At 41.4% G+C, this 132,131-nt stretch overlaps 1 protein-coding gene across 1 annotated transcript; it reads left to right on the forward strand.

The window, feature by feature from the left end:
* The first annotated feature begins 2,971 nt into the window (after nt 1-2,971).
* PTN (pleiotrophin) lies at nt 2,972-80,634 on the forward strand. Its single transcript, XM_059815985.1, has 5 exons — nt 2,972-3,043; nt 55,786-55,895; nt 57,418-57,591; nt 58,632-58,793; nt 75,119-80,634. Exons 2-5 carry the CDS (start codon nt 55,787-55,789, stop codon nt 75,169-75,171), a joined length of 498 nt encoding a protein of 165 aa, XP_059671968.1. The 5' UTR covers nt 2,972-3,043; nt 55,786; the 3' UTR covers nt 75,172-80,634.
* Nucleotides 80,635-132,131: the final 51,497 nt, after the last annotated feature.

Below are 132,131 nucleotides of genomic sequence, written 5' to 3' on the forward strand. Positions count from 1 at the left end.
CAGCTGCCAGTCCATTCCTCACCTCTGTTTTTTGATCGGAGTGGAACCAGCAGCTGTAAACACATGTTGAGGATTTCAAAGATAAGTATCACTGGCAATCTGCAAGCAAATTCTCCTAGGTTAGCTGTGTGTCCAGACCAGAAAAGTAATATTCAGTATGGATTTGTCTAGATGTCACAAGAAACACAGATTAAGCTGTAGTTCCAGACACCATGTAGGAAATAAAGCATTGGCTGGAAAACAAAGTCAGGAGAGACAAAACAGCAGATAAGTTCTTGAAATAAGCCTCTCCACCTTCACAGTTCTTTTTATAGGGAAAATATCCCTGTGGCAAGTAGATGGTCATAGCTTGTCTTCCATCAATCCCTTTTCTTCATGCTGTCCTGTTCTTTCCCATTGGGAACCAGCACAACAGACACCTTTGAGGCTGTGATTAACATATAGTTCATTACTTTTTCTTGGCAACAGAAGTTATATTGGTCCTCCCAAGATTGCTGTATTCACCAACTGTCTCACCTCCTTGTATGTCTTTACAAGTTCTATACCAATAGCAAAGGTTCAGTCAAGAAATTCAAATGTTATACTCCATTAATATCAAAGGTATCAAACACAGTGGGCAATTTGGGGCAAAGAGTATCCTTCTGTACTTGAACAGTGCTTATTGCAATGGAAACCTCAGTTAAGCCTCAAAGTGAGATTGAGACAGAAATAATATCAACATTAAAACACATTTACTTTTTGTCAATCGAAAACTGAGATACTCTCTTTTTCACTCATAGGTGCTTCAGACCATAATCTATCCTCTGAGCAGCTGTGTTAACTTCGTCTGCAGTTATGTATTGGACTTTCTGAATCAAAACCCAAGACGTATCACATAAAACTAGTTTCTGTGCATGTAAACTCAGCTTCAGGAAATTAATTTCTGAGGTACAGAAAGCCAGGTATGGAGAAAAGCTGTGAGCAAATTTAGTCAAAGAGTGTCTATTGACATTGCTTCTAAAATTTAGTGGACAAACGAGGCCTCTAAAGTCATGCACATCTTTCTTTGTGAAAAGCAGTTTCTTTCTGCAGAAAGTTTCCATGTTTTCTGAAAAGCTGAAAATGTTTTCAGTGTTTTAGCTAAGACTTAGATTTCTGTAAGGAAAGGAAGAGATCTCTTGACCTACTTTGATGCAATCTGTTTTGGTTTCAATCAAGCTGAACTTACAGATCAGCCTTTGTCCTCTTTCCTACTTTCTCTTTGTTACTCAGACATGATTGACCATCTGAAATGAGCTGTTGTGGTTGTATGGAGAAACTCTGAGGGCTTAAAGTGTCGACCACTACCACGTGTTTTTCGATGGAAAGTGTCTTTCTCTAGATGTTTGTGGTGCTTAGCACTGTGATGCCAGGATTTCACTGAGAAGCCCTCAGGAAGATGCAAGCTAGCTATCAAGGATCCGTTCAACTTTGCATAGTCTGAAATGCAAAGATGAAGTTTACTATTGAGTGCTTATTTCCACTCGTCCAGCTGCTAGAAAGAATATTCTCTCCATCTCAAGCCACCACTTTACATTGCAAATCAAAGTTGTTGTTTTAAATTACATCACTGTCATTAAATCTGCTGGTGGTGCAAATCCTGAACAGCCATGCCAGGGCTAAACACATAACTGAGTGATGAAAAGAAGATGCCAAGGTGTGGATGGAAGGGAGTAGTTTACTTTACTAAGAAAGACTCCAGGTGGGTGCAATTGCCCACGCTGGGACTAGCCGCACAGTGCTTTTCATTGTCACAGATGGTAGGTGTTAGATGATGCAATGTGTACAGTGCCAGACAAATTACCTTTTTAGCTCATTCCTCTGGGAACAGGAGAAGAATCTGAACTGGATTTCTGTGCAAACCTGGAGCAGGAACTGCAAGCTGCAACCCCAGCTGAGACCCAAGCAGTCAATGGGCTCAGTCTTTCAAATCAAGGCAGAAACTTCCTCTGGGGATCGGGAATTACATAGAAATTGCCTGGAGTTTGGAACAAGTCCATGTAGTTTTAAATTAACCTGTGGATTGGGGAACACTCTTACTCGATGGATGTAATGAACCTAAAAGTTGGAAAAGCCTGCTCCTAAATGAAAGTCTTGATACGACTCCAGCAACCACTGCAATCAGAAGCGTTGAAACGCCATGACAAAAGTTGTTCTCATGGCACTTTCAACCCAAGTTGAAATTAAAAGCTGGTTGTTTTCTTTTGTTTTGTTTTCCCTCTCCCCAGCAGTATTTCCAGTCCAACGCTGCTGCGTTTAAGTGGCAAGCTGGAAGTCAGCGAGGCTGAAGTTGAAGCTCCCCATAGCCCGACAGCCATGGGCTACCCGGGCAAAAGCTGCACGTTTGTGCCTGTAAAGGTAGCTGAAGCCCCGGCGAGCCCCCGCACCGGCCGGAGGGTACCGTGAGGTGCCCCCCCCGCCCTCGGCTCCCCACCCTCAGCGGCCGGGGGTGCCGTGAGAAGAAGGAGGGGAAGCTGCCTGGGCTTAAAAGCCCGTTACCGGCCGGCGAGCCAGCCCCGCCGCAGCGGGGGCCGCGCCGCCCGGCCGGGCTCTCCCTCGGCGGCGGGCGCACGGGGAGCTGCCGCTGCGCCCCGTCTGCCGGCGGAGCGCCCCCGTCCCGCCCCCTCCCACCCCCCACCCCCCGGCGGCGGGGGCGAGGCTGCCCCGAGGGTGACCCGCCCGGCGGGCGCGCCCCCACCGCATCACAGGAGGGGGCAGCGCGGCCGCTCGCTCTGCCCCGGCGCCCGCCTGCCTCCCTCCTCTCGCCGCAGCCCGGGCTCTGCTGAGTCAAAGCGCGGATCAGGTTCCCTGCCTCCAGTATAAAAATCTCGCCGAGAAATCTCCGGCGGGAGAGAGAGAGAGAGAGAGACACGGGGCGCGGGAGGAGCGGGGCGTGAGGCGGCTGCCGGCGAGCCCGTCCGTGGGGAGCGAAGGGACGCGCTGCGGCCGCAGCAGCCGCTGCTCACCGGGGACGCCCGCGGCTCGCCCCTCTCAGCTGCGGGAGAAGAGCCTTTCGCCGCCCGAAGTAAGTCCGGGGGGGCCGGTGGGAGCTCCTGGGCTCCGCCCGAGGGATGGTGGCCCCCGTGCTCGCTCCCCCAGGGGGAGGGTGGGTGGGAAGCGCTTCCCCCTGCCCTGCCCCGGCTGCAGGGGACTCCCCCAGCGGGGCTCCGCAGCCCCGGCCCCACCTCACCTCCTCTCGCCGCCCGGCGGGTGCCGGGGAGAGGGTGCGTGGGGTTGGGTGGGAGCCCGGACCCAGCGGGGTGGAAGGGGCACCTGCGGCCCCGGAGACGCGTGTCCGAGGGGCAGGCGGGGGCCGAGGTCTGGGGCTGCCCGGGAGCAGGAACGGGGTGGCGGGGGCGCCGCGGTCCCCGCTGCCCTTTGCCGTGGTGGGGAGCGCAGCCGCCTCTGTCCGCCTGACGGCCGCGCCGCTCGGGGTGGCGGCCGTGGGTCGGCGAGTGGGAGCGTTAAAAAGCCAAGGCAGGGTGAGAAGGAGCGAGGCGGCGGTGGGCGACGTGACCCAGCGGAGAAGGGAGGCGGGAGTCCTCGGGCTGCTCCGTTTCGAGAGGACAAAAGGGCAGCGGAGTGACCCCAACGCGGCAAACTCTGCAGGTCCCAATCGCCGTGTGCCGGGAATGTCCCGGCTGAGACTCCGGATAATGAGGTTAAATTGTACCCTCAGACCGAGCACTTTAACTGGTATTTTTCTTGGGACTTTGCCTTCTTATCCCTAGTTTACTTCTTGTGGAACAACTGAATCTAGCAAGTGCTGATAGATCTATTTAAAACTTGCCGTCGTTAGTTTGCGTCTTTTATTTCCTCTGGGGGGATCAGTTGGGAGAAAATCTGTTAACAACAGTGAAAACACAGTTTCCTCCTGTTGAGTATACAGATTCTTCTGCAAATGTGTTATGGTCTCCAACATTGATGCTTCTAACTCCTCACACCCTTTCATCCTCTCCTTTTTAAAAGCAGAGCTTTTCATAGGGAAAAATTAGTCTTAATTCTTCAGGAGCTCATCTGCTCCTGTTACATGTTCCAGCTGGATGTCGCACACCTCTCTCCCCCACACTGCAAGTGGTTTGCCTTGGCGATGATGTGCATTAGCTTTGTGGTATGTGCTGAAGCTGGATTCTAGGCTGTAAACCCCAGAGGCTACTTGGTTCTTGGGAACATCGTGGAAATGTTTGTGATGTGCATTAAATCTTTCTCTGTGAGATAACCCTGCAGCTATGGATAGTGGAAGGTGTTTTAACTAGATCCTGTTTGCTCTAAATGACTTGTGTTGCAGTAGAAGAACACTTTACCTGTGGCACATCAACTCTTGAACTCTGCTATTTCCTTGTTTTCCCTTTGGGCCTTGATTTTTTTTGAGCTTTTAGCAAAGTTCAACTTTTTGGACAAGAAATAGACTGAGCGTGTAACTGCTTGTATTAGGGAGGAGGAGGGACGGGATGGAGAGAAAGAGAGAGAAGGGAAGGATATGGAAAAAATTGTTATAAAGAAATACTTGTTTTTTATATTTTCTGGACAGTGTGCTTGAGCTGATTTACAAAGCAAATTTTATAGGGTTTTTTTTTTTTTCTGTGTATTTCTGTTTCTTCCCTGCAAAGAAATAAGAATTAAAAAAAAGAAAAAAGAAGTCTGAACTTTTGATCAAGAGAAATGGTCCGAAGGGAAAAAGGAACCTGTGTATTTGTGACAAAACTTGTTAATTTGCTGCAGTAATGAAAATTTGGAAGTGAATGGAGAGGACACTTCATTGGAGAGGATGAACAAAAAAAAAAAAAGCAGCAACAAAAAAAGATGCTGCATAATTTAATGACTCTTCCTAAAGAGAAGGAAAGCAAGGGTTTAGTATACTCCTGTCTCCAGGCTAAGCTAAACTCTTTGGTGACTTACTACTTAGGAAGCTTTGGATGAAATTGAAGGACAGAAACTTACTGACTTTAGCCAGAGCAAGCTCTTGGGTGAAAAAAAGGGAAGCCAGCAACAAATCTTTCTTTTACAAATGGTAAGTCTTTGTTTATAGTGTAGAAGTGGCCTAAGAAAACCAGACTTTTTGCAATTATCCAGATGTCTATTACCAGTTATTTGAGATTCAGTCTGTGGCTGATACATCCTTGCCAGCAGAAGGTTGGTCTTACTATAGTATTACAAAACATAGTGCTGCTATCCCACTACCATATGCCTATATTCCTTTACGCCCATACTGACACTGAGGACACTTTGGAGGCTTATCTTATTCTTGACACAGCTGTACTGATGGGTGTTTTGTGTAGAGCCATCTTTCTGTCGCTAATGTGAGTATTTTACTTAGCTGACTTCCATCAGTCACAGCTCCAGCAAGGTACTTCCCTGACATGTCCTATGTTTCTTCTCAATCATTCTGGGAACGGTTGTTCCTGAGTCCTCAGAAAACAATTAAAAATAATCCTTTACAAGAGCTCTGAAAATGCACTTATTTAGCTCATACTCAATTTAGTGTGTTTTTGCAGCAGGGAAGATATGATTTATTAAGTGTTATAGTGTAACAAGTGTTTTAGTGTAACAGTAGGGCATTAGGGATGGAGCTGACATTGCTCATGAAACCTCCTACTCTGTTCAGGCCCCCTCATTACCTACACTCCCACCGTGGTGTTTTCTGTGGGAACTGGTCTTTAACAATGTACGCTTTGCTTCGATATTTACAACCTCTCGCTGATCAGTGTATCCAAAGCATTTTCATTTAGAGGATTCATTTCAGGACTTTAATTGAGGAAATCTCTTTGTTTCAAGCCTCTATAATAAACCATTCAAAATGCTGTCTTTGAACGAACTAGGTCACTGTAACGCGCGCGCACACACAGAGTGATTCTCATCTGTTTAGGGTAGCCTGTGTTCAGTCGACCCATATCCCTGGTGAGCTTGTCCCTGATTTATCCTTCTTGGACTGGCTTGTTCACAGGGAGCTTATGCTGAAAATTCACTGCTGGAGTTCATTCTCCATTCTTGGCATCTCTGGCAGCCTTAAGCTTAAATTGCAGCCTCATTTTCTATCCAATCAATACCACTCTTATGTCGCTGAGTTTCCATGGTGCCCCCAATCTTCTGTCTACATATTGATGTCTGACAGCAGGAATAGCATTCTGTGTCGCTATATATACTTACTAAACCTGTCAAAACTATTTAGGGTCTGTCGCACTAATTTATATCCATATCCTGATATTATTTGTATCTGTTGAGCTTTGACTGATGGAACTCGCTGCACTAAGGAATCAGCCCGAACAATGCACTCCAGGCATGGCTCAAGGGATGGACGTTTTGAGAAAGGGAAAAAGACTCTCTTCTAGAGTAGCTGGGGTAGTCTAGAATCCTTTGAGCACAATAGAGTAATTTTGAAAACATCCAAGTTTCAATGGCTCCAAGTTAATGCTTTGGAAATCATTCTCCATTGTGCTACTCTGAATGCATAGAGGGTCCTCTCCGATGGAGCCGTGGAGAGGAAAATAGAAAAATGGGCATTGTCAAGTGTTCAGTGTGCATTTGAGGAGACTTGGGGGAAATTTGAGTCCGTTGTCTCACATCAATTTCTTCAGCAGAAGCACTGTGGAAAAATGAAATTAAAGGAGCAACCAATGTCTTCTGTAATATGGATGTTTTTGTTTTACTACAATAACCCACAGACCACTGTAGTTGCGTAAGAAACAGTATGGTGGTGTCTGTGTGGATTGACACAGCAGCAACTAAACAAGATGAGAAAAGGCGTATCTTCTGTACGTCATTAACTTCTAAGGGACTGATAGCTGTTATTTGTGCCAACAGTAATAGACACTAAATAAAGACTAGTAGATTTTTTTTTTTAAATTTAAATATGCTTTGCAAACCGTTGATCTTGTATCAAACAGAGGCAGTCATCAGCTGGAGAAATTCTTTAATTCCACTACCTTTAACATGAACTTGATCCAGCCCATGAAATCAGAGTTGGCAGTCAGTATGGAATTTGCTGCTTAAAATTTTGTTTGTTCTGAGTTGCCAGAACTGATTTTGTGATGCCAAGTTCATTAATACTTTTCAGACCCTCTTCAGGCTCCTACAGTCTTTTCACTAGTGAAAGGTAAGGACCTTTAAGACTTAAAAGGCCCTGTTGCAGGTGGTGTTTGATGTAGTGGTATTAAAGTAGTTTGGTTTGTTAAGTTTTTAGCAATGGCTTACCTTATCATGGTAGAAAGGGTCAGTGGGACTTTACCAAACTAGACACTCTCTTGGCCAATATGTCTCACCTTATTTTATTGCAAGGAATAGAATCACTGAACCATTTAAAATATCTGGCTCTACCTCCTGCAGCGGCACCATGTTTTGTTTTTTTTTTTAACTTTTCTCATTTCCTTCCTTGCTTACATATGTGGGAGTGACTTTTTAAAAACTGTAGTCATCTTGCAGACTGCTTTTTAATGTCTTTCAGACCGAAGGTTGAGAGAACACATCTGTAGGCAGTTTCATGGGAGATGAGAAGGGGGAATGTGACTATAATAAAGAGCTAGATATATTACTGATGCAGCCAGGTGATTTCCATCCCCTCCGTCCCTCCACTCCAAAAATAGATTCTGGTTTCAATGTGGATAACCTCTGGAGGTGAGGGGTAGAGCTGACTATGTCTGAGGCAAAATCCAGTTTCATTACATTAAAAAAAAAAAAAGTATTAATATGTTAATTTGGGCCCTAGGAGCATGTTGCTTGGCAGGTGCCATTGATTGCATGGCAGCTGCAGCTGAGGGGTAAAGACTTTTAGAGCAGAAGAGCATTACAGGAGTTGGGGATTTTCTGATAAAAATAGTCTTTGAAAATAAATAGTGCTTGGGGCTCCAGTCCACTGCCATTTAGTAAACTGCAAAGTTAAATTTTAAACTGGACCTTTCTCCTCTGAGGCCTGCCAGCACTATTTCAGAGCTCATTAAATGTTTCACGAGAGTGTTATAAAAATCTTCCTTCCTCATTAGTTTCTACGGAGTTTGAGTGTAGCTTGGACCTTGTAAACTTCCCTTATTTACTTGTAGATGATACCATCATCAAGTGCCTGTGGGGAGGGAAGAGAAAGAGGAGAAATTCTCTAATACCTCAGTCCACATGCTGCTTTGACATGGTCCATAGCTAGCTAACAGCGTAAATGAAATAGCATTTTTGCCATCCTCAAACAGTATTTTTGGAGCAACTCACTATCTGTACAGGTTCTCCTCCCAGGAGTAAAACCAGACAGAACAACTGGGAGGGAAGAGGAGGCTGAATGGGCTCTTCTTTCCTTCAGCAAGCCTCTCTCCACGCACCTGAGCTGATGCTCTGTTGTCTTAGTGGGGCTGGTCCAGCTGGCAGTGGAGACAGGCACAGCACTAGTGATGTTGGCAGTGAGGTGGAGGTAGTCTATTTCTCAGTCTTGAGTGCAAAGTTGGTCTTGATCTTCTGAGCTCATTAAGGAAGATAGACCACTCTGCTGTTGTCTTCACCATCTGACTTTGCTACCTGCATCTGCCTTTGGCCTTAGGCTGTCCCTGAGGATTACAAAGGTAAAAACCGGATAATTGTGCTCTACAGTTATATAAGAAAGGAGGAATTCCCTGTGTATTGACACAAGCAGTCAGAGTGTCCCTGTCTGATTGCAATGAAAATGACTTAACTGGCTTCTCAGATTCAGTTCTATTGAATATCAGGCACAAAACCTGTTTTGTTCTTGGGTTTTGTTTCTCAGACCCATGCGAACAATGGCATTAGTTTCATAACCAACTAAAGATGATCTGACTATTTCATTTAAGGCTTACTTGTTTCGACTGGATCACTAGTACAACAGATTTATTTATGTATTTATTTTTTTAGCTATACTTCTCACACATCATGTATCTCCAAAGTGCAAAAGAGCCTTAGTAGTGCAATGCAAATGTATGCGCCCATCTGTAGCCAGCAACAGAAGGCTCACAGTCTGGAGCATCTTTCCCTCCGTGACAGGAGCATCCAAAATGTGCTTAATGCTCTGTGTAGGTAGTTCTTATATCAAAAACTTTGTATTTTAAAATAACTATTTTACAGGTGTTTAGTCTTTTTTACAGGTGTACAGCATGCAAACAAGAGTGGGGAGAATGACATTGGCTCAAAATACCCATTTTAACATTTCTGTGATGTTCTTCTAGGCCCTTTGTTAGATGGTAATGGATGGATCTCTTAAGAAAGGTCTTCTGTCTTTTAAAGTGATACAGGAAGGGACTTAAAAGTAGCCTTGGTAGAAAGATGGCACCTCTAATATGGTGCCATCTCTGCATTGTTACGGCACTACAAGGTCACAGTTTGCTTTTGGACAACTGAACTTCTTCCATTTCTATACTGAGATCTTTTCCAGCTCACTAAGAACCATTCTTCCTGTCAAGCACACATTACTACTAAACCAGACACACATCCTCCAACCATTATTCAGGCAAAGTTGACACTTCGGCAAGAGCTTAATCAGAATAAGGACTATAGAATTCAGCCTAAGATTTAGAAAGGGTGCCCTCCCCTTTGTTTTGGTGATAAATTCTTCAAAATACGACACAAATGAGTTATAATGCTGTTAAATGGTTGTGACTCTTCTTGCACTTCTTGCAGCAGAATCTCATTACTTTCATTGGAAGTGCCTTTGGAGTGAAGCACCTTTTAGTAAATTAAAGAGAAGTCACAAGATTGTTTTGATACTCTGCCTTAATTCTGGTAGGAAAACACTTTGTTCCTTTAGTTTGAACAATTAAAATTATGTGTTCAAAAGTAGCCTCCCCACCATATTAAACAGAAATAGTTTGAACAACTTGTTCTGCCTAGGGTGGTTTCTCCTGGAAACCCAGTCTTCTATGGTAGCAGCTTAGCTTTCCTTCTGGTGCTGACGAAAGGCCCCTGAGATGCTCTGATTGCTTCCTCATAGCTCGTGCCACCTGACTGCCTGGTTGTTTGCTTGGATTGCTGCCTTCCCAGGGGTCACAAAGATGTTTTTGTTTGCGCAAGAGTCACTTGCTTTTATTAGAAACCTGCCTTGGTGCAGCTGATATGCAGTGGGGACCGAGGGATGGAAAAAATCTACTAGCTTTCCCTCTAAGGCCAACAGATAGGATTTTCAGCAATCTTCCAAAAACACTGAAAGCTTTGATTCAGGAACTTCATGTCATTTCACTTAATAAATCCTCACTTTCCTAAGCTGTCCCTTCAGCCCGTGTTTCTGGTCTGATTTGCGCGTTGTCAGATGCTTTTGTTAATCTCTGTGGTTGATGTTTGCTTAAGCGATTATTTGGCAGAAGCATGCGAGTGGGTGGGTGTGTGATTGCCATTGGCATGGCAGTTGCTATGTTATGGCATTAGCATACTTGCGCCGTGCTGCAGGCCTCCTCCTCTTCTAGGCTAACTTTTGCAGCAGAGGGACAAAAAAAACCCAGAAGGCCATGGGGGAACCAGTTACGATTTGGTGATCCTCTGGCCCATTTGACCAAAGACCTACAGAGTTCAGAGGAGCCTAAAGGCTACTCTCATTTTCCTTCTATTACTAATCGTAAATAGATCATCCACCAGCAGAGGATTTATAAAGAGCTGCAGGGATTACGGGCTGCCTAAATAGGGGTATCTACATTGAATCTAGTTTTCAGGAATTTCCCTGTGCTCGCAAAATAGCGTGGGAACCGTGTTTATGGGGTGATAAAGAAGAAAAGGCAAGCTCCACTCCCTTTGTGCTTGTTAGCTCAGGAACCTGTCTTTAAATGGGACATGGAGTTTAGTTTGTGTTTTGGACTCATTAATATTGAGTGGCCATTGGGATTATAGGTGCATGTGTTTTAAGAGGCATCAGTCTCTTCTCTCAATCGCTTGCAATTTGAGCTATAGTCTTTGCACGTCTCGTACATTGGAACAGCTTTATGGGCTATGAGTTACCTCACTGAGACCAGTGGGATTTACTTAGACAATGTAAATGGAAAAGTGCATGTGAAACCTTTGCTTGGTCAGTGCTTTGATTTATAAGTTTAACACAGTTAGTGGAGATAAAAATATCTTGATGACACAGTGTATGTTCAGGTGCCTTATGAGTGGGTGGGGATGAAATCTCTTGTGATAAGTTTTATAGCAATACGTTTACCGTGGGGGCCTTTGGCAGCTTCACTCGGTATTTTTCTGGACATCTGTTTAAGCACGAGCTGCTCTTGCATTTGTTTTTTTTTTTTAAAGCCATACAATCTTGAAACAAAGGTGGTATATTACAGCACGTACTTTGTTCATTTAATTGCTATGTACTATAGTTTAGCTTGAATTATTTATGACTATATCAACAAGGGAGTAGTCCTTTTAAATAAGAGTCCCTCTTTCTTGTGCTAACCACAACTGTAGGTTGGGTGAATATGGAGACTGTGCATTTTACGGGGGGGGGGGGGGAAGAGAGATGTGTAGACACTTTACCCCAACATTGTGCTTTACACACACATACGTCAAAAGTGAGTCTCTGTTTGGAGAAACTTTCCAAACTGTAGGGATGTGTAGCAAAAAATGTGTTATCTAACTTTAGATTTCCCAGTTGCGCAACACGTACTATAAATGACAAGTTCACATCTTTCTGTATTGACACCTTCAGCATGTGCAATAAGGCTCTAATTCTAGTTGGGATTTTACCAACTGAGCTTTCTCAAGTAATGGTAGGTGGGAATTTCTTGTCTTATTTAAATAGGAAATTCTGAAACAACAAAAAACCCAAAGCAGGAGAAGTCTGTGAAGTGTAAATTATCTAAGTCAAGAAAAATTGAGGTTGAAATATTTCACATCTGAACACTTGCAGCACTTAATGGGTATTGAGGGAATGGAAACAAGAACTTGAGCCTACATATGAGATAGATACATTGGCTACAGTAAGCTCTTCATGATGCCCTATAATGTCCAGCTGATGCTGTTCATTATGGCATTTTTATGATCACGATGTCTCACAAAAAGAGTGGTCTAGTATACAGCGATGGGGAACGAGGAGCATTTTCTCAAATTTATTGTTTCCTGGTCAGTTTAAATTTTTTTCAAAGTATACCTTTGAAAATTAGAATATAATTCATATGTACAATTTTAATTGCACATATAATAGTAATGATTGTAAACATTTGTAAACAATTGTAATAGTTGTAAATTATTACAACATTATTTCTTTAAAAATAGTTGTAATAATTTATAATTGTTATTTACAATTATTACTACTATAATTATAGAATTGAATAAAAATGGATTTTTTTATTCTGTTTTTTCCCAAAGACTTGTGCATGTTCTTTTCAATTGCTCCACAGTACATGGTGTTTGGGGGTTTTTCCCTTCTCCCTCCCCCCCATACAATCATAGCTTCTGTTGCAAAAGACATTTTAGCCTTTGTTCAGTGTTAAGTAGACTCTTAGCCTACAACAAGTATAGTTTTCACTGCCTGATGCAGTGTGTGATTTCTGTGAAATTAAGGGGATATTTTTTTTACTCTCATTTATATCTGCCTTCTATTCCTCCAGGTTTAAAAAAGTATTCTAGGCCTAAAAACTTTTTGGAGTAGCAGAATTTCCAAGATGCAGCAGCTGATCCCAGGTGAGCTGCTCACATTGCGCAGCCTCACCTACTTCTCTAGTTTCCTTGCTCAGATTCCTGTCCAGTCCCAGTTTTGCCACCTTGCAAAGCTAAACTATTGAAGGCTACTACTGCTTCTATAGCAGAAGCTGTATCAGGCTGTGAAATAGGTCTGGATTTTTCTAAGACGTGGATCACGCCCTGTGAGTAGCAGTCCAATTGTCCAAGATATGAAAGTGGATGGAAGAGCATGGGTCGAGTTCTGTAAAACTAGGGTTATGCGGACTGCTTAAAACTCTTTGCAAGTGGCCTTCATCTTCCTTAGCTTTAAATGTACATAGGTATGGAATGGATTTTTCCCCGAACAGATAAACCACGCACAGGTTATTTTGGTTTTGAAGATATATTTCCATAACTCTGAAGAGCTGAGGTTTCCTTAATCTTAATTTTGAATTCTTGTGTCTCTAATGTCCTTATTTTCATAACCCAAACTTCTCTTTGCTTTAACCTCTCCTCTATTTAAATAGTGTAGTAGGTCACACTTCATAAATATTACACATTCTCTCATGTGTCTCATTTTCAGTGGCCTTTAATAGCCCCACTCTTAGTTCTCAATCAGCAAAATGTTTCAGCTTGTTTATTTCTAAGTGTGCTCACAATTCATGACATTATTTTAGTGAGCACATTTAGCTGAAATTTAACCTGGCATTCTATACTTGCATTGTAATTTCCACAGTCAAACTTTTTTCATATTACAGTTTAAAATTTTAGAAGCTCTATTATAAATCTTTGTCTAGTCTGAAAAGACTCTTCTGCTAAGCACAGAGGTATGACATAATTTGTCTCCAGGACTTTTTTGGTGTCTAGAAGTTAATTCAGTAATCATTGGTATATAGTGGTATATAAGCATATATAGATTTTTGTTCCATTAGACTTCAATGAGTCTAGGGTGATTTCTATCTGCTATTTGTGTTGTCCAGTTGCTTGGGTAGTTGCAAGGACAAGGACCTCCATATTGTTGACTAATACCATTTTACAAGAGCAGCACATTTTGTTACCTTGTTTTTTATTCTTTCTTTTGGATACTTCATAAATGCACTCGACAACACTGATCTAGGCTGATCCTTTGTGTGCTACACCCCTCCTTCTGTAGGGAAGAACTGGTTATTGTTCTTACCCTGGGATTCTTAGTTGCTGGACTAATATTTAAAGAGTGACAAGACCTTACCTCTTATCCCAAGATTACCAAGCTCTCCTAATAGCTTGTTTCAAAGACTTTGAAAATCCAAACAATTTACATCTAGTGAAAAATAGTCAGGATAGGTTTTTAAAGGCTTCTTGTAGATTAGCGAGGCATGCTTTATCATTGTGAAAAATGTGCTTTTTTAGAACTTTCTAGTTTGTGGGGCTTCTGTTTCAGGCTAGCTAGTTTACACTTGCCTTTAACTGATTTTTCTCAGGTCTGGAAATGCAGTTTAGTGCAATCGAATTTCTTGAGTTGGGTTTTTTTTATTATTTACTTTATTTTATTTCCCCTAATTCTGTCTGGCAGTTCTGCCTCAAGTTCTTTACTTGTATCACCCTAGGGCATGCATCTCTCTCTTCCCTACTTTGAATTGAAAACCGAAGCAGAGGAACCATTTAACTTCTGTGCAATCTCTTTTTCTGCCGTCATTGACTTTGCGTCAGGGTAGTCTGCAGTATAGTCTACAGGACCCACCGGCTCTTCTGGAGTTGCAGTTTCCCATGTGCTTAAGGAATGCCTTATTACTTGTCACTACGTATTTACCTCCCTGTTTCTCAACCTTGCTCTTGGACCTCTTAATCTCCTTTTTGCATCTCCCCTGCCAAAGTTGTTCTCTTCTATTAGTTTCACTTGGGCTGGATTTCCATTTTCTTTCTCTTAAGGATATTCTGTGAGTGACTAAATTCTTAAACTACATTTAAGCAGTCTTTTTTTTTTTTTTTCTTTTTTTTTCTTTTTTCTGAGTGGCCAGGAGTATCATCAGTGATTGCACTTTGGTGTCCTTTCAGAATATCTGTGCTCATTCCTTGCATGCTTTAATAAAGGAGGACTCACAGGGAACAGAAATAGGTGACTCCCAAATACTGTGCTTCTTGAAGCCTACTTCTCTTAGGACTGGTGACAACCTCCCAGTTGTAGCATCCACCACCAATCGTGTAATAACTTTGGGGTGAAGATTTCAAAGGATTGTGAGTTAATTCTATATTTATAGCCCATGGAAATATATCTGAACTGTGGCAATTTTCCCTTTCAGAATTAGTCTGAAAATGTAGCCCTGTCTAATTCCTGAATCAATTATTTTCCATTGTTTGGGATTAACTAATTGTAGCCTTTCTTTCTGCAAGCTTCAAACCAGCTGCCACCATATGGATTGATCATGCTCACAAGAAAACATTTATAAAAATTATATCATTTTCACATTTCTAGAAAATTGTAATGTCATCATAATTTGATCACTAAGTATTTTACATTGATCATCTTTTGTCTGACTTGGAGGCTTGTGTTCCACCGTCCTCAAGACTGTACCTCAGAATTTGTAGTTGGAAACACTCCCCTAATGTACCTCCCTGCAGGGAAATGCTCATTGAAGAGGGCCTGAAAAGTCATATTTGTATTTCTGACTTCTTCCTCTTTCTTACTTACTTAATGTGTGTGCCAGTACAGCTCAAGGTTGTATGTTTTCTCCTTTTAGAAGAATCCCCTCTAAGCATTTTAGCTACATGCCTGACCTAAAGTCACTGAAGCAACTAAATGCATATATAAATATATAGGTTCATTGTGATTTAGGTTGGCTGTATAATTTGTCATTAACACTTTTTTGTTACTGCCTTTTTTTTTTTTGATTAATACTTGAGCAAACTGTACTCCAGGAAGCTGTTTGTGATACCAGAAATGCAAGCTGGTTGCACTCATGTACATCTAATTTGATGCCCTGATGCTTTCCAGCTGTGGTAAGTAGACAACGATTTGAAAACAAGAATGTTGTCAGAGTTGGAATATCCTGTGAAAACTACCTGTTTTCCCTTAAGTCTGGCTGTATTCAATTAATCTGATGCTGACTTAGTCTCTCTGCATCTCACAGAGAATGTTTTTAATACTAACTTCTCATAGTAACACTTATACTTCTAAAATGTCTTTCATTTAACTCCTAGAATTATTCATATTCTGGGCAAAATTGATGTCTCTCCCCCTGATTTCTATTATGGAAAATCAAGACAAGTTGAGGTTACAGATACTTTAAGGCTATTACCTTTCAAGTAATGAATCCCAAAGCATTTGAATGGGAGGAATCTTTTGTTGCAGTCTTCATTTTGGAGCTATCCCGCATGCTCGGTGATGGTGGGAAGGACAGGTTTTGAGCACCCACTTTTGTGCTTGCTCCTCAGCAGAAGGTCAGGAGCAACCACTTCCCCAGGCTGCATCTCTGTGCACAGATGGAGTGAGAGAGATAGGGACAACTGATGTCACAACAAACAATCTCAAAGCCTCTGTGCATCTTTTCTTTCTATTTTGATGCAAGCTGGCATCTCTTTAGCAGAAGCAAATCAACTTACACAAACATATGCCAAAAGCAGGAAGGGAAGGCTAATTGATCAGGAAGACAGAAATGGGCTTCTGTATTTAACAGGATTTTTTTTTTTCTTGGTGCTAGTGGAACAAGATTTATAGTAATGATTACTAATCACAAAGGTCACTTGAGCCCTTTCTTAAATTCATATCTTTAGAGAAAAGCATCTGTAAAGTAATGTATAGAGAGGAAAGAGGCCGTTATGAACCTCGTTCTGCCTTAATTTTTAGCAAACGAGTGCGTGCAAGTGAGGCGCGTTGCCACTTACAAGCCCTGTCTCTCAGCATTTCCATATAAGCCTGTTAACTGGATTGGGCTGGACTTAAGAAAGAGTTCGTTCCTATTCTTGATGAGCTCAAGCGGCTTTTATGCAGGGTTCTGTGAATGGGCACAAGGGCTTAGTGCTTCTTGTCATCATGTGAGTCGCTAAATGTGTTACAGCCTTTGCCATGACACACGCAGCATCAGCAGTAACAGAAGCCAACCGAAGTTGCAGTTAACCTCCTGTTTCTAATGATGGTGCTTTTTGATCACTTGCCTACGATGTCTCTGAGCGTGACAAATTAAGGGGTGACAACAAGTAGCTTTTGTTTAAAGTAAGTCATTGTTTAGGTGGAACAAGAAGAAAAATGTGTCTGTTTTTAATGGTACTCCACTGCACATAGGCTTTAGAAATGAAGTAACTTGACCTTTCTTAATAGCACACCTGTGTTTCACATCCAGCTGCTATGCTATTGCTGCTGGACTGAACCACACAGTTAGTGTACTGATCAGAGCTCAATGGAAACATTTTTGTCATACAACAGGTAGAAACAAAGACTCCCGGCCTCCTGGGGCTGGAGTGAGCCTTTGGCTTTGGATGGTGGATCTATGGGATTTGACGGCTTTGTTAACACAGCAGTGTCATATTAGCCCACCGATAATGCTAGTATACTCTGCTGCTCTTGTGTTCCCCCCCCAACTCACACAGGATTTATGGCGTTGTCTTATGGTGTGCTTTTCTGTACATGTGGTTTGCAGCCTGCAGGCAGCTCTCTGAGGTCCCAGCATAACCTGCCATTGATCCCATTCTCCTCCTTCCCTGGTTGCATGGTACAGCAGAAATCACGCGTGTAGAGCTTGCAAATCACAACAATAGAGGTCACAAGCACAGTAACAGTCAAAATGATCCTGACAAATTGGATGGTTTCTCTGCAATTGAGAGAGTTTTTCAGAGAAATGAAACATGCTGTCCTTTGGGGTTAATAAAATGCACACATAAAATCTGGAAACATGACTGTAGGATAGCAGGAGAAGGTCTGGCAGCAGTTTCTGTACGCTGCAGAGGATGCTGAATGTTCATCTGCTAACCCAGTCACTCCACAACAGCTGAGCTGTAGTCGTGGTTTGTATGGGTCGCTAATAACTTGGATGCACAGGGACTAACCTACTGGATGCTTTCAGTCATGACACATTTTGGCCTGAGAATTTGTATCTCCAAGCGAGAATCGAGTGTAGTGGCTGGAATATGTTTGACCACGTTTGATGCTACTTCAGCATCTGCCTCTTTGGAGGCTGGGTTTTTTAGGTGGACATCTCTCACAGCGTTTGGGATTGGCATTTGTGATTCTTGCAACATCTGCTGTAACTATCAAGACAGATGAAGGCGGTGACCAAAAAAGGACTGCAAAGATTACAAAGTGCTCTAAACCTGAGGATGGAGAACTTTTACGACGTGCCATGACAAACCAAGGCGGGACACTCCAATAAGTTCCCCCGCCTAACGTTCACTGTAAAACCAGCTAAGCTGCTGTGCTCTTACGTGCCTTTCCCAGGGCCGGGTCTGGGATGGCAGGTGGAGCGGCTGGGATTTAAGGGCTTTCACATTGCGGGGGCAGGTAGCGATGAAGAAATGCTGGCAGTGTGGTGGTAGGGAGTACAGTGACCCAGATGACTGGGGTGGCAATGCATCGTTTTTTCTCCTTGTGGCTAGAACAGGACTCTCAATACAGAGGAGATTCTGTAGGATAAGACACATGGTTTTAGGGAAGTCCAGGGCAAGAGAACTGAAATGGTGTGGACACAGTGTGAAATGCATTTGCAGAGTTGTGAGTGGGAAGGCTATATTTCACTTGCCTGCAGCCAGCTCGGTGTAGCTAATAGTATTTAATGCTCTGTTGTTTGTTTGTTTGGATTTTTCCCCCCTTTTAAGCAATGTATTTAACTCATAAAGGGAAAAGAAATCTTATTCATGTATGTAGTACCTTCCTGGGAACTAGGAAGAGCACAGGGCAGTTTGCAGTTGACACAAACAGATTTATTCCTGGCTGAATAAGCTATTCCTGCGATGCTGTGAGCCTGTTCCTAAGCAGGCGTATGATTGGGCTTCCGTGGAAGTCTGGCTTTCTGCGTCATACTGTCAATTCAGAAGATTTCGGGAGCTTTGTAAAAGCTGGTCATGATCTGGGCTCATTTCTGGTTGTTCTCCCCCATTCCCTTGGCTATTGTAACTCCTTCTTTTAATTTACAGCGCCTGAGGCTTGAGGAGAAATCCTATCACAAATCTACCTGGAGTCTCTGGATTCTTTTCTGCATACAGAGTTCAGGCTTTCTCTTGCTCTCCATGGGGGAAAAAGATGGAGGAAAAAAAAAAAGTGTCTACTGCTGACAGCAAATTGGGTTAAAAGGCAAGAGATGAAATAAATATACCTTATGCTCCCTTGGATGTAAGGAAAAGTGGGTGGAGTATCAGACTGCAAGGGAGGTGAGAGGCAGAGCTCCTTCAAAGATGATTCTCCAGGCCTGCGAGGAGCTGGCTGGTCTGACGGCAGAAAGTTTGCAGACTATTTGAGGAGGTTGGTGTTATGGTGCTCCTCAGAAGCCTGGGTGTTAAATGGCATCTCTTTCCCATTTTCCCAGTCACATGGCTGCGTGAGATGAAAGCTTCATTGGGCTCCTAGACCTTGGACCAGCCTTGGAAAATCAAGCCAGCCGTTGTGAGAGGGGTTAGTTCACACCATTGCCACAGAAGACAAAATGGATCTTTGAAACAAATGTGGTGGTGGGGGTAAACCCATCAATCATGTGAATACTGCTTTACAATAATTCACAACCGCAGCTTTTTTCTTAAGCAACGGCTGGCCGAGTCCGATCAATCCCTTGGCTCTCAAATAAGTCTCAGCAGGCAGTAGCTTGCTCCTTGTGGGTTTGTATGTACATGAAAGCTCACTTTATATTAACTCTGTGGAATAGTATTTTTTTCCCTCTCTCTAAACCCCTTAGCGCTAATTCAGTGTGATTATACTCATTGAATACAGTACTGACAGCCCCACTCCTCCCCCTTTCCTGTCAGGATATTGGCCTAAAAATCACTAGATGAAGAAAATCCAAAACAACGATGGCATTCTTTGTTCTGGCCTTCTACATAGGTTTTTATGGTTTTAATGTAACCCGTTGGTCACACTTTCAAGTATTTCCTTTTAAAGCTGAAGGCTGAAAATACATTTTTATTTTTTCTTTTAAAAATTAATGAAGAATTAGACTTTAGGCTTTAAGGAAAATACTAAATACTGCAAAACTCATTACTAACTGAGCATTGTCGTCATTATTAACAGCCTGAGGCTGCTGAGGACCTCTTTCTACCTTTCTGGAAATGGGGAAAGGTGCCAGGAAAAGGCAGGGAGCCTCTTTCCACCTGTTCCTTCCCACGTCTATGTCTGCATCTCAGGGATGGGTGGCATTTTCCCTGCCGTGTTTTCAGGGCTGAAAATAAAGGTGCAGGTGTCTTAGCACAGCATGGTTTAGTCCTTTCTAGCTCCATATGTATGAGTGAAACTTATGTAGTGGGAAATATCTGGAAAGCAGTGACTAAAAATGATTTTAGGGGTCATAGGAGGTGGGTATTAGCACATGAGCTCTGAGTGTAGTGCTGTGGAGAAATGTCTAAAACTAATTCTTAGGCATATACATGAGAGGGCTAGACTAGGGTGATTGTACTGATGAGAGAGATACCAGGATAAGGCATTCTGTGTTGGTGTCAAAATTTTCAAAAGGTGCAAAAAAGAAAAAAGAAAGGAAAGGAAAAACTCTCCAACAAACTGGCTGGAGAAAGTTTGCTCTGCAGCTTGAAGAGCTTAGTCTGCCTGACAGACTCAAGAAGAAGAGATAACCACATTATAAATACCTTTTAGGGAAGAAGCATAACAAGTACTGAAGGCCTCTACAACTTACTGGGGAAAGCCTTGATAAGAAAAATTCAATTACAAACTAATTTACTATTTTACAGTGTCGATGGTGGGAGGCAGGATGATAATTTCAGAGAAGCCTTCATAGAAGGCAATGGATCCCTCATCTTATGAAACATAAATGGCAAATACGGAATTGTGGATTCCAGAAGATTGGTACAAGGAACTAACCTGGGGCTTTTGCATAAGAACATCCATTTTGTTTGACAGAAAAGTTTTTCTCAGCTGCATAGAGGTGAAATGTGGGCAGGTCAGCAAAGCAGAAGTCTGTGCTTTAAAAGATAGCAAATGTGTTCTGCTTTAACAAGTAGTGGAGTTCTCTTTTTAACTGTAATACACAAATACTGTAATTTAGGTGCCAATTTGCTTTCTACAAAGGCTGTAACATGTTGCAAGTCACACTTCTTGTGTTGCCCGTTATCATATCAAATTATAACTCAGCTGCTGTAAACCTAGTAGAATAGAGTCAAACATCACGTGAAAAACAGAGTGAACAGGGAAACATGCATTATAGAAACAAAAAGGGCCATGCTGGGTGGGCATTTACCATCAAAGTACAGAGTTGCTTACTCCTTCCTTTCTAAGTGTGGGGTTTTTCTGGTTTTGTTTGATTCCACCCCCCCCCACCCCCCCCCCCACCCCACCCCCCCCCCCCCGCCCTGCTTACCTTGCATTAGTGGAATGGTAGAAAAGTGTGTGCTTTTCCAGTCAAGAGTGATTTTTTTTTTTGTTTTTTTCATAGCAGACAGGCAGACTACAGCCCTTATTCCTGAAACCTTGGTCCTTTAGCACAAAAGGTCGCCACCCAAGCATTGTCTTACTGTCTTTAGGTCTTGCCTGTATAAAGTCTCTTGGAAAAGTGAATCTGAATGAACAAAACCATGCATTTGTGAGATAGGTAGGTTGTGTCAATTTTTAAATGTAAACAATTCTCTTCAGAGTGAATAAAACTAGATCAAACTAAGGTGTTGCCAGGTCAAAGAACAGTATCCACACCCTTGTGTGCTATTTGTTGACCACTTTTAGTTAGGGAATGTGCAAGTTATGCGGGGATAAGAAGGTCTGCATTTTGCCAGACTGAGGAAACAGAGGCGTTAGAGGAGAGAAGGGTGCCAGCTTTATTGGCTTCCTTTGCTCATGGGATCGAGGGACCTTTATTTATGTTTTTCTAGTCACGTGGATAAGTTAGTTCTGTTTCTAGAATCAAGAGAAATGCTGATTTTTCGCTCATTGAGAAGAATGAGGGAACTTAGCAGCTTTAAACTCTACTTCAGTTTGAGCAGTGGCTATGGTTATAAGAAATTGCTGGCTTTATTTAACAAGATTCTGAAAGATCAAACCTCAAATAGGATTTTCCCAAATGGGAAGAAATTGTTTGTTCCTCTCTCTGAGAATATGGAACTATTCCACAAAGTACATTTCCTTAAATTGGGTTTTTCATGTGTAATACAGCTTGGTTGGGGAGGACAGGGGGCGAAAGGCAGAAGTTGTGAGCCTGTGATGTGGAAAGTGGTTATAGCCTACATCAGTTCCCCAGACCTTAGACCAGCCTCTGTTCTCTCTTTCTCCTGCTTTGTTTTATGCAAAGGTCATGCTTTCCCAGTGACCGTTAGGACCCATTACCTTTTGTTTTATCTCTGTGATTAATGTTGCCTAATGTAATGATGATGTTGACTTAGTGCAACCATCTGGTGATTCAACTTCAAAAGGCCGAAGCTCTAGGCTGAAAACTTTGGATAGAACTGCCGGCATTGGGCCAGCCTGGCTCCTGTGGAGCAGAGGGAAAGTCATTCTGGATTTCTAGAGCTGGTGAGATATTTATTCTCTAGCTTTATGCAGCTAGCTCCTCCTATTGCTACAAAAAGTGTTTTCAACACATTTTGTTGTTTAGGTGAGGGAATGTTAATTTTGAACGTTCTTCTGTGAGTAGTTGCATAGATAGCAAACCTTCTAGCACAAGAGAGAACTTTGTTTAAACAACACAGACAATAAGTATTACCAGAGCCAGATAATTGCAGGTAAGCAGGCATCTTGATGAGATTAGAAGGGCAGCAGTAGATACAACAAACAGAGGCATATACCTTATGAGCTATTCTGATTAGCTCCTAATCCTTAAGCAGACTTTACTGAACCCTGCCTGGTTGAATTGTTCTCTCTTGGGACACTGTTTTTTGATTTTCTTTTTTTTTTTTATTGCTGACACAGAAGATCCATCCATGCTACCTTTTGAGTAATTGTGAGCTGCCAAAACTGAGAGTTGAAACCCGGGAGCACACTGAATTGGGGAACAGCAGCCAGGACCTGGTGCTTATGCTGAACAGATGGTGACCCAGAAAGCTGTATGCTCAGCATTAAGTACTTAATGACATGCAGGTGTCCTTCATGGTTTGGAGCACTGAAGTTTTCCTTCAGTAAATTTAAAGTTGGTTACTTTGAAGACCAAATGAAGCTTCCCACCTCTGTGGAGCCATTTGTGGCACAATTTATTGCGACCAGAATCTATCCATTTAACATAAACAGATGTGCAGGGGAGACCTGACCTGAACTTCCCTACAGTGGGAATTAAACAGGGATCAACCAGATACATCTTCATTCAAGACAGTTCAAAGCCTTAGCCTGAGGCCAACAGAGAGAAGAACCATTTAGAGGGTAATTCCTTGCTAAGATATTACTGTTATCTGTTCTTAGCACTAAAGAAGTTGTTTTAGACCACAGCTGTATGGTTGCTCTGCCTGTGTGGAATAGCATCATCCTATTAACTATTGCCATGCCCTGAATAAATAGTAATTTTTGATAACTAGCAAAACCTTTCCTAAGTGATCTCCTCCTTTCTCTTTGCAAGCTGGCTTTTGAAGAGGCAAAGCTACAGGTCCTTGGGGGTGGGGAGAGAGGAAGAGGTCTGCAGACCAGGGGAGTGGGGAGGATGAGGCAAAGTTGGAGGAGCAGCACTGTAAGGTTGCTTAGGCTCTTTCTTCTGCCCCTCTGCCTCATTGCAGTGCTCTCCCTTCTGTCCTCAGTCTATGAGCCTGTAGCGTTACTTGTGGCTCTTCTACATCTGCAGAGCTGCTTTTCATGAGCAATGAGGTGTAGAGAGGTAGCAGTGATTCTGTGTCGTGCCTTCAGTGCTGGCATCCTTCTGTGGTGAAATATGCCTCTCTAGCTTTAACAAGTGATACCTGTGGTCTTAGCGATCCTTTGGGTATTTGGAGGGCATGATTCCCCAATAGCAGGAAATGAGCAACAAGGTAAAACCCCCACCTCAGTAGTAAGCATTCAGCAGGTGAAAAGGAGCATCATCTGTCCTTGCTTCCATTTTTGATAGACATGTTCTGATAGCTGTGGAAGAGAGACTTGGGAGCAATGGAGAATGCCAGCTTTAGTTTCAGTTCGTTTGTATACAAATTGTCACTTCTATTTTTCTTTTTTCAAAAGGCTTTGTGAATATACTGTGTCCCTCTCACTGTGACTCACAGGCTGTATATACTACCTTCAGTAGCAGTGATCTGTCCATTGAGCCAAGTGGCTCCAGGAGGTCATGCCTGTACTGTCGGTGGAGGCACAGCTGAAGTGAGCCCTTCTCCTTGTATGCCTGAACTCCCCTCCCTGGTCACTGCCCAGGGTGGCTCAGGCTACAGCTACAGTACGAGCCACCATGGAGGGTAATACAGATTATCAAAAAGCTGAAGCTTAAGTATGAGCTCTGGGTCTGAGCTCACTGGCCAGCGGAGGTGCTAATGCCACTCCCAGGAATCTTGGCTTGGCATCTTGTTCACTGAATTAACACTGAATAAAGTTTAATGATTCCTGCCTCTCGAGTGATATCTTTTCGCTAGAACACTAAAAAAGGAATTAAATTCTGGCAAAGGGATTGGAGGAATGAAAGAGAATCATACCTGATTAGCTTTCGGAAGGAGGAAAAAGAATCTCGTGGTTCAGAATGGTAATCGCTCTGCAAGGGGCAACTATCTCATGGAGTTATCACTTAATCTCTAGGTAGGCTCTCTCCTGAGCCCTACTTAATGGGTAAGCTTTGGACTGGCCTTCAGTGAAAAGGAGAACTGCATTATCATTCTTCTGTCAGGATAAGACAGGAAGGCAGTCTTAGGTAAGAATTTGCCTCTTACTGAGATCTGCCCTTTACAGCTTTTCTCCCATAACCATCCCAAAGTGCCCTGCTGGCTTCTGCCTAATTTTTGGTATGCTTGAGATGAATTTTGACTGGTTATTTAGGGAAGTCATTAATGATGTAAGTATCCTGGTATTATCTATGACACGCCTATCTAATACCTTCACAAAAGGTTCTGGGTCTAGGAAATCACTTGCCACTGCTTCTTGCTTTCCTTCTGTCCTGCTTATCTCTTTTTCATGTGATGCAGGTAAATAAGCTCTTTGGAGCTGCTGCTTCTCAGACTTTCTTTTCTCTCCCTCTCTTTCTGTCACTGGCGTCAGCAAGCTTCCTTAGCACTGTAGGACAGCATGCAGTAGCACAATTTCCTTCGTCTGATGTTGGGATACATGGTGTCATTTAACTTTTTTTTTTTCTTTTACTGTGCATCTGTTTCAGATGCCCTGAAAGAAGGAGCTCTTTGCCAATGCAAAAGGGAAATTAGAGGAACACACCAGAAAACCGGTGCTATGTCAGAGTGAATTAGCTATTGCTTCTTAAGTGCATATGCTCCCTAGTGCTAAAAATTGCCTCAATATTTGATCGATATCACAAGTCAAGCTTTGAAATGCAGGGGTGATGGGGAGGAAAGGCAGGTGTATGCATTGGGGGCAAAATACCTCTAAAGTAGGAGATTTGATGAAAGGAATTTGAACACTACAAACACAGCTTTGTTTCTAATTATAATTTTTCCTTGCAATGAGTTGCCCATCCTTTAGGGGCAATTTCTTTTCAGGCATTTTTCCCTTCTCCCCTCAAATTTCCATCCTTTCCTGGTAATCTGACAAGAAATTCTATCTGAGGAAGGGGCTGAGGAAATAACCCCTCCTCCCCAAAACCCAGCATCTTTCTTGGCGGAATCTGCAGGTTTTGCAAGTGAACTATGTTCCCTCGCACCTCCTGTGCTTTTCTTTTTCAAATCACATAACTTCCTGCATGAGGTAACCTTTTCTATCTTGGTCTGTCTCTCTCCCTTGCTTGCTCTCCCTCTGGCTTGCTTTTCAGTCAGCGTTGCTCTCCGAGTCCCTTGCTCGGTGATGAATGAGTTTCATTCATCTTTCTTTTGGGGGCTCTGTGAAAAGCTTTAGGCTTTGCCTGCTCCCATTTTTTTGCTGGGTTATTCATTTCCATGGCAATGGAGAAAGGAGGGGGGTGGCAGAGTGGGTGGCAGTGGGGCCAGAGGTCAAGAGTGGCCACTTTCTGAATTAAAGCTTTGAATTCCATTAAAGGTGACACGTTGTAACCTGGAGTAACTCTCCAAGAACTTGGCTGTCAAAGTCATCAAAGCAAAGGGAGAGGGAGGCAGGAGAAAGAGAGAGATCAGAGGAGGAAGAACCCAAGGGCTTGGAGCTGCTGTCAGGATTACATCTGGTGACTTAATATAGGGGTAGTTCATTTGTGTTGCCATACACTGTGCTTCCATGAGGCCGTGCTCTGAAATCTGTTGGCGGATGGGGTGTGAGGGGTACAGAGGATTCCCCTTATCCTTTGATCAACAAATGTAATCTTCTGATTAAGTAAACAACCCTTCCCCTCTGAGAAATGGGAGGGGAGAATTGAGTATAGATAAGTATCCCGGCTACTTTGGGATTTCATTAGGTTATTTTTTCATTTCTTTCACAGAGGTGCCAGGAGGACTCAGCTAACAAAGATGAGGGATGTTTTCTTGGCATCGTACAAATAGTCACTGAGAGAAAGTCTGTGTCCCAGAAGACAGCATGCGAAGTAGAGCAAAGTGTATCAAGCTGTTTCCAAACATCCAAAATTTAGGTGTTTTAAAAACATTAAATTTGGAAACTTGCCAATCCCTATATTGAAAAGAACAAAACCAAAAGAAAACCTGCTGAATTTTGTCATTTGCAGATGTTTCTTCTCTGAAGGTTAATTACAGGGGGGGAGGAATCGGAAGGAGGCATTAGGACCTCATGCCCTGTGTGCATGATATATTCTGAATTCACATCTCCTCTTTGAATGGCCTCTTCATGGTGGTACTCAGGGTCTGTGTTAAAACTCTCCTTTCTCACTTGTGCCACCTGATGAGCCAGTGGTTCAAAGCAGAATTGTCTGCGTGATCTTGCTTCTGGTAGCGTTGAGTTTCAGAACTTGTTATCCCTCCGTTCCCAAGGTTATCCAGTTCTTTTATGATGACCTGATCCTGATGTGTACTAGCAGGAAAGCCTGCTAATTTTATAGTATATAAACTTTGTTGTCCTTTGTCTTGTATGTTTTCTGTATTAAATGAAAATGCAAAAGTTTGGTGCTAAACTCCTTGTGGAACTCACTTTGAAACCTCCCCCCAGTGTTACATTTCTCAGCTTGCTAAATTTGTCTAGATCCCAAACTGGACAATACTGTTCCTGCCAGTCCTGTGTATGCTGCTATCAAAAACTGTGCTGTGCACTCAGCAACCAAGATTTATAAAAGTCTCTCTGTACTCTGTAACACACTTGATAGGAAGCCTTCAGCATCCAGGTCAAGTTGGGATGTTTGGAAACACTCCGTTCCTCCTCTCTCAGGGTGCTTGACACTTCTTAGCAAGGTCATTCTCATCATTTTGGTCCCTCTGCGTATTTTACCATTCACTAGCATCCCTGAGCTTCCTTGTGGCACTGTAACAAATGACTTAACATGTTTGAGGTGGAGGAGAATTCTGGGTTTTTTCTTCGGCTAGAAAACTGCGGCTTTTATTGCTGGAGGCTGTCAGGATTCTTTGCCGAAAGTAAACTGTGACAGACTCTTGACTGTGTTTTGCTGTTGTGGTTTTTATTGTTATTTATTCCTTCATACAAAAAAATATTTCCAGAATATTGTAAAGTAACAATCTTAAAGGTTCTTTTCTATTTTCCAAGTCCATATTTTCATGGTGTTTTTCTGCCCATGTGTGGTATATATGACAGTAGTAGCCGGTAATTGGTCTAGTAATACAGTATATTATTTTTTTCTTTTTGGCATTTCTTCACTTGTTTAAAAAGCAACAAGGAGGTACTCAAAGCAAAAGGAACACTGGATTTTTTGGATCAATTTGCACAAATCCTCCAACTTTGTGATGCAGTAAAAATAAGAACTGGGGCTGTACATAGTGACCACAGGAGATAAAAATGAGGAGTTAGGAAAGTTATTAGGAAAGTTTGACATTCATGTGCATGTTTTTTTGTTTGTTTATTTTTGGGTTTGGGGGTAGAGAAGATAGGGAAGGAATAGTTTGAGGTGCCAGAAATACCCTAAACTGAGAAGTAAAGGAGGAGTAGATGCTTACATTACTGAATGAATGAGAGCTCTGTCAGTCATATGTAACCCTAGAGATGTTAAAAGTCCTCTAATTAGGGACAGAATCTGCTGTAATATGTATTATCCCATGCTAAAGGCGAGACTGCTGAGAGAAACAGCTCTAACTTTGGAGATGTGCTGCAGCTAATATAGACAACTAAACCAGGGAAAGGATCAAAACTGTAACAGCAACCACTGGTTCAGAGGTATGCAAACTCAGGCCAAAGGGACCTCAGAAATAGGGCAGAGACAAAGTGAATGGAGAATAAAAGCATTGTAGGTCTTTTTATATGAGAGGTAGAAGGAAGCAGTTCAGGGACTGAGGGTGGAGAGTTTCTTTGTTAATAAGGAAGATATTGGCCTACTTCAGTAGACTCAGACTGTCAGTCTGCTGGCACCCTAATAGGAGGGGAGCTGCTGTCATATATGTAATTATGGCATTTGATCAGCAATCTCTCTGTATCTGCAGGATGGTGACATTCATTGCAGCATATTCTCAATGCAAGGGCGCTGTGAACTGCCCCAAGAGCAGCACTTGTACCAAGTGTACTCGCTGGTGAACTAGGGCCATTTTCTTTTCCCCCCTTAAGAGATTTGGCTCTTTCTTTAATCTGTTTTTGCTGGTGAGATGCTTGTTTGAAATAAATCTGCTCCAGCTGGACTTTCAATTCTGTTAGTCCTCTATTCCTTTCACCTGAAACGGAATAAACAAGAAATCAAGACAATTGGGAGGAAGCATAGAGACTGGATTTAATGCAGAGACTTGATTTACCTGTCCTGCTATGCTTGATCCTACTTTTCCACAAAGACTTTACTTCATGAGACAGTCCCGTAGTTTCACCCTCAGGGGTGTTGCCTTGCTTACTCTTCTGACATTTCTTTGTATTTTCATACCTGCTTGTAATACATTCTTCCCCTCTCTGTAGCAAACCCACCTGTTAATGCTGCTTAAAAAAGGCGGTACTGGGAGTAATCACAAAGCCGACCTTGTTAATCTGTGTGTTATCTGAGGAGTGGGAGTACTCTGCCTTGCAGAGGCTGTAACAGGATTGATTGGGTAAAGCACAAGCAGTTCCCCTTCTTCTGTCAAGCCATTTTGAGAATTAAAATGAAGAAATACAGCACTGTGTAAGCTGTAACAATTATGCCTTCCGTTTAAAGGCATATCTTGCTGAAGAACAGACATGACAAAACATTAAATCACAGGACTTCTGCCTCCCTAGCTGGTAGGGTCTTGACTGTAAATCTTGCACACGTTAGTGTGGATGCCATGCAGGGATGTGGATGCTCCTGGGTTGGGAGAAGCAAAACCCTACACCACACTAAGTGAATTCAGTCAGGTCTGTGAGTGTCCAGCCTGTACAAAACAAGGCCTGCTTGTGGTGTCAGGCATAAGTGAGACTGTGGGTCTCTTCCTGACTGAGCACTAGCACGTTGCCTGGAGATGTTATTGAGTCTCCCTCCTTAGATATATTCTAAAGCCATCTGGACATGGTCCTGGGCAACTGGCTGTAGGTGGCCCTGCTTGAGCAGGGGGGTTGGGCAAGGTGACTGCCAGAGGTCCCTTCCAACCTCAACTGTTCTGTGATTCCTATATTGGCTAATTCTGTGACTCTTGAGCAGTTGTCTTGTTCAGACTTGTACCCCATCTCTGTCCTTCTGATGGTCAATTTTTAGGCTATGGAATAGCAGTCTATGCTAGTAGAGGTGAGGAAGAGGGCATGCACTGTATGTTGTGTTAAAAGAGAAGGGGACAAATGATACTAAACTAGCTTTTTACTTGGAGGAATTACTAGTAGAAACACTGCCGTTTCAGCTAACGTTCCAGCCACTTGCACAGACTGACATCCTGATAAAGAGTCGTGTCTGAAGGGACAAAGTTCTTACTCCTTCGGAGAGACTTTATTGCAGTGTAAGACAGCCCAGAGCTGCAGGGAAATTAGTCCAGTGTTGTGGTTTATGCCGATGTAGCACTTAAGACTAGAATGCTTTCTAGGCATCCTGCTTGTCGTCTTAGGCCCCGGGGCAGGAAAGCCAAAGTAGCCGGGAGCTAGCTTTGGTGAGAAGCTGTGTAAATCAGAATTGTGTTTACTTTGGAGGAAAGGCCAAACCTCCAATACGTGCAGAGGCATGTTCGGGTGTTTTGTGCAATCTGGGTGGTGTGCAGAGGTCGTGATTGCATGAAGTGTTTAAATATGGCTTTCCTGAAACCCATGGGGATGAATTGCTGCTAGAAAAACTGGTAGGAGGGAGTGTCCTGGGAACTGGGCACTGGAATGGCTTGAACTCCTCGGATGGATTTACTCCTTCCTGCCCCCAGTCTCCAGCCTTTGTCATTAAGAGCTCTGCTTTTTCTTTCTAAGGTTATTTCTGGGTCAGTAAAGAGGAAGATAAAATCTGTAAGCCTTTTGAGGTAGTTAGCTTAATCATCCAACTTTCTTCTGGCAGAAAGCTGCTTACAACAAGCCTGTCCTGTGGCAGGGAGAGAGAGGGGGGAGGAAATGGGGTGGGGTAGCAAGCATCACAGATCTGGAAATAGGTGCTGGAAATCCCACTCTTCTGACATAGAACTCCCATCTTTAAATCCCAAGGCAGCCTCTGACTTACGTAAATGTTTATACGAGGGGGAATCAAATTACTCTGATCTTCTAGTGGTTGGAAATCTGACATCTACCTGTAACTGTTTTCAGTTAAATTCCACAGGGTTTAGTAGTAATATCTATTAAATTCTGTGGTTCCATCCTTTGAAATCTTACAGGGTGCTTTTCTTTAAAGTCTAGCCCTTAATAAGTTCCAGCATAATTAAGCTGTTGTCATCTTGGATTGAGAAGAGAATCTTTGGAAGGATTTATTTTTCTCCATTTCCTTCGCTGAGGTTCTAAAAATGTCAGGACACAGAAACTAGTTGCCTGCTCTCAGGGTATTTGAGCAACTGCCTCAGCCCCTGTGTCTTCAGCACAGTTGGCTGGGCTGAGCTTCATATTCAGATGCTTTCTGTCTCAGCCTTCCTCCTCAATGCACAGTCCGCTTGTTGCTGTGTCTCCTGGCCCGTAGTGTTCCTGATTGCCATTTTCTTCCAAGTCCTTTTTCATCCCATCTGTTTTACGCCTTTGCCATCTGTGACACAGTCCTCTACCCTGAAAGGTTTCAGAGACTTTTCCTTGAGTGACAGAGTTGAGACTGATTTGTTTCTCTGTTCAGTGTATCTAACATACAGCTTTTGGGGACTGTTTCTCCTAACATGTGTATGTAACATGTATATGCAACACTTGTAAAAGTAGAGCCTTATTTTTTTTTTTTTTTTTTCCTCTTGGGAACTTCTTAGCTGTAGTAGAGCGTCACTGTTCTGTGTTCTCTGCACTGTTTGGGCTGGCTCAGTCCCTTGGTGTGGCTGTAACATAGATCCTGCATGCCACTGAAGCAAGGGCCCTATTGCTCTTCCTCTGCTGCAAATGTCTGCAATAGTGCAAATATGGGGCATAAGATGAAGAAAGGGACATGGCAGTAGGCTGCATCTTGGAATTGTATCCCTGGGAGAGAAGGATTGGTCCGAAACCCAGCTGAACTGAGCCTTTCTTTGCGCCCAGGTGCAGTCAGTCAGCAAGGCAGCGCTCACTGGGAAATGGGTCCAGGTCTGCGGGCTCGAGGAGTGAGAGGGAGGTGCCAAAGTATCACAGCCAACCTGTGTGAGATCCAGCTCTGGCTTTGGGAGGGCTTTTGGTGGGAATCAACTCCTGAGTCTCATGCTTCAGGTATGACGCTTGGGAGAGGTCTGTAAAAACAGGCTGCTGGGGCTGCTTGCATGCTCACTTCTTTCAGGTCCCAGGTATACACGGTGTAGGTGTAAACTGTGCCATGCTGTATACATGCTTGCTTTTTTCCCTATTTATAACTTTTGAACAGAAGTGCTTTTTTTGTGGGTGAGATGTATGTGCTGAGACTTTACCTTGTATCTTCGGGAATGAATAAGACCTCAAGTGACAGGTCATGTAGAAACAAAGCACTATAGTATATTTGCTTTTTTTTTTTCAATTTGAAAGGGTTAGTAGAAAAGGGATACAGACAAATTTGAATCCAAGTCCCTGTCCACTTCTCACTGTGGTCATTGTGACTGGATCATGACTTTTCTCTTTTTCTGGAAAACTGCCAACCAAGCAAATGTTGACTCTGAGAAGATCAAGCAAATAATTTCTGCTCTTCTTTGGTTTGTACTGTTGCAGCATGAGGGCAGATCAGAAGTGAATCAGAAGTCGAATATCTGCCCTGACCTGTAGGGAAACATGGTCCTTGGGGTGGAGCAAGATGCTGATAGAAGACATGCTGTCTTTATTCCCCTCCATTCCAAGGGCAGGCTGCTGTGAAGGCCAGTCCTGGTACGGTAGTGTGGATGTATTGCAGGTCTCTGTGCATCAGAGCATCACAGTAACCAGCAGTGCTGCTCTAGGGGTCTCGGAAGAGCATCAGACTAGCTGCTCTACTGAAGCTCTAATTTACTCATTACTTTTGGCTGATGTGATTAGCAGTCAAGGCTCATTACCTGCAGGAATGCTCCCTCTTGCCTCCCTGAATCCACACATGAGAAAGCTGGTGTTACGATCCTTGGTAATATAAGCTGTTCTTCCTTCTTTCCATCATAGAAAAAGATACGAATATTAATGAAATGGAGACAGGGGAATGCTTCAGGATCAAATATCCTCTTTCCTCAACTTTTCTTCTTTCTGTGTTCTGCTTTGTGTGTTTTTTTTCCTCCTATTGCTAGAACAAAGAATGGCAGAAATATTCTCAGAAGCAATCGCATACACATACACCCGTTATATGAACAGATATAGGTATGCTCTGTGCCAGCACTTTTTACTGTTGGTGAAGAAAACAGTGAAAGTAACTGCCAAACAGATACACAGTGCATTTATTTCCTTTAAGTAAATGTGATGCAGTGACCTAAGGAGGGGGTGGTAGAGAAGGAAGTTGGAAAGTAGAGAAGAAGAAATGGTCTGGAACTTCAAGCAAGTCTTAATTTAACCCTGCCTTCCTGCATGCATGCGTGCCAGCCACTCTTTATCGGAGAGGGAGGCAGTCTTACCCAAAAGCTGAACTTCTCTTTTCTTAGTAAAAACAGAAAAGAGCCAACAGGTTTCAGTATACCCTGTGTATCACAAACTATACAGAAGGAAAACACTAACATGGCTGGGCTGGATTTGGGGTTTGGTCCCTTGTCTGTCATGTGGGCACGCATCGCAGGTGCATTCAGCCTTGTTGAGCTAATTGTTTAGGAGTGGAATCAAGAATCGTTAATATTGATGTACAGGGAGAATTAAGAGCATATGACTGAAATCCATGAAGGCCTGCTGACTGAGTGGTAGCTTGGGTGCTGAAGACTGTGTGGCTACAGTAATACAAAAAGGTAGTGAGGTAAGTTAGCTTATAATGAACCCTATGAAGCCAGTGGTTTCCAGTATTCTAGCTATTCAGGATAAAGCTGAGCTACATTTATATTTAGCTATATTTAAACTGCACTGCCATCTGAGACATTATCAGCACTAGCTGGGCACTGAGCAGAGGTAAAAAAGATCCACCTTTTGTCAATCTGGGTATCTCACATGCCAGTAAGGTCCTAAGTCCCTTGGGACTGAATATCTAAGCACTTGCCTGGTCAACTCTGTCAGCACAGCAAGTTACCAGAAAAAATTGTGGAGTCTGTGGGATTTCCACCCTCATTCATTAAAGGCAGTAAGTTCACTTAATGTGGGTTTTAACTTTCTAAAGCATGTCGCCTTATAGAAATGAACACGTGAACCTGTAGTTCTGTATGGTAGAGAAGATCCAACACTGGCTCCATTGAATGTTTTGGGGTTTCTTTGGCGTTGTTGTTTTTTTTTAATATTGTTATTATTTTTATTTTTGCAGAAGTTGAGGTGGGAAGGGAATATGTGTGCATGAAATTGGCCAGTACTTTAGGCTTTGTTTGTGAACAAAGCACCTTTCGGCTCTGCTTTCTTTTGGTATGTAATGAGCAATAACAAATAGCATAATTTTCAGAAAGTTTCAACAGTGGAAGGTTGTTCCTTGCCCTTCTATCAGCATTGCTCTTCCATTTTTCAAATTTCCTTAAGAGTCATGGTGTCAGGAGATCTGAGTGGATGTAAGTCAGTCAAAGGGTTTTTCTGTTTGAGCTTGGACTGTACTGACTTACTCATGCCTTATTGCAGTTGAAACTTGAACTCAGTCCTCATAGGTATTTTCTCTGGTAGGGACTAAAAGACAGTCTCAGGAAAGCTTAAATACCACTGTTTCTTTCAGGCAAGATATTTCAAAATCCACATTAGACTTTTTCTACCTGCTTGTTGGCAATAATTTCCAAATTCAGTTATATGGTATAGCTGCAAAGAGGAACAAACTATTTTTTCCCCCTTCCCTATTGGCAACATTTAACTCGAAAGGAGGCTGCATGTTGCCAGAGTCCTCCCACTCCAGTCCTGGCCTCCAGAGACTCTGCAAACCGCTTTGGAATGTTCCAAGACCTTTGGGACACCCACACCCTGGGAGAGAAAAGACAGTTTGGTAGCTTTCTTCCATTGGCTTTCTGACATTGCTATTAAGAAGTATCAGGGATGTATTGTCACTGTTCTATTTATGACCATCTATAGCCTTGCAAAGTCATTTCCCCCCCCCCCCCCCCCCCCCGTGGATGTTTACCTGCAGATAGGTTCAAGACAGGAGAGTGGTCACATGGAGATTTTTCACATTCTGATATATCATCATCACCAAGTATTTTCCAATTTAAAACACAAATAGCTAACGTTGTAGAAAATACGTGCTATAATATAATCAGTCATGATGTACAGTGTGTCCGAAGTTCAAGAACATAGTCTTAAGTAAAGTTTGTCTTTGCAACTTACATTTTAAATAGCAGTGTTTTTCATTTGAATGGTTGTGCTTTAAAATGTAAAGTAGGGAATGCACATAGTGTGACATGTTGAGAATTTTGTATATTCCCTTACATCTCTGACTGCTTTGCTGAACCATTTGACTTATGATTTATTCCCTCAGTCTTAAACTGGAGAGATCATCTGCATCACTGGCCATAGTGACTGATGATAATTCCAAAACAATTGATAATTGGTACTGTTTTGGAATTACTGCATGGTTAGGTTTCTGATATCATTACAAGATCCATTTTATGACTTTGCATGTTATTCAGTCACTGGTTCAAGGTGAGTATAAAAAGTTAATGGATCATTTTGCCTGCTCATTTGCACAAGTATGCATCACAAAATAAAGCACAAGGCAGTGAAAAATTGGGTTGATGCTGTAAATTGTGTTCTTTAATGCCTGCCTGCTCCATAAAACTCTATTTTGACAACTAGGTAAACTTCTTATTTAAGAATTGAGTTCTGGATAACATGAACCTTATCACCATTTTTTAAAGTGTATAATTCTTATTTTCTATCTGTCAGCATTGTAGTACATTCTTCACATTTTCATGTCTGGGTGCTTTCATATGTAGTGACACAGACCTTTTATTACATTTAAGTTTCCTACTTTCCACAGTTTATAAGCTGAAGTTGCTAGATTATCAAATCTTCTTGACTTCTGATGCTAACTTCTTTCAAGAGATCAGACAATGTGGGGTTTGTTTTTTGTTTTCATTGCATGCGGCTGGGGTTGATAATTTTCATATTAAAACCCAGCCATTGCTCTTGGCTTGACAGTACAGGGAGAAAAAAGAAGCAGGAAAAGGGCAAAGTTTGGAAATGCAGCATAATGCAATGGTGAAATGTTACAGTGGCAAAATTTAATTAGCTGTAACATAAGAGAAAACAAATCATGACATTTATTTTTAGGAAGAAGCCTCCCACAGAGAACTGCAGAGTACCTTGCAAGGAGAGGCAGACTAGAGAGAGCTTTTTAGACTACAGATATTCTCATCAAGCAACAAAACAAAGTATCTTTAGAAACTGAGTTGTTTATTATTATTGTTGTTGTTGTTATTATTAACAACAACACCCATGAAGAAGAGTGAGTTGCTCCCACGGCAACTAGGGCAGAACAGATACATAACAGAGTTGGTTTCCTAAGAAAACTAGGGCTATAGGTGGCTGGTTTTGCAGACTAGTTATTCTGAAGAGAATATACAGCATGTATTTTTGGTGGAAGAGGGAAAATGAGTGAAATGTTAAAATGCGACCGGAATGGGAGAATAAGGTAAAGACTGAAAGAGAGAAAGAATGGTGGGAAAAGCAAAGTTAAAAGAAACCCAATAAAGGACCATTTAAGAAGGGCAAGAGTAGACTATGGGTTGGAAATTAGTATAAATTGAAAAGAGCTTTCTTTTTGCGCTTTTTTTCTGAAAGAGTATTTTGCTAACTCTGTTTCCCATATATTAGTCTGAATTAGCAGATGTCCTGATTCTCTGGATGTGGTCCCATTTTGCACAGCATCAAGCTACAGGATGTAAAATGCCCTGCTGTGTCTTTTATATGATCAGCAAGAATAATAGCTGAAGAAGTACAGAAATGGGATTTGTTGTCTTTATCTAGATCATATGGTTATAATTAACCCATCACAGGCAACTGTGTTCAAATATGTGTTTACACGTATAGGTATACATGTATGTGTGTGCATTTGATTAATAATACGAAATGTCAAAAAGCCAGGGAAGAGTCAGCAAATAATAGATGCTGAACAGCAAGAACAGACAAAAAGATTTGCCTTACATTGTAGTGCTGCCCTTCCTTGTTCTTGTCATACTCATCATACATCAGTCCACACTGAGACGGTTTCCATATTCATACCTGTGAAGAGATTGGAAATAGCACTTGACTCTTCATCAGGAGGTACCCAGAAGGGGATTGGTGGCAGCAGGCTTTTGTCTAGCAGGAATGCTGTGTGCTGGGAAACACCCAGTTGGATGTGACAGTCATGTAAGACGGACCACTTTTGTAGGTACCAGAACCATGGCATGCGTTTAGCCAGAGTTCACTTAAAATTCAGCCTTTGCCTATTTAGGTGTTGTGGATCTGATTGTGCACTGATTCTTTTCAGTATTTGGACTCTGGGGAATGCATAATAGTCTGTGACTGTTGCTGGACCAGGCAAGGGCTGAATGAGTCCACACTGGCCCTTTCTGTAGCAGTGCTAGTCCTCTGAAAGAAGAAAGGCTTAGAAATAAGCATTAATTCACTGTTTCATTCCTTATTTGGTGGCAAGATATTCCCTTATGGTAATTCGTATAGTGCTTGTTTAAAAGTCATCCTTTGTAGCTCAGCCAGAGGCAACTTTTGCATGAGTAGGCAGATTAAAATCCAGCAGAGGGCAATGCTGTATTGCACCTATAGAGCTATCGCAAATGAGTCTACCTCGACGACCTTTGAATTATCTTCCCTAATGAGAAAGCATACATTTAATTCATAATAGATTATACTAACCTTGTGGTTGGGGTTTTGCAATAAAGTCCTGGAGTGTTTCTGGGGAAATCACTCCTATTGGTGGGAGGTGTGTTGCCGATACAAGAATGGACTGATTGCGTTACATGTTTGAGCTGCACAGAAGTAAAACTATCATGACTTGTCATAACTTTCCACCAAAACTGTCAAGAGTTAACATCCCTCACCTTTCCTTCTTTCCGTCCCCACCCCTCCCCAGTACTTGCCTATTAACTACTTCAGCTATTGTAGTTTTATTAAGGCTTTTTTCCCCCCATTATTGTTTCTTGCAAATTCACAAAAATGAGAAATTACAAAAATCAGTAGTTAAAATCTTCTTGAGAGACTCATTGAAACTGAATTCCTGTTTTACAGAAATTATAACAACCATGCATACCACAATACTTCTCTGTCCGTTAAACATCTGGGAAGGAATTAGAAACAAAGGTTCAATGGGAAGTACCATTTAGAGTTACAAATATGTTCAGCGCTCTGCTCCCTCATGAAGAGTATAAAAAGCAGTGGAGATCTTACAAGTCTGGTGCTCTAGTTTTATTTTTAGACAGCTGCAATCTCACAGGTTTATATGACTGGTTTCATTTGAGGTCGATGGCACTCTTGTTGTCTCAGGACTCATCTATGTGTAATTCTGGTGTAACTGAAGAATCCAGAGCCTTCAGGAGCTCTTCTCTCTGTCAGGGGCCCCTGGGCCCAGAGAGGAGGCTGTGAAACTGGTCTTTCAGCCACACACCAGCTCCCCTTTGTTACTACAATGGCAGCTCACAGTAGTAGTGCAGTCCCTGGAAAGCTGTTTTTACCATGCTGTTCTCCAAATTTCTTGACCAGCAATAACAGTAAAGGGTTTCAGTCGGGTTTATCGGAACAGAGACAAAAAGTGTTCCCAAGGGATAGTGTCTGGAGTAGAAGCACCTCCTTGATAAACCTTCTGTACTTTCCCTCTCCTTACAGGTTGGACTACTCTCTGTAGCAACCTGCAGAGTGACTAGCAGTAGCAAATGGAGAAGGACTTCTAAAGTGAAGTCCAAAATACATATGTGTTTTTATCACACTTCTTTGGTTTTCTTTTGTTCCTACTTCCAAAACAAGTCAGCAGTGACTTCCTCATCTTGCAAGCCAGTTCGTTCTAGGGGACCAGCCACCCTTATTAAGATGCAGGACAAAGATTCCATTTTCTGTGGTTTGCATATTTGATTATACTTGCAGAGAGCAAGGGAGAAGAGAGGGTGGAGTGGATGAGAATGTGTTTCACTGGTGCTTGTCTCTAGAACAGTTAAAGATGGAATGATATTGATGGATAATATATTGGAAGGGAAGGAACATAAATATACTGTAAAGCCTTATTAATTTGATCCATGGGTGGTACACCTTTTTGCATTTAAATGTTGGTTTCTAGAGGCTGCCACTGTAACTACAGTAGAATCCAACTTGTACAAGGAGAACTTGCTGCAGAAGAGCAGACAGATGCATTCCTTGCTGTGTCTGAGGTATACATGCCACTACTTCTGCCCTGCATAGGCACCGCATAAAGATATCCAGCCTGCAGTCAGTAAATTGCTATGATTAATGGCTTTTACGCTTTTATTGTAAAGAATAGAAAATCAAGAACAAGTTAAATACTAAGTGTTTTATGACAGTAGGGTACATGAGGAAGGTGGCTGTGAGCTTCTTCAGTGGCAAACCCAACAGTCTGGTATTTAGAACTAATCTCTGGGCAAAATGTTTTTCTTAATTGCTATGTGCAGCAATGAAGTTAACTTTGGCTGCTTAAAATTCAAAGTCTGGAGCTGGTCACCTTGCTAATTAAGTGTGTGTGTGTGGTGCCCTTAGTGATACAGACTGCCTGCTGCTTTGTAGAAGAACTGAGGTGCCTGGATGAAAGCTGTAAAGCCCATGCTGTACAGATAAGCAGCTTGAGTTGCCTCCTCAGTGGGACCAAGTCAGTGGAGCATCTGTGAGTTGTGCCACGGGAGGAGGAGCTGTCTCAGGTGCTATCATCGCTGGGTACCTACCCCAGTGGGAGCTTCAAGGTGGTTTTGGGTTTTCCCCCCCAAAATCTAGCCCCAAAAGTAGGTGATTAAAAATGGATGAGAAAATGAAGTCTATTTATGCAGTAAACAGGCATATGCATGCAAAGAATCATGAAGAAGGCAAAAGACCGTTGTCATTTCTCCTCTAGCGAGAACCAAAGCCTCCAAGTGTTGTTTATAAAACAAGCCTCAAAATCCAGCTTTTCTTAATTCTTTAAGAGTGCAAATATAACTTGCAGCCAACAAAATTCCATTGTCTCTGCTCTGTGGCAAAGTAAGTGTTTTAACTATTTTTTTTTTTAAGGACATTCGGACTGGGTCCCTGAATACCATGTCCCAGCTGAGCATGAATTCAAATGACGGAAGCCTAAGCCCCTGATAATAAGGGTTTATTAAGGAAGCACTAACGGAGCTGAACTGGAGTGGTCTGAATGGCCAAACTGAAATAATGGAATACTTGTGGCAACCAGAAAATGATTGTTTGTTGGCATAATCCCAGGATAAACTTCTGCCAAGAGCGCGCAGTCTTTCCTTGCCAATTTCTTCATATGGGGAAATACAGTACTGAATTTCTGCACGTAATAGCAGTGCAGAAGGATGGGAGGAGGAAGGGAAAAAAATGTACATCCCAAATAGTGTAAATAATGTGATCCCTAGAGCTCCACTCATCAGCAGGCTCTAAAGAGACCACCTGGGTTTCAACTTTAGGAATATGGTCTGAAAACATGGTTTTGGCTATGGAGTTCTCTCACTTGAATCTCTAAGTATCCCTGAGTGCAGCATGCAGGGAACAGAAAAATTTGGAACTTTGTTCTAAAAATCCTGCCTTTGAAGTACTTACAAGCAGTTTCTTTCACACATGAAAAAAGAGGACTATCTGGCGACACTGCTGAGAGACACGTTCTCAAGAAAATTCTGTTGAATCACACTTGGCAAATATTTTATTCACTGAGAAATGCAGTTATGAGATGTAGCTATACATAACCGCAGGTTAAGTTAAGAAGTTTATGGAGTAACTGCTGCCCGTGCAATGGAGAAGAGAATAGTGAGACTACTCTATATCGTACTGCCTTGCCCTTATCTAGTGGATAGGATATTTAGTGAGGGAGTCCTGATTCATATCCCCTGTCTGTTGGATTGGAAAAGTTTTTCTTTTCAGCCAAAAACTTGGATATTTGAATGCTGTAAATACTGTCCTACAAGGCACTTTACAGTGGTAGTCTCTCCACATGTCCTGTGGAAGTTGATTATGTGGTATAAAATACTTAAATATTCACTAGGGCATAATAATCCTACCTTCCAGGAAAATGCCTTTGAGGCCATTAGAAATGTCCATAGTATGAGACAAATTCTTTATATAGGCTATTGAGATGCCCACCGGAGAAATCTTTGAGATGTAGCTAGGGCTCTCTTGAGGAGTAGGAAACAGTAATCAAAACCTCAGCTATCAGTCACAGACAGGATCTGAAGACAGATCTTCCAAGCTTTAAATTTTTGTTTTGAAATCTATACAAGATTCAACAAAAAAAACATAACCGTAAATGATTTTTCTCTTTCTTTTAATTTCTGTTGGTGAATTAGCACTAAGTTTGTGTGAGTAACTGATGGTTCAAAGTCCCAAAGGGGTGATTCTCAAAAAGCTTCAGCAAGAGCCTGGTTGCTGTGGTATAAGGTCCAAAGCTGAAAAACAGTCTAGTTTGGAGAGCAGTGGGAAAGGATATTGTTTGGAAACAATCAACCAGTAGGACAACAACAAATCTGAGCTGTTCTCAGCCTGCATTTTTTTTCTTTTTACTTCTAGTTATTATTACATTTGGATATGTGGCATAGATACAGCTTTTAAAAATTACCTTATTTATATGTTAATAAGAGCTCAATTTGAATAAAACCAGCCTTCCAGCAGTAGTTCAACCTCCTCCAGGGCTGTAGCCTCCCTTTGGAGGTTAAAAATGCCAACTTCTTTCTTCCTAAAGGCAATCTTACCTTTCTGGCGTCTACTGGCTAATTCTGTGATACTGTGATGATACAGTATGTCATAGGTATGACTCTTGTCACACAAGTCTGTGCAGAATCTGGACTTTATTTAAATAAAAGAAAAAAAAGCTCTTTAGCCATTGTGGTTTGGAAAGGCAACTCTGAGCAAAGCTTTTCATGTGTGACTTGTTGCATTTTCATTCAACTGGATGTTGAGTAAACTGAAAAATAGTTCTTGGATTATTTTGTTATTTTCAGCTGGCTATTAACTCTCTACACCAAAGATGATGGTGTTAAATTCCAACATGTTTAATACTTTTTTTTCTCTTTGAGTGTCCAGTTCTCCTGTTTGGACCCCCAGGATAACAATGGGTCCAGTTCTCCCTCAGTTAGCTGCTGAAATGTCCAGTTGTCTCCCTGAGAATTTCTGTCTCCTACTTGCACAATGAATACAAAGATCTCTGGCAGATGCAAAATGAAGACTATGGGAACAGCATAAAATATGTGTTTGCCTGCCCACATTTTAAGAAGAGTTTCAGTTTTGCATTGCAAATTTTGCATTACTGTTACTTAATGAATTTTCAGTTCTCTCATTATTGGTGTGTATGATTTTCCCATCCAATGAGTCTGTTAAATATTTAATAGTATAAATAACTCCTCCGGTTTATTTTTTTTCCTTGTGTTCTTGCTTAATGTTCTCCCAATGCTAGAAGTTACTCTTTGTTACAGAAATATAGATGGAATGGGATATGTGTCTGGTTTTGGAATATTCTTTGACATTTTTTACCTTGGATAGAAATATGAAACTTATTGCAGATAAGGTAAGTAATTGGAGCAAGGGCAACTCTGTCTTCCTGGCCATATTTGAAAGTAGGATTTTTCTGTTTTTCTTGTTAAGGTGCAGGACTAAAATTTTCTGAAGGAAGTTCTCTCTCTGTCATATACTTTTTTGGGTAATTACAAGCAAGATGATTTATGTCTCTAAACCTCAGTTTCTGTTCTGCCAAGCGAAGGCGATTGCACTTTCCTTTCTTCCCCTGGCTTGCTTGTTTCTAGGACATTCTCCTGTGGATGGATGCACCACTTTGAGACGCTGTCACAGAATGCAGCTGTTCACCATCAGTGCCTGACAGTGCTTCACTGCAGCCATCGAAAGGTGTTGCTCATTACTAGCGCTAATATGGCTGTGGTGAACATTGTCCAGGCTCCCGTACCTGAAAAGGGAGTGACACTGCATCCCAACTCATTTTTTGCTACCATTAAATGCCTCGGTGAATGTCCTTTTGTGAATTCAAGGTAGGGTCCGTCTTGAGTGGTTGTTAAATTGCGCTGGAATTAGAAAGGCAGTTCTTAAAGCCCTAGCTAAGTAGGAAGGGCTGTGAGGTACCTGAAAGGAGGTAGTAGCGAAGTGGGTGTTGGTCTCTTTTCCCAAGTAACAAGTGATAGGACAAGAGGAAATGGCCTCAAGTTGCACCAGGGAAGGCTTAGATTGGATATTAAGAAAAACTTCTTCACTGGAAGGGTTGTCAGACACTGGAACAGGCTGCCCAGGGAGGTGGTTGAGTCACCATCCCTGGAGGTTTTTAAAAGACACATGGATGAGGCTTAGGGACATGGTTTAGTGGTGGACTTAGCAGTGTTAGGTTTACAGTTGGACTTGATGATCTTAAAGGTTTTTTCCAACCTAAACGATTCTATGATTCTGTGAATATCAATTGCAGAAGATGAGGTCTGGGCTCTTCTCTTTCTTTGCTGACTGGTATCATACAGGAGGGCATACGTGTCTCAGAGATGCCATTTGCTTTCGACTGGCAAAGAGGAGATAACATGCTACACAAGTGCTGCCCTCTGCTTACTAACTGCTTTTGGAGGAGAATGATTTAAAAACACATTATAGCCCTCTGCTACAACGTGGCCAAAACACAAGTTTCATTTGCATGTCACACTTGTTTTGGTTGAATTAATTTTTTCCTCATTCATTTTTGCATAGATGTCCCAATACCCTGAGATTTGTCACTTGAAGCAAGCAGATAATTTCTTTGGGAAAAAAAAAATAAATGCAGTCCCTTGAAAAGATTAGAGAAGGCATAGATGAGAGGCCATGTGCTTTCAGCGTAAATAGGTTTCTGACTGCACTGCATATTTTGGAGTGCCATCTGAACAGAAAGACAGCAAAGGAGACAGGAAGTCATAACGAGTAAAGGAAATAAAATGGGCTATTTTATTTAGGAGTATAGAGTATTTCCCAGAGCCTGATTGGAGGGGAAAAGAAAAGTCTCCAACCTGACAGTCAGCTCGGGCAAATCAAAACTTAAGTATTTGACAAAATTTGATTACTTTCAAGGAAAGGTAGTTATCAAAGATAAAGGGGTTCTGCTGTGTCTTGCAGCTTTCCCTCAGCAACATGCTGAGCCATTGGGAGCTGCACGGTGTTGCTGCTGCTCTCCTCTGCTTGGGGGAGTCTGGCCACACTGCTCAAATCCAGGAACCATGGAGGCACGAGATCTAGGAATGTAAAGCAAGCTGCAGCTGATCCTGGATAATAAAATTATTCCCCCTTCACATAATAATTTTTGTTATGGGGTTCTCAGTATTTTTTTGAAGGCGGCAAGTGCTATTATCCCTATTTCATAGATGGAGAAGTGAGAACAGTGACAGATGCTGTGATTTGCCTATTGCCATTGAGCTGAAAATGTCCTTTTTGGGGCAGAGGAAGAAAAAGAAAACAAGAATACAGTGGAGGCATCTGCCTGGCTTGTATGGTACAGCTGTTCATTATGAAAATCACATCACAGCTTAAACAGCTCTCAAGATGCATTCACAATAATAGTATGACCACTGGGGCTGTGGTGAGATCAGTGTATATCTGCACACAGTTTTTTTCCTCGTAGTAGTAATAATAATCTTTGGCTGTGGACCTAGTTACAAAAATAGTTGTATTCATTGATTGTTCCAGTTTTTTCTGACTGTGGTACCCATGGGACAGTGTTACAACTTCTGCAGTCAAGAAAATGAGGCTTCATAAATTTATTCTGTTTCAATAAATGAATTTACAATAGTAAAGAAAACTTTCTCTTGGCCAGACAGGGACAATGAGAGATTCTTTGCCCTCTGTTTAGCAAGTGGATGGGAATATGCCACTCCTTACTCTGACATTTTCAGAAGCTATCCAAATTCATCTCTGGTAGATGAAAACACGTTAGCTAGCCAAACAGATGTCAGCTGTACTCCTTATACCGGAAGACTCTGTATTACAGTGTTCATTTGCCCTTTTCTGGTCCTGTAGTGTTATGGTACCCAAGTAGTAGGAATCTGGACACTTGCCAGAGGCATTGCAAAACCATGAAAAAATACTTTTGTGCCTTAATAATCTCTGGCAACCAGAAGAACGTTAGGTAGAGCAAAGACACTATCCACTTTGGGGTGGGAAAGGAGGCAAAAAGAATTAACTGTAATAAGAACTTGTTTTCCTCTGGATAGGCATGCTTTGTCCCTCTGCCATTATCAAATAATGGTATCTTATGCACATTAGGGGAGCAGTGAAGATGGAAGTCAAAAGAGAATAGAGAGAGAGAGGATTAACCAGCAGTTGTGGCTGGGGAAACTCATGACCACAACACGTGGATTCTCCAAGAAAGACACACTGATGCAGACGATGTGCAGGAGAGTTGAGTCAGCAGCTTAGCCTTGCTCTCACTGAAAGGAAAGTAATTGGAGAGAATGGAGGTGAGTCTCCTGTGGTCTTCCTGGCGGGTTGTTGGCTGGTCAAATCCAGGACTGTTTTATCTCATCTTTAGTCTTGGAGAAATGAAAGTGTAAAGCACCCCGGTGTGACTTCATAGACAGTGACGCAGCAGCTGTGATCATTGCAGGAAGAGCAGGGAGAGAAAAAGCCCACAGTAACAGAAGTGGCTTAAAATGTCTTTTTCAGTTAGGATCCGGAAATACAGCAGAATGAACTGAAATATCAGCCTTGGTTTGGGTTTTTTGTTTTGTTTTCTTCAGCATCTCAGCTAGAGTAGTGGGAGGGGAAGGTTAATAGAAGAGGCAGTTGCAGAAGTCAGTATTAGTTAGGGCTCGAGAGCCCTGACTCGCTCAGACCCACCACGAGCGAAAGAGAGGAAGAAAATGTGTGCATTGTGGATGAGAGTGAAGTAAGAGCTTGGGGAAGAAGGAGAGAAAACTGATTTCAACAGTGATATTCATTTCAACAATGTAGTTTCTAAGAGAAATTTTGAAGGCCTGGGCTAAGAAAATGATCGCTATACACTGGCTGGGGACCAACACAGAAAATAGCATCTGCCCCTTTTACATTTGATAAATGTAATGCTTCTCTTGAAAGAACAGTGGCTTTTTTCACCCTTTTATTGACAGGGTTAATTTCTTAACATCAACTTATGATACTGAATGGGGTGAGGTTTTCTTGCAATTATGATGTTTTAAAAATATTAGGTGTGTTCCGTAGGCTTTCTGAAAATAAAATCACTTTTGTAAAATCTCATGTTGGAGATCTGGAAGGAGAGAAGCATAAAATTTTTAATCCCCTTTGGAGGGTTTTGGCCATCCCTATTAGATTTTTAGTTCCCTGGCCTTTTAATCATCCGTACTGGCTGTCGTGTTTGTTGAGCTCTGTGTTTCCACTTACTAACTGCACTTCTCCTCTCAGGAAGAAACTATTTGTTACTATTATGGTTTTTTGTTCACAACACTACTGTGTGAATGCTAAACTTTCACAAAAAAAATGACGCCTTTTATAATTGATTCCTTCTTCTGTGATCAGATAAAGGCTTATAGTGTCCTGGGTTGGCAAAAATTGCAGTGAAGGAATTGCACAGCTCTTGGTGCTCCCTGAGAGATAGAGCTGGCTAACAAGAAGTCCAAATGGAGGTTCAGATTTCTAAGTCTGATGTTATGTTGCAGGAGTATCCGGAGATTCTGCCTATGAGAAACAGTAGGATCCTTTGTATAGCTTGTGTAAAATTACATTTTTCGTGGAAGGGAATACAGTTTAATATTGGTGAAAATGAAGAAAAAGAAAATTCTTTTAATTCATAAAAATGCTTTCAAAAACTTGCCATCTTTGTTGAAATTGATGTTCTCTCATAAAACGTTTTAATTTTGGCAAAACATTTTGGAAAAATGGAAGAAATGTTCTGTGTGTATTTGTTTGGACCAGCTCTTTTCTTGAGTCTCGAGTCAGTCTAAATTATGCTCAGCACTAAAAGGCAGGATTCATGTACCCAGGGGTATCTGTTATCAACTTGAACTACTAATTTATGTCTGGAGAGCTAGAAATATAAAATACCCACAGCATGTGTGTTTGCCTTAGCCTGATGTGAGAGACAAACATGCAATCAACTATGCAAATATCAAAGGCTAGGGGAACTGTTATCCACAACTTAACTAATTACTTTAGCTTATTTACTTAACAAAGCTAGATGGGGCATGTTAATCGATCATTGGTTTTGACTTTTTGTTGTTTACATTTTAATAATTTTCTTCAGCCATGCAACTCTTGGTTCACTGCTTATTTTTAAGTTATTGGCATAACTCGCTAGCCTCAATGCTCATTTTTCTAGCGCTTACGATGTCCACGTTGAAAAGAGAACATGAAGTTGATTACATATTGAAAAATGTACTCCCTGAGCTGCACACTGCAATTTTTGAAGTGAAGTGTTTGACTTGGGCTTATCAGAAGGATCATGCTGTGATTTTTTTTTTTTTTCCTTTTTAGCTAACTGATTCTGGCTTGCTGTTATGAGTACCCTGTGCTGTAGCTGAGCATAAACGCTGATGTAAAAAAAAAAAAAAAGTTTGCCAAATATCATTTCAGCCTTCTAGAATTTTCTCACTTCTCCCCAGCTGATCTACAGCAACGAACAAGTAGTTATACTCAATTTTATTCTTTTTTAAATTTGCCACTATACTGCTGAATAGATTGCTGCTTACCCAACTCCTTCCAGTACCAGCTCACCTTGGAAGCAATTGCCTCTTCCCTACCAGCTGCTGGTTGCCAGCTTCCCCTCTCCTGCATGGAGGTGAGAGCATTGCTGGAGCTGCCTCCCTGTGGGGTGGCCCTTCTCTCCCCCCAACACATGGAAGCAAATGAGGCAATAGAAAAAAGAAAAGCTGAGAAGTGCCTGTTAGTTGAAACTCCCTGATTCTCATATCATTTTGCCAGACAGAGCAACCTGCCAGCTGCACGGTGTCGTGCATGTTGGAACGGGGCCCAGCGTCCTCCTGCGGCTGAAATGCGGGGAGCTTTTTTCAGTAGGGTTTGGGGTTTCCTACACCGCTTTGAACTAACTTGTTAGCACACAGAGTCAGGCCACTGGTGTCCACTGCTCGGTGTTGCTGATGCAGCTCCCAAAACTTCATGACTATATCACAGAAGAATACCGATCCCAGCCAGGGAAGTAAAAGGAGTAAGGGATGTGAGCGCACAGGTCTTGCTTTGGGCAGGATTGCAGTAGCTGCAGGTCTCTGAATTAATGACTTTTTTTTTTTTTCCTTTGGTACACTGACCACCCCCAAATGAGGGTAAAATATCATTGCATTACTGAACCTGACTGAAGAAGGAAACTTGGTGTTTTAGTAGGTTTTCTTTAATAAAATAATTTTGAACTATAATCATGGTTAGAAATGAGAAGAAGGCATGGTTTTTTCAGCCAGAGATAGTATCGTTTGGTAGAGCAATCAGTTGTTATAATGAAAGGTTCTTTCTTTCCTTGAACCTTGGCTCACTTTTAGGCTTAGACCACTAGGCTATAGTAGCAGTTCTGTTTGAAATGAACACAGCATTTCTTTGGTCCATGAAGGTGCAACTAAATGATGAAGATCAGCGAGGCTTTGTGTTATGAGGAGACTTTGGGGTTCTTTACCTGTAAGGAAGCGTACAGAGAAATGTATGTTATTTCCATGTTTACTTTTAGTACTCAGGAAGGAAAAATAAGGTGAATAAAGATTTAGCATTAGATAAAGAGCAACATTACAGTGGCAGGATAGCCAAGACAAAGAAATAAATTACTGCTCTTGAAAACTGCAGTAGTCAGGGTGGAAAGACACTTAATGAAAAGCTGGTACCTCGAAGACATTTGGGTGAGATCAGAGAGAAATATGAGGTGCACGTGGCCTGGGCAATGAACTGGAGAAGCTGGAAAGAGGTGTAGTACCTGAAATGGATATTATTGGGTTAGCCCACACACACTCTGAAATGCCAATCATGACTGGTAGACAGGACTTGAAGGTCTGGAAAAGGTTCAGAAAAGATAGAAACCGGAGTAAAAGTGTTATAGCTGTAATGGAAATTAATGATACAAATAAGAACTACTGGTATGCATAAGATAGGATTTGTATAACTCAAAACTATTTTGGAGGAGTATGCAAAAATATCTACTGTTTTTGTGTCAACCCAAAGTTGGATATGAATTTAGTTAGAAGTCCTTGTAGTGTTATGCGTGAGAAAAATATAATAAGGAGATCTCTCATACAAGGGTTTAGCTTTCCAAATTTAGATTAAAAGGTAAATGGTGCTAATAATAATAGGGGCTAATTATTTGTGGATGTGATTTCTTCACTACCTACCATAGGACTATAAAAAGTTGATGCTATTTTAGAGTTTAATTCAGTATGCGCTTACAACTCATCCTTAAAAATAACCACTTGTATCAAGTGTTAACAAGCTGATTCAGTTTATATTAAATGGGATTGTGAACATAAATCTAATTAAAGTTTTCAATTTTAAAAGTTGATTTTTAAGAAATCAAGTAAACTGGTGATGTTTGTTGGACCAATGCAAGATTTTAAATGAAGGATTATTTCAGATCTCTTTGTATCAAAGAAAAAAAAAACTTGACGTTTGTTTCCTCAAGAAAAGAGGGGGAAAAAAGCATGTAGAGAGGATTTCGAAACCCAGCTGGGAAGCAACCCACTAAGTGCTGTCAGGTTTTTACAGGAATTTAAGAAAATGGTACTGATCATCCAAGAAAGTAGTGTCTTGGAAGTCCAGAAGTGGCAGATAACTTGGGTTTTGGTGAGTCTCAGCAGACTTAAATCTTGCAAGGGAAATGAAAAGCGAATCTAGATTTTTGGTTTTTTTCCCTAGTCCTGCAAATAAAAACAACAAAGGAAATGTGTATGTGTGCAAGGGGAGGAGGAACATTTTACATTTGGAAGATTACAGTTCACAAAGGTCTGGCTCCAAAAGTGTATGAGCATTTGCTTTGGTTTTCAATATGGGAGATCAGGTAGGACACAGGGGCATGCACCAGGTGGTGAATGAGAAAGAGACCTGGAAAAGCAGAAGTTTCTGCAGCTGTTACAGAGGTCAAATTCCTAAGAGCCGAACGCTCTTAACTTCTCTTTCACAGAGAAAACTGTGTGTTTCCATCTCGGAGTACTGCAAAAATGGCACTTGACATTTCAGATTCATTTAGACTATTAAAACATACATCAAATACTTCCTGCTGTTGTACAACTGAGGCATAGCAAATCTAATATTTATATTTAAGAAGGGGGAAAAACCAGATACAGGTAACTGCAGACCTGTTCATGTGCCCTCGATGGACTGCAAAATAGAACACATTTTGAATAAGAAAATAATTCAAAAAGTGGAGGTAAATGTTAAGTTTCATTAAACACAGCACGTGTTTACTGAAAGGAGATAGATCTCCCAAACTACCGCACTTAAAAACTGATTTTGTAGACGTGACCAATCTGGGACTAATCAATCTGTAATTTATTAAAGTATTTGTTGTGGGACTTGATGAGAAATTATTCATTCAAGCAGGAAAAAAAGAGGCATTAATGCAAAAGGTAGTTCTAATACGGGTAAGGAGTTTAATGAGGACTCAAAATGAGCAGTGTGGTGAAGAGAAAAAATGGGCTGTAGGAATTTAAGTCTGATTTTGGCATGCATTTTATTTGTTCATGATCATGGAATGAAAATGATAGTGTACTAAAAGACGAAGCTGGGAGTCATAGTTATGCTCAAAATATTGTTTATGGGCGAAGAGGAACCATACCTTTTATATATATTTATATAAAGTAACAAATTTATTGTGAGTGTAATTGAAATGCTAACAGTCTAATCCAAGAATTATTATTAGTGTAGATGTAATTATTACAGAGAAGGAATATGTCTCTGCAGATGTTATAATAATAATAATAATAACAATAACACCACCACCACAATTAACACTGTTACTCATACACTTAATTCAACTGCTTTTCCTAATGTTATGCTGACCCTTCTCCAGCTCCTCTCAGCCCTAAGATTGCTAGTTTTGTTATAGTGTTGGTGGCAGGGATGGTTATGGTGACTTGTCAGCATTTTGAGTCCTTTGTCAGGAGGAGTATGACGTTCATGTTGATGGTTTCTTCCTCACTTTAGGATCAACCTGGGTTTGGTTCTGTATTGTTTGCTAACATGCTTTTATACCTTTTTCTTTATTCATTGGTCTGCAGCTCCTGTTATGTCCAAACTTACTATATATGGCACCTTTTAGGTGTGTTGGAAACTATTTCTGTGTTCTTTTTCTTACTCCTTTATCCAGTTTTGTCCAGCTCCAGGTCCGCATTTCTTTATGTGACCATGGGTGAGTTGTTTATAGCTCAGGGGTCTCCATTGTCAAGCCTGTGCCCCATCTCGTATCTCCCATACCTGTACTGCTCTACACTGCATCCTGTGTCTCCACTTTTCAAGGTCTTTGCTAAGATACAAGTCCTATATTTCTCTATAATACATTATAATAACAGAGTTGTAAAACCTGGGTGGCTCCATACAATGACAAAGAAAAGTAAATCAAATTAGCCATAGCTAGCTGGTCAATTAGAAGAATTGCTGTTGCAGCTAAACCAAACGTGACAAAGCTGTGGACAGGCCAAGGAAAGCTCAAACAGATCAAGCCTCGACAAGCCTCAATCCTGAGGCCTTGCAAACTCACTACAAAGCCTGTGGCCTGTCATTAGCGATGGCAATACATATGGTATTGCAATGCATGCCGGGTTGCAGGGTAACAGCATTATCAACACATCTGATGTTTGGTATATTATGCTGGAAGAGCTGGAGGATATGGATGGGTTAAATCATGTGAGAAAACCTGATAGTTCAGAGTGGGAGATTACACTCATATGGACTAATAATAAAATACTTGCTTCTATAATCTGGGACCTTGCCAGTTGCTTTGGAAAGAACAGATGAAGGGAAGGGCTTGTGAGTAGTAGTTATTAACAGCAAAAAAAGCCACCTGCAAAAGGCATATGGGATCCTAGGATGTTCTGCATATGCTAGTTTCAGTAAGGCTATGAAAAATAAACACTTGCTCACTGATGGAGCTTCATCTGAAATTGGTTTGTTGGATGCTTGTGTTCAGGAAATACTTGTTCAGGTGTGAGAAATGGAGAACCTGTGTATGAGTTAATTGTGCTGACAGAGTTGCTCCAGCAAGCTTGACTTGCACTAAAAGAGATCCAAAGGTCTACGGAGCACAGCATGAAAACACCTGGGCCACCTTGGGCTGCTGACTTGGCTATGAAGGGAGCAAGCTGCATTTGCACGGTCTTGGGTTGGAAGGAGTAAAATTTTTCTCTTGGGCTGTTAGACAAAGCCTGGCATCGCATTAAAGCATCTGTAGTGCTTCTGGACCCAAATGGAAGTGTCTGCATGTGCTATGCTATGGATGCTGGTTTGGGTCTCTGGTAAAGCTGGGATTTGTGTGCTGCAGTTGGTAGGATAGGTATTTCCTAAACGAGTTGGTACACTTAGTCGTGTGGACTGTACTCATCACAGGAAATGAATGATTTAATGAATCAGGTTCAGGAGAGATGAGTGTGATTGTAAAATCAGGTCAGGAGTAGTGTGGGATTTGGAGTGGGAGGCTCAAGCTCCACTCAGAAGGTCCTTTAAACTGCGACTTCTTCCTGACTGTCTTGCTGGTGCTCAACATGCAATTGAACCCATGGTTGATGAACTCATTAATTTTCTGATCGCCTCCCATTTTTTAATTTTCCTTTCATTTTTTTACTTCCAAGCAGAAATTGACTGTGAAGTCAACTGTAAGACTGAAGTAATTCCTGCGCCTCATTTTTGTTGGGAGAAGCCACTTGCTACAGTGCATCTCAGCGGGGCTTCACTTCTCACCTCCTTACACACTTCATGTTTTCCTAACACTCTCTGTTTTAGTGTTTAACCATCATCAACTACTTCTCTCTTCTCTCATTCCTGTTTTGGTGCTCTTTTCATGGTTACTCACTCTCTTTTTCTGATCTTGTTCCACCTTACCATTTAAACTGTTCTAAACTCTTTCTCTCTCTTTACCTTTTCTTTCTTCTGAAGTTTCCTGGAGCTCCCCCACCTCAACTGTTTCTTTTCTTTCCTTTTCTTTTATTTTTGTCTCTTCCTGTTGGTTGTAAATGCTACTGCCGTTTGTTTAAGTGCTGCTGCCTCCTTGCTCTGTTTAGTGGCTGTTGTACATGATTTTAGAAACACTTCCCCTTCATGACACGATATACTTGTTACCATTAGTGTAGATAGAAGGCTCATTATAAAAAAAAAAAAGTCAAGGAGGGTTCCATTTTGCATGTCGTGAAAACACTTGTTCTTTCATTGCTATTAACGTTTTTGGCAGTTCGTTAAACCAAAGGTTGAACTGAAAGTGTTATCACAGAATCTAATGAAAAGGAAAAATTGTCACCTTCAAATTTTGAAAAAAAACCCAACCAAACACACAAAGGTTTTTTTTTCAGTGGAATATATTGTTTTCAAAAACAAGTCCAGTTTGACAAGTTTTTCTCCTCATCCATCTTCTTAATGGCCAGCTGAAATATTTGCAAGGAAAACTGAAGATTGAACTCAAATCATTACTGATAGGTGGGATTTTTTGGCCTTCTGAAAAAATATCTAACATTTAATGGGTACTGTATACAGGCTGTAGGTGATGTTTGTAATTTTGTGGGAACACCTGCCCTTCCTGATCCATCATGTGCAAAACAATTATGTAATTTTCTGTAATCGCACCAGTTACATCAAATTCAAGGTGCTGGTGTGGTGAGAGGCAAGGTCTCCTTCTGTACAACATGGCTTTTCACTTGTTGATAATTAATAGCAAAGGCACTTCAGGAAGCAGCCTGGCTCTCTCTGCCAGAGGGATATAGGTTTAGTGTTTGCCTTAGACAACTTGGCAAGTATTTTGGCTGTAGAGAGACTTGGAGTCTTAGGGAAACATGCTATATTAAGGTTCCATGTGGTTTTGTTTATAGGGCTTCTGGAACATTTCAGACTCCAAAACCCAACTATTTTCCCTACCTGTTTTGCTGAAAATAATGTTGATCAGATTTGAATTTGAGTCTCTGTCAACTTAATGTAAGGCAGCTTCCCTAGAGACAGTTATCCACAGCTTCCCGTCACTGCACTCAGCCTGTGGGGGTGCATGTGACCGCATCCCAGGTCCCTGGGGTGGGCAGCAGGGATGCAGGAGGGAGCCCCAAGCCCAGAGTGAGCGTCTCTTGTGTGTGGCAACATCCTGTGCAACAAACCCACTGGTGCTGCCTTGCTTCAGCTGGTGACATCCCCAGACAGCGCGCTGGGACGTTTTTTTGACATTGTGGGAGTATTTGCCTCTTTCTGTATGTTTCCACATGAGCACTTAACGTTCCTTCAACAAGGGAGTCTGGTGAGTTGTTTAGAATCGAGGAGGTGAGAAGATAAATTTTGTGAAAATGGGATGTCAGGTGAGGTGCAGAGCTACTGGTGGTGAAGTTTCTCGAAGGGAATGGGGCTGAGGGGAGAAGTTTGGTGTCTTAACAGTGTGGCAATTGTGGTTATGGAGAACCGTTTGAGGTAAGGTGAATAAAAAGGCAGGTTGCGTATTTTTTTTTTTTAATTGCTTATTTATTTATTTATTTCATTTTCCGTAAAACATGAGAGGCTCTAAGTGGAAACATGTAGCAGAAGAAAGAGAAACAAACCTAAGGTTGTGCAGGACTCATACGCTCTAGCTCCAGGCTGCTTGAGTTCACTGGAAATGCTGATGGTCCTTTCTTCATTACGGGAAATGGTACTTTCTTTTGAAGTAAACCAAACTGGTGCTAATGACAGCTCTTTCAGACATTTGAATGCCAAGTCTCTTGCAATCTTCACATAAACTTTATTTAAACAAAACTGTTAAATTTTCTCATCTGGCTTCTAGCATGATATTAAAGATGGATACTTAAAAGTCTGTGTGTTTGGGATTCCTCTCCTGTTTTCCATGTCAATTACAATTCTGTTGCTTTTGAACAAGAGGTTGCCAGCAGGGAATGCTGAGGAGTGCCAAATTAAATTTCAGATACATTTTGTTCTTTGTTCATGCTGAGAATTATTTCTTCCCTAAGGTTGCTGTGCTCAGCAAAGTGAGCTCAGGTTGCCTCTAAACTCTCTGTAACATCAGTTTATTTGGGTTTTTAAGGCCAGCTTAGTGGCTAGCACTGTTGACACCTCCTCGGAGGACTGGTGTAGCATGAATGTCATGATCCCTAGTTGGAAAAAAAGAAAGCAAGCTGGGGAGACCTTCCATCTGAGCGATCTCCAGTTCACCATCTTGGTACCCAGCTGTCTACTAGAGACATATGTCTGGGAAATGGGGAGGTTGCTTGCTTTTAACACATGTATTTGTTACGGCCCTTATTTCAGATCAACAATGCCAAAATGAGACAATGCAAATTATAGCAAAGTGAAAGGGAAATATGACTTTTGGTGATTGGGTAATACCTGATGGTTCACCACCAAGCAAATGTTTTTAATACCTTTGCATATTTGAATATTTGCTTCCCAAATCCAGATTTTGGGTTCGTTAGCATGCTATGTATAGCTTCTAGCTGTGTCTGCAAGTCCTATCTCTGTGCCTATTTTGCATTTCAGGCAATTAGCTTAATTGATATTAGGAGGAGACACTAATTGCAGGGGAAGGAAAAGGTAGGTAGTAACATGCCAATGACAATTAAGATAATACATTATGTATTACCTATATAAGTTTTCATGAAAGAAGCTCTTTTCAGATGTCAAGTAAGCCTAATAAGAACTTGAACCTTGCAAGGTGGACAGTGTAGCATTCCCTGCTTCATATGAACGGGTAAGCTGAAACACAAAGTATATGTTATGTTTACTTTTTCCACAAGAAATCACAGCCAGAGGTCAGTAAAGAAGAGAGAAGTTCCAGGCCCATCAGGAGCCTTGATTCTCTGAGAGTTTTCTAGAAGATGAACAATAATTACTGAACTTCCTATGGCAAAACTCATCCATAACATCAGTGATGTAGATAAGGGATTGGGTACACAGGCTGGAAAATAAGTGTTAAAAAGCTTTGTATTGTCTCTGGAATGAAGATAATTGCCCATCCTGCCAGGGGCTAATTACATTTGATCTGCTGGTATCTTGTGGCCCTGAAGCAGAGCTTCCCAAAAATGCTGTAGCAAAACTTTAGATGGGGTCCCACTTTTTACAGCCTAACCAACCGTTTTTTCCTCTCTCTTCTCGATCCCCAGAATGCAGCAGCAACAACAGCAACGTCGCATGTTCGCAGCTGCCCTCCTGGCAGTTGTTTTCATTCTGGCAGCTGTGAGTACCACCGAGGCTGGCAAAAAAGAGAAACCAGGTAAGGTCCAGTGTAATTCAGAGTTAATCCCCGAGATATGTTGCATGTGTGGGAGAATGTCAAATGCTTCTGGTTTTGTTATGAAATTCAGGTCATTCTTTAACCTTTTGACATACAGGGTAGGGATTTGTGGCTGTGACATGTTCTGTGTTAAACAGGAAAACAGAAAGTAGTTTCCATGAAAGCTGGCAGCTTGGCAGCCCCAGAGACTGGAATCCTCGGTTTATCACAGAGTGGGTATTTCAGGGCAGCTTAAAATTTGCTCTGGGAATAGGTTCGTGCTTGACTTAGGGAGACCCAAACAGGAGTGATGAAAGAGCAGTTATCATGTTCAGTGTTGTATAAGACGATGCTACGTCAATGCTACGCCAATGCTGTGTGATGTGGAAATCCTCCGACAAAGTATTGAACTAACTTGCTGCTGCAGATAGACAGCCAGACATCCAGTGGTAATTGCTTTCTGTCAGTGATCAACTCAGACCTCATTATAGGATAGACAGGCCTGGGGTGGAAAATTCACATCTATCAAACCCAGTTTTGACATTTTTTAAGGAACACAGCTTTTGGTGTTTTCCTTAAGGTCTTAATATTTACAGGCTACTTACACACCAGTTAATATGGCCTGTGAGTCTGTCAGAATTAGTGTTCCCATTAAAAAAAAAAAAAGCTGTTTCTAACCATTGTGGCTGTATGGAAATATGAGAAAATGTGAATGTAACTATACAAGAGCTAGAAGGAAAATAATTTTATATAAGGTTATTTAAAGTTACTTGTGATGTTTTGGGGGCCTAACTAATTATTTTTGTGAACCCTTGGGTTTGATAACATTGCTGCCTTTTCTCATCAGACTTGAGTTTAAGGATTTAAATGAAATCATGATCCTTACTTTTGTCCCTGAGCAACAAACCCACCTATATTAACAGCATTTCAAGTACAGTTCTCAATGTAGTTTTTTCTTCGCCTTTGGAGTTTTGGTCATATTCTGACATAAAATGTGACATAGTATACCAGATGAAAAGTTTGTATCCCACAGTTGTTCCCTGGAGGTGCTCAAATCCTCTGATACACAACATCAACACATACATTTCAAATCTGTAAAGTGTGTAGTGTTTCAGTTGGAACTGAAAATATTTGCATGCCATCAGCTACTGGGGACAGAGGAGTGTCCTTTCTGAGTGAGCCCTCCTGCGTGTTTTGGTCAGTGATCCCTGAGGGTTTCTAGATGATTCCCCATTCTGAAGATGAGAATCCACTTGAGAATATCTACGCGGACTAGTAGACATATAGTGGGACTGAATTTGAATGATCCACCCTGCTTTGGAGACAAAGAGGCTGACCTGTCTCTGCAGAACTGTGAAGAGGATGCCAGACCTTTTGCTTATGAAGCAATTGTTCTATGAATGTCTTCCTTATTCACTCTTTCAGGTGCTGCGACTGTTTAGTGATGTTTAGGGAGCATCTCCATGGGCTCGGGGTACTGACCGCTTCTCTTGCTTGGGTTTGGTTCCTTGTCTTCATCCAGAGAAAAAGGCGAAGAAGTCTGACTGTGGGGAATGGCAGTGGAGCGTCTGTGTGCCCACCAGTGGTGACTGTGGCCTGGGGACACGCGAGGGCACTCGCACTGGAGCCGAGTGTAAACAAACCACCAAGACTCAGAAGTGTAAGATTCCCTGCAACTGGAAGAAACAATTTGGAGGTAAGCATCAATCTCTCAAGGGATTTGCTTTGGTTTTTACTTAAGTGTGGAGCAGGAAGCCTGTATTTTCTGCTTAACCCCTTGGTGAAGGGGCTACTTCTATATTTCAAGTTCATTGCGGCTGGAACACATAAAGCATCAGAAGTCAGCTTCTTCACAGCAAAGCAGCTTCTCTGCAGAGAGTCCATATAACCTACTTATTGTAAACTCAGTTTTCCAACAGTGTGTTTAAATCTGGTCTTCTGTGGCGTACAACCCTGTATAAGGCAGCAATGTAAGTGTCGCGTGTTCTCTCACAGCTGTGAATCTCTGCGATGGTTGCCACAGGCTTTACGTGACCTTGCGATGTGTGATTTGCAGCATGGAGCATGGGTGGCTACCAGTGTGTGCATTGAAAGAAGTGAATGAAGACCAGTGTATTTCATCTATATTATTCAGTTCAGAAGGATCATCTGTAACAGTTCAGAAAGATATGTCAGATCTGTCCTGGACAACATGTCTGTCTAGGACTCAGATTGGATTACTCCTGCAAACTTGGTTTTTTTTTTTCTAGTAAACACCTTGTATGGCTTTGACATCATTGTGACCTTACCGAGGCAATCAGTGCAGCAGTTACAGACTTGACAAGTTCATAGTTGCAAATACATTCTTGAAACTATTCAATCCTTATTTGGTAACCTTTGGCATCACGCAAATGGAGGAACAGCCATATAGAATGTGAATGAGATTTCCCACTGCTGTTTTTTATTTCCTTTTTTATTTATTGTGTATCTTCACAGTTGAATGTATTTTCCTTTATATGACAGTAATACATTATCCATGCAAAAGCAAGAGGATCCCATTTTAAAGCATCTGGGGGGTCGACTGCAATTATCACTGCCAATCACCTGTAAATTTTTCTTGGGATTCCTTTCTTCAGTTGCATGATCCTTTTGTCTACAAGCACTGACTGGCTGTGATATCCTATTAGACTGATAACATTTTTGTTTTCATACTCAGTCATTCTGTTTTAAAAATTGCTATTTATTTACTTGTTGCAGCGGAGTGCAAATACCAGTTCCAGGCCTGGGGAGAATGTGACTTGAATACTGCCCTGAAGACTCGAACCGGGAACCTGAAGAGAGCCCTTCATAATGCTGACTGCCAGAAGACTGTCACAATCTCAAAGCCCTGTGGGAAGCTTACCAAACCCAAACCTCAAGGTAAATTCCATTGGCTGAAAGCTGCACACTAGTTCATTTAAATCACTGGATTTGCGATGTCCTGCATGCTTCAGTGGGAACTCAGTAGTATAGGAGACTGTATTTCATGGCCTTTCCTCAGTTCTGCATGCTGCTACCTCCCAGCAGTCAGGCAGACAATATTCCTGAGTTGTGTAGTCGAGGCAGTCTCACACACAAGAGGTGAGCTGCAGATTAGAGCTCCAATTTTAACCTTAGACCATCTGTGCTGCTACCAGTTTGCTTATGCGCACTAGACCTCCAGTGTACAGATCCTTTTCGTAACTCACCTGTTGACGGGAACAGACCAATAATAGCATGTAAAAACATCTCTCAGTAAAGACGCCTTTTGTATAGGTTTTGTTTTGTATCGACTAATGATTAGTTGAAAAAGGGACTGCTTTCCTTCTGGACAGGTAGTATTGAAGGGACATTCTTCTCACTGCATGTTGAAAAGAGGGTATGTGGATGTTTTGTGCTCTTGAGGTCGTATATTTTTTATTCAAAGATAGCAGGAAGGAGAGTACGGAATGTGTACGTCTTATTTAAATGAGAGTGACAGTGTAATTCCTAGTACACAGAAAGGCATATGCCCTGCATTTGTGTTTCCAGGCATCCCTTAGACAAACTTATTTTCTTTCTAATCATTAAAGTCTTTTAATTTACTCTTTTGTTGGAGTAGCAGGTGTTATGTGTGTAGGATGATTTATAGTGGGAGCTAAAACTGTGAGATCTTGTTTGAGATACAGAAGTAATGTGTTTTGAGTGGATTATACAAGCTATGCTACACTGGCATTTGTTTGCTTAAAACCAGCTAGGTTTGACACATTCCAGGCTCTGAATACTTGGATAATTATAAAAATAAATGTGATTAGGAGTGACAGGTGCAACTTGGACCAGCAATTTTCAAAGTGTGGATGGTGGTGCACCATTGATCTGAGGAGTACCTGCAGGTGGCCTGCTCTGCTTGTGCAACCAGACACACGTCTGGTGAGGTTGCAGATGCTTTCTGTGTGTGTGCATGCATCCATCTGCTTTGCAGTCAGTACAGCTGTAACTGGTCTTCCTCGCACACCATCCATGGAGTTACCAGATAAGCGCTGAGTGTAGACCCTGCATGGATAATGACAAGCTGTGAAGCAGAAAGGATACAACTAGATCTTCAGAGACCAGCTGACTTGGTTGAGTTGGCAGCAATAAACATCTTCATTTGGGGATGGAAGTGACTGGGTGGGAATGCAGGAAGGGCTTTGAGCTGTGTGATTTTATTGTTTATTAGTTTGCGGGGATGGACATTTTTTTGTTTTGTTTTTTTTTGAGTAAGTTTCCATGCCTAAGTGGCATTTGAGAGTTTATTGAATGAAGCTTCCTATTGTGCTGTCAGAATGCCTCTGCCGCCCAAGCCACTAGTAGCCCTCTGCCTTGTTCTGCTCCTGCTGAGTCAGTATATTCTGTCAATGGCTGTCAGAAGAGCGGAGAGGGAGACAAAGCAGAGTGTTGAAGCAGCATCATTTTGTGAGAGCAGCGCTGTTGGGTGGTACAGGGTTGTTTTCAAGTTATGGTTTTAAAGGCAGAGATTGTGAAATTGCTGGATTGGAGTTAACTTTAACTGATTCTAGATATCATAAAATCATAGAATCATTTAGGTTGGAAAAGACCTTTAAGATCATCAAGTCCAACTGTAAACCTAACACTGCTAAGTCCACCACTAAACCATGTCCCTAAGTGCCTCATCCACACGTCTTTTAAATACCTCCAGGGATGGTGACTCAACCACCTCCCTGGGCAGCCTGTTCCAGTGTCTGACAACCCTTCCAGTGAAGAAGTTTTTCTTAATATCCAATCTAAGCCTTCCCTGGTGCAACTTGAGGCCATTTCCTCTTGTCCTATCACTTGTCACTTGGGAGAAGAGACCAACACCCACCTCTCTGCAACCCCCTTTCAGGTAATTGTAGATAGCGATAAGGTCTCCCCTCAGCCTCCTCTTCTCCAGACTGAACAACCCCAGTTCCCTCAGCCGCTCCTCATCAGACTTGTGCTCCAGACCCTTCACCAGCTTCGTCGCCCTTCTCTGGACACGCTCCAGCACCTCAATGTCCTTCTTGTAGTGAGGGGCCCAACACTGAACACAGCATTCGAGGTGTGGCCTCACCAGTGCCAAGTACAAGAGGACAATCACCTCCCTACTCCCGCTGGCCACACTATTTCTGATACAGGCCAGGATGCCATTGGCCTTCTTGGCCACCTGGGCACACTGCTGGCTCATCTTCAGCCAGCTGTCAATCAACACCCCCAGGTCCTTTTCTGTGGGGCAGCTTTCCAGCCACTCATCCCCAAGCCTGTATCATTGTGTGGGGTTGTTGTGACCAAAGTGCAGGACCCGGCACTTGGCCTTGTTGAACCTCATACAATTGGCCTGGGCCCATCGATCCAGCCTGTCCAGATCCCTCTGCAGAGCCTTCCGACCCTCGAGCAGATCAACACTCCCGCCCAACTTGGTGTAGTCTGCAAGCTTGGTGAGGGTGCACTTGATCCCCTGATAAAGATATTAAAGAAAACTGGCCCCAATACTGAGCCCTGGGGAACAGCACTTGTGACCAGCCAGCAGCTGGATTTAACTCCATTCACCACAACCCTTTGGGCCCAGCCATCCACCCAGTTTTTTTACCCAGTGAAGAGTGCACCTGTCCAAGCCATGAGCAGTCATTTTCTCCAGGAGAATGCTGTGGGAAATGGTGTCAAAGGCATATGAGTGAGTTATAGCTGAGACTGAAATTTGAATTGGGACTGACTGCAGCATAGTTATGTGTTTTAACTTAATTGGGAAACCTGACTTCATTTGATTTGAAGGAATGCAAAAGGAGAAATTGGTACAAACTTAGGTTTGTGGTCATAATAACTGTGGGCAGAAAATCTGCTCTCCTGATTTGCGTTAGAAATCTCATGGCATCTTCCTGCATGCCACCTGCTCATTGATCTGCTGTTCACATTAGTAGGAGCAGCATGCATGGAAGTCACACACTTGCAGCCTGCCTGGACCCTGAGCTAAAGATAAGAAATCCATGTTGCGGATCTGTGGGCTTAATTACATAGGAGCTACACCGGACAGTATGTTGGCAGCAGTAGGAAGAACTAGAGTAAGAAATTAGGTCAAGCAGATTAGTACTGTGTGAAATGTTGTGCCCTACTAAGCTTTTATTTCTGAGTTAAAAATCTGAGTGCTGATATGTTGGCTGGAATAAGAGTATTTGTTTTCTTCCTGAGGTGAAGGAAATTACAGGTTGGAGGTAAGTCCCTCACCCACATCTAGATAAAGGAAAAATTAAACTGTATTCAATCTATAGCTAGAATAAGACCCAATTTAATTCTTTGGAGACAAGAAGTAAGATCTAGATTATTGTCTGAGCACTTGGAATGGACTGCAGGTACATATTAGGCTCCCTTTTCACCCATAGCTTCGCATCAATGGCTCAAAACTACAAGAGAAAAAGCATATGATAGGTTATTTGGAAGCGGCATTTTTTTCCTGAGGTATAGTGTTGCATAGTGTTGTACTGATATGCAGCTAGACCTAAATGCAGATCAAGTGCTGTACATTCCTACTGTGATTGCCTGGAGTAGCAGGGCAGTGACCTTCTGGCATTTGGGAGCTCTGGCAGCAGAATAGTAAGTGAGGGGCTTATTCATTACAGAAATTGGTTCTACCACTAAATGGTTACCTTTCTGACTGGTGTGTGCTTCAAGAGCTGCATCATCACTGAATACATCTCTGACAGCAATAGGTTGGGAGTACCAAAAGCAGATGTGAACTGACTGAAAATATTGCACTGAAAAATACTAGTATATTCAGAAAAAGGGTGGTTTTCATGATTTCCCTCACTAACCCCTTTTCCTGTGCCCTGAAATTTACCTTGTATTAGGTCGTGTTTGTAACCCATCCATTACATCACTTTTCCTTTTGATTTCATATTGTAAATGGGATGAGTAAAAGCCTCTATTTAGCTTCACTGGTCAATTGTAGTTTTATGTATCTTCTGTCACTTGCCATCTTTTAAAGCTAAAACCTCTGACTTAAGTATTTCATTGTATAACAATTTATCCATGATAAGAATACTGTCTACTGGACTTACCTAAATTCCTTCTATTATTGCTAAATCATTTCTGAGGTAAAGAGACTGGACTGTACACAGCATTCCAAGCATGTCCTTTACAGATTTGTGTTGAAAAAGAAAGTGTCATTGTAATACTTCCTTTATCATTCATTACACCCACTAAATAACCTAAATATGTTTTTCTTTTGATCACTGCTTGCATGTGGAGCAGATATCTTTATCTCAGACCTTCACAATTCTCCCTAACTCCTACCTTTTTTTAAAAAATTAATTTATGTGGTTAGTTAAGATTATTTCATCTAGGCTTGACCAATGAAGTATTGTGAATCAGATTTCACCTGACATGTTTCCTTAGTGTGGCTTGGTGTCTGAAGTTCCTCCTCACCTTCTCTCTTCTGTGAGAAAAACGCAAATAAATTGATGTCATCTGTAACTGCTGCTCTCCTGTTGCTTATCCACCTTTCCAGCTCATGAACATGCAGCAGCTTTGCTGGTAGGATGAATCCTGTGTCTCTATCCTCTCACCTATCTATTTGGAAGATGACTGCTGTTTCATAGAAGAAGAAAAATCCCAAGGGTTATCATTTTGCACATTTGCTGATAAAAGTATATTTTGATTTTCCAGGAACTTCTATGAGCTGTGGCAAAACTCATGCTAAATTAAACCAGGAGATACTCATTAACCTTGGGAATCAATGCCTGCCTCATAAACTAGTGATCTAAGTGTTCTTACGGATTTGTTTTATCACTAGTCAGCATTCATGGAAAAGACTTAAAATCTTTTTGAAGCACTCCCATTAGTTTAGAAACTATATATAAAAAAAGAAAATTGTATTTTTTCCTTATTAACAATTTCTTTGTCTCAGTATTTTTTCTTCTGAGCAGCTGACTCTAAATATGGCTTGTAGTCTGCGACACTTGGACATCTTGGAGCTCACTGCTTTCAAGAGGAGAATTATTAGAGAAACTCTGCTGTATGTTGGATTTAAGGGGCAGAGCAGATGATGTATCAGGAATTTGAATTTTATCTGGATTTCTGATGAGCTCTTTTCTCCATAGCTTTGCTGAGGTGTTCTCAGATTGGAAGACAATAGCTTGGTCTTGGGCTGCTGTGCTAAAGTATAGTTAACCAAGGATGAAAACTGTCATCCGTTCTTGAATTTGTGCATCTGGACAGAGAGATTGTCAGCAATGTGACAGTGATATCCCAGACACCATGGTTTGTGTATTTAGTACACAAATGAGGTCATGAGAAAGCCTGTCACAAAGGCTGGAAAGGATGAAAGGATAATTTTTATCACAAAATCCCAGCGGAGGCAGCCACCTCTCCTCTAGCACACACAATTGCATATTCTAATCAGTGTCTGCAAGGCTGGGGATGTTCAAGGTCTCCCTAAACTATCTTGACAGATGTGAAAGACTCAGGCACTTCTGTCGAGTGGCTGCTCTAATGGCCAACTTGCACTGAAGAGCAGAAAATGCTTCCGACATACTCCATCTGTCCTACTTCACTGCTACCCAAACTTGATTGATGGTTGTTCGAGTTCCAGCCAGAAAGTAAAAGAATGGGGTATTGTCAGGATTCAGGAAACATTTTGCTTTAACCGTTGAGAGAGGAGGAATTTATTTTTATTGGGCTGGGTTGCCTGATAGGCTTTATTTCTTTTTTCACTCTTTCCATCACTCTCATTCTTCCTCTCTCTCTCTCTCCATATCTCTGGTACTTTAGCTATTTATTCTCCTGATTAAGATAAAATTAAATAGAATAAGCAGTTTGCCTGCTCTTTCTGCAATGTACCCTTCATTTTTTGAATTATGCTCCTTTTTTCTCTGATAACTTTTTCTCCCAGCTGTATTTAGTCCTTTTTAATAAATCTCCCTTCCCAACTTTTCACCAATTTACAGTATATCTGATCTATGAGTTACTTTATCCTGGCTCAGCTCAGTCCTTGCCACATAAGAAAAAAATACCAATTAAGGTTGGCAAACATTAACTCTGCTTACACCACTGTTGTCTTTAATAACTGGGATGGTGTCCAAAGATCACTTCCTCCAACATGGAGTGTTTGGAAAGGTTTCTCACATGAAGGTAAGACCTACTGGAGTTGTTAATGGCTGTAATCTCTTTCCTGTGATGCAGATCAGGTGTAGCATTTGAGGGTCTAGCAAGGTGTCAGTGCAGTTCCCTGTGTTTGGCACAGTGTGCGTGCTACTGCAGTGGAGGAAAGACTACACTCTGTGTGTTTTTAATAATTTCATATTGTTTGAAGAGTTTTACTTAAGAGTTTAGTGCAATATAAATAATCTGCACTACATTGTTTCTTTTATCTAGTAATCTTTACAGGTAGCAATTAGCTAATCCTCTTATCACTCCTTGGAGCTGAGGAAGTATAATTTAAAGAAAAGTGATAATTGAAAGTCAGAAAGGCTAAATGATTTTACAGGTTTATCAGTGGCAGGTCCAGGCACTCAGCTAGGAGCTGTTGACTCTTGGCTCCATCCTTAGACTAGTAGCTGCTGCTCCTTTTTTTCCTAGTCTGCAATTACAATTACCAGAATGTGACAATTTACTTCAGGGTGAGTGTCTGAACTACAGTCTTTAGCTAGGGTCTTTGGTCTTGACATTAGTAATCTCAGTGGACTTAAATCGGTGTCAAACACTGTCTTACCTTGTGTCTTCTTAGGGAGCTCAGTGTCAAAACATAGAGCTGGACTTCTGTTAATGAGCAGGTATATCCCCATCCTTACTTTGGTGCCAGGAGCAGAAAACAACGTGGTTTTTGAGCACTACAGTGGCAGCCTTGATTTCTACTTGTGCTTTGGCAGGGTGACTGGGCTGCTGGCTGGCCCAAGGAGCTGACAGTGATGTCTGAATGAGTTGCTCACCTGATAAGCTCAGACAGACTTCATTGCTCAGACAAACTGTGTGCTGCACTGACGAAAATGACCACCTGTGGCTCACTCCATTTTGCATGTTGGGCAATCTGCTTTTTCTGGGGTGCCCTCCCTCAACTTTGCCTTTGTGCAGCAACAAAATGTCTGCTTCTAAAGAGTAGCTGGAGGGGACACAGGGGGAGAATAAATGACTTGTTAGGACTGTGATTTTCTTTTGTTTGAAAGATGCTGGTGTCTCCTGTTTCGGCATCACACTCGTGCTGTATCTCCCTCTGTAGGTTTCAGAATTCCCCATCTTTAATATAACTCATTAGTCGTGCAGGCATGCAGCTAGTGTAATAATTAGTATTACAGGAGGCAGAATAATAGGATCTGCTCAAACTAATTAGATATAAAAATGAGGGATTTTCTCATATTAGGAAACAGCTGTGATAGTTAAACAAAAACCTGAAAGGCAAAATTGGGAGGTTTTTCTCTTGCTCAAAAGGATGAGGCAGGTTTATTCAAGAATGGCCTCTGGCACTGATTGTGGGCCTGCAGTGAAATGCAGTGATCTGAGCTTTGCGGGGCAGACACTGGCAGTGGATTCCCAGTGGGAACACCATAGCTGGCTGTTATTGTTGTTGCTATCATCATGATTATTTGTATTGCATGAGTGCCCAGAGACCCCCGATGAAAAAGGGTGCCGTTGTACTAACTACTGCCTAAACATTGTGAGAGGCAGTTTTGCCATGAATAATTTATGCCTTATGGAACTGAGAAATGTGAAAACCAAGAGAAGAAACAGTGGTCTAGAGGGATAAGACTGGGTACTAAATGTTTGGTTGTGTTTCCCTGTGCCCCTTGCTAATCTGAGGACAAGGCTTGTTGTTTCAAGATGAAGTAAAACTCACTGGAAACTCGAGGCTCTGGGACACATCTCTGTGATGTGGCTTCTGCTGCCATAACATGGGGGAATAATATTTTTCTCAATTTAAGTGGGAGCAAGAGTAAGCCATATAAGAAAAATAAACACAATGATGATTACAGTGTGGACCAGCCTCAAGCTGCTAGTAAGCTGCCAGTGCAGCCCATAACTAATAAAGTTTGGATGTCTTTTAATTGTAATTGTGTTTTTTCTGCTTCCATTTCCTTATGTTTCTTGGAGACTTTGCACTCTAGTCTCCCTTGAGACTGCTTTTGTACCTTTGAAAAATTATACTGTTTGGATAAGTAATTTGAATGCATCGTCAGATCATTACATAATATCAATCTGATTGACACAGCCCTTATTCCAGGGAGCAGGAAATGCTTGTAGGAGAAGGAAAAAGATAAATATTTTTTAAAAAGAAATATTTTTCAATTTTTAGTTTTAGTTGTTCTGCAGCTTTTACAGGTGTTTTTGAAAAGAAAACGTTGGGAATTTTCATGGGAAACCTAGACCTCCGTGTTTTCTCACCCCCTGGTTTGTATTTTAGATTCTTTTTTTTCTGTGCTGCCCCAAAAGATGAAAAACTGGATGTGACAAATGTTCTTGTTTAACCCTTTTGTGCCTGCAGGAGTTTCTTTTAGGATTTAATACAGACCTTTGTGGGTGAAAGTTTAAATAGCCTTGTCTGTGCCAATTCTGTAACATGCTTATTGTCTCACTTTCCTGGCTTGCAAGAGCAGTCCAGCCTCCTTGGCATTAGTCAGTGCCCTTGAGCAGTGAAAATGCCTGAAGCTGTGGGACTTTCAGTGATAAAAGATATGCCATCAGCAAATGTTTACACTCATTACTGTTCCCAGCAGTGAAACAGAGAGAAAGCTCTGTTCCTTCCTTTCTGTTCTTTCCTTTCCTTTTCTACTTCTTCACTTCCTTTCCTTTCAAGCTTTTTCCCCCCTTCTTTATCCCTCCATCTCATTTTCCATGTCACCACGTCTCTATCTTTTCTTCTATCTGTGCTTACTGCAGAAGTTTTGCAGGCAACTTTTCAGAGACTGGAGCACGGATCAAAGCAATGCCTGTGTCCTTTGCCCTGAGTGTAGATCCCATCTGGGGCAGATGCAGAAAGTACAACCGAGAAAGGCATGTGCCTGGTTTTCAAAAATTAACTAAATAAAATGGGGTCTCTATTCACAGTAAATCACAAATAACTTTCTGCTAAATAGCTATTTACTGATCAGTTTGACGTATAAACTGCCTCAGTGTGTGATCTTTTTGCTTCTCTGTGGATACAGGTAAATGCCAAACTCCAAATGGAATATTAATACTTTTTGTTTTCAGCAGTCTCCTGCAGACATGTGAATGCAGAGAGTAAACTCTAAATGTATCAGTGTGTGCCTGCACCTGTCTCGCTGGCATTAAGAGGGATCCTGTGTACAGCATAGACAAAGGACTAAAGAGGCAGCTGGGACTGGGTCCCTCTTGTGCTGAGCATAGAACATGACAAAGATCAGTAAGGAAGTCCATACCCTACTGAAGCAGCAGTACAAATGTACCAGAGGCAGATAAGAAGCAGCAGCAAATAGAATAGCAAAGTGAGCTACTTCTGGAAATAATGTTCCAGTTAGCCAGACCTCTTCAACAGTCTCCAGTTGCAAAACGAGCGTCACTCGAAAAGTTTATCCATTGCAGTCTTCCGCATACTTACTCTTAAGGCTCTAACGTCTTAGATACACTTGACCCAGACTTAAAGAAAATGAGATGAAACTTTCCTGATCTTTGTCTTCGGGCAATTAGGCCATCTAGCAAAATCAGAAAATGTGTGTGTCTCTGTGTAGGCAATTTTGAAACTTTTTCTCCTGAATTTTTGAATGAAGGGAATCACCAAAATTAAACCTTTCTGATTAAAATATTTGGCTTCAACAAATTACCTCTTAAAAAACCCCTTCCTGTAATTCCTGATGACTTTTATGTAAGGATGTTAAAAGTGAATGTTTTTCAGGACTTACATCCAAAAGTCAGGTTCAAGCAATGGCTTCTGACTGTCTAAGATAATTTCAGAGCTTTGTGGATGGTTTTAGAATAAATTGGATTAATTTTTCCCTGCATTTATTTCTTCTTGAAATTCCAATGAGAAAGAAAATGAGTGAAATTTTCCATGCATGGCTCTTTAGTCCATTTCTTTGTCAGATATGTTAGTGTTTTTTACAGACTTAAATCCACCTGGTCCCCGTTCATAACATGCATTGCAGTGTGCCTTCCTGGCTTGTACGGTGTAGCTTCACCCTTTAGGTTTGAACTGGGTCCATCTTGTGTTCAACTGGGAACAAATCCAAGTCTATCCAAAATGGAATTTAGCAAAGTGAGCAGCAAAACAAAACCTGCTGGAGGGGAGCGACTGGAAGACTGAAGAAATTGAGAAACACAGGCAACTAGAGAGGGTCATTAAACAGCACAGAGCTGAAGTATAGGGGATATAATCAATTGTAATATATTAATGAATTAAAGTCACATCAAGATCATTGATTCATTGGAGAGTTGCCTTCTACTGCTGTTTAGCTAGTGGAGTATTGCTTTTTTTCCGTCCACTAGAACTATGTGTTGCTCAAAGAGGCTTTTCAAAAGAATTCATTTTGGAACAGAATTGCTATTGTAATATAGTTTTTCTTTCTTAAACTCACTCACACAAATGCTTTATATAAGGCAGGAAAATAGGAGGAAAATAAATTAGATGGCCATGAAAGGTTCTCTTTCTCTAGAAGCAGAAGAAAAACCATGTTTAAAGGGTATTTCAGAAATCAAGGGATTTCTTTCTGCAATCATGGAAATCACAAGATAGTATAGTTTCTGTTCCTAGAGAGCAGAGTGAAGGCCTTTAGGATGAGATTTTTTTCACCAAGGGATAAAATCCATAGCTTTGTCAAAATCTTGACTGCTCCCTTCCACGTGGGTTGGCATTTTATCCCCAAAATTCAGAAGTGCCCTGCACCTAATGGCACCATTGTCCTGCACCACCATGGCAACCAGGTGCTTTGGAAAATTTTCCCCAATGAGAGGTAGAGAGCCCTTTAGAAAACCTGCCTTCCTCTGTACTCAGTGGGACTGAGTGCTAGCTCCTAGGAAAACTGTGTCCTGAACACCTGGTGTTGAAATTCTTTGCTCTAACCTTCTATCAGCACAGCTTTTGCTATTTTGAATGATTTATATTGCTTTTGGGGACACTGCTTGGCTTTTATATATAGGAGTTCAGCAGCACAATGAGTGAATTGTTACCTCTTCTCAACAAATGAAAATAAATACCTGCAAATCTTGGCTTACAAAGCTTGGCTTCCATTAAAATGTAATTACCTCCCTTTTGTGCCTTATACATTAAGAGTGGCTTCAAATGGTATGTGGTTCTGTTCGACATAATTACTTTCCTTTGCTGCTTGCATAGTAAGAATAAGGCTCCAGAATAAAGATTACTATTTAAAGAGGGCTGCTGCCATTCCAAATTATGTAGAGAAAGTTCTGCATATCAAATTAATTTGTTTACTCAGTAAGATCCTCACTGGAATTTTTGTTGCTGGTCCTCATGGACCCACAGAAGTGGGTCCAGTGCTAATCCATGACCACACAGCTTTTAATCCCGTGAATAATTCTTAGGCATACAGCTATTCATAGGGTTATTCAGGTGATGAATGATTAGATAATGCAGTGTGTGTGCATTTACACAGTTTGCTCTTGCAGGGCTGTTCGTCCAATGCTACATGGGTGTTTTTTATCCCTCTGGAAGTGCTCAGGGTTCCAGGGGGGAGCAGGATGGCTGTGCAGTGCTTGGGTGCTACGCTCTGCAGGGTCTGCCAGGTGTTCTGAATTTGGTCTTTGCATGTGCCCTGGTCCAGGATCCTGGCCTCCATCTGAGCAAGAGCACTGCTAGGCAGCCTCTCACTGTGGGGTAAGAGGGAAGGAGGAAAGTGTGTGCTGTAAAACAGACACAAAAATTGAGGACTCTTTTGTCATCCTCATTACTATTCTGGAGCATACGTAGCTCACTCTTCCAGTACTTTTGTTTTGCTGCAAGGATGCACAGGAATGATAAATCTAAGTATTTCCTTGAGGTAAAGGAAGCCCGGTCCAGAATAGAGAAGGCATAGCTTCTGCTGCTGCTTTCCTCAGTGTGTCTGTGTGCTGAACCATGCTGGAGGTGGAAGGACAGTTTGGCTGGGGCACTAACACACATGGTGCACTTGGAGCAGTAGGCAAACAGCTACACTCATCTGTTCCCTGCACTGCACAGCCTGCTCGCCTCAAGTGTTGAGAGACAGTGAGAGATAGCACCCACTCCCACCTCAGTACTGACACTGGTATTGGTAGGATAAACACTTTTGATAAGGCACATAATGTATTAAAATTAATGTATTTAACTGTAAATATCAAATGTATTTACATACCTTTCACAAACTTTTATGTTGAGATGCTCCAGTTTGTGCCCTGTAAGCCAGATGTGGCCTGTAGGATAATTCTGTTGCAGTTAGGCACTTAGCCTGGCTGAGCGGTCCCTGAACTGGCCAAAGTCCGCTCTCTTGAAATCCAGGGTTCTCATGCTGCTTTTTGCTTTGCTCCTTCCTCTCTGGATCCTGAACTCCACCATAGGTAGCTCATAAAGATACCTCCGACTGGTGTCTGGGTCAGCACTGAAAAGACTGGACCACCTAGCTTTAAAGCAAATGGTGCCGTGAATAGATTCAGATTAAAATTCTGCATGGGCTGGTGTGAACCTGGGTTTCATCTGGTCAGGTCATCTCATCATAGTGGCTCTTGATATTATTGGTAGCACTTGTCTGCAGCAAACACATTCCCTGTAGCCAATGCACAGCTGATGCACAGATCCATCACTCTGTCTTTGTAAATACTGCATTAATCAGGTAGGTGAGGTGAAGGAGGCCACTGTTGACCTGAAGTGCTTGCAGATGGCAGCGTTCTGCTCAGGGTCATCCCTGTTCACTGTGCTGCTTTTCTTTCTTCCTTCTGGCTCGACGGTGAGCATTGCCAAGATCAAGCTGCTTTGCAGTGCCAGTGAGATGTGGAGAGCAGCATAGTGGCTTCCCCATTGTAAAGGCTGTTTCAGTGGGTACTGCTGATGCGTTACTATAATTTCTGATGGCAGGCTGGGACCACATTAAGAGGCCTGGTAGGAAATGACTGAACCGAAGGTCTTGCATCTAATCTGTGCTAAGCGGAATTGAATTTTGATAATTTTCATGTATGGAATAGGAATCTGAATGGGATTATTGGAGACAGTGTATCTAGGAGATCTTTCCCTCACTTAACTGGTAAATGCCTACAGCTAGTGCCAGGGCATGAGACTGCTGAGCTTTCAGGTAACTGGCATTGTACTCTCCACTAGTCAGGGCTTTCAAGAATGGTGTCAGTGCTGGCATGATGACCCTTTCAGTCAAGCCTGGCTACCCTGTGAAGAGAAGTGTTGGCAGATCGAGTGATCAGGGTGACATGGATCCCAGTTTGGCTGTGTGAGCTGACTAGATAGCATGTCATAAAAGTTGAAATAGTAGGGTGTACAGAGATGAGGACAATGAAAGCCTGAATGACACAGATGCAAAGAGTAGGTCTGAGCGGTGAGAAAACATGAACAAAGTACACCTCTAAAGCAACTTTATACTTTGCTAGCCATGGATATAGTCTGTGGCCTGACCATAGTCAAAACAGGTGGAGGGTAGCTGTGAACAGACTTGTGCGTGAGAGTATGAACAGCAACGTTTTCATGGGTCAGTATTGGTACTGATGTCTGCAGTAGGATTTTTAAAAGAGCCTAAAGGCTGGGAAATATTTGAGCAGTTTTCTTTTTTCCTTTTTTTGTATTGCCACAACTCTGGGGATGCATGTCATTTCATGGAGCCAATGTGCTTGGCATCAATGCAGCTTACCTGTCTGAAAGATTAAGCTGTGGAGGTGGGAGTACCTTTAATGTGAGAGGAATTACTTCCCACACATGAGGGTTTTACTCTGCTGAGGTCACTTGTCTTTGGAGATAGACGGGTTTGGCAGTTTGGGTGGTATGCAGATTATCACAAGGTAAACAACGGGGAGGTTTGAGCTTTTGCTAACAGGAGCAGATATAAACCCACAGGGGCCAAGTGTAAATGAATAAACAGTGGGTTGTCTGGTACCTCAAGTCAAGTGAGGACGGGGACCTGATGCGATCACACAACTCCAGACCAAAACCTTCTCCTGGTGGTGACTACACCCTTACTGTGAGCTGCAGATACTCTTCAGTAGAGTCCTGCTAGTGGTCTGCCCGTATTCATATGTCTCCTTTGCTTTTAGTAAATTTAGTTGGAGTCTGCAGAGAGCCTTTTGCTTGTGTTAGGTCTAAATAGATTTTACAGATTCCAGTGCTGGTCTGATTAATAAAATGCTGCTGTTTCTTTCAGGGCAAGCGGTGTTGGGGGGGAAGAGAGAGTGTGAGAGAGAGTGCAATCAATACAGAATCCAGGAGGGTCAGGGATACAGAGGGAAAATTAGAGGAAGAGGGGGACGTGGGTAAAATAGGATAGGAGGGGACACAGCAGATTTGTAGGGGACAAAAAGCTTTAGCTGAAAGCACATTTGCTACAGACTTAATGAAAAATGACATTTTGGAATGACAGTTTGTAAAACAGTGCCAGATTGTGTGAATCGCTCTGGACCACAGGCATGCATACACACACACAAAACACAGGCACACATACAAAGGTGGGGAAATAAAAGCAAAATAGTAATAATAAAAAAAAAAAAATCATGTTCACATTTTCAGACTAAAACAAATTACTTCTTATTTTAAATTATTATCCCTTTAAATGTTAAGCAAAGTTTTTAAAGGAAGGAGATTTTAGAGCAGATTATGTGACTAAACATGAAATAGGTATTTTATTTTGCTTTGACTAAAGGATTATTGAAACAATTTTTGTCTTGTTGAAAAAGATGAAGAAAAAAATGTTGTTTTGAAACACTAACAAACAGGAAAAACAACCATCAGAGAAATGTGATAATCTAAGTCTGCCTTCAGCTGGAGGTACCCTGGCCCTATCTGTAGCTGAAAGTTGTCACTGTAGCTCCGTTGGCTTTAATGCAAGTAAGCTGGTTTTACCAAAGCTGATGATTGCTTGACTATGTTACTCAAACTGTTCAGAGAGAAAATAATTATGTTCACAAAGAAGAGTACCACCTTAAGGGCCAAGTGCTTGTCTTCTCATTCACACTGATACTTGTTATTTAACCCGAGATGTTTTTTGTTGGCTAGTTTGCTTTTCGGTGTGTTGGTTTTGGGGGTTTTTTTGTGTTTTGGTTTTTTTTGGTGTGTGGGAGGTTTGAGAAGGAAGAAACAAAGGTAGTATTTAAAGGAAGAAAGTGAAATCTGGGTTAAGGCAAACATGGATCTACTTGCTTGCTGTTTTAGGTTCAGGAAAGATGCTTCACAGAAACTCAGTTTCCATGTCTCTGTAGTACCTGTTGTGCTGTGTTTTGTGGTGGTATCCACAAGGATTTATTCATGTTTCCAGTGAAAGCTGTTATTTCCCCCATTACAAGGTGACACGTGACACAAGAGTACCTAATCCCTTTAATTCATATTAATTTTTTAGTCCCCTCTGTGAATTTCCTCTACCTGTAGATCACCACACTACCCTATAGCATGGTGAAAGTCACCACAGATGGTAGTATAATGTATTAACTTTCATTTGTACCTGCACATTGTTCCCTTATTTACCCCCAATTAATCAGCGAAGCAGATGCTCCCTTGTCCCTTCCCTGTCCTATCAGTACCAGCTGGCTGGACAGACCGTGCTCTAATGACTCCAGGCCAAACTTCAGTTGCCTCTCAAGTGTACATAGGTGTTTGTCTCAGACAAAGGGGGAAGGGTTGGCAATGGAGAAGCTGAAGAAACAAGTGAGCTTTCTCACCACGCTCTGGAGTTGCTCTTGTATTCAGAGAAAGCCAAAGACTAACAATGAAGCAGAAAGGAAGCAAGGGAGGGGTATGTGTGTGAGTAGTGTGTGCAAAGCTTTCTTCCAGCTCTCCACTGAGCCATGACCCGGTTTCTCCAGGAGCTGCCTGCTGTTTTCTTATTTTTGAAGCAAGTTCCTGAGACAATGCTTGGCATGACAAACAGGGTCAGCCGCTCAGATAGGAAGGGTTCTGAACTGCACATGCACCCCCTTTCCATCTTCTCTAGTGCCTCAACTGCTCCTTTTTTTCTTCTTTTCCTCCTTTTTCCTTTTCCTTGTTCAGAATGAGGAAAGAAAATTAGATCTTACATGCATAAAGAAAACAAGGGGAACTTTCAGGGTTATTGAATGAAATTTATTGCAGTGACTGCTAGATGCTCATTTTTTTATGGTTATTGTTATCTTGACAGAATCCAAGAAGAAGAAAAAGGAAGGCAAGAAACAAGAGAAGATGCTGGATTAATGGAGCCAACTTGGGCAATGTGAGAAAGGGACATCAGCAAACACGATCAGTTAACAGTTTCATTTATACCTAGGCATTTTATCCTAAAATTATTTATAGCTTAATGGTACCATAGAAGGAAACAAGCAAACACAGAAAAAAAAAAAATCCATTTTTTATTACTTTAGTATTTTTAATGTATAACCCTAACAACAATTTTTAGAGACCTGTAATAAAGGACTCCAAACTCATTTAGAAAATTATGTCTATTGTATATTGAACAATATAGAGTTTTTTTAAAATAATTTTTTCTCAAGTCTTGCCATAGGTCTCAATCTGGTAATTACTCCATGCTAGCAGAAGCTGAAGCTGTGTGGAGCTCCGCTGAAGCCAGGGGTGCCCTGTGTGAACATGGGAGTCTGGCTGGATGCAATTATATTTAAGATTGGGACCTTATAGCTGAAAAAACCCAGATGTGTTTCTTCAGTTCTTATTACAACTGGATAACTGTATGAAATTTTTGTTTAAGGAAAGGATGGGGGCATTTTATTGAGTATTTACAGGCACAGAATTTTTTTGGATGTGTGGTGAATGTTCATTCCAAAATGCCACCATCTCTGGGTAAAAAACAGTAACACTCCTATCGTTGGTCATATTTTGGATGTTGACAGTAAAAATTCTGAAGTCTTTCAACAGTTGGATATAGAAGAATCCTAATTTTTCACAGTTTTCTAGCAATGATTTTTCCCAGTGGAATGATAGCAAAACTTCCCATTTTTTAGCATATCAGTGCTGGTGGATGGTAGTGTCCCCTGGTTTACCTATAAAAGCTGAAAAATGCTTTCTTTTATTTGTTTGGTTTGTGGTTTTTTTTTTTTTTTTCCCCCAGAAGGGAGAATATCCTCTTTACAAAATTCTAGTTGAAATTGTTGCGATTCTGCCTGACCCAACTCCCTTTTGTATCAGTGGGAATCTTCCTGTTGATTTTAATGTTAGCTGGTTGAAAAATAGTGTGTCTGGTGGGAAGTAACAGAAGAAATCTGTTTGGAAACTGCCTGAGATAGTTCATATTTTTGAACGAAAAAGGGACAGTTTGTGGGACTTGAAACCAATAGGAATGAAATTAATTTTTGTTTCTCTGTTAGTAAAGCAGAAGGGAAATACAAAACCACTACCTTTTGCTTTCTTCCATTTTGTATAAGCAAAAAGACCTTGGAAAAGCTCAGTCAAAACAAAAATAGTTCTGTGTGTTTTTTAAATTTTTTTTAAATGGTCTGCAGGGGAAAAAAAGAATAATAAACCAGCTGGGTTTCAGTTTGTTCAATTTTACCTATTTTAAATGATAGTAAGTCCTGAGAAAAGTCACGACGTAGAAAAAAGATCTGACAAAGGGCTCGTCTGTCCCCAGGTAAGGGGTTGTTTAACAAACTAAACAACCAGCAGACCAGACTTTTTAGAGGAAACATAAGGGATTTCAGTGCCCAAATTTATTTCAAAATCATTGCTTTTAAATTCTAAATCTGAAAATTCAACAGCAAGAAATAAGCTTTACCATTTGTGTATGCTGCAGACTTACCTGCTGGTCAGGAGGAATAGTCTCCCTTGTACTCCTGCAGATATCCACTGACTTCAGCGAAGCTGCAGCAGGGTGTGTTCATCTGAGTAAATCACATTGCTCTTTTGGGATTAGCTTGTAGACAAGCAGAGAGTCTTTTTCCAGACTATCACTCCCCTTTTCTATGCAAAAAAAAAAAACAAACCACCCAACCTAAAATTGCAGAGCTTGCCCTCTTTTTTTCTGACATGGAGGGTATGGCTAATCTGAACTCACAGTGAGGCAAGTCCTTCTGTAGACATTCCCAAACCCTTTTGAAGCCAGCTAGCCAAGGCTGCACATAGCTCAAGATAGATTAGCCATACAAGTATTTCCCAGACTCCTTGGGTGTGTTTTGCAGTCTGTATTGATGTTCTTGTTATTTTGACTACACTGTTACACATATCTGAGCCAGTGATATAGTTAAAATGTCCCCAACGTGGTGGACGTGCAATGACCAAATTCAAAATATATCATAAAGGCTCATATTTGGGTGGTTCTGGGTGCTATTTGGTTTGTTCACAGTCTAATCAGGTCTACCAGTGCTTGTGCCTCGGCTTAAACTAATGGATTGGTAGGTCTGACTGAAAGCAAAGGGAGAAAGCAGCTTTTTCACTCACCAAAGGTTTGTCTGTCTAAATGCTGCATCAGTTCACTTAAAGTGATTTAGCTTTGAGTGCGAACACTGTTGCACCATTGTCTTACACTGGTTAATCTAGTCCGTGTTTCATAGGGAGCTGGCATGAATTGGGAATGATGCTGAGACCAACAGTTTGACTGTCCTTTAGCAAACCTTAGATGTGACTTCTGATTTCCACCTCTGTGAGTAAGAAGAAAATAAATTTCCCTGTGTTTCCTCTGACACCTTATGGCCCTTATGATTAACTGCCCCTCTGGCTTGTTAACGGAACATTCCTAATAGTTTTTGAAGGAGGCCAGTCAAGTTCCCATTGTTGCGATGGTCGTGTAGGGCCTCCATGAAGAGAGTTTACAGAAAACAGAGAAACAAACAAAAAAAATACCATATTAGGACCAGAAGAAAGCACAGCAGTCCTGGTAGAAAAGGGTGTGAAATAGGAGAACACTTCCTCTGTGCTACTCAGACACATATGTTTGGGTCTATATTGGCATCTTATTGTTGACAGTAATTGGAGTTGTATCTGTCATAGTTTATAAACAATGAAGAAAATTTCCAAGAAACTAGCAGAAAACATTCTGTGGTAACTCTGGCTATGAAGGTGATGAAAGTAATTCGTGGCAGAACACAAAGGAAGGTTGAATAAAATAGGTCAGTCAGGTCAGCTCTGAAAGGAGGTACCTGGTACCTAAAAGGAGGATTTGCTTCACTAGTGGCATTATCAAGAAAGCAAGAGGCAAGTATCTGAACAAAACCTCTTCGCACCCCATTTTGCTCCGTTTCCTGAGTCATTCTGAAATTTCTTCCTATTTGCTTTCTAATCTTCTACCCTCCCTCCTTTTGGAGGGCAAGCTTGTCTGACAGTGCTGTGGGGGCAGCTACTTCAGATGAAATACGTGTTTTGCCCTCTTGGTGCTATCCTGTTACAATGGAAAATGACTTAGCGTAGATGTGTTGCTTAGCTAGTTTAACTGACTGAAGCTTGTTTCATGAATGTCCATCTCGAGAAGTGGTTTCCATCTTTATTTGCTACAGCTATAATATGGTATGGGGAGATGATAGAAATCCCCCAAATGGCAGCCTTTTTCTGAGCACTCAAATCTCTTAGAAAAGAGAGGGGTGAGTTGCTGAACATCAGCTAAGGATGTATCTGCATCCAGACTCTGGATTCTAGCAAGTTTAAACTTAGCAGAATTTGGGTATAGCTCCCTTCCCTTCCGCTAAGTAGGCTGAGCCATGCTTCTAAGCAATTAGGCCTGTCTGTATCTTGATTCAAAACAATATTTGAGGATTGGGGCATTTTCTGACTTTGACATGTCTCCTCACAGAAGTACCCGTATTGAAAGAGAATCATTGCTTGTTAGCCTGGTGTATTTAACAGAGTATTAAGTGCAGCAAAACTATAGGGCAAGGCTCCAGGAAGGGAAAACATTTGTTGTACATGCAGGTAGATACTAAGTTGTGACCTACTGATTCTCACCTTCTAATTCCATAATGACATTCTGGACTGTACTGTTTTTCAAAGGAGAAAAATTAGGAGAAATGAGAGAGCAATAATTATAAAACATATCAACAGGCAGTGTGGAGACTTTGTCAAGAAGAGACAGGTATGAAGTCAAGAGCATTTTATACAAACTTCTTTTGCATGCCTCTTGAGTAGGAAGGTAGGGTTACTGGCTGGCACACTTGTTTTTATGCTTTGCTTGATTTGTGCCTTAATGAAAACTAATCAAATGTAGAATGTTACAGAGAAGTAAAGTCCCACTCTAACCCCAAAAGAACATGTCCAATAGGAGGCAATGTCAAAAGGACACAATAGTATATCTGTCTTTTCTGGTTTAGCTGTGCAAGTTATGATGATGTTGATAGGAGAAAACATAACGTGTTTCTTTTAAATTTGGTGTATATCCTTCACCACTTGGCATGTGGCGATGGACAATTCAAGTAAAACAAAGGAGCATTAGGATGAACTAAGGGGAAGTGAATACTTATGGAGACTGTTTATGGAAACAGGTCTGTAAAACCCCTGAAACTAACCATGCTGCTTGGAGGGAGCGTCTGAAGATAAACATTGTATAGCATTCCCATTTGTTTAATGGAATCCCTTAATATATGATGAACTTTATCTAACATATGATGAACTTTATCTGAGTTTCTTTAGTCTAATGTCAATGATGAGGGTGGGACAAAAGCCAGCCTGACTTTCTCTCCATCTAGGAACTGCAACAACATTAATGATGTAAACCTGCCACTTTTCTAAAGCAAAATATTGGTGAAGTACACCATTTTGACATGACACCATAGTCTTTCACATCTCCCAAATTCTTATAGGAAGGGGAAGCAGTATGTCAATGGGGGTAGGTATCTCATATTGAATCTTTTTAAACTCTCTAGGGCAGCATCTTCTGTGAACTTCTGACTGCGTTCTCTCCTTTGTGGGACAGATTATACCTGTTGTCTGCGTTCCCCCACTCATCCCTGATTTTGACAGTATTTGTAGGTTTTCTGTCAATTCTGCTAAGGCACTCTACCTCTCAGCCAAACTTGTGTGGATATTGTTGATCCTTCTTCATGCATAAGGCTGTATTCTTCATTTCTGGCTGGATTGTTGCAAAACAGCCCCAGCAAGCCCCTACCATCAGGTACCTCTCATTGTGTCCTTCTAAGATTAAAAGACACAGTAGCAACTTGTTAATCAGAAGATGACTATGAACAAGAAAGTATGAGAATGAGCAAAGAGATTCCCTGGATTCATTGGGAGGGAGGCTTGCTGTTAAAACCTTTGTCATAGCTCAACTTGGGCAAGACTTCCTAGGGGACAGAAATACATCACGTTTGATGGAAAATTAGAGACAATGATGAAAGAGTATCTGCCCTCAAACAGAAGAACACCTTAGCTTCATAAACAGTGGCACGAAGCTGCATCCTTTCCCACTGTGTCCTCTTTTACCATCAAATTAAAGGGAAGAGACATGGCGCATAGAGCTTCAGGGATAGTGGAAGACTTGCCTGAGCAAAGTAGAGCACGGGGAGATCCTCTTCCACCTCATGGGTGTTTGCATTTTGAGAAGGTCTAGGTAGTCTTGTTCATAGCAGCAGAAAACTTTGTGTGCTTTTGGACCAAAACTAAATGATGCTGAAGTCTAACCATTTTCCTAATGTTACCTTTCTGCTGCTCTTCCAAAATGGCCTTGTGGCCTCATCACTCTAACTTGAGCAGAAATGAGATATTTCAAGGAAAACATGGGAATTCAACTATCATTATCTCATTGGTGGGGCTGTGCAATCCTTTTGCCCTTTCTGCAGTTTGCCATTTAAATGTGGAGTGTCTTGGGGTCCCAGATGGCTAAAAACTCAGTAGGTATCTCCTAGCCTTTAAATTGCTCAGCTTTTGAGTGAGTTGCCTGTGAAAAAACTGTACCTACAGTCCTTATTCCTTTCTTAAAAAAACCCACAATAACATAACCCACAACAAAACTGTAAGCATGTGTCCAATGTATGAATTTACTGATGAGATAAAACAGAGGCTCCCAAGTATTCCCATTTCAGAAGGTCATTCAAAGTTAAAGACTGTACAAAAGCTTTAGCCCTGAATTCTGTGATGTAAAGCTAGGAAAATGGATAGCCTCTGCAGGGCTGCCTTACCCATAACAAATTTCATTCAATTAATTTGCTGTTTGAATTCCCTCACCCTAATCTACCTGGCAACAAGATATCATTTAACTTTTCTCATTAGGTCATTCATGACACTTCCCATATTATAATTATGTAGTTCATCTAGATTTTTATAGCGGAAGGAAATGGCTCTGATAATTCAGAGTGTGTAGTGGTTGCTGAGGGAACCTGAAGCAGAGGCAGGCTAGTACTTCTGCAGCTTGGAGATAGAAATCACCTAAGAAGGATGTCAGCATCAGACCCAGGAGCTCTCTGAATATATATGCATGCATATAGCATATATATCCATATATGGGGAAGCAAAACTCTATAAAAAAAGTGCATCTATAACTCAAAATGTGTCTCACAACTAGCGCTGCCATGTTTTCAAGCTGAAGTAGAAGTGAAAGAGCTTTTTGTCCTGTGTTATTTACACGAGGATACAAAAATAGCATACAGGATGAACAACTAGGTTTCTTCCCACTCGCCAGCAGTATAAGGATAGCTGTGTCCAAGGACAATGCAAAGCACATGCCAATGAAATGGCCAATAGGACTTAGTATCAGAGTGACGTTCTCTTCTGTCACACCAAGTACACGGAAGGGCTTTGGGGCTTTGTTCAAAGCTTCAGCGTGGACAAACTGCTTCAGTTAGGTGTGAACATAGAAATTCAGGCAGAAAAAGGCTTTTTCTCTGCCAATAAAAAGTGAGGAAAATGGGAAAAAAAGACAGAAAAAACAAAGTAAAACAGAAATAATCTTAATACTTCTAGTTTGGGTGTTAAACAGAAAGAAGGAATGAAAGTCAAAATAACAATTAAAGCCTGAATGTTGTGTTCAATGGATTTCTAATTCTGTATATATCTATTAAACCAGTGCTATATGATATCTTCTCATGGGTTACTCTCTTTTTCCTGTTCTTTTTCCTTTTTTTTTTTCAGTTTGTATATTGATTTTGTAAGCTAGCAGTGTGTGTTACCTTTTCGATTTTTTTAAACTTGTATGAAAGCCATATATCCATATTGTAGAATGAAAGCATTAATCCTGTAACATCCCTTAATGTTTCCCTTAGCTCTGTGGGATTGTGGGAGGCTCTAGCGAATGTATATGTTTACCAATTGTATCAACATAATTTACTTGCTCTTAGTGGCGATAAAGAATTAAATAAACTAATACACAGAAGCGTGGTGTTCTCATTTGGTTGTGGAAACTGTAGGAGGCCTCTGAAATGTCTCAAATTAATTCCAAGTATTCTTAGTGGTCTTTCTTTAATGTACTAATTTCTCATGAGCTATAGGTGTTGTTTGTCACGGAAACACTTTTCTGTGTAAATTCAGAAAAAGTTTTAGTCTGTAGAAATAAATCTGCCAGAAAATTATTATAGCAGAAAACAGCTCTTTGGTTTGTGCATGCTGAAGTCTGTCTGCCCCAAATTCCTGACACTTACCAGTTCTGTAAAGCAGCTTGTTTCAGTATACGGTTATTTCAACCTGTATAATATTGATACAATGATGGGTTACAGATGAGGAGTTTGCTTTTTATTTTTTATTTTTAATTACTTTTATCTGCTAAGCAGTGGGAAAACCTTATTCCCAGCCCTGTCATGCTCAGCTGTTTTACTTTAACAGTGACCTTAATGAGCGTGTGTGTTCGGTGAGAGGTGATTAAGCCTCAAGAGTAAAACAACAAAGTTAAATTACATTAATGGACTAAATAGAATTATGCAGAAATTCAGGTAATGCTCATTGTATGTTAATTTCTTCTCCTTTCTTTTTGTTCTTTCATTATCCTTTTTTCCTAAATCTACTTTCTTTTCCAAATACTTTTCCTGTTTTTTTTTCTGTGTCCAACTATTAGTTAAAATGTTAGAATAATTAATTACTCCATACAAGCCATTCCATCACTCACTGCCAAAAGAAGAAGATGCTTCACACTGTTTACAAGATTAGGAGATTTATACAGGCTTCTCCAATTGTTTGGAAAAAAGTGAAGTATTAATAAGGTATGAAAACTGACAGTGCATTCTTCAAACCACTAATGGACTCAGCAACCTAAATCCTATCATTGGAAAGGAGACCAAGTACTCATTATTGTTTAATTACAAAAGAAAAAATTTAATTCCTTTTTAATATGCTACTTAGCAGTTAGTTACATTTTTAGGTTACTGAGTAATGAGAGAGTTTTAAGATGCTCTTGTTCTTCCATGAGAGATATCTGATCTCGTCAGTAAGCCTGAGCTCTGTGAGGATTGTCTCAAGTCATGCTTAGCTTCCGAAAGCTCCATCATGCAGGGCACACAGGTCTCTGATTTCTCTTGTCCTTCCCACCTCTGTCCGCAAATGCTGACTAAGCTATAAAGAGGCCTGGCAAAGAGCTTTTAGATGATCTCTTTTCTGGTGGGTGGCCTTCATGGAATAGGGTCTTAGAAGGGATTTGCGTAGCCTCATTTTGTTATATATGGAGTATATGAATGGAGAGGACTTCGTGCAGAAGAGACCCAAGTTCTGCTACCTCCAAACTTCTGGAACTGGTGGTTCATTAAGTAGGTCTATGGATGCAAGGAGAACCACTAGTGGTGAATGGGACGAGATGTCCACACAAAAGTAACCAATAGCAGTGTGAAGGCCACTTTGAGAACTGTAAGACCCCAGAGCTTAACTTACGCACTACTACAGCTGAAGTTAAAAACCTGTTTGTACTTAATCATCCCTCTGGCCTTGCACAGGGTAGAATTGTAATTAATACTGAAATGCATGATAGTCGCACATGCACACACACAGAGACACACTCACTTCACCCCTTGCCTTGTAGATGACAGAGCAACACCCGATTTTCACTGAGAACAGAGCATTTGCACAATCAACTGTTCATGTTCAAGATGAAGCATTCCCACAAGGTAATAATACAACTCTTTGTCCATTGTCATCTTTTACGGTGATGTGGGAAGTGACCTACACAGAGATCCTTTCTCAGTTTATCTTACTTAGCCTGTACTAATCGTCTCTAGAAAAACCCAAATGGAAGAACAAAACCTGTAATCTTGGAGTAAAACACACATCTGTTATAAAATCTTCACTGTTTACTGAGAGCATTTTTTAAGAAAGACCATTACACCTGACTTGTGGTCAAATGAGATTTGACATTAAATATAAATACACACACACACACAAATGTGTATACACATACACACACGAGTGTCTTTTACAGAAAAATATCTCCATCCCTTCCAGGTACCCTGAGTTACAGAGGGCTCGACTGCTACACAATCACCATTGAAACTATTGTCTCCATTGGCAAATATTTTTTTTTCATTTGTATTTATTCAGTCTCTGCTTTCTTAGTAGTCCTTTTAATTTGCTGCTTCCCTCCGTTTCTACCCCAGGAGCAAAACATGAGAGCTTGGATCTGAAAAGGTCAGTAACTATTTTTTGACCTGTTCAGTAGATAAAGCCTGTCAAGACAAGAACACAAGAAAGAATACTTCTTTTAAAAAAAATAAATGGAGGCATTCAAAAAACGTGTAGTCATGGCACTTCGGGACATGGTTTAGTGGGCATGGTGGTGTTGGGTTGATCGTTGGACTTGATGATCTTACAGGTCTTTTCCAACCGTAATGATTCTGTCATTCTGTGAAAAAATATTGTATATATAGTGATAAATGTTTTCAGTTAATTGACAGCTATTTTGCAGTTGCTAAATGTTTGTTACTGGAGGTTCTGGAGTCAGAGTAAAAGAAAAATGTAGTATGCTGGGGATGGAGAAAAGGAAAAGAGCTTTCCGTAGCAATAATGATTAACTTGCATACTGTTGCATTTTGAAATACGGGCTGTTATTTTGTTTTGTCTTTTTTTTTTACCTGGATATATAACTTCAAAAACCTACTGTTCACAATAAAAGAGTTCTGCACCCAAGTAATTATATTTTTTTTCTGTCTGAAAAACTTCTGCTTTTTTATTACATTAATTCTTGTATTTCTGTTATTCATTACATAGCACTACAGATGCTCATGTGACCTAGATACTCAACCTCAGCCAAGTGCAGTTGGTGTCGCTCCAGGATGCACAGTGGGCCTCAGTCTGACAAAGTGGCTGCCTGGGGATGTGCTTGATGCAAAGGGAATCTCCAGCTGCAAGAATGGACTGACTTCCATTTTCTTCTCAAAGCATTTATGGTGGAGGTAGTGGCCAAAGAGATGTAACACAGGGCAATATTATCCCTATTGGCCTTTCTCCCTCGCTTTCTTTTTCTTTCTTCCTTGCTTGCTTTTCTTCTTCCTTCCTTGCTTTTCTTCTTCCTTTGTTCCACTCTCTGCTTGGGCTTAGGCCACATACTGCTGACCCAGAACTCGGGGAGTAAGTGATTACTTGGGAAGAGATGTGTCTGTGGTGTCTGCAATTGCATGGAGTCACTGTTGTAAATAGTCTTCAGATTTCTTTGGGGCTGGGAGTTTTGGGAAGAAATGTTGAGGAGAGAGATTTTGGAAGGTGGGAATAAAATCCCTGATGTAAAGATCAACACAACAAAAAACTATGTACACATGTCAGAGAAAGACACAGAAAAAGGCCCAGACTGAGGTGCTGAAGAGTCCCGTCCCAAAAATAGGATTTCCTGGGCAGTTGATGGAACTGGCTGCAAGGAAAGCCAGATTCCTCCTCTTGTTTTCTGACAAGATATACTAAAAAAAATTTATGTTGAATTCAGGACCTGATTTTGGATATATTCTGAATGTGAAGTGGCCCATTTTCAGCCTGGAGAAATTTCTTGAGACTCATGATATAATGTATAAAGATCCTAAAATGTATAGTATCCCCGTCCTGTAACAATTTACATGAGTGCTGTCCTTCATGTGCTGCAGATAGTCCTACTGATTCAACAAGACACTTCCCAGTGCAAAAACCCAAGCAGGACCAGGTCTCCATTTATCCTTAGCTGGGAGTGAAGTACAGCATTTGTTCTCTTTGCTATTGTCCTCCTTTGATGACAGGGGTCCATCAAGCCACCTGCACAACTGAGTGTCGCAAAGACAAAACATATGCTCCCTGTGATAAAGACTGTTTTGTCAGTAGTTGAATTTGAGCTGGGCCTGTGCATCATCACTGCTACTTGCTTTCTTATCAGGAAAGCTCCCTAAATAAATCACTGCTCTATCTACCACCGTGTTAAGAAAAAGACCAGTAAATTTTCTTTCGGTGCAGTGTATACCCAAAAGAGTAAGTGCTCTGCAACCTTAACGTAAGGGTCACAATAAAGTGGTACAATAAAGGCAGAACGACAAGTTCTTAGAGGAAGAAAAAACAATGGAAAAGGCAGCCACCTTCCTACTTATTACAGCATTTATGCTACGGATCCCTGGAGGAGATGAATTTCATCAAGGGAGATGGAAAACACTCTAATCTTAAACCCAGAAATATACTTTATTTGCTGTTGTTACTAGTATCAATGACAACAACAATTTAACAGCCATTATTGTGCTTTGTACTGTAGTTTAGTAATACACTCTCAGTTAACACCTTTGATTCAAAAACTTTATGAGGTTTGTCAATGCTAAGTACCCACCGTCCCTGTGTGTGAGGTGGAAGGTTAATCTCAGAGGTTGCCCTTAGGCTCCCTCTGCAGTCAACGGAGCATGACAAGTCTATTCAGAAGGTGATTCAGAGTAGAGGGCTAATTTAGCAAATCTGAAAGATGTCATGAAGGGCCTCTCTACTGCTAGCTGTGAAGGGAGCTTAGGGAAATGAAGTGTATTAGGCTGACCTGAGTTTTGCCTGGTAGTGTGCCCTCCCATTAAGATAGCAAGCTGCAACAATAAAATCCAGCACTTCAAAGATATTTAGGAATTTTAAGAGTAAGGGGTCTTAACAGCTTTGATGACAGGGGCCAAAAAGAGTAAAAGGCAAGTGGGATAACGCCGTGGATTCTGGCAGTGAGTGATAGGACCTGAAGTCCCAGCACAAATCTTTCCTGTCAGAGGGGAGGGAGCACTGCTCACATAGCATAGCCCGGAGCGGGACCAGAGAGCGGGAGAGAGGTGAAAGAGGAGAGCTCGCTGCCTCCTCCTTGGCCCTGACATCGGTATTGAGGCAGAGGGGAGAGAAAGTCCCCGCTTTTGTTTGCTTGTTTGCCTCAGCTGAGGGCGGGAGGGAGGCCGGGCGAGGGGCTGTGCGCCCCGCTGGGCTCCAGGTCCTTTGTGCCACACAGCAGGTGTGAGGGGAAGCTCCTCTCCCCGGATGAATGCGCATGTGGATGTGGATGCCCCCGCTTCTTTCATGGCCGTGCTGGGAACCAGGACGAAGCTGCATTTCTCAACAGCAGGCCAGTAATTCCTGGAAACAAGCAAGCGCAGGAAGGGGCCATGGAGCGAGAATGGGCATGGTTTGGGAATAGCTCTGCAGGACCACTCCTTATCTACCATTGCCTGTTGACAGATTTAGGGCTTCATCCCACAAGGCGTTCGGCATCTCCTGAGAGACCTAAAACTGGTATCTTAACTACTTTTCTCTGTAAAAAGCTGATCTGGCCAAAAAAACCTCTCTAAATTCTTCAGCTGAAAGGGGCTACATAAACTTAAAAAAAATTATCATAGTACACACAGGGCCCTCTTATTCACATCCCAGTTTCTTGCTTGCTCTCTGTTTGGCACAGGCGAGTTCTCGCCAGCCCAACGCTCTTCCCCCTGCATCCATATCAGCGGCTGCAATGACAAGAGCTCTAAGCCAAATGCCTGGCATGCGGCAGCCTCTGCCAGGACAAAACCACATATTTAGATCTGTGCTTTCAGTGCCAGGTGGGAGGTGTGAATGTCAAAGAAAGGAGGCCTGAGGCTGTGGATGGCAGGCTGTGCTGTTGATCCAGGGGGTCCAGCCACTGTCAGGGAGCTTCGGAAAAACAGAATTAAGCACATGAGTTAGAGCTGATGGTTTGGGGTGCTGATTTCACCACATACATACTGCCTGACACATTTCAAGTTGGTGCTGGTTTTGCCTCAAAGCCAAATCATGTCATGTCTGAAAAGAAAGGCTGAACTTGCTTTGAAATTTAAGTTTTTGAGTATGGTTTTAGCAATCTAGGCAAATAAAAACCCTATCCTCTGTTCTTTTCTGTAGCAGATACAGTAGGCTGGGCTGTGGTAATTACTGCCTTTAGGGACTGAACCTCCAGCCATTGGAGCTAAAGCATGTGCTGCACTAAGGGACCCATCTCCCAGGTGTGTTGAAGCACCCAGGATTATGTCCAGATAGCCTTAACTCTCCCTGTGTCTGCGAGATCAGTATTCCCTACTGGCTGGGCTCTTCTGGAGGTGTAGAGCAAACCAACAGGAATATGGGGTTCAGGACCTTAAGAAGGAACTGCTCCAGATGAGCTGGACACTTAATACAAAGTCCTGAGCAGCCTGCACCTTCAGAGTGGGGAAAAGCTCAGATAATCTTCTGGGTTTACTGTTTCCTAGATCTAACTTCTTCTGACGATGTGAGGATTGTTGTCACAGTGTTTATTTTTTTCCTGAATCACCTGCTCAAACATTGCAAGACTTTAATTAGATTCCTAAAAATACCTTTGAGGACCTAAGCCAAAACCTGGAAATCAGAACTGACTTGTGATTATGGATCAGATGCACCTGCAGATACAAAACTCTCCCTTCCGTAAGTTAAAGAAACTTACTTCTCCAGCGTTTTGCTTTACAGATATCTGAGAACTGAGCTAGAGAGAACCAGACCATTTGGTTGCCGGGATCATTGTCAGCTAGTGCAAAAAGTGCTTGAAACTTCTGAGATATGGTGGTCAAGAAGCTGAAGAGAGATGATATTTTCAATAGTATGAATTTAAAGCTCTGTAGTCAGTTGATTGATCATGATACGTTATTTGATGTAAAGATCAAGGCTGAATGGGACAAGAGCAGGCCACCTCAGGTAATAGTTTCCAAAGGATGTGACCTGTTGGGAGAAATGGGGAGGTCTGTGTATTTGGCAAACCTTCTTATAGCATGCCCTTCATTTTTCTTCCTTCACGCCTTTAAAGGCGGCTCACTTTGGAATGGACTAAGGTAAAAAGGTTTGGGTTCTCCAGTGTGAATTACTAGTCCTGCTATCACTAATTCTCATGCACTCCTATAATCTCTGCTGGTGCAGCTTTTGCTTTTCTGATACAGCACTTTCGCCTGTGGAGAGATTTTCTGAGTGAAATCAGATGATCCTTTCCAGAAGCCGTGAAATGGAGATTCTGCAAGCAAATGCCTCATTGAAATATAGAACATGAGAGGTGAGATGGGGAGGTTAAGCCAAAAGGAAATGGGAAATCATAAAGCAAACACATCTTCCACCACAGTAATGCGTTTTGGAAACAACACCCAATTTTCAGCATAGGTAAGTTGGTCTGGCTCAATCAGTGATGGAAGAAGTTTGTTAGCAAGCATAGCTGAAGCCTTAAAACTGTGATGGAAAAGAGCTGAGGAAAACAAAAGGAACATGCTGCATTCTTAAAGACAATAGCAGGAGTGGTAGGCATAGAGCTTACTTTGTGCACATGTGAGCGGGAAAGTAGAAACCGAATTACATACACAGATTTATTCAAGCAATTTTGTCATCACAGTCCGAAGTGTAGAGTGTGCACCTAGAGCACCATAGTAACATGGTCACTGGCTTTCAGAGCTGCTTTCCTCAGAGGTTACAGGCCTGATGACTAGCACATCAAATAAAGGTACCTTTATAAAGTCACTGTTCCCTCAGGGAGGGACTTCCACCTGGAAAGCAACAACAACAAATCAAGGCTGCTAATAAGCTTCTTATACTTCATACCCTATATAACATTCCTGCAATCTCTTGTATTCCTGCCAGTCTAGTCTTGGTGCTAATGTTTTTGTACACAGTGCAAGAAAAATGTCATCCTTTTTGGCTTTGGCTTCCATTCCTGTGAGATATCTGAATTTGAGTCTTCTCCTTCTGGCCTGCAAAACTGGCCTGGCCTCTGACCTATGAAATCAACAGGTCCCGCAGACCTCTTGACAGGACCAGACGGTCCAGATTTTCAGGGAGGTGAGAGAAGGAAAAAGGGATAGGAAGAAGGCAACACACACAAATTCCCACCAGAAATGGGTACAGCAGAAGATAACACTGCCTTTAAACCTGAAGATACACTTTATATGTATAAAAGGAAAAAGAACGTGTGTAAGAATCTGAATTTTTATAATGCCAAACATGTAATTTTGGAATTACTAAACTGACATTCCTAGAAGTCATAGCTTTCTATTTGCAAAAAAAGTCATTGAACCTCAGCCATGTTGTGGTAACAGAGTTGGACAATTTGTATCTGTGGTTGGTATTTGCTGTCATTCCACCCCAGTGACAGAAAGGATAACCACCATCTATACCAGAAAGTAAGCTTGAATTATGTGAGGAAAGGAAAAAATGAGAAATTCTGAATAAACACTGAATGAGAAAGGTGACAGATTCACAGTGAAGTGCACAAAGAAAATGAGCCAAAAGAAAACTAAACTTTCAAGCTTAGTCTGCAGTTTTGAGGAGGTTTTGCCTGGCAAGTTGTAGAGATGATGTTTTCTTCCTACATGTAACTAGTGCTTGCAGTGCATACCCTGGCCTTCTGCCAAAGAAAGCATCTTTTCCTGAGAAGTTTGTTTTAATAATCTGCCAGGTAGGCTTGCAAAACAGCACTCATAAAATTAGACAGACTACTGCTCAAAACAGTTAACAGCTCTGCATCAAGAAATTTTAATGGGGAAGAAAACGGATTACAGGTAGCTTTTGGCTTGGAATGAAAAGCTGAAATAAACTCTGCTTCCTCAGCATCATTTGTCCCTGTAAACATCCAGCAAGACTTGAGCGTGCCAGGCTCATACCGTACCAAGAGCTTAGGGAGTTTAACTCACCATTCTTTGGTGAGATACCTCTGCTCAGATACTCTGCTCTCTGTCATAGCACATTATGCCTCTTCAAGCAACTTGCTTTCTAGTCTTCACCTTGTCAGAAGAGACTGCTCCATGAAACATATTCAACAGTCATGGGATGGAGCTAAAGGCTTTTCTCTACTCACCAGCTTTCTCTGTGTGACTTCTTTAAATTAAAACCTTCCATACTCCCTTTTAACTGCTTGCATGTTGAAAAATTTCAGAAGGAAATCTGGATTTTTTTCCATGCAACTGAAAAAAAACATGGCTCCTGAATGAAGAGCTAACACCACATGCTTTTCCAAAAAGCTGGTCTGGAAGAGCCCTGAGCCCTACTTCAGATAACTTGCCTCATAATGATTCTTGGCCATCTAGGAAATGCCTGAGTTTGGCCTAATCCTGGATATTCCTTTACCCAACTGTAGCATCCCAGGAGCAGGATGCTCTGCAAGAGGCATCTTGTTTTACAAGCATCATTTGGCACAGCTTTTCTCTCCATTCCTCTCCAAGAGCTGGCTGTAAAGAAATGAAGTGGGATGGTGAAGAGCAATACAGCTGATGTTTTCAGCCTGATTCATTTCTTTATCAACTGTTTATGTTAATGATGTCCTGCAGAGTCTGTTTGCTATCTGGCACAGGTGGAGAATGTACTGGAGAAGACTCTTTTATTTAATGTTTATGCAGGCCATATTTTTTTATAATGTACAAAATGTAGACTACTATTACTAGTTTCCAAAAATGTCCAGTACATGCAACTGTCACCTAGACCTGGAGGCCAGCTGGAAACATACCCTAGTAGCTTCAGCCAAGGAAGCTGTCAGGTACATGTAGGGGAAAAACCTAAAACACAGGGGAGGAGTGGAACATGAATCATGGGCACTTCTTTTGTGTACATAGAAGCAGGAGACAAAAATCTAGGTCAGAAGGGGAACAGCGAGAAGCGGGTTTACCCAGGACAAGGTTAATGTCTGAATAGTAGGAGTGCCATAGAACAGCTGAGTCTTCTGTCCTACAAGCTGACCAACATACTAAGACTTGCAGTGTATGAAACATACTGAAATGGTCTAAGGCCAACTTGGTTATGTACATGTATATATAAACATATAAATATGTATCTATAGAAGGCATAGATACATATATAGATTTCGATATATAGCCTATACCTAAATATATTTTCACATAGCCTATATGTGCATTTTGTGGGTTCTCTCTTGAAACTTAGTGTGTGCTTAATTGTGGAACTGTTTCTGGCAGGTTGTTATGACAGCTAAAAACTTAGGCAGGTTCAAAGAGTGATTGGACAAGTTAATAGGAAAAAAAATTCCATTCAGGACTGCTAAATGCAAAGTTACCACCTGTAATTTAGGAAGTCTCCAAAATGCAGCTGTTGAGTTGGCAGAACACATGAATTAGGACTTGATTGTCTTACTTGTCCTGACCTTATTCTATCCCCTGGTACCACTGGCCACTGTCTACATTGACAACTGTTAGGGCTGGGCTGATGCTTAACATCTAAAAGTACATCACAGTACCATCCCCACCAGGCAAAAAAAAGGCAAAAAATAGCAGATAAACCAAAGGTGTTGAGGAGCAATAACCAAAAGAAGAGAAAGGGAAGAGAGCACAAAGCATTTTGGCCAAGTAGGGGCAGCACACAGAGCTAGCTGGACTTCAGCTCTTACCTGGTTGTCTGTCCTCATGTTTTCTGTAATGTTTCCAGTGTTTAACTATAAGCCCATTGAGTCCCTTACTGCAGCCTTTATTAAACAAGCTTCCCTCCTGTTTCCCTGCCACAGTAATCTGGGGTCAGCGAGCACAGTGAAACAGAGCTCAAGGAGAGCAAAGAGAGCAGACAGCCTGGAGGGACCAGTGCCCAGGGACATGCCTGGGGAGCCTGGCAGTGCGTCCTGCTGCCGCAGAGCACAAAGGTGAGGGCTGCTGCCACCCTTTCACGTCTTCTGCCCTCCTCTCCTCTGGGTGTGAGGGAGAGCCTTGCTACAGACTTGGGTAAAGCCTGAGATGTCACGTATCTGCCCTATGTTAGTGTTCTTAAGCTGTTGTATTTATCCCACATTCAGTAATAATTTTTAAATAAGAAAATAATTCTCACTTATTTTTTTCTTTCCGTTCCATTCTTCTATACCTCTGTCATTCTTGAACAGCTCCTACATGCTGTTCTACATGTGAGGAATTCATTACTGGAAGTTAACTGCAAACATCTTCCTGCCGGGATTTGCTGTGTGAAATCTTGTGCTGCGTTGGTTGTTTTTTAGCTGGACGCAGGCAGTATGGCATGGGCTGTGTCTCTGTCCCTAAGTGAGTCTGCAAAACTATTAGAATTGCCTCACTGGCAGGAATTATAAAATTTTCGGATTCAAAAATTGACACAAATTTGCCAGCAAATCACACCACTGGATTCTTTCCAGAAAGCAAACAGAAAAAGGGCATCTGTGCATTCAGAGTGAACCCATGTATAATCTGAATTAGTATTAGTGGAAGACATTTTACACTTGATTTACTGAGAGTTTTTGGTTTTATCTGGGGCTCCCTGACTTTTTGCTTTTGGCTAAATTTCCACTGAGCTACATGGGAGCCTGACAATCAGAAGAATTGAACCATCATGCCCTCATTATCATCAGTTATGAAATGCTTTATTTGCGTTCTAGTAAGCTGGGAAGTTTCAGTAACAGGTGAACGCCCCTGTAGAGTTAATTATTTTGCCGACTCTGAAATGCAAACTGCAAGGTTTTCTTTCTGCCTAGGGAATGTGCTTATCTATTATTTTTTCCTGTAGTGTAGTTACAATTTGAACTTGTGCTGATTTTATAAAGTGGTGGCGTATACTCTGAATGCAAAGCAGCCAATGTTGACAGGGGCTGGCATGTACTGTGACCCCATGAGCAAACGATAAAATTTTACTACTGTGCTGAAGAGAACATGAGCATTCTGGGAAAGTGAAAAAACCCCAGGTGGTTCAGTGGGACTCGTGGCAACTTGACGCATTTCTCTTCAGTCATTGCTAAAAAAATATAGCTGCCCTATCATGCAAGTGAATTTGATCAAAAGACACATTGTTAGCTTATAGTGAAATGATTTGGTCTCCACCTATTTCTGCCTTAAATACATCATTACTGATTTTTTTTCATTACTCCCATTCTTTATATTGTCATGTAATTTTCAAGACAGAGTGCACTCCATGGATTTATTCCCTCTCATTATCATGCCTGTGAAAACACGTTTTCAGCATTTAGCCGTCTCTGCCATTTGAGATGTCCTCCTTCTGCAAACATACTGACCACAAGTCAGTCTGCTGTGATTTCCCAGGCTTCCAGCAGGGACCCCAAGGGCTGACGGGCTCTCCCAGCAAAACCATAATCTCCTCCCCTCAAGGCATAGACTAGAAAAACATCATCTGCTAGGTGGACTAGAGAAGATGTTTTGGTGCCAGCCAGGCTGTGCCTGTTGTGCAGGCACAAGACCTTTATTTTTTTTTTTCCAAAGGGTCTCTGGCACATGGTGCAGTGCTTTGCAAGGTCACTGCTTAAGGCAATCTCTGGCTGGGACACTTTCATGCTTGCTTTTGACCCCTCTAGTGCTTGCTGATCTGGCAGCATTTGTGGCTGAGCTCTTGCTGCCTGGCCACCTCCAGGAATTCCTCGTTGCACTTGCCATCAGGCAATGTGGTCTCTCCCATCGCATTTTTGCATCTGGCACAGTCTTAGCCCTTGCCACCTTTACTGGAAAATCAAGTGAGGATTGAGACAGTGTTGGAGTTAAAACATGACTGCAAGTCATAGTATTGTGCTTATAAAACTTCAGGTAAGTGAGGATGAATCTACCTTATGGTCTAAGTAAAAAAAGCACATTACCATCCTAGCCATTTTTTTTAATTCAACGTCCTTTCCCCATCCCAATGTTATTTGATTCTGACATTTATACCAGGGGAATAACCAAAAAACTTTCTCTGTATATATATTCCTCCATAAGCTAACATCTTCTATGGGCAGTTAGCTAGGAGACCAGACAGATTGCCCTGGAACACTAATTAATGCAGAGCATTTACTGACATTACATCACATTAAAAGCAATTACACTTCCATTACACTCATCTACTTTACCCCTTCCTGCGTATGTGCCTGTTGAATCCAGTCCATATTTAATTTGGGAGTGGATTAGCTAACGAAGTGGTAGAATCAGTTACTAGCCTGGCAGCAAGGCAATGAAAGCCATCCAGCAAACACTTTCTGATTTGGAAGTTTTCTCTGAAGGGTAGCAAAGAAAAAATAAACTGGAGCAGGCCCTATTCATTAATCCAGCTTCCCTTAGGAATGGTCTGACCACAGTTCCCTCATGCTGTGAATTTCTTCTCTTTCTTCTATCTCATGGTAGAGTGGGGTGATTGAAAGAATAGCTATTGAGCAAAAAGCATTTGTGCAATAACCATTCCAGAATAGAGGAGAGGTTTACATCTGCACAAACCAACTCTGGAAAAATCTGCTTTGGTCAAACAGTAAATATTCTGGGATCAAAATGATGCTCCAGAAATACTCTATCAGTGGAATTATTCTGGAATAATTCTAATGATGTATCTCTGTTTCCAGTTCTGTTCATGTAATTTTTACATGGGGGCAGAAACAGAGCTTGCAGCATTCATAGCCAAGCAATCATGAGTGGCATCAAGCAGATCTGTGTCCCATTTGCTGGAAAAGAGCACACAGTGGCAATTAAAAGTGAAGCTCAGAGGTCCCAGCAGGGAGAGGAATTGGGAATCTGTTAGGGAGCAAAGGATACTCACTGCCACCAGGGAGAGAACAGAAATGAGCCTGGGTCCAGCTGGGACAAACAGAGCAGAAGGGATGGTGGCTCCCATCACAGCAGATGAGCTCTGAAGGCCACACAGTGCCTCAGGTACGTGAATGAATTTGGTTTGAAGAGGAGCTCTGTGTGCAGGACCAGCAGAGCATGCAGCTCCAACACTGTCAGAGCTCGCTCGCTGAGCCGTGTTAAGGGCGAGGAGGATAGCAGAGCTGTGGAAAGCTGCAGCGTGGACCAGTTTTGTGGTGGTTTATGCTGGCATTGCTTCAAGAGAGTCAAGAGAACTGAGCAGGCTTGCAGCAGCTGGGCATGTCTGGGTCAGCCAGTACTGTAGGACTTTTCTATTATAAAGCTACGTGTCATTAAGAAGTGAATTTTGAAAAGACTTTAAAAGTAACAAAACTAGGAAGTTTGTATTTTAACAGCAATGCTATGAATTCCACCGACTGAGAGGAGGGAAGAAAGAGGGTGGTGTGGGTGTTGTTACCTCAGCAATATTTTATTTGCTGCTTAGTGTAACTCTTATCCACTTCTTTCGCCAGGCTGACATTGGTTCCTGGGTTTTTGAACAGTGACAACTGTTAGGTCCAGCTGTATCTAAAATGCACAGTCAAGGGATTACTTGATAGTCTGCCTTATTAAAAATGACAGCTGATGTTAATAGCTTGTAGCTTTCAAACATGAAGGGAAGAGCAAACAAAACTTCTTCTGCTGATAATGTTTACATGAGTCCTAAGGCAGGCTATTTTATCCGTTCTTACAGTCAAGATAAAATAAAACAAACCAGACTGTCCAAAGAAGGGAAGAATGAAAAGAGTTTTTTATCCAGGCTCTTCCCTCCTGTTCTCCACCCCCTATTCTCTACAACAAAAACTTGATTGAATCATGAAAGATGGGAAATCCAGCATCACAGATTGCAAGGAAATGCAGCATGTCCGCTTTCTTTATCAGGAGACAGAACTGCCTTCTAGTCACAGCTCCAGCTAGCCCTTTCAGAGCCCTGTTAACAGCAGCCTGGCTGAGCATGGCAGTTTGACAGGGCTAGGCTGACCCTTATTGTTTTGCTATTGCCTTTCATTCAAGCTGCCATCATTCTGCTGTTTGGCTGCATTGAGTGGCAGCGTGCAAGGGCCGCGTTTTTGACTTGAGGACCTTTTTGTGGTGAAGTTGCATGCAACTTCACAGATGAGGATTTAAATGAGTGGAAGTCACAAAATTAAGACATTGAAATTACAATCCCCACACTAGTGTGAAGTCAGCCACAAATTCAAAACATGGCAGGAAGTGGAGGGAAGAGGAAAATGAGAGTCACTTCAGCACAGAGTTTAGTCCCATATATTTTTCATGACACAAAATCTATATTTTGCTTTACAGACGAACACAACTTGCTGAGGGATGAGTATCTTCTGTTGCTGATTTAATGCTTTTAGCTCTTCATCTCTAACATCGTACTGAATTTTTGTTTTATTTCAATGTAAGGTGCATAGCAAGGAGTAAATGTGTGTGTGTGGTGCTCCTCAGTAAAACTATGGTTATATTCACTTTGCACTTTGCAAAGATCATATGGATATCTGAGGCATTTTTAATCATGGTGGCTCATGGACTGGCACAGAATCATGCAGTTTCTCAGCTGCACTCCTGCATGGATTAATTTGTTGTGTGTCTCAGTTTACAACAGCTAGACTTCTGCCAGTACCTGTGCTAGATGGTTTAGAGGTCATCTGAGATATGTTATGTTCCGTACCAGTGTAGGCGTGTACTAAATGGTAGATGACTGTATCAGCCAACAAAAGCAGTAATAAAGGGATTTGGCAGTAGGAATAGAAAGGATAATGTGAGTTTTGGATACTGCAAAGATTTCTAAGATGCTGGAGAAACAGCAGCCACAGCTATTAGCAACAATCTAAATAAAAGACTGTAGGAGTGAGAAAAGAAAAGACAGCACAGAAGCTGGTGCTATTATTAATCATCATAGAGACGGAGCAGGGAAGAGAGGGAATTCAGGATCTGGCTTGTTAGATTTGAGCGCATGGAGGAACTTGGAGCTGTGACAGTCTAGGAGGGCACCCTGCCACAGTGTGCCTTACACTTTGCCCTTCCAAGGTCATACTTAAAACGCTAGTGGATTCATGTACTTGCTGGGAAGCCAATGAGATTTAAAGGCAGTCTAAAAACATCCAGGCTGCCCTCAGCCCTGCCTCAGAATGGCCAGTGTGCCCAGCATATCACCCAGCAACTCGGGGGTGGGGGGGCGGTACACAGGGCTTTTTAATGCAAGACATTTTAGCACAGTCCAAAGATGCTGTCATGACACATGCCAGCAGTGATTCACTGCCTCTCAGCTATCACATGATTAACCCCCCTCTCATTCATTCTCTCTAATTATTACTTCTTTTTTTTAAAAAAATCATCACGTTCTCATCTTTTCCCATATAAAACCATCAACTTGTCAAAAATGAGAGAAGCTGGAAAAAATTCCTCTCCTTTTCACCTTGTCTGGCTTCTTTCAAACTGAGCTATGCAAAGCTCTAGTGCAGCCTGACAAGTCCTAACTGCTGAGATTTCACAGACACTGGGGGAATGGTGGTGGGAGGGAAGGGGGGAATTGTTCCTGTAAGGGCTTTGCTGCAAGCTACTGCGTTCTGCAGGGGGTCTCACAGACACCTTGGGATTGAAGGAGGGCAGCTGAAATGGAGCAGAGGGAGTCACATTCAACAGGAAAGCAACGGATGTAGGAATAGAAAAATATGATGATAAATCTTCTGTTTCAATGTAAGAAAAGCTGCTGATTTAAACAGCCAGGAAAAGTGGAAACTTATTTCTGTAACAAGACTTGCCCCTGGAGAGGAAGCAGAGGGTCCTGAGTCATCATTAGGTATGTTTTATTTTGAGGCAGAGGACTTATTTTACAGACTGGAACTGGATTGAAGGATTACTGTGCTACAAGCAAACCATCTGTCCATAACTGTATTAGACATGATAACGTTCTTTTCTTCATAGCTATTAATACCATGGCTCCAGTTGGCCTTCTCCTCTGCATTGTCTGCCTGGATCTGCCTGGTAAACAGTCTGTGGAAGAGACTGCTATATTCATAAGACAAAAATATTATTTTGAGTCTAAAAATTCACATTGTAGAGTTAGTGAAGTGAAGGGAGCTTCTCTCTTCTGCCATGCAATATGCAAAGCCCTGGTAGCTGGAAAATTTGGTAGGTCAGTGTTCAGCAGCAGATCTGGACCTCTTTACACCGGTGATGTCATTCTGACATTCACTGCATGACGACGGCACTAGATCAGGACAGTGCCTTCTTCTTACTTTACCATTTCATATCATTTAGACAATTTTTAGTGGAGAGATTTGGAGAGGTATTCCTGATTTGTTACTTTCTTGTGCAGGTCTCTAGTTCCCTGCCAGGTGCAATTATAACTGTTGGCATATTTAGGAAGAAAGATAACTTTTTATGGGTTACACGAACAGGGTGGGAAGCAGAGACATGAGGAAAAGTGAGATCTGCAGAAAGCAATCTGCTTTTGTAACAGCAAAGCTTCAGCTTATTTGCCTCTTTGATTGTGACACCTTTTGTTTTTGCAGAAGGAAGCAAGTTGTAAGTAACGTTTAATCATCAGAATACACAAGGATGCAAATACTCTGTGATTATATTGTGCCTTTCTTCTGCCACCATCTGGAACAGCAGTTGAGTTTACAGCTGAAAAAATATCTCTCTTCTTTTTTGTCAGTTGTTACCTTTCCAGACAGCAGATAGGAGCCAAGTTTCTCTTCAGTAGTCGTCAAGCCTTATTTCTTAATCAGAAGCTGCTGTAGGAGCTGCTCTTTCTCCTAAGTTATACCAGACTCACTGTCTTTCAGGAGGCAGGAATTCACTCAGGAACTATCTTGGTCCAGTGATCCTTTGCAGTTTTCTGACAAACATGTACCCAACCTTTATGTCACTGGATAAGCAGCCACTGGGGGCATTGGTTATGAGTCTTCATTATCTGCAGTTTCTTCTCCAGGTTTGGCTTCCCAGATGGACACCACCTTCCCTTTCTTTTACATTCAGTATGCTTGCCCCAGGTCCTGAGCTCTGGTTTTCATTTGCCAGAAACTCAGAGCTTCTGGAGCTGCTGGTGGCATGGCAGGACTTGTGGAGGAAACACTTCTTCCATCAGCTTCCCAGAGCAAGGGACATTTCTCCTGGCAGCCATCCAGCTCCTGCAAGCTGAATATGCCAGAAAGGTCACAGTTTCAGGCTCTTCAGAAAGCCTTTCCTCTCTTTCCATTTGAACCATTCACCTTTGAATAACAGAGGTCTGAGCTAAAAGAACAACTTTTCATATAGTGATCTGCGGCGGCATGACCCTGGGCCCCCTTTGCAGACTGTAAGGAGCAGTGGGAGGCTCTGAGTATACTGTACCTCATCCAAAAGGAGGCACTGAAAAGGTTCAGAGGACTGCTACTCTGGAAGTGCCTGTGCTTTCTCTATTGGCTGCAGAGTGAGCCTGATGTACCTAGCTCATCTCCAGACGTCCATGTTGTAGACAGTTGCAATTAGGTGAGAGAAAGTCTCTCTTCTAGTCTAGACACTGGTTTGTCTTTCAAGGGATTGAATATATTATGTTTGTAGTATATTCTTCAGTGCTAGCCCTGCATTTCAAACAGTCCTCATTAATTTTTATTCAAGATCATAATCATAACCTCCTGTGTTAACCTCATAAGGCTGGAGAAATGTAAGCCTATGTTTAGGGAAGATTGCCCTAACCGCTGCCTCATGCTGAGCTGCAGCAAAGTGGCTCCCTGCTCCTGGTCCCTACCTGGGGGTGCACTGAGCGGAGGCAGAGGGAGCTGAGCGTGGCTGACCAGGCTGCTGCTCTTCAGGGAAGGGACTGGGGCTCGGTGGGAGCAGTGGCTAAAAGGAGCCTGCCAGGAGCAACTGCAGGGGCAGGGGGAGCAGCTGGTGCTTTGAGGAGGCATTTGGGGCCAGGCATGCAGTACCATGAGGATGGGAACATCAAGAAAGAGCACACTAGATCAAATACAGCTCTAGGCAATTTATGTCTTCTTGCTCCCTTCTGCCTGGCCATTGTCTTCAATTGAGAGACTCTCATCATTTCAGTTCTTAAATTGTGAGATGTCCCACAGTGCAGGTTGTCTCAGTCCAGAGGAAGTGCAGTTACACAATTACAGTGGGTTCAGTGTCATTATAAAAAATCTGAAAGAATGTTCCTTGGACATAATGGCATCATTTTGCCAATATTTTGTAACTCAATAAACGGGCAGTAGAGCACTGATTCATAGCTAGTGGAAAAAAGAATCACCAATTCTCACTAATAGCATTTCTCATTTCTGATTTGACAATAGCTGATGGCAGCTTTTATAGACCAACTTCTGCTGAGCACACACCTACAAGGAAATGAACCTGTGAGTTAATGTATCGTATAGACTTAGCTCAGGAATAATTTGTACAAATTGATGATAAAAGCCAAATCAGGAGAAAGAAGCCTGCTATGACAGTGGCTAGCAAGGGACAGGTCTAGAGGATGTAGGTGACTTCAGTCACTTCATGTCACGAAGTGCACTTCAGTCAGAGTCCACAGGGTGCTCTGCTCTTCCAGCTGAGCCTAGATCCAAAACAAATGTAAACCAACCCTTTGCAACAGCTGCTTTTGGTAGTGAGTTCTCCCTTGCATGTGTGATTTCTGTCTGAGTAAATGTTCTTCACTGTGAGGAAGGATTGAACAGTTTAACACCAAGTTGATGGAGGAGATGGAGAAAAAAGAGGGAAGATACTGTATGTGGGGAAAGCAAATGGCAGTGTACTCCTGGGGCCAAAGGAGAGTTTCTCAGATTCTTCTTGACTCAGCATTTTAGGGCAAAACACCATCTTGAGGAGAGCTACTTCTTGCTGGGGTTGCTTTTTGTCGTAAAATGCTTTTGCAGTTCTGTTTCTGATGGAGGATGTGTAAGGCTCTAGGCTAGTCAATGCTTTGTATTGAAGGCCAAATTTTACGATAAACAGCTAAGTTACTGTCATGCCTCAGTCTGCATTAAGCTTCAAATGAAAATCAGTCTTGATCACTTCATGCTTCTTGTCTCTCCAGGTGCATAGTCTGGAGCATAGTCTGAGTGGAGATGCTTCACAAAATGTGTCTCAGGTTTGTTTCCTGTAATCAACCAAAAATAATTCTAAGGAAAAAAAGTGCTTTTTCCTTGCCAGGTGATTTATAACACTAGTATGTGTGAGCCTAAATCAGCTTGACTGAAAGCAGAGATTGAACTATTTTTCTGCATGCATCAGATCATTTGAATAGAGAAACAGTCTCAAGAAAACTGGCTGTACCTGTTCCACTTCTGTGGATTAACTATTTATTAGTGCAAGGAGGGCTGACTATGCCACTGCTTTGAGCCTACAAATGCAGTGTGGATGTTGATGGCCCCATGCAACAGTAAAACGTGAAAAAAGGTGCAGTGTCATGTCACCAAAGGAACAGACAGTCCTTCCTCAGCAGTCCTTCAGAGACATAGGCTAACATGTAGTGTGAAGCAAACTGATTTTCAAGTCGTAGGAGTTATTAAGGGATGCATGGGAGCCTCTTGCTGGTGAAACCGTGTAAGCGTATCTTCTGACGGAGTTACTCTGGCACAGAATAGGCTTGCTATGTCTAAAATGGAGTCAGGATCAACATGTTCCCTGAAAAAAACTGGTCACTCACCTAGTTCTCATTCAGGCTTGAGGGACCTGTTTCATAAGTTTTTCCTCCCTCTTTCAGGAGAAAAAATGTGTGAGTTTGTTTTTGAAGACAGGTAAGTTCTCAATTCCATCAAAAGAAACTGCCCTCCCCTGGGTCTTAAATGTTCCTTTCACTTGCCATAACCAGTCTGCAACAAAGATATGATGTGATACTGAAAGCTAAATCTTTCTTGTCCCGAGGAAAGATGATATGTGAAAGGTAGGATCAAGCAAAATGGAGATCTCTTCTAACCTAATGAAATGCAATGCCTTGTGCTAAGTGAAAATAGCCTGCTTTATACCTTTTCTGGAGAAGAGTGAATCAGGAAAGCTGCTGTAAGAAAACGTTAATTAGTGCACAGCACAAGAGGTGGTTTGCTTTTTTTTTCTTCTGTGTGCAGATTGAGCCCGGCTCCTAGAAAACCACACTTTCTCCCATATGATATCATCAACTCTCAGTCACCTGGGGAAATATTCTCCTGGTAGAGAAAAACTGATTCCTTACATGTATGGAGAAACCTATGGTTAAACCAGTAGAGACTGCAAAGTTTTGTTTTCAGTTTCTACTTCTGAGGTATCTCAAAGGTGTGTTGTTCTTTGGGGAGGATACATTTATGGTGAAGAACTCAGCTAGGATACAAATGCTATAGACAAATTTAAAATGGCAGATACTGTCCACCCTGCCAGTTCTCATCCACATTTTATTAGCCAGTTTATCTGTTCTGCTCTCATTAATTCTTTTTGAGCATATCTTTTTCTCTCTTCATTTTGCACTCATCCTGAGTACACTGTGCTGCAACAAGCAAGAACTATTCAGCAGATGTTTCTGCTTTGCGGACTCTGGCATTCCATACTTGGTTGTTTCTTGACAACTAGAAATCCTGACTGGGATGTTTCATTTTTCTCACATGAGCTTTGGGAGCACCACAGAATAACATCTAATCAGTACTAATTCCTGTAGCTTGTATTAACATAAATTACTCAACTTTGGGGATAGAACATACCCTTAGCAAATTTGCAGATGATGCTAAATTGGGGGAATGCTTAACATGCTGAACAGCAGAGTTACAATCCAAAGAAACTTGAGTATTGGGCCAACAGGAACTTCATGAAGTGTAGGAAGGGGAGTGCAAAGCTCTGCACCTGGGGAGGAGTAACACCAGGCATCAGTGCAGGCTGGGAACAGACTGGCTTGAAAAGGGCCTGGGAGTTACCGTGGATGCCAAGCTGTGAGTGAGCAGTGCACTCTCATTGCAAACAACACAAACTGCATAGCGGGCAATGTCAGGGACAGTGTGGTCAGCAGCCCAAGGGGAGGTGATAATTTGACACTGGTAAAGCCGCACGTCAAATAGTTTCAAGTTCGTGGACTCTGCAGCCCAAGAGGGAAGGGGAGAGACTAGAGAGGGTCGAGTAGAGGACTACTGGGATGATCAGGGGCCTGGAGCACAGACCTACAAGGAGAGGTTGGAGAGCTGAGCTAGCCTAGGCTGATGAAGAGGTTGTTGATCAAACTAACAGCAGCATACAGCTACTTGGTCAGAATCTACAGAGATGCCTGAGACAAACTCTTCTCAACAGTGGCAGATGGTGTAACAAGGAGCAACAGTCACATGTTGCAGCTTTGGAGGTTCAGGTTAGACATTAGGAAAAACTTCTTCACTGGGAGGGTGGTGCAGCACTGGAACAGGTTATCCAGAGTGGTCAGGGACTCTCTGTCCTTGGAAATTCTCAGGACTCAGCTAGGCAAAGTAATAGCTGATCTGATCTAGTGTTGGCAACAGTCCTGCTTCTTATGGGAAGCAGGACCAGAGGCATCCAGAGATCCCTTCCAGCCAGCAGTCCAATGATTGTATGAATTTGAGGGATGCAGTAAGCCAATCTACAAGAGTCCTGTTGCAGTCAAACTTTAACTGAACAGCCTATAGTTATGAAGTGTTACTGAGAAGTGAACTGTATCTTCTTGTATAATGGGGAAACTATTCTCCCAAATTGTACTTCACATGTTATAAAGCTGCAAGAGTACATGACTCCCAGATGAGTTTAACATAGGGCAACTTTTCTTACTGGCTTGTGCCCCAGTTCTGGTAGACTTGTAGTACATGCTAACATGGACTTTGTTTTAAGCCTTTGTATCTATATTTGTCCTTTGGTTAAAGTCCAAAAGTGTGTGCATAATTCTTTGATGAATCAAAGCATTTGCAAGTCCTTAGCTGGCTCCTGGTGGTTGTTCTATTCCTGAGGTACCTCAGCTGTGGCTAACTCTGAAGAATTAAGTCAGACAAACTGAATGTAGATTTTACATTGTGCACATCTGTGTCCCATATTCAGGTTACCAGTTCACAAAATAGCATATCTGTCTTCCAAGTGAAACTTCCATGAAAACACAAGCTGCTCCCATGTCCTCACGAGTGCAGTCCTTCCCAGAAGGAGACCCCCTCAACATCTGCAGAAGCAACAACTATTTCAGCAAGAGTGTTTGCTGTCCCTTGCAAAATCCACCCAAAACAGCTGAGGGGCATTTTTAAAAGTAAAGTAGAACTTGCAAGAAGTCTATGACATTCTTTAGTGTTTCATCAGATTCTTGCCTTGTCGCACTAAAGACAAGAATGTTATCACTCTGGTCGACTCAGTATTCATAGAACTGATTAATTTGCTGTCACACAGCCAAAGATATTTTTTCACAGTATCTCGTGTCAGTATGAGTGAAAACTGTAGAGCCTGAATTCAAAGTGTGTTTCAGGCCTGTGGAAACATTTGCTAAGGTTCTTTTTTGAGTAACCCTGCACAAAGCTTGGGAGGAGGGGGTTACATGTTGAGACATTCTCATTTGACTGCAGCATTTGGATGATATGCATATCTGTAAGAATGTATGGCTATGTGAGTTTAAACCTCTTAAATCTTGGATGCCCGCTGGGAAGTTCAATGTACTTTTTCAGAATTTTTTTGTGTTTGTTTTCATAATTTTTTTTGTGTACTTTTCTGGTACTCTTGTTCCATGGAGACAGTGGTTATATCTAGTGTAGAACAACCCTTTGCTATATTCAAGGCCTGTTATGTGACCAATGCTTTCTGATAGGCTTGAAAGGGTTGCAAGACATCATTTGTAGCTAAGAACAGGTAAGTTAGTGAATCTCCCATTGATAAAGGCTTTTTATCAGTAGAGAGATAAGAACTATAATAAACATTACAGGCATGTAACTGAAAGGGAAGTTATGGGGTCCTGCTGACAGCTCTTGTCTTTTGCCTCCTTTCAAAAATATAGTACTTTGAGGTTAAAAGGCTTCCTGATTTGAACTTTGGCTTCAGAAATATGTAGAGTTATATGTTTTATTAACCCCAAAATCTCCTGCAAATCCTTTAGGCAGCAGCTTGTTGTCCAGTATTGTGTCTTTGGTTTCAGATATTGATATTTGCTTAGTGTAACTGAGTTTGTGTTACTGTAATACAAATTACTTTGTCCAGGAAAAGAAGAATAACAAAGTTCAATTACTGTGACTTTTTGTTTGATCTTCACTCATGCTTTAACTTCCATATCAATTATGTATTATAGGAAGCCAGAAACAAAATTAGTGTCAAGAAAAACCAGAAAGAAAAAATTGCTCTAACATGCAAGATTTTCCAGAGTCAGCTCATTCAGCCATTATACTAAATATATTTATAAAAGGTTCTTTTTGTCTCATCATTTTATCCTGAAGCTGTGATTTAGTCAAACAAAAGAGTGGAAAATTACCACATGCTGTAATGGACTTATGTACAAAACACTCATTTGTGCCTTTTCCGAAGCTGTTACATTGTCCTGTTTTCAGCCCACTGGACAATGTACGGGGCTCAGAGACTGTTTTATACCTCTGCCAGATGCCCTCTCTGCAGTGATAACGCTCATTCCCGCTTCCTCTGCTGTTTTACCACAAGTGGCCCATCTGCAACAGAAGTAGTATGAAAAGAAATAACATCTGCAACAGTTGGGTGTCTCAGTAGCTACCCCTCAGAAGGACTCATGGCTGGACTCCTCAGAAAAGTTAGATCAACATTTAAAGTAGATGCAGTAGCCCACTTCTTTAAGAGTGTTTTGAAAAGGAATAATTCGTGAAACAGCAAGTAAGTATTTTAAAAAAATGTTTGGGCCAAGGCTTCTGTTGAGTATTGTTGTTAATCTCTGTGGAGCTGCTGGTCTTTTAAAAAGGGTATCATTGTATGAATATAAAGCCATATGCATATTTAGTTAGGAGACTGCTATGTGAAATACAGCTTTTTTTAAACAATCACTTATTATTGACATGAATACTTGATGCTAGAGATGCCTTTTGGTGTGTAGCTAAGCATAAACACCCATAAGCAAATATCCATGGTTTAGAAAGAGGCTGCAAGTGAGGATGATATTCAGCTCCAGATTGTAGATACCTGCATTAGGAATTCAAGAGAGGTACCTCCATGTGAGCTGGGTGCGTAAGTACCCATTCTAATCAGAGGAGAATCAGTGTTTTATTTAGCTGTCTTTTTGTAAATATCTAACCAACAGAAATTCCTTTAAGGTACCTGAAGTATCATCTTTGCACTGCCAAATATGACACAGGACACAAGGGAATCCTGTGCTCTTCTGCACACAAATGAAACTCGGGAAAGGTACCACAGGATAACTGAAACAGCTATATGGGCCTATATGCGGGCAAATGAATGAGCCTTAGAGCTCCAGTGACTATGTTAGGAGTTCAGACATACAGACCACAGGTAAATACATACAGGTAGTATCTCCAAATTTCTGAAGTTGAGTGGAATGAATAATCTAAGTGAATAGTCTTCACTGAAGTTGAGGTGGGGTACAAAGCCATTTTAAATACATGCCTAAAGATCCATAAAAAAGTTGTTCCTGCATTGTTTGACTTGTTATAAGTGAGACTTTAGTTAATACTTACAGTGATCGAAAATCTGAGCTCACCATCTGGGCTAACAGTTGTGCAAGCGTAGCCCTTCTGGGCAATGACAGAGCTCAGAGGGTCCATTCATGAAAGTCCTCAGCTTTTGTTCAGTGACTCCTTAATGGACCTCTTGTATTTAGTGACTTACTAGGCTGTTCTGGCTTGTCTAGGAATAAGTCTAAATACTTATAAGGTTTCTTTGGTCTGGGTGAGTTACAGTGTTCTCTTCTTTAATGTTTCGTAAATGCCCTGGGTGTAGACTCCCTTCAGAGAAGCAATCTCCTGGGATGCAATTACGTCCTACGCGGATGTGGACTCACAAGATTCACCAATTGTTTGCTGTCTGCCAGAGCACAATAGTCGTAGGCAGTCTGCTTAAAAGTTGGTTTTCCCAGAAATTCTGTGTATTAGAAGATTCTTACATGTTGACAAAGTTTTCACTTCCAACGGTGCGAGAGAGTCATGGACCTAAACAAAATAATGAAACATCTGAGTTTCTACCCTTGCACTGTGTTCTTTGGACTTAGGCCAGCTGCTTCAGGATATCTATAATTCCTCCTACGTATGTCTTCTGTACAGCCCATTTTTCTCCTCCCTGAGTATTTCCCAGTGTATAAAAGCAAATTCCTTGTCAGCTGAAACTGCTGAATTGACTTCTGTGAGATTTTGTTCACATATCCCTAGCACTTTTAAAGTGGCCGCTGAAAAGTCTTCTTATCTGTTGGATCCCAAAGTAAATCAGTCTGCAATCAGGAGCAGTTACCCTAATCATATTCCTATACAGTTTTTCAGAGTTCTAAAGCTCCTTGTCATTACCTCCTGAGCTGTTCACTCCCTCTCTTACTTGGTGTGACGGTGACATTCTGGTATTTGCATTGCTTGTTCAAATGTCAGTTGTACTCAAAGAGTTAAGGAAGAAGACAACAGACTCACACTGAGAAAGCATACATGAGGCACTAAGTACAATTCAGCCTGTCTCTTGTTCCTAATCTATATCTGTGCATTGAAGAATACTGGGTTAAATCTCCAGTTTAGAGAAGATTTCAGTATTACACTGGTTTCATCAAAGCAATGGCGATTTACACTAGCTGAGGGCCTGGTTGTGTTCAGATTTTTAAAAATAGCCCAGCAGACAAGTGTAGTGAATGTAAAGGATTATCAAATAAGACCTATTTGTGGTTCCTTCTATTACATATCTCACCGGTGTCCAAAATGCTTGTGTGGTTCTCTTTGAGGGAGTAACTGTCTCATTTCAATTTTGGTTTCTTCATCCTACCTGCTGTGTTACGAGTTTTTTTCAAAAATTACCTTGCAGCAGAAGACCATAGTTTCTTGGGTGAAACAGTCAATGGGCAGAAACTGCAATCTGGACATATTCAAGGGGAGATCAAATTACGCAGCTTGCTGTAGAAAGTGCAAACAAATTTTAGTCTGGTCGGTGCTTATCTGTTTTTGCAAATACATCACTTTGGAAAGAGACTTGCTCAGCTAATCTATAGCTGTCATGGAAATGTAATTTTTCCTTCCTCCAAACCAATAATAGGCACCTGGCAAGCTTGCTTGTGCACCCATGCATTCAAGTCTAGCAGTTTCCATGGAAACCCATCAAACCGTCACACAGGTTTTCTAACATGCTGCCACTTCACAAACACAAGACAAGCAGTTTTGCACAAAATTCCTGTATAATGCTATTCTGTTTTCTCTCTGAAGACAATTCAGTAAGACTAAATGTTTGCATACTGCAAGAATTGCTTCTTATTCCCACTAAAACAGCTCACCTTTACTAGAACATGCAGGCTGAGGCTTTCACAAACTCACTGAAAAATACATTTTAGACTATTGAACTCCCTATCTTTAGATGAGAAAAATGAAAAGTTCCTTTTAAAATATAAGTATATTTCTACTGTGATTTCATTAATACACTACCTATGTCTTTGGTTCCCTTCTGGAAGATATTTAAATTCCAAACTCAAGATGCCAGACATAGCTGCCGCTTTTGAGAGACTCCCATGCTAAGTTTTAAGTTAGTTTGATAAATTTGTTCGAGGAATTTAAGAACGTGATCTCTGTGAGAACTGGAGATGGGACTCAAAGATCCAAGAGGTCTTGTCCACTCTATGGCTTAAGGCTGTCTGTTGACTAAAAAAACCAAGGTTTCTTTGATTATGTATAATTCAGATTTCAAGCTGTATCCTAACATACCCAACAAACAAGGTTTCAAAGGAGCTTCAGAATCTCAGAGGTACAGAGGAGTCTGGTACTCTCACATCAAGACTATCTGAACATGTAGATTTCAGATATGGTCCAACACATATAGTCCTCTTAGGTTTTCTGTTTGAGTAAAACACACAGCATGTAGCTTCCCCGCCGTGCAACTCAATATCTATTTATTATTCAGACAGTAGCAAGGTTTTCCAGTGAACAAATATCCTGATAGGACCATTTTTTGATTCACACAGTGCTCATTTTTTAAAATGATTCCTGAATCTTAGAAGCTGCCAGGTCCTATAAGTGAGGAGTATGTTATCGGACTGGTTGTCTTTATAACAGTATCAAGTCTTTTTCTGCATTTGTTTCTTCCCTATGCAGTACTGTTTTATTGATATTAGCAGTTGGCCCTCATTTAAATTGGAGAGCCATCAAACACTATGAATTCATCCTATGAAACAGCAAAAAATTGTTAACAGTACGTCTGAGACGAAGCTCAAAGAAAAGGACAATTAGTTGGCAGGAGCAATAGAATTAATGCACAGCAAAATTTACAAGAATGTCCAGTGAATATTTATAATGGAGATCAGATGGAGCTGCTAGCTAAAGGGGCATAAATGCCCACGTATCAAGAGGCATCTTTCAGCTGAGGAAACCTGAGACTGAATAGTGCATACTGTAATGAACTTAATATTGTCTTGCTTAATGGAAAAGTTTGTCTATGCTATTTAGCATTATTTTAATGCTAGTGTGCCAATTTAATTACAGTTGATATTAAACAGTTTTCTATTTAATGTTAATTGAAAATCACTGGTCTCCAGTTCCCGGTACTTACTCCTGTCACTTATTTCAACTAGTGACAAAAACCACCTTTTTATATTGACCCGAAAATTTTGCAGGAAACTTAAAATACAAGAAGTACAGATCAGTCAGTAGAACTATAGTATTTAATTTAATTGTATTATTGCTGAAAAAAATGACCATCAAAGCCCTAGAAACATAATTAAATGCCACAAACCACAAAGGATACACTGAGATAATACTGCAGTGGCTGTAAACTCAGTCATACTTTTTTTTTCCTTTCCTTTTTTTATTTTTCTTTCTGGTAGAGCATGGGCAGAAAGTGGTTGTAGTAAGGAAAGGGATTCTGGTTTGACCACCACCTTTTCCAGATTAAAGCCTGTACTCAACTTCTGACTTTCCAGGGCAGATGCCACTGGCCTGCCAACAAAAACTGATGGCATAACCCCTTAATTTGCATTCCCTATTTGGCTAAGTCTATGAATATACACTCAAAATATGCCTTGTGGGTTCCCGACTGTCTGTGTACTCTACAAAGGTCCTCAGCACCCAACAGCCTCTTCCTATATGTATCTGTGATGCTCGGTGCTCTAGGACCTAAGCTTCTTTTTAGATCCAGCTTCTAACACTTTTTGAAAATTATATTCTATATCCACTGCGGGTGTGTTGTTTGTATCACATGGACTGTGTGTGCAGCCTGTTCATAAATTATCTTTGTCCCTTCCTTCATGCATGTACATGCAGAGAGTAAAAAGAATATGTGACACCTGAGGGTAGGTTCGTAAAGTGAAATATTTTCATATGCTATGTTAATTACAGTTGCATCATTATTTACAAATGGTCTGTCAGTCTAGCTGTCTAATCTGCTACTGATGTCAGGGTCTTCTTACTGCCCTCACTTGTACTATATTTCTTTGCTACCATTTTGTTCTGCAGGATTTGTGACTCCGGTTTGACACAAGGTGTCAAGGTTATGTTTTCTGTGCATTGTCTGACTAGTTTATTCCAAAAAGTACAATGAGTCAATTATGCTATTGCCTGTTTTCTAAGTGCTGGAGAGAAGCTCTAATTGCTTTCTGTCAGTTGACTCAGGCATGGCTATTTCCTAAGTCATTTCTCTTCACCAGCAGAATAGTCTCCCACTGAGAATGCTCCCTCCTCCCTGTGGTAACTTGTATTTTGGTGGTGATTAATAACAGTGATGTTATTAATCTTCACTGCATTTTCTAACCTTTAAAGCAAAGAAAAGCATAATTTATCATGTTAAGGAATAAAATTATGACCCCTTCCTTCCCCTAGGAGAAATAGGTTTCCTGCACAATTCTCAAATCTTTCCCACAGTAAATATAGCCTGTAGCAGGCTTTTAAAAGGAAAGCTAATTGTAGAGGAGTGGGAGGCAATATGGATGGCATTACTTTACTGTTTGCTTGATTGCTCTTGCACATAGAAAGTGAAGAATGATTTCAGGGATATGCTAATGGTAATGGGTCCATTTTGGACAGGAGCTAGACCCGTGTATTGTGAGCACCACTGAAGGATCATCCTGGTTTTGATTCTGCTGACACACAAACATCCGTATATCTGAATCAGTCTGAGGCACTGCACACATCAAACTGTTGCTCTTCCAGTGCTTGCATTGATAATGCATCTTCTGCACTGGAATTTGACAAGCATAAAATTTTGAAAAGGCCAAGTTTGGGGTCTCTTGAGATTATTTTTGACCTCAGCTTTGACAGTGAATGAAGAAAATCACTAGCTGTATGCATTTTGTGAGTCCATTAAGCAACCGAGGCCTGGCAACTTGCTGTTATTAGCAGGATTAGTTATAGCAACCATTCCATAGCTAATGGAAGCCATCTTTGACATCAGAGGCTTGGCAAGTACAGAAAAGCTTGTGTCAATGCTGGGGCAGAATAAATCCATGCAGCGATCCATTGAGGTACTGTGTGGACAAATAGGGGCTTTCCAAACCAGAAATCCTATTGTTTTGAAACCATGAGGCCATATCCTGCTACTCTGATACCCTGAGGTATCAGCATTTCAGGAGACGCTAAGGCTTTAATGAGGTTTGTTGTATTTTCTTCTTCTTCATGGTGACCTGAAATCTCTGAAACCTGAATTGCTGGTCTGATGACTGTGGTGTCTCATCCAGCTGGAACACGGAAGTAAGACCCACTGGAACATGACTTTGCAGGGTCAAACTGGAAGGTTCAAGGAAATATTCCAGACCAATCTTTGCCTGAAGAGCACCATCTCCAAAGACTACAGTAGGGAAGAAGATACTCCTCCAGAAGGGAAATCCGTGGGCTTACCCTCCTTGTGTCTCTGTGCTATTTGCAGAAATGCTATAATGGCACACCTTTCTTAAGCCAACATTGCTTGCACAAAATGCTCTCTCCCCTCTTTCGAGTGTGTTCTCTCTATTACTCTACCTTCATTCAAAACAATCCTTATCCAAAGATCTGTATTTTACCATTTCTACCAACAATAAATTACGCCTGTGGTACTCTTACTCACACGAATGGGTAACTTACTCTGAGAGGAGCCAGTGTCAGTGGTGGAGCTACTTATGCAGTAAAGATGTCAGAATCTGTTTTTACATGTGCACCACTATAAGAAAGTCCAATTAATGAAAGCTTAGGAAAAATATAAGAACTGTATGTTAGGAAATGATCATGCCTGGGAGAGTCACCATGCAGAAATTAACAGTATAGATGTGGATTGGAGTCCTCTTTCCCAATTTTACCTTTTTGATGTTAGCCTTTATGTGACAGTTACAGAAAGAAAAGGAGGGATGACTCTAGCTGGAATACTGTGAACTTGGTATTAATGAAGAAGGAGGTCTGTGCTCTCCCCTTCCTTTGAGGGCAAGAGAGAGGGAGGCAGCAAAGACCACAAACACAAGAGGCACTGTGTTTTAACAGATGGAGATATTCTAGCTTAGCGCAGAACGGGAGAAACTGAGGTGAAAGCTAACCTCATGCTGAAGAAGCATGTATATTGCAAAGTAGCAGTGCAATAGATTGCTTTGTTGTTTCATATTTGTTAACATTTTCATTTTATTACAGCCATGATTTAAGAGAAATATCTTGCTGTTGTTCAAGTAAAGTGATAAACCAGACTCTGAGTAATTTGATTTGTCACTGGGCATTTCATTCCTAGAGGTGTGGTGACCCTGAAAAGTACGCTGGCATGCTAGAATATTGTAAAAAGCCCTTTGCTCTCCAACACTGGTCAAATAATAACTATATGCTCTTCTACCTGCCTTGCATGGACTGATCAGAGCATCAGTGCAGAAAACGTGCCTGTGGCTTTCACCTATAAATAAGAGATACTTTATGCTTATACCTGCAAAGAGCAAATGCATCAGAACTGGTAAGCAAGCTTGCTAAACCCAGATCAACAGAAAATTTATGAAGCTGCTTTTGAAAATTTATAGCTACTTATGTAGACTTTGACTAAATCAATATAAATATTATTTATTAATGCAACCTTACAGAATTTTGTGTAGTGTCTTGGTTTGGTTTTATAAGTCTTGTTGGTTTTACTAAGTCTTGCTTTTAGGGAACAGAGCGGGGTTCACTTTCTTTAAGATCATTTCTCTCTTTCGGGGTTTGATTTAGTCTATTTAGAAGGGGGGATAAATCCTTTGCAATGAAAAAGAATATGACATGGGAAAAACAGAGCTGGAGCCAGAGCTGGTTCAGGCCCATAGGCTAGTCCACTTTTTTTGCCAGAGGGTCAGAGATCTTTCAGCTACATTCCCATGCTGCCAAAAGTGCTGTCTGTGAGTCCCAGCTCTGTCCATTCACCTCATCAGTCAGCAGCACTGACTCCTCCTGCCTGCCTGCGTACCTGGCTCCAGCACAGCACACCCAATACAGGGAAATACCTCATTTGCCTCTTGGCACATGCTCTTCAATACAGTATTTGCATTGCTGTCTGGTAGCAATGCATTTCCATGCTGTTGCAAGACTAGGGAAAAGTAAGGAGGGAAGACAAGAAACTTCAGTCAAAGACAACTGATTTCACTTGCAAAAGGAAAAAAAAGTGAATTGGTGTCAGTTAGAAAAAAGTAACCTCAAGGCAATTCAGAAAGTTGCTGAAATTGCAGGCAATGTGATCCTATTTTGTTCCCCACTCAATGTCTGTTTTGGCTGTACAGTATGTCAGTTTATTTTTTATTTATAACTGTTTTTAAACTCACAGCCAGATGAGCTAAATGAGTTCGTCCTTAGAAACAGGTTATAATTTATTATGAATTGTCTTGTGTGCCGTGTAAACTATCACAGTCTTAAGCATTTGTGCCCTTTTAGCACCTTATGACACACAGAGTGTAGCGATAAACCTTTCATACCTTCAAAGTCATATCCTTGTTCTGTATTGTCCTAAAATCCTCCAGACTTCATCAACACTGAAGATGGCCTATGATTTGAAGAAATGAAGGAAGGAAGGTGGGAAAGAAGGACAGAAATTAACTTTCACAGTAGCAAGAGACATGGTGCAAAGAAAATATTTCATTTAGGGAATAAAAAAAGCCAGTTATAATTACTGAGAAAAAATGATGAAAGAAACAGTTGCTTAGGAGGTGAAATAAAACTTTAGTCCATTCTTGAGCTCTGCTGCGACTATTTTGTCCTTTGGAGGATTCATTTATTAAGGGTAATCTTCTGATGATATTCAACTGTACAAGGAGCTTTGACAGTTTACCTAAAGACTATTGAAGAGTATAAAAGGATGGTTCAGAAAATGAGGCATGATTTGGGCAACATTGAGCTTTAGCACAGTTAACATCTTAAGATGTTAATTAGGTCCATTTGGAAACTATCTCAAGAGTATGCGGTATTTTCTCTTAGAATCAAGCCTTTAACAAGATCCCTGGTGAAGCCTTCTAGTGCGTAAGTTTTGGACTGAGCTAAGGCTATTTGTAGTCATTTGTAGCCACCACTCTACCATTTGCTAACTTTTTACACTCACTTTACGTAAAGGATGACAGTGGGGAAATACACCTGTGAGCTTCCTGTTTGACTTGTGAGCATGTGGAGAAATGCCCTGTGCTGTGCCATTAAGAGTGATGTAAATGATGTCAGTGATGTAAAAACATTGTAAGTACATAGTGCAGCATTTTAGCTCTGTGGGTTTAAAGCAATACAGCATCTGTGATGGGTGATTTCATTGCTGTTAATAACAACTGTCAATGACAGTGGGAGGTGGCAGAGGAAAAGCATCACTTTGATTTACACTGAATTCGCTCCACTTGCAAAAAATTCCTATCTCCTCTCTGAAGGGTTTCCAAAAAATTACTAGTACTTTGCATTGGAGATAACCATTTTTCCTCTTCTGTAAAGAAGAGCACAGTGACTGCATCTTGTCTTTGGGCCTTGTGCTGACAGGGGCAAAGTTTTAGAGAAGAATCAGTTGTCATTTTGCTCAAAGGAAGTTAATTGCTCTGAACCAGCATGACACTGACCTCCTGCCCTCTCCAGGCAAAAATCTCAGCACTCAGTTACACTTGACTTGGAGACACTTTCTCACAGGTTCCTCTGCTGAACCAGAGCTCAGCAACAAACAGTTAGTTTTCTTATCTCTTTGAAGTTACACGGTGTCAATACCCTAGGGTTTGGATCACTGGCATAGGTCAATTTTCTAGTATTAGAAGGTGTTCCTAAATACATTTAGTGCGATTGTCTTGCAAAAGCTAAAGATATTTAGCACTGCCACAGCTGAAGCTATTTCTTTTGTATTTAAAATATTTACAAAAACTTTATTTTCCACATTTTTTTAATATTGAAAAAAAATATTTTTTGTAGTTGAAGAAACATACCAAAACTTCCCATTAAAGATACTTTTGAAGGCATAAGCCTTGAACTAGCAAAAACCAACTTGCAATGGAAATATGTGGGATTTTCTCCTTAGTTTGGAAAGTAGAATATGAAAATAGTAATTGTCTTTTTTTCTTTGAATTTTATCTGAAATACATAAAAAGTGTAGTAGTTGTTGATTCACATTTTTCAGTGAATAGAAAATTCAACAGAAGTATTGCCGTTGATTAAAATTAGTATACTTGTTACAGCGTATGTGAATGTATGATATGTAGATATGCTAGTTCCTTCTAAAATAGGTGGACAGGGATGGTGTTGTATTGTTACACTAACTTATCACATACATAAGGAGTGCAAAAGTATATGTCTGTGCCAGATAGCAGGATCAAGGGCCACACTAGAAATTGAAATATTAGCTCCTTTTTATTCATAAGTCATAAACCAATTTATCTCTCACTAATTTTATAGATATTTGCAATTAAATTGGATCTTGCCTTCTCTGAACCCATCTCTTCCTTTGACTGTATTTGAGCTTCTAGTGAAGGAAAATTACGCTGAGCTTGTGACATCCGTAGCAACATATTATCTTGACATCAAATGCAGGGTCAAACAAGGGTAGGTGCCTTATTGCAAGAAGAATAAGCTTTTACAGGAAGCCTGTCCGGTGAGGGAATCATTCCCATCACTCCAGGTTCCTTCAGGGGCATGTTAGCCAGCATACAAGACACCTCAAACAGATAGACTGAAAGTCAGGCAGATGTGTCAGTTTGAGAGTTATATTTTTCAAACATTTAAAAAACAAAATAAGACATAAAAAAGATTCTAGGAAAGCAATACCTCTGTCCTGCAGAAAGCTTATTTGGATTTTTTTCTGAACTTGAAAACATCTAGTAACCTGAACATTTCAAATTAGATTCCTGAGAGACAATTCCTTTGCACATTTGAAACCATGGATGTAGTTAAGCCCGGAAGAATTTCTACTGAATTATGATGGATTCTCCGTTCTTGAAAACTGTGACATTAAAAACGGTCATTCTTCCATAGAGGACACACTTGTCCAAACACTGTCACTCCTGAAAGTCGCTTGACCTGTGTTGTGCTGTTGGCCAGACTACACTGTCACAGGGGTACCCTGGGATTATTTATGGGTGTATCTGTGAGGCCCTGCTTACTGAAGAATCAGTCACTTATTTTTGTTCAATAATTTTTCATTGATTATTGGCTTTGTTTTAACTCAATTTTTTTTCTCAGTAACTGTACACTAAAAAGAAATTATAATTACCAATTTGAGGAGGGAAAGCGGGAAAACGTTTGTCTTCATTTCCTCATGAAGCTGTTCAGCTGCAAGCCAGAAGAGTAGCTGAGAGAGCCAGAAAGCTGTGGGCAAAGGCTATCCCAGTCTTTTAGGTATACTGGGTGATGGAGGCCTCTTAATGCTCACAGTGCTGGAAGCCTTGGCAGCTCCCATCTGAGCAAATCACAGGCACAGACAACAGCAGCACATGCATCTTATTTAAAGGATGAGGGAATACTTTTGCTGCTGTTCAGCTTTGAGGAAGTGCTTCATTCCTCTGTTCTCCAGATAAAGCAACTGTTGAGGGAAGCGAGGGCTAGGCTGCAAGAAGAGCAAGGGCTAGGAAGGAAAGTGCAGTGTTAAGTAGCTTCAAATTCTATTCCTGACATCAGCAACAAACTGAAATGGTGCAGAATCCAGAGTGTTGGTCCTGCTCCCTCACCTGCTGCAGTTTGAGGAGAAGAGCCATTACCCTGCAACCAGCTCTTCCCTGCTCTGGCTGTGAGCAAAGAGGCACACAACCCCTTTACTGATATATGAATGCTTATGTAGACTGCCGAGAAATTTCTTGCTTTTAAATTACTGCAAAGTGCATCCAGGATGGTCTAAAATTTGGCTTTTCATGTTTGAGAGCTCAGATGGATCCATGAAATCCCTCTGTTCTTTCCTATACCCCAAAGTTTTGCCTAGGCCAGTTCTCTTGAATGCTTGGAGTATTTTTGTTTGAGGAATGATCGCAATGAAAGCATAACTTCTTTGTTAATGTTAATTTATAGGCTCTTATGACTGGAGCAATTAAACTGTTGCTGTTAAAAGTGAATATATATAGCAGGAATTTATTTATGCATATTCAGAAAGAGCTTGAGGATGAGCCCAGTGGAAAATAAATACTGGCAATGTTCTGAAATTTCAAAGTGAAAAATGCTATGACTAAACCAATGATGATGCTGTTTTATGTAATGCCTTCTTTAGTGAAAAGAAAGCAGGACACATATTCACATTACATTTTTTTTGCCTCCCCAGATGGCCTTTCTCAGGCAGCTGGAAAAGTTGCTTTTGCTAGAAATTATTGCTGTGTTTGTGTTTGGTTTGTTTTTCAACTTTCAATATTGTGGAGAAAAGCAAAAATTCACTGTGAATATTTCCATCTCTGATGTGCTGCATCAGTAAATTAGTGGCCACATATACTCATTCTTTTTTCTCACCCAACTATAACTTTTTCCTCCCCCCCAAAAAAGGTTAAGAATTTGAATTAACAAGAGATTCAAGAGAGAGTATTTTGAGGATTCTGTTGAACAAACATATTTTTCAGTGATTCGAACTAGACTTTAACTAAGGCACAGAAGGAGAAAGAAAGAGCAAGAAACTGTAAGAGAGAAAGAGAGCAAAAACTAGCTATCCATCATCTGTATCAGTCTAGTTTTTTTTTAATAACTCTTCTAGTTTAAATTAATCTCTGCATAGGCTTCAAATTTCTGATTTCATAAATTCTCTTAATTATTCTTGGCACAATTGTTGTATTCACCAATTGCAATCTTTTACAAGGCATTACACTGAAAGTGCACTTAACAGAGTTACTGAGGGATGTGTCACAGCATCTCAAAAGACGTCTGTCTGTGTCTGTCTTTGGAAATCTACTTCTTGAAACAGCTATACTGCAGCACTGGTGAGGAAAGACCGTAACAAGTCAAAGATGCTTCTCAAATGTCATCCTCATTGTATCCTGATGGAGTGGTACCTGCTGATCTCTAGTTTCCGCACTGAGAAAATTCTTCTCTAAATTGATGGGGAATTGGAATAATTCAGAGGTGATGCAAGGAGATCATGAAGGTGCAGATGAATTTCGGGCACATTGTATGTTTTTACCTGATAATATTCAAATAATTCCACCTTATTATTTCCTGCATCTCTCAAGGAAGTTGAAGTTCCCTGCAGCTCTAACAGTAGGCAAGAATGAATACAGTTCATTTGTCAATGTGTCACTGACCTATTTCGGAATAACCCGTAGGTAGCTACAAGTTCCTGATTTATTTCTCTGGTGAGTCAGTGAATGTGGTTTTACTGCAGATAAAATGACACTGGAAACAAGTTCTCCCTTTCCCTTGCAATATTCCTATAGGCAGCCACTGTTTGCCTGCAAAAAGAATGTCAGACAGGGCCATGGGAGCCTTTATAGGACTGTGTATGACAAAGTTTTAGTGCACAACAAATAAACATACATAAACTATCAGATGCCACCAGATATTCTGCTGGAAAAGTAAGCCACGAAAAGAGATGCACACTCACACACACAGGCATTAGCCTGTGTCCACATATATGCGTACATACACAATATATATTGGCACATACCCCCAAGAGCATGTGAGATGAAGCAAAGGTTTTTCTGTTCCACTGTAACCATAAATGTACAAAAGCTTAATACTTTCTCACCTTCAGAACTTAATATCCACACAGGGAAGAACAATTAGCCAAACATTAGCCTCATACATTTATCATGTCAGTATTCAGGGCAACTTATTAACCTTGACAGAGGATTAAAAGGGCTGTTATTGCATTATATGGCCTTGGCAATTACCTAAAGAGAGAGGGAAAGTGAGAAAGGGCTTAGCAAGCCCTTTTCCAGTAGGTTCCTGTAATTTATGATCTCCAGGTATGTAGAAGTGAGGTGGAAATGAGCTGGGACTTTTAGATCTCTTTCTTTTCCCCTGTGGCATGTGCCATCCCCAAGACAAGTGTAGCTGTAACTATTTCACTTGCTTGGGGACCAGGGCTGTTTATCAGGAAAAATCTGTCTCCCATCCTTCCTGCATTTGGTGGGAATAAAATACTCCTACTAGTTTTGTTACATGTAGTGCACTCAATTTAAAAGAGATCTTTTCTTTTCAAGTGCCTTCTCTGTTAGACCCATACTTTTGAGACTATCCACAGACTAACAGCGTGGTAATTGTTTTCTAAAATCCTCTTGAAGTTTCATTAGATTTTGCTGGATCCGGCTATAAGCTATGACCAATTCTTTGAGACCCATGAGTATAAGTGCATTTATTTTGCTAAACTTTAGTTTGCTCTCCTCTGTTGCCTAATTTTTGTTGGCTAATATTTGTTTTGCGTGACACCTTGTAAAAGTATTAGAATACTGTGGGCATACATAAAGGGAGGTGACTGCATTTAATTAGTGACTCTCTGCATGTAAAGAACAATTTTCAATTTCTCCCTGATATCAGCAGTAAAGGAAAAAAGAAAGGTAGGGAGGAGGTGGTGGTGGCTTCCTCATTAAAACCTGCAAAGGAATTATCAATTATATCAGTCTCAGTGTTGACAGAGTAGATGAGTTGAAGCATAAGCAGCCACCCCAGCCCCTCCAGCAGTCTCTGCAAATGGAGAGGGCTGAGATGAAGGAATTGTAGAGGGTAGTTTGAGCAGCTCACACCTGCATGGTGCTTGTCTTCAGAAAGCCATCTGCTCACAATGCTTTCCTAAGACATGCCTTGTTTCCAATGGAAAATATTTCATGTTTATAATCTCAGTTTCTCAATCTCCCTCTCACAGGTGTACAGAGAAAACACAAGGTGAGGCAGAATCAGGCACCGCGCCTGGGATCCAGAACAAAAAAATGAAACCTTTGAACCCAAGTTGCTATTCCTCTATATTCCAATTAAGTTAGTAGGCTTGCAAAGATCTAGAGACAGTTAATTTTCTTCATAATAGCTTGTACCATGCAAAGTTTTTGATTTGTGATGAAAACAGTGTTGAGAACATAGGGACAGCATCAAGGCCTTTTCTGCTTCTCATGCTGTCCTGCCAGTGAGCAGATTGGGGGTGCACAAGAAGTTGGGAGGGGACACAGCTGGGACAGGTGACCCCAATGGACCAAAGGGATATCCCATACCATGTGGTGTTGTGCTCAGCAGTAAAAGCTGGGGGAAGAAGAAGGAAGGGTGACATTCGGAGTTCTGGTGTTTGTCTTCCCAAATAACTGGTATGCGTGATGGAGCCCTGCTTTCCTGGAAATGGCTAAACATCGGACTGCCAATGGCAAGTAGTGAATGAATTCCTTATTTTGCTCTGCTTACGTGTGCTTGTGCTATCTTTATCTCAACCCATTAATTTTCTCACTTTTACCTTTCTGATTTTCTCCCCCATCGCAATGGGGGAGTGAGCGAGCAGCTGTGTGGGGCTGAGCTGCCAACTAGGTTAACTCACAACAGTCCTTTTTTGGTGCCCAACGTGGGCACGATCCACGACCCTGGGACTAATAGTCCCATGCTCCCATGCCAATAAAATCTGTCTCTTTGGGTTTAATGGTTTTGTCTGGAATCACAGAATCATAAAATCATAAAGGTGGGAAAAGATCTTTAAGATCATTGAGTCCAACTGTAAACCTAATGCTGCCAAGTCCACCACTAAACCATGTCCCTAAGCGCCACACCTACACGTCTTCTAAATACCTCCAGGGATGGTGACTCAACCACTTCCCTGGGCAGCCTGTTCCAGTGTCTGACAACCCTTTCAGTGAAGAAGTTTTTCCTAATATCCAATCTAAACCTTCCCCTGGTGCAATTTGAAGCCGTTTCCTCTCATCCTATCACTTGCCACTTGGGAAAAGAGACTGACACCCACCTCACTACAACCTTCTTTCCGGTAGCTGTAGAGAGCAATAAGGTCTCCCCTCAGCCTCCTTTTCTCCAGGCTAAACAACCCCAGTTCCCTCAGTGACTCCTCATAAGACTTGTGCTCCAGACCCCTCACCAGCTTTGTTGCCCTTCTTTGGACACACTCAAGCACTTCAATGTCCTTCTTGTAGTGAGGGGCCCAAAACTGAACACAGTATTCGAGGTGTGGCCTCACCAGTGCCAAGTACAAGAGGACAATCACTTCCCTACTCCTGCTGGCCACACTATTTCTGATACAGGCCAGGATGCTGTTGGCCTTCTTGGCCACCTGGGCACACTGCTGGCTCATATTCAGCCGGCTGTCAATCAACACCCCCAGGTCCTTTTCTGCTGGGCAGCTTTCCAGTCACTCTTCCCCAAGCCTGTCGTGTTGCATGAGGTTGTTGTGACCCAAGTGCAGGACCCAGCACTTGGCCTCAGCCCATCGATCCAGCCTGTCCAGATCCCTCTGCAGAGCCTTCCTACCCTCGAGCAGATCAACACACCCGCCCAGCTTGGTGTCATCTGCAAACTTGCTGAGGGTGCACTCAATCCTCTCATCCAGATAATTTATAAATATATTAAAGAAAACTGGCCCCAATACTGAGCCCTGGGGAACAGCACTTGTGACCAGCCAGCAGCTGGATTTAACTCCATTCTTTGGGCCCAGCCATCCAGCCAGTTCTTAACCCAGTGAAGAGTGCACCTGTCCAAGCCATGAGCAGTCAGTTTCTCCAGGAGAATGCTGTGGGAAATGGAGTCAAAGGCTTTACTGAAGTCTGGGTAGACTATAGCCACAGCCTTTTCCTCATCCACCAAGCGGATCACCTTGCTATAGAAGGAGATCAGGTTAGTCAGGCAGGACCTGCCTTTCATAAACCCATGCCAACTGGAACTAATCACCTGGTTGTCTGGTATGTGCTGTGTGATGGCACTCAAGATGATCTGCTCCATAATCTTCCTCAGCACTGAGGTCAGACTGACAGGTCTGTAGTTCCCCAGATCCTCCTTCTGGCCCTTCTTGAAGATGGGCATCACATTTGCTAACCTCCAGTCCACTGGGACCTCCCTGGTTAGCCAGGACTGCTGGTAGATGATTGAAAGTGGCTTGGTGAGCACTTCCACCAGCTCCCTCAGTACCCTTGGGTGGATCCCATCCAGCCCCATAAACTTGTGGGTGTCTAAGCGGTGTAGCAGGTTGCTAACCATTTCGGCACACGCGGACGGCCTGCTCCTGTGCCTTTAAGATTTCCTTCTTGAAGAGTGTCCAGCCTTCCTGGACTTCTTTGCCTTTCAGGACTGCCTCCCAAGCGACTCTGTCAACCAGGCTCCTAAACAGACCAAAGTCAGCCCTCCGGAAGTCCAAGGTAGCAGTTCTGCTAACCCCTCTCCTTACTTCTCTGAGAATCGACAACTCTGTCATTTCATGATCGCTATGCCCAAGATGTCCTTCAACCATCACATCCCCCAGAAGTCCTTCTCTGTTCACAAACAACAGGTCCAGTGAGGCGCCTTCCCTGGTAGACTCGCTCACCAGCTGTGTCAGGAAGTTATCTTCCACACACTCCAGGAACCTCCTAGACTGTTTCCTCTCCACTGTATTGTATTTCCAGCAGACATCTGGTAAGCATAATTTGTTTACAGCAGTTCAAAAGGACCTTGTTTAGACATGGCAGTAATTACATCTACCTGATATAGACTTAAGTGCAAGTTGAGTGTAAAACAGAGGTGAGCAACTCCTTTTTTTAGGGAAATGAGTCCTTGTTCTGTGTGCTGGAGGAAACTGGAAGTTGGACTCTTCTCTGCCCTTGCACTGAATTAACTGGGGATCTAGCCCATGACGATGTAAGGTCATGTTCTCTTCAGAGGGGTAACATATCTACCTTGGCGATTTACTATCAGTTCATTAATCAATAAAGAGCTGACTTCTTAGGCAGAACTGAGCTTCTAAAATTTTCGTTATTGCTTAATGGAAGGGACCAAAGAAAAGCCAGCCAAAGCCTATTAGCTATTTGGAATTCGAATATGCATAAATTCCCATCCACAGTTAATGCAGGGGTGCACTCTGCATGAAGAACAAAATCACAGGTTGTTCCTGAAATGATTTTTAGATGGCTTGGAGGCACCCAGTTTTGTTCTTTGATTGTGTACTTAGGACAGTAAAAGCTCTGAGGGATCCTAGAGGGGACATGTGTTGGAACCTTTGTGCTAACTAATTCAAACTGAAACGTCCTAGCTGCTGGATTAGAAGCATTCATTAAGTTAGTAATTTTTTTAAAAAAGTTTGTGCTATTTCTTTCTGTGTTTTTTACTTAAAAATTCAAAGCCTCATTAGAATTAGAGCAGAATAGAGAATGTTATTTTAATCATTTGCAAATTTCTAGGAATAAATGTTATTCAGGATATTCCTTCCATAACAGAGATAACTTTTTTTTTTTTGGTATGATACTGCAGATTTGCCAAGGTGGCACATCAGACTGAATGGACTTCTGGTCAAAGTGCACATGTGCATTAGTAGAGCTATCATTCAATCCTGAATCTTTTGGTAGGTCTAAGTGTAGTATTTTGCATAAGACATTGTAAGAAATAGTATATGAAAACCATTAGGGATGGAAAAAGATAAAAATAAGGGTAGTAATTTTGCATAAATGAGTAGCAATAGAGGCAGCTCATGCCAGTTGAACTTAAGTAAGTATATTAGGAAGTTAGATAACTGGGAAACATTAGAGACACAGGTCACAAGAGCTTGGTCTGATCACAAAGTAGCTGATAAACTTATTTTATAACTTACTTAGATTAAGATAAAGCAGTATTGTAATATTTGACCACCTTATATAAGGTATATAATGAGATAATATTATATCAAAATCTAAAATGAAAGAAAGACCATAATGGAGAAAGTGCTCTCCTTCTATTAAGCCTGTGCTCATGTAGAAGTTCTCATCTATTGATACTTTAAAAATACCTCTGTGAGTTTAGCTAATGAATTTAGGTAACTTGGGTAAGATTTCCTGCCTTAGTAAGTTAATTTCTTTTGAAATAATCTTTACATTTGATTTGTATAGTCCTTCATGTCATACGCACTTTTCATTTTCCTTTACAAGTGTGATTGTTGGCTGCATATCCTTTATATCTCTGTGTGACAGGATATATATGAAATACTATTTATTTATTTAGTCATTACATTGCAGTTTCAAGCAAAAAATTCTTTTTATCCCTACTGTTGCTTGGGGTGGGTTGCTTGAACTCTCTTAATTCTCAGCTAATTTTGACATGTGAGAGCAACAGAACCTGTCTGATTCATGTTCTCTTTTAATCAAAACTTATTTGTTGCATGTGCAAGGAATGTGCAGCATTGCCAAATGGATAACCCCACGGGGACTGATGTTACAGCTTGCTGTGGGGGGCTTGTGCTTGGGATGAAGACAATTCCAGAGTAGCAGGGCACCCTCCATCCTGCTCCGATCTTTGAGCACAGTCTGTCTGATTTTACCAAATATCTCAAAGAGGTATGGCTTTTAATGCAGTGTAGAAGGAAAACAGTGGTAAAGCTTCAGTTATTTTCTCAAAATGCAACTCCTGTTTGATATTAATCTAGTCCCACATATTCTAGTGATCAGGAGAGCATTGCTGGAGGAAATGAACTACTGCCAGGCTGGATTCCACCCCCCTCCTTAGCTCAGTCTGCCCAATAATTTATATAATGCTTAGAAACAGCAGCCAAGAGTTGCTTTAAATGGAGGGAGACCTGTACCCATATTCCTACTAAAAATTCATCACATTTCTCCCTAAGCTGCCCCCTGTTTTCTGTGAAAGCTTGAAACAAGCTGTTTGAGGTAAATGGGAGTTATTTGGTTCACATCAGTTGGAGATGAATCAAATGCTCTTCCAGCGCAGTTCTCCACAGAAATCATAACAACTGCAAACTGGTAAGCTAGCAGTTCTATGTGACTGTTTCCACTGTTCTATTGTCATCTCACCTTTCACAGGGTTACCAGTATTTTATCTGTATTTTGTATTTGCCCTAACTCATACACTGTTCATTTTCTCCAGCATGATCAATACCAGTTTTGGGGTTTGTTTGTAACTTGTTGCCCAATGGAATCCAAAAGCAATACCTCAGTAAAAAAGAAAAAAAAAAAAAACGCCTCAGTTTATATTCTTGCCTGGTTTAGAAGCTGAAAACCAAGGAAAAAAGGGATGTTAAACTTGAGGGGGGGACACACTTTGCTTTTGCCCAGAACAGTCTTCATGCTACCCTTTGAAGATTTACTTCATTTGGGGATTGTCTCTCCCCCTTCCTCAAGAGCCTGAATCAGAGCTGTTTGCCCTTGAAGGCTGCTTCTTGTTAACAGGAATTGTCCTCCCACACTCTTGATAACTGCTCCTGGTGAGGATGAGTGAATTAAAAAAACCAAAAGCACTGGAAATGTCAGAAATACGCTTTTCCTTGTGATATTTTAATGAGATTGCAGCTTATGGTAATCAAGAAATTCCCCACTCTGGAAAAGAAAAGGGATTTATGTTAATCTACTGTGACACTGATTGTTTTCCTAGTGTGAAATGATGTTGTGCCTGTGTAGCTGTGTGACAGCAGCTGCAGTCCGTGCCACCTCGCTGCCGGGCCTGGAGGCTCAGGGGCCAGTTTTGGAAAAGGGTGATAGAGAGCTGGTCTAGGTGTCTTTTACAGGCATTGTATTAAAGGCCCTCCTTTTGACCACCTCCTCAGGCAAGGTACAGCTCTCTGTGTTTTCCTTTTACATATACAGCAGTTTGTGAGACCAAGAACATATTACATTTTTTAAAACCTGCAATTACAGTTAATGAGAATCTTCCTGTTGAAATATAATTTTATGGGTATGTTACCTCTCTCTGTTAAACATTGTTTTCATAAAAGCTGTCTGTTGTCCCTGGAAATTTTATTGGCTTATATTTAGAAACCTTAAAACCCAACAGATTGGGCTTTCATTATAGTTAAAAAGTGAGAGTGTTGGGCAGTTTTGGATAGAAATTTTGTAACTGTGGGATTTTAAAAAAATTTCCCAAATATCACCACTTTGAAATTTGGACTGTATAACTAACCAGGAACGTATTTTGATGAGAACTGGAACTGTTTTACTAGTAGAGACTGGGAGAGCCTGGATTGACTTGTAGTCACAACACTTACACATAGTGAACACATCGTCTTGTTTACCCAGACTGTGCTTTTCCATGCAGGGATATACCCTGTTCCTTCAGGCTGTGCTCTGTGGGCCCTTGAAGTCCATTGGCTTTGGGGAGATGAACGAGAAGTAGAGGAGAAAAGAAAGCTTATTGCTAGTTGGCAAAAAAGAGCTTTGTAGGAGGCTGAATTTCCAAAAAAACCTTTTTGGTTGTCTACAAATCAAAAAAAGACAGAAAGTTATTGTCTTCTGAAATAGAGGGGTAATTCGAGAGCCTCAACAGCACATTAAAGGTTTCAGGGATCTCTTTCTCTCAAGAAGGAATTAGTTGTCTTGGCAAAAAAGCTGAGGTGAGTAAATCCCTGGTGTTCATCCTGAGATAAACAGGAAAAACAGACACTGATGAGAGGAGTCTGTTCAAGTTGATGAATTACATGCAATCCACTATATGTGAGTATACTGAAAAGAAACTCCACAGGCAAACTCGCACATATAAGACATAGTCCTACAAGAGTGCTCATGCACATTTTTGAAAAGCTATGCTTTCCGTAGTAGGAGTTGGGAATAGAGTTTCACAAAGCACAGGCCAAACAGAAAAGACTCCTTTGCATATGCATTTTGCCTGGAACAGAGACAGTCACTTCACTAGTTGCTACTATTCTGCGAAGGTTTGTCTGCATTAGGAAGCTGAAACCAGTACTAAAATACACAGCACAAGTTGGATAGTCTTTAAAAAATCCCACACCAAACACTGAATACCACCCTGTGCTGCAGAAAAATAAAAGCCTGGCTCCCATGTGTTCTTGGGCATGCAACAATTCAGAACTGAATAGTAAAGCCTGGAGGAGTTGTGCAGGACCTAGGTGAGTTGTGAAGCTGGGTGCCTTTAGGCATACATTCTTTCTTTTTCTCTCTTTCTCTTTGCCCGAGGCCCAGTAATTATACCTGTATTTTGGGAAAACACAGACAGACCCCCCCCACAGACATACAAAATCTCCCATCTGGACTGCTTTTTATTTCTTGTCATGGAGAGAGGGAGAAGGGTATGACTAGCCTTCAAAATTGATTGCCGGTCTGAGGGACTGAAGCAGCAGGAGGAACGAACGTTATTAATGCCAATTTGCAGAGTCAGAGAGGACTCTAGAAGGTGTGAAATGCTCCACATTTCTCAGAGGCCTGATTTTCCTGGATGGGAAAGATAGCTGGTAGGTGATTAAGGACTAGAAACCTTTTCACTGCAGTTTTTGGAGTTTCCTTTCTATACACAAGTAAGGGAAAATCTCCCTTGCTTTCCCATTTTCATTCTCTTTGTCCTGATCTCTTTCCCTTCATTTGGTGCCCTCAGTCACATCTGCTGTGGAAATCTTGTCTCCAGCTGGAAGGACGAGACGTATGGAAACTTTCCAAAGCTGTGTGTTGATGACAGCATAGGGGGTTTAGCTGAACAACAAACATCTTTTTTTAATACAGCTGAATGCAAGGTTATTCATCTAGGAATGAAAATTGAAGGCCATATTTATATAAGATGAAGGCTGTATATAAAAAGCATGATTGAGATAAAGAACTGAAGGATCGGAGTGGGTAATCATTGCAACATGAGCTCTAAGGATGATGTAGTGGCAAGACAAGAGTCTATGCAGTCCTCGATTGTGTAAATAAAGATCAATCAGAAGCAGAGGTGCTGTTACCACCATATGTAGCAAGACTGTATACAGCTTTTGTATTTAAACCAAGATTACCTGGAAAGCAGAAATTCTGTTTTGCAGGGTGTTTCAAGGCATAATCATTATTTTTAGCCCTATAAACCAAAATTGTTTGACTTTGTTGTGTGAAAGCTAGAGGGCACAAAGGAAGTCAAGCTAGCCTGTGATAAGTACTGGCACCACTCCCCTGGGACATCACGGAATTCAGGTGGCTGGACTGAGTCTCCCACAGGGTGCCTTGGAGCCTGGGTACATCTTGGCAACTGGTACCTTTGAGCCTCCTTGACAGTCCCAAGCTGCAGCCGCCTCCTTTCTCTGCCACTGCAGAGCTCACATCCCGCAGGGGTGCTGCAGCAGGCCCTGGTCATGTTTACCCTTTTGGACAATCCCTCAAAAGGACACCCAGGATGGTGGTGCTTCCTACCGGGTTATGGCTCAAGCTTTGCAGGTGTCTGCTTTGCTGGGTTTGGATCAGGGATTTGAACCTGAGATTTTCATGCCAGGAGCGGTACCAGGAGAGGTCTTTCACAGCGCATTATGAATTTTCTCAGGTTGGGTCCACTGAGCTTCAGTGAGTTACAAAATCTGCAATAAATCCAACTGGAGACAATCAATGTAGAGCACTGCTGTCTTAGCGGTTAGGTCAATCCCTCGGATTACGGGAGTTAAAGATTCAAGAACCCTGCTTTGAACTGGGGTGACTTGAACATGTGTCAGCCACATCCCTGGAAAATATTTTCATTGTTGGTCTAATTCTAGGGCAGTTCAGAAATATCCTGTAAATCAGTATGTTTCCATGGAAAGCTTTGTCTTTCATTGAGAAAAGGTGTTTAAAACAAAACGGTATTCACAATCAGCTCTATTACATTTTTTAAAAAGCATATTGGCAAACTGCAATGTCTAGAAAAGAGCTACGAGGAATACTGGAGTCCTGGAAAATCTTCTTTACTACAAAAACTGAGGATATTCAGTCTTCTTAGTTTATCTTTAAAGGTAAATGGTGCCTGTTCACAGTAGATAAGTGCTTATAAGAGGAGCAGATTTACTAGGAGACAACATTTTCACCTTCTGAAGGCATAAAAAACTGCAAAAAGGCTCTTATGGCTGGGAGCTGAAGCTACTCAAATTCAGAACAGAAATCAATGGCAAATGTTTAAGATAAGAATAATCAATCACTGAAGCACCTTCTAGAGAAATGGGTTATATCTGCCAGCAACTTCTGTCTTTAAACCAGGATTATTTTAAAATTGTCTCAAGATTCAGCAAAAAGTTTTTCTATAAAATAAGTTTTAATTCAACTGGAATTTCTGAACTTGCTGTGGGAATCAGTTGGTGGTATCCCATGGCCTGTTTTATTCAGAAGGTCAGACTAGGTGATCATATTGGTCTTTTCTAGATAAAGTTTTGCAATTACTTTTTCTAACTCATAAGTTACTGTGAATGATAATAATAAAAATATTAGGTCAAAGAAAATGATTTCTTACTACACATCCTGTCGAAATCTATTTAAAGGAAACAAAGCTTTTCTTCCATTCCTTTCCTTAAATTTTGCATTTACTAAAATGTAATTCAGATGATTTTTCAAAAATATTGCTTTCTTTTGATGTTTTCATGATAATATTTCAATTATTCATTCTAAAACTTCGGCTTCCCTCTTTCCCAGATATAATTTTTGAGACGCTTTAGATAAATAGCTTTGCTTGACTTAAATATGTATTTTTCATTCCAGCACTGAAGCAGTCTGTACCTTGTCATCTGAGCTCAAATGACAGGATTTTGAGAAAAGAATCTGAACTCACTCTCTGGTACTTTTCCCTGTACTGAAGGGCAAGCAGGCCCTGGGCTTACGTGCCAGCTTTCTCCCTTGAAGATTTGCTAAGTAGCAGTCTTAATTCAAGAGAGATGATACATAAAAATTTGTAGATTGTTTATATGGGTGTTCACTAGTTATACTTAATAAAGGGTAGCAAATTACCATGATAAAGGCAGATTAATAGCTGATGGGGCCAAATTAGTATGAGACCACCTCACTGCTGAATAGGGTTATCGCTAGCCAAAAGAGAACGCTAATGCTGAATCTCACCATGATATTGGTGATGATTTCTGCACAGGAAATAGATTATTCTGCCCAATTTCACTCTCTTTTCACTGAGAATTTATAGGACAGTTCCAAAGTGTACACAGAGATGCACTCATGCATCTTTCCCCAGAGACGAAAGAGAAGGGTTATGGGAAGACTTTAATGTATGGTGATTTGTTTGTAAAAAATGTCCTCTTCTTCATTTCCTACTAAGCTCCCAGGAATATGGAGAGGTGGTGTACCTAAAAACACAGAGATGGCATTCTGGAATGGCAGCCCTCATACTTTCTTACTGTGTGGTGAATCTAATGCACCATTAAAAATACATTTCTTTTGAACATTCCCTCATTTAGTGTAAAATGAGAAGCTTGCAAATGAATTAACTTTCAAAGAAGGTTCAGTACATGCTTTGGTTTTTCTGAGTCTCTGCCTGAATTGTTGTTTTATTTCTAAAATAAATAGTGCCATCTAAAAAAAGTCTCAGTTGGAAGACTGTAGTAATCACCTAATGTCATTATTTTCAAAAAATTGCATGCTGTGACTTCAGAAGAGAAAAAGGGTTCAAAATCTACCTCCACTTGTTTTGGCTTCCCATTTCAGATAGCCCTAAAGATGAACAGGGGTCTCATAACCCCTGAAACTTAGTTTTCAAGAAAGATTGCTGCCTACAAGGAAGCAAGTTCATCTTCAAATGCAGCCTTTTGCACAGTGAGAGCATCACCACTGGCATCTCCATGACTCCAGAAGCCTGTGCCCCTCAGTACAAGGAGAAGGGTTGCCAACTAGGTCTTTCCCCAAGGTGAAAGCTGAAGGATGGGAGGAGAGGAAAGAGGAAAGGTGGCAGGGCTGGGGAGGGTTGGGTGAGATCAAGAGCTTAATTTTAATTCAAAAAATAGCACTGAGCAATGAAACCTGAGTTGATTTGTCATCTCAGCTACCAGGCCTGTTTCTGTGTGTAATTCTTATAAGCCTATGTTGTGTGTTGAGGTCGGCTGGCAAATCGGGTTGCAGAGCTGCGT

The sequence above is a fragment of the Gavia stellata genome, chromosome 4 (genome assembly GCF_030936135.1).
Source record: "Gavia stellata isolate bGavSte3 chromosome 4, bGavSte3.hap2, whole genome shotgun sequence".
NCBI lineage: Eukaryota > Metazoa > Chordata > Aves > Gaviiformes > Gaviidae > Gavia > Gavia stellata.

Coding starts and splice junctions, on each gene's coding strand:
- PTN (XM_059815985.1), top strand. CDS start 55,787: ATGCAGCAGCAACAACAGCAACGTCGCATGTTCGCAGCTGCCCTCCTG. Junction 57,592..58,631: donor CTGGAAGAAACAATTTGGAG/GTAAGCATCAAT, acceptor TACTTGTTGCAG/CGGAGTGCAAATACCAGTTC. Junction 58,794..75,118: donor TACCAAACCCAAACCTCAAG/GTAAATTCCATT, acceptor TTATCTTGACAG/AATCCAAGAAGAAGAAAAAG.